The following is a 104,056-nucleotide window of genomic DNA, read 5'->3' as shown; positions in this document are numbered from 1 at the left end:
AACTCAGGCCTACCACAGTTTAACACCCCCCCCCCCCAGCCCCCCCGTGCAGTCTGGCAGAGCTAGAATGAAAACCCAGGACTCCCCACTCTTAATCTACATTTGCACTTCACCTAATGTTCTAATTCAGCTGTCCCATTTCAAAAATATTCTCTAGCCTAGTTTTTTTATTTGACTCCATACCTTTCCATAATGACCCTAAGTGTTAGGTTCTTTGGCAGAAACCCTTAGAACCAAAATTACTTAGTGATTATTAGGTTTTTTCTTGCTTTATTTTGCAAAACATAATAAAGTTAAGAAGATTGTTCTTCATTTTCAAGACCTTTCCCACTTTTGCCTCTTAGTCAAAACTCCATTCTAATATTTCATAATATCGTAAGAATACAGAGTGTTGTAAATCTGCACCTGACTCTCTGTTACATGTATTCTATCCATGTCTGTATATTCTCCAGGCCCATCTGGGTGCATGCAGTTGCATTATGCACTCTGACATCTATGTCATGTCATGTTTATCCAACTGTTTTACTACTAGTCAAAATCAAAAGTTCTTTTCCTCCCCAATTCTCCCAGCAGGGCCTTTCCAGCTTAGAGAAAATGAAGCTGTCGACCATCGGTTTATACATCATCACCAACAATAAACATGCCAGGATCAGAACCTGCATTTTGTTATCTGACCATTGTTGATGGCAGGGAAAAAAAAAAAAAAGACAGCTTGATTTTCATTAGCTAGGCTGACCCTCAGCCTTGGGAGCAGTGGGAAAAATATGCATTTTGACTAGAAGTAAACTGAGGAAACATGACATGGAATCAGGGAGGGATTGTAGATCTGTCCCACGGGTATGATTTTTTAACAGACTGACTTCTGGCATTTGAGGAAAATCTCAACAACTCTCTGGACAGAATTTTTATAACTGTCCATTCGGCAGGGCTGATGTGTGACTTGAAATAGTACACCTATTTTATTTTATATGCCCTGACTTTTGTGTACAAATGGTCTTGTTTCCCGAGGCCTGGAAATAGGGACTTTTTCACTTTCTCCCTTGTCTTACCTCATTTTGTATCTGGGGCCTTTAGAATAATGGCTGGCACGATAGGGGTATAATAAATGTCTTCTGGAAGGAGGTACATGTTTATATGGGAGTGGGAGCTGCCTTTTATTTGCTGTGTGGCATAGGAAAAGGAACAGGCTCTGGAAGTCAGACCGGTCTGGGTCTCAACCTGGAATGTCACTTACTGATTTGATCTCACTGTCCTCATTTTTATCATGGGTATAAGAAGAATTTCCTCCCAGAGATGTTAGAAACAATTGAATTAGCCTATGTAAAATGCTGGTGTGTATTAAGTTTTTGAAATAGGTTCATTTCCTTTCATGTTTTGGTTGCTTCTTTTGGTCTAAATGCTAGATATGCTAGAAATGTAGAACAAACTCAATCCAGTTATTACATGAATCTTACGGCCTTTCTTTTGAATTTTCTGTGTGATAAGGGAGGAAGAATAAGGGCAATGGAATCAGATAGACATTAAACCCATTCTGCTCTTTATAGAGAGAGGGCTCAACTAAAACAAGAGCCTTGACACAGCACCTTAAGATATTTTAGTTATATTGGGCGCCTGGGTGGCTCAGATGGTTAAGCGTCTGCCTTCGGCTCAGGTCATGATCCCAGGGTCCTGGGATCGAGTCCCGCATCGGGCTCCCTGCTCCTTGGGAGCCTGCTTCTCCCTCTGCCTCTCTCTCTCTCTCTGTCTCTCATGAATAAATAAAATCTTTAAAAAAAAAAAGATATTTTAGTTATATTACTGTGCCAGTATCTACCACCAGTGATTTCCTGTTTTTCTAAATGTGTTTGCATTTAAAGGTAATATTTGTGGCACTAACAAAAGACAGAAGAGCCTTGTTAAACAGAACAAAATATTGAGGAGGTATCAGGAGGGAGAAAACTAGGGGGAGAAGGACCAAGGTGTTGGCCCAGGAAGAGAGAACAAGGCTGATGGATGAGGGTTTGGTAAGTAGAGTGGACCCTCTGTTGTACTGGGTGGAATAAAACACCACTGCCTGCTCACAAGCCTGCCTTCCTTCTCCATGGTCTGGATGCCACCATGGCTGCTCTCTCTTGACTGGAGTTTTCAGGGTTAAGATTCAAATCTCTCCTTCTCTTCCTTTTTAGGACTATAATAAAGGTACCAGGAGGGTCTTGCTCCCTCTGGCCTAGAATAAGATGAAAGAACAAAGGAAACTTGATTCCATGCCTGCAAATTGAATTTTCTTTATTGGGTCCATTTTTAAAATCCTGGAGTAGGAGATTCACCTGGACTTGGGGGCATTTCATTTGGACTTGGCTTAAGACCGTAGGGTAGATAATCAGAATGCCACTGTGCAGACTTGGTGGATGTGTTATAGAGTATGTATGTTGCGGGGGGAGGATTGAAGATATACTTTCAATAAAGAAGGTTAAGACTTCTACTAATCATGGCTAGTGAGGCAGCAGTCTTCTCTCAGGGACATTTTCAATTCATTTCACCAAGTATTTGTCGATTGCCTACTATTTGCAGGACAAGAAGAGCAAAGGGCTTCCTTCTCTCCTGGGTCTGGTATTATGATTAGGCAGAGCTAACTTACACAGGAAACGGTTAAACAAACAAACAAACAAACAAACATAGAAATAAAGTGTTTAATTGGCAATAATTAGCTAGCCTGTAAGTTTCAATAAACAGTCTGTGGTATGGAGGTAGTCAGAAAGGTCAATGACCAGCACTTATTAGAGCAGCCAGAAAGGGGTTCTTGGGAGTGGATTTCACACCAAGATAAAAGAGGTACTCCCTAGAATGACAAACAAGACAGAGTGCCTGGCTGCATTTCTTGACTCATCTTATCAGGTCCTCATATATAGTCTAAGAAATAATTGCAGTTCTTCTCATGTAGCATATTCTCTCATGCCTCTGCATCTTTGTATATGTGCTCCTTCTGGCTGGAAGGTCTCCTCTAGCCTTTCATTTGTTCCTTTGTTCTTTCCTATGTAACTTGGTTGAATCCTACTTACCTTTCAAAATGCATTTTATGTGCCACCTCTTCCAGGAAGCATTCCCAGAGAACTGCTCCCCTACCCCCTGCCCCCGCCCCACTGCCCTTAGCTTAAGCAGAGTGTTCCTCTTCCAAGCTACATTAGCACCAATGCATACCTTCCATAGAGTGCAATGAGGGCAAATGCTACATCCCTGACCAGACTCTGAGCTCCTTTGGCACAGTGACTTGTTTTAGCTCTGTGCTTCTGGCCTCTATGGTGTTGGCAATTCAGAGCTAGCTCAGGAAAAGTTTTTTGAAGGAGTCAATAAGAGAATACCAGAGAAATTGTCATGAACATCTCATTATTACTGTAGCTGCATATTCCTGGAAAGGAGATTTATGTGGCAAAGAGTCCCATTTTAGAATCAGAATTTCTAATGCATATCTCATCACTGAAAACTATGTCATTGCCTGGCAGTGATTTCCTATGCATCCAGAAGAAGAAACCTCTTATGGGCCACAGGTGACTGCATGCCCCAGCTCTCCTGCTGGCAGTTGGCATGGCTCCACGTTGCCTCCAGGAATGAGAATGCTGAAGCCAGCTTCTTCCAGGATGAATGAAGGGTCCTGGCAATGCTAACTGAGCAAGACTTGGGGTCCATGTAGAGGCTGACCTCCCTGTGTTGTGCAGCACATGCTCTGCTGGGGAATGGGTGCTGCGTTTAGTGTTCCGTTTTCCCTGCAAGAGATGCAGAGATGTGAGGCCAACCAGAGAGAGGTTAAAGAGATGTGGGAGCCTTACAGCTGGGGATCATTAACAACAATCAAGACCAACATAAAAAGGCAGCAGGACTTCCCTCCCTCTTGGCCTTGGAAGCCATCTGGATAGAGGAAATTTGGTTTAAACTCTGGTAAGGGAACTTTTTAGTACTCTGAGATTGTTTTTTTAACTTCTCTATAGAAGTCCCTTGAATTTCTAAAATCTGTTCCTTAAAAACCTTTGCCAGCAAATTTGTACCCCTTTATACCAGATAGAATTGTGACTGACAGCATAAACTATGCACTTACTACCTTTCTTAGAAATACCTGGTAGACCCAGTGCATCTTTTCACACATTCTGAAATCCATGATCCTGTTCTAGTTAGAACTAGGCAGGATACTTTGACGGCTATGTCTGTATGCCCCTCTAAGGGCCCACCCTTTGCCACAGCTGATTAGAACACTGGTGGCCCCTGACCCTGGGGCAGCTCAGTGGCCTACAACAAGGCCTGGCTAAGTCAATCATATTTTCTCCTTTAGAGAATTGGAAGCAGGAACAGGGGGAATTTGCAGTCTATAACAGACCTTTGAGATGAAAGGTCGAGGTCATATAGAATTAGTGCCAGGACTGCTTTCCTAATATCACATGCACACTGAAGTCATAAAGGGCTGGGTAGTGAAAACCTGAGAAGTAGTTAAGCAAGGGGGATTGATCAAATGTGCAGAGAGAAGGAAAGATGAAACCCCATAGGCCCTAAAGGATGGAGGGAGTGGCCTCAATTTCTGCATCCTGGTTTCCCAGTATAGTCCAACTCTGTGTTTCCTGTCCTAGGGGGACCTGATATCCCTGACCTCATTGCATCCTTATAGCTCTCCTTTCAACTAGCTTCAGAGGGTCTCTGTTCCTAGCAATGAAAATGCCCCGAACTTGTCCCTGTCGGGCTTTGCCTGACCATGGAACTTGTATTGCTTTTTCTGGACTCAATAAAACAATGTATTTATTTATTTATTTATTTTATTTCTTTTTTTTTTAAAGAGTTTATTTATTTGACAGAGAGACACAGCGAGAGAGGGAACACACGCAGCAGGAGTGGAGAGGGAGAAGCAGGCTTCCCGCGGAGCAGGGAGCCCGATGCGGGGCTCGATCTCAGGACCCTGAGATCATGACTTGAGCCAAAGGCAGATGCTTAACGACTGAGCCACCCAGGCGCCCCTAAAACAATGTATTTAGTTGAAAGGGGGTGAAGGGGATCCATCTGATCAATGACTATCCTTCTTAAGAAATGCCACAGTGATCTCTGAAACTCATTGTCTTAATTCCCTTTCTCTCCTCATCATCTACAGCACACAGCAGTTTGGGCCTTAATGGCATTCTGTATTGTTCCAGACATGTAATGTTTTTGTTGAGGTTGCTTCAACAATGGCTAGTGATACGTTTCATGCTTCTCTTACGCTCCCCATATCACTCACTTATTGGGCAAAATGCCGGCATCCAGCAGTTATTCCTTGGCATGGAAAGGTAATGATGCTGACTCATGCTTTCCTCTTAGATGTACATAAGAGAAGGAACCCCCTATCCCTTGTGTAATTTGCTTTTGAAACTACTGCCATAAAATCAAGGGTGGAAGCTCAGTTTCACCCTCATATCATAGTTGCTGTTCAGATCGGCGGAGAGACCGGTCTGATGATGGAGGTCCAGGATCAGGGAACATGGTATGGCCTTGACAATTTTTTTTCTTTTTTACCCAAATGAAATGATTTTTTCATTTTTTTAACCTGACTCTAAACGAAATATATGTTTACAACACTCAGGGCTGTGGCATTGTTGTACTCTCTGCCTAGAATTCTCTTTTCTCTGTGATGCCTATGGCTGGGTCCTTTGTTTCATTCAGGTCGTAGCTTGAATATCACCCTGGGAGAGGTCTTCTTTGACCGTCCTAAATATAATAGCCCAGTAGTTGCTCTCAGTCATCTTTCCGTGCTTTTAATTTCCTTCATTGTATATGCCACTTGCTGACCCCATATTCTATTTTTGTTTATCCCTTGCCTTCCCCACAACATTGTAAGCCCACAAGCACAGAGACTTTGTTTTGTACTAGGTCATATCTTCAGTGCCTAAAATAGTGTCAGGGACATGGTACCAAAACAGATATGTGGAATGAATATATCAATGAATTGTAAAAATTTAAAGACTTCATAAAAAATAAAATGAAAGTAAATATTACCCGTACTTCCACCACCCAGAGATAAACGCTGTTAACATTTAAGTGGATAACATTCTTGAATTTTTTAAGGAAAAAAGGGAACATGCTATTTTAATCTGATTTTTTTTCACATTGCAGTGAAAGTGGATATCTTTTGATGTTACATCAGCAGTTCTCAGCCATGGTGGTGCAGCAGGTGGAGAGTGCTAAAATTCACATCCCGAAGCCTCACCCTAGATCAACTCCGTGAGATACTTCAGAGTTAGGGCCAACATTCCTAGCTTTGGAAGTGATCTGGGTGCACAATTGGAGGTGGAAATTATTTTAACTGCATAGAATGAATGGAGAGTTTTTTTTTCTTTTTGCAAAGCTAATTAATCCTTATAGGAATCATAACTGATGGCCAGTGAAACTAGGTGTACCTACTACTAATTTGCGTTCTCTCTCTGTATATATTCCTTTAATCCTCACAAGAACTTTAAGTTTGCCACATTGCTATCACCATTTTACAGATGAAGAAATTGAGGCACAGAGAGGTTGAATAACTCACCCCGTTGTCAAGGTCACACGGACACACACTTAGTAAGAAACAGTGTTGGGGTTTGAACCCAAGGAATGGCTCTGAGTCCATTCTCTTAACCCTGACACTATACAGCCCTCTCATGGCTTCTAATATATGTGTAATTTAATAATTCTCATTGATTTAATTCTTCAGTTTGAAAATCACTTTCATTTAGGAAGGCAGCATGTTGTAATGGAAAGACTGTCACTTTTACCCATTATCTGCTTGCTGGTTGGCTGACCCTGGGCAAATTGTTTAACTTCTCTAGTTTAGCCATATCTGAAAAATGAGATCACCTGTGGAGAGAATGTGCATGATACATCTGTTACAATGCCTGGCACAGGTAGGTCCAGAACACATGATAGTAGCTCCAGTGTCCTCATCACCTCAGTTGATTCTTGCAGGCATCCTGGGAAGGTTACGAGAGGGGCTTTTGGAAAGGGGAATTGTGCCAGATTTGGTGTATGATGTTTGCCTATTCTTGTCTCCTTCCAATACACCAGGTAACTTTCCAGGTCGGAATCTGCTTTGACACATAATTTGGTGGGTGAATCCTCTATTACATCGTGGGACAAATGTCTTTTTATTCCCCCTTTCTCTGTAAGTTATAGAGAAAAAGGCACAAGGGGGTGTGAATGGGGGTAAGAAGATCGGTGGCATATCTGCCTTTCCGGTTGTCTTTATTCTATTTTACTAGTGAGCGATTTAATTTTACTTGCAGAATAACAGAGATGTTAATTGTCATGTCAGAGCTTTTACATGACAAGATACAGTTAGTTATTGAATAGATAAGGACAATTTCAATGCAGTACAGTTATGGTTGAGGTAGCACAAGTGAACAGTGACATTTTTTATTTAACTCCCTATTACATTAAAAAATCAAGTCCTTCGGCCTTTTCTTAAGAAATTATCAGCCATCAGTCTTTTGAACTGTGTGACTCATGAGTTAAATGTGTCTGGAATATGTCTGAACAGTTGTATTATAAAGTGTCCCCTGCCTACAAGTTGCCAACTGAGTCTGTGCTTGCTCAGGATGTTTGAAGTCTAAGGGGTTATGGGTAGGAGAGAGAAGTGAGTGGGCACAAGGTTGGAAGAGATGATTGGAAGAGGCATTTTCTGCTGAGTGGTAGAGCCGGTGGGAAAGGGGAGATGGGAATTGGAAGACTGTGTGGCTGTGACAGTGTGTGACATAGTAGTTTTTGTTTTTCCCCGAGGATTCAATCTTAGGACACTCCCAGATATGGCCAAGATATTATATGAAGTTTAGTCAGGTTTCTAAATTTTTTTCTACAGTCTTTATTTCCTTACCCCTCAACACACTCTGCTTGGGTTTCCATCGTTGAACCAATGCAGCTTTCAGACAGATTGACAATAACCTATATGCATTCTTAGTCTTTACTTTTGTGACCCGTCAGCATCATCTGACATTTTTCTGCTAAATGAACAAATGTGCTCTTCCCTTAGTTTATGACACCAAACTTCTGGTTTTTCTTCCATTACTTCTGGCTACTTTTACTCAATTGCCTTTATCAGCTTGTTCTTCTCTTCTCAAATGTTTGAGAGTTTCAAAGCTTTGTTCTTATCCCTCTTCTCTTTATAGGCTATGTTATTCCCCCAGGAAATTTTATTTATGCCAATGGTTTTAAGTATGTTCAGTGTTATAAAATCACTACAGTGATGACTTGTAATTGTATATTTCTGGTATGGACTTCCCTTCAGACTCTGAAACTAAAAATAAAAATCCTTAACACAGTCTCAAGCTCTAAATGATGGGGAATATGCTTCTACTACCAGCCTGAACCTCTCTCCTGCTCACTCTGTGACTTCTAGATTCTTTAGTACCCATGTTCCTTCCTGGCTGAGAGCCTTCACATACTCTCTTCCCTTACCCTGGAAATCCCCACCCTCCTCTACCTGCTAAAAAAAAATAATTGCTGCTTTTCACTTCCTAAGAAGACATTTGAGAACCTTCCAGGTCCTTCTGCTATGTGCCCTTATTATACTCTACCATCCTCCTTTGTCTAGCACATCAAAAAGTGTAACTAAAGAGTTAACTGAAGTAACAGTCATATAATATTTTACTGTCCCAGTGGAGTGGTACTATTCATGAAAGTAGAGGTCCTATTTATATTGTTTTCTACTTTCCCTCTCTGTCTGGTAGAGTTTTTTACACATAGAAGGCATTCAGTAAATATTTGTTGAAAGAAAGAAAGAGAAAAAAAGAGAGGGAATTCCTTTGCGGCTATGGAAAATTTAGAAAAGAATCTGGACAAGAAAATATTCCCTTACTAAACCTGGGAAGGATAAAAGTTCTTTCTTTCTTTCCTTTTTTTTAAGATTTTATTTATTTATTTGAGAGAGAGAGAGTGAGCGAGTGAGAGATAGTGAGCACAAGTGGGGGTGGGGCAGCAGAGGGAGAGGAAGAAGCAGAATCCCTAGCCTGACACGGGTCTTGGGGTCGATCCTGAGACCCCAGGATTATGACCAGAGCCAAAGGCAATGCTTAGCCAACTGAGCCACCCAGGCGCCCTAAAAGTTCTTTCTTTAAACTGGTCAGTCTGTATTTTTCTTTTAGTAAAATTCCCTTGTTCCTGTTAAGGGGGTGGATAATGGGATACTTTTTCTGCTGCAAAACTTCAATCAGATGAGGGCAGTCATGCTATATTTATGCTGAGAATATATGCCCAGTTGTATAAAGGCTCTTTGCCTCTAAGGAAGGGGTTTTTTGTTGTTGTTGTTTTTAATATCTATTTTTAAAAAGTGAGAAAGTTGAAAGATACTATATTCCCAATTGCTGGAGCATGTTTCTGATTTAAACTCACATTTCTTTATGAATTTAATTTAATGAAATATTGAAGATGGTTGAAGGATATAAAGTTCTGCACTGGTATCAGTGTGACACACCTAGGTAATTAGTGAGGAGAGTAAATACTTTCTTTAAATAAACTGCTATCTTTTTAGCACTTGAGGGAGATTTCATCTTATCCTTCTTCCCTTGATTAAAAAAGAAGTCGTATGGCTGTTGTAATTCAAGAGCCTTTACTCACTTCATAGGCAATGTTGACACTGGAGACCACTGCATGAAGGGGAAAGGAAGGCAAAATTCTCACCCCTAACAAAACTGTCACAAAATCACATTTTCACATGTCTGAGAAAAAAATAAAGAAAGAAAGCACAATGCTGTTCATTTTCAACGTGGATTTCTCAACAGCTAAATACAGGTGGCAAATGAATAGTATTACACAACTATTTTCTAAAATATCTCCAATAATTATCACTGGCAGTCTTTTGTGTGGAACAATGTTTGGGGGATGGGCAACTGAGGAATGGTAATAAATGGAGAATTGCCAGGATGGAGACTTATTGGAAGGCTGTTCAAAAGATAAGCAAGGAAAGGAACAAATTTCTGTGGAAAAAGCAGGAAGGGAAAGTGGTTTGAAGAGATCAGCAAGAGAGAAAGGATGTGGGGTAGGCAGCTGCAGGCCCACGGAGGATTGGAAACCAGAAGTGGAATGTTGAATTGGACGTACATGCGAGAGGAATTGATTGAGGATAAGGGAGTGGGATGTAGTATTTCAAATTATACATGTGAGGAAATGGACAGAGCCATTGTCCACAAGCATTGATGTGCTGACCTGAGTACAGAAATGAGCTCATCAGGGTCCGGGATTGGGAAGGCGTGGAGTATTGATCCTGTCAGCCTCCGACAAGGTCCTTCTCCTTTCCTCTTTTTCTGAGCCACTGGCAAGATCTCCCTTAACAATATGCTTCATATTTTCCAACACCTGGTCTGGTGATACTCCTGTTTTTGACTTTTGTTTTGATTCTGTTATTAAATTACATGAAAGAAAATTGATCTGATGTCTAAAAAGACATCCCTAACTAGTGAGAGTCATACATATATTTTTATATTTGTAAAGTTTAAATTTATTGATTCATCCAAATATATATTGTATGCTTGTATCTTCAAGTAAGATTTTCATGTTGAAGGAGGTTTCTGTGGTGCTGAGGGGTGGCTCTTGAAACAATGATGACAAGTAAATTTTGATGCAAAAGAAGGAAGAGCTGTCCAAAATAGGGACTCTGGCTTGACGACTACTGAATTCTTCATAGTTAGAAGTGTTTGAACCGAGGAAGAGCACCCTGACAGGAATGTGGTAATAAGAGATAAAAGTCAGAAAGCCTGGACTAAGGAGCTTATACATAGCTTGTTAACCTGGTGACCCAGAAGCAGGCCATGGTCTCCAGATAGGTTTTCTATCCCTTTTGGGTTTTATAATTTTGAACTAGTTGCCAACACTTAAAAGTTGGGAGAATTCACAAGATTTAGATTTCCAGCTTTTCTTGAAAAACTAGAACTGACAATGGGACACTAACATTTATAAATGACAAGCCTGCCAGAGGAAAGTAGCTATTGTCCCTTGAGATGGCACATAGGATCTCCCTTTGCCACAAACCAACACAGTCCACTTCTCACAATCTCATTACTTCCCTGTTCTCTGTAAGCACTGGAGTTTTCACCTGCTTACAGGTTTTCCTATCCTGAGATTTTCTGAATCTATGAAAATTTCAACATTATCTTTTTCATTTTGTATATTATATATTTTGAGTGTGGTATGATTAACTGATAACTCATGGTTCTACTATTCCATGTTTTTAAAAAAAATTATTTATTTACTTAATTCCAGTATAATTAACATACAGTGTTAAATTAGTTTCAGGTGTTCAGCAATTCTATACATTCTATACATTCCTCAGTGCTCATCATGATAAGTGTAGTCTTAATACCCTTCGCCTATTTTACCCCTCCCCCCACCTACCTTCCCTCTTACAACCACCAGTTTATTCTCTGTGTTTAAGAATCTGGGTTTTTTCCTCATCTCTTTTTTCTTTGTTCATTGTTTTGTTTCTTAAATGCGACATATGAGTGAGATCATATGGTATTTGTCTTTCTCTGACTGACTTAATTTCACTTAGCATTATACCCTCTAGATCTATTCATGTTGTTGCGAATGGCAAGATTTCATTTGTTTTTATGGCTGTTCAAGATAGTCGTGAGAAGATCCAAGGGAGGTGTAAGGGTTTATACAGAGTGTAAACCACTAAGGTTCTTAACGAGTTTAAGTTAGTTATGTCAAAGATATTTCATATTGATAATCATATATCTGATTGGATCAATCCACTGTTTTGCTTATAAAAATGGCTATTTTGTAAAGTACTGTTATTTCTTTATGAGTAGATACATGCTTTTGTTCATAAAGCGTGGTGCTTGAAACTGTAAGGCAGTAATTAATCACTATCATAAATCTTATTAAAAACCTTCCAGGAATGTTTAAAACCAGATTGCAGTGATTTCTGCAGAATGTATGTAGATTCTAGACATCCATATTTTATACGCACCTATGCTTAACAGCAAGAAGACCCAAACAAATATATTTTGTTTGGACATTTGATGTTGAGTATACTTACAAATGTAACCAAGGAATTGGAAACCTACTCTTTTTTTTTAACTTTACCATGCACCTCAATAGCATCTCCTTTGTCTATCTTATTAGCAAAACATGTTAAAAATTTTACCACACTTTATCAGTGTTGTGTAATTCTAGTTCTCAAGTCCTTAGAATAAAATTACCAGATTTATATAGGTTTTGAAATAGAATCAGATCCCAAATACAGTTATGTGCAAAATCTCAGGAGATAAAAGAAGAAATGTGTTTCTCTTTACTTTTGTAAAATGTGAAATATATTACATTTTTACTGTAAGAAATACACTGTTAAGGTTCCTCTGTACTGCTTACAATAGTTGTTCTACCTGTAGTCAGTAGATGTTCTCATAAAGATCTACATACTATATATATGCACATACACATACACGTACACATTTTCATCTGATGACGTTTCCTCATTAAAGAGAAGAGAAAAGCAGAAGATTTTTTAAATCACTTTTTTAAAATGACAGGGTATTATATTCATATCATTTATAAATAAGCCCTGAAATAGCTACAAGATATATGTGGCAGACAGTTGAGTAAAGGTGGTCAATATTAAGACTTCCACAATTGACTCAAGTGGGTAAAATTGATTTTTTAAACCTATAACCCATTATGAGTATGCATTTAACCTAACCAAACTCACATGGTGGCTTTTGCATTTTTGTGTGGCTTGGATTTTCTGTCTGTTGCCTAGCAGATGCTAAGAATGGGGAAGTAGAGCTCTTCTTGGACGATATATATGAGACAATAGTGGAAGAAGACCTTTGGTTTGTTTTCTTCCTATTTTTAAATTCACCCTATGAACTTGTTGTGTTGTCCTTATACATGATAGTATGTAATGCATTTCAGAGTCACTTCACTTTTTTTATGACCACTGATGAGAAGTATGTTGTTTTCTGGAATGGAGAAGGTAAAGCAGAGTTCCACAAGGTCTGTATTTGTCACAGTGAAAATTTGGCAGTTTATTGACTTTCCTTTTTTGTTCATGTTGACTTGTCATTTTCTTTCTTTCTAGTTTCCTAATCATGGTAGGTCTTGTTTGAGAACTTGTCTTTACAGGGGCAGTAGCAAAATATTTGTTGAAATTATTACCTTTTAACATAGCTGCTCAATGATGTCTCAGTGGTTGTGGAAGAGGACAGTTAATGTTTTTAAGAAGTCCTCTTCCTTAGCCAATGCACTTCATAGAATCACAGGAAGTTGGGGCTGGACGGAATCTCCATAATCGTGTAGTTCAGCATTCACAAACCGGTGGTTTACCAGCTTTCACCTTGGCATTATTTAGTTTGAATGGCATAGTGATTTTGTTCGTTTTCAGCTTGAAAACAAATGAGGCCTGTGTTCTTCAGGTTCCTGTAGACTCCAATACTGCCAGTGGTTTACAGCTAACTTCTTGACACATTTAGGCTACCCACCCAGCCTATCAAAGTATTTATGTTTATAACTTCAAATTTACTGAGTTGAGCCATATGAAATTGCCATTTTTTTAAATATTTAAAATATGGTTGAATGTTAAAAATGCCATACAGTTCAGTCTTCTTATTTCACAGATAAAGAAGAAGAATTCTAAAGAATGAATGACTCACTTGTTTAAAATAACAGAGTTCCTAACGTATCAAAACAGGTGTATTTTTTTTTCAGGAGTTCCTAGGTAAAGGATAATTTTACTAGATTGCTAAACATTGCTTATTAAAATGCAGTTATACCTGGTGCTTATAATTTTTGAAGCCTTATCACTAAGTATATCTGTATAAGAATAATTTATTCTACTTCTTTCCTGAGAGTAAGACTTGGTAGGTAAGAGGATGATGAAAGGAAGTGAACACTAATGTCTGAGAGGAATAGAAGGGTTACCACTGACAAAAGGTTAACAGGGTGGGGAGAGAGAGAGAGGGAGAATGTATGGAACTACAGGGAACATAGCCAGAAATTTATGAGAGTTGAGCAGAATTTTCCTGAAATGCTGTTGTCTCTGTTGATGTACCACTTGTTTTATGTGGATTAATAGTCTTCAGAATCAATATGCTCTAAGTGATGTAAGTGAATTTTAACATTCTTTCATTTAACAGGTTCCTAGTGTGAACCATACTTAATGATCAGCCTAAAATTGGAAATAGGTATTTATTCTGGGGCTCTTAAGTTATGAGTTCATTTTGTAATTGAGTTGGGACAAAGATATGATTACAGTTTGTTCATTGTGTGCACTATGGCTCGAGTAATGCCCCTGAAACGCATGCACGTAGATGAAACTGCACCCGTGCTGCTGCCCTTTTTATTCCAGGGTACCGGGAAAATGGGTTCTCAGATTGATTGTGGCGGTTAATAAAAGTAAAGAGTTACAATATTGTCTTGTACTCCAAAAATTAGAGCGAACAGAGCCGCTTAATTACAAGTGGCTGTTTTTTCAGCTTTGTATTTCTATGCTTGTTATGAGATCAATAGGAATTATTTTCTGATTTTTCTAGTTCTAAACATGCCAGGGAAACAATAGCCCTAACCTAGTGTACTAATGTTAATAAATCACAATGATATTCTCAATTATAGAAGTGTACAATATTCTCAAGAATTTATACCATACTTAAGGCTACATTGTCTCAGATTCCTATGACAACCTCCTGAAATGAGCATTTAGTATTCCCCCAGAGTTGCTCAGATAGGAAGGTGAGATTTGGCAAGAGAAGGTGGCCGGCCATGAAGTTAGAGTCTGGATCCTTGTTACTCTTATTCCCAGGTGCGGTTCCCCTTTCGCTGGTGGAGGGAAGAAAGATCAAAGAATCCCCCACACTCAGACTCTTCAGAGCACTGACAGTTTCAACACCAACAGAGAATCACCTGGCAAAGTTTGGAGGTGGCACTGAGATTCTGACTAACAGAGGCCTCTCTAGCCACCTACACACTTGAAGTTGCTGCAGAGGAAAGGCTACTGTATCCTACCTCCACGGCAGATAAGAACTTACATTGTCGTGCTGTCCTTCTGCTTAAAAGGGTTATGGTTCTATGCCTTTCATTATCTAGGGAAATATCACATTATTAACCAGGGGCACCAAGGGATGTATATGAGAACTAGTGGCACCAATGTGTATAGATGATATTTCCCAGCAGTTTTCTGGAAAGAGCCTATTCGAATGTACTGCAGAACTTCAAGCCACATTAACAGAAAGAAACACTGTTCACTGTATCCCTTCTGTCCATGAGGGAGTAAAGTGTGTAGGGGAAGAAGTTCAGTTTCTCCTTCTCTGTAGCCATAAAATGATTTTTTTTCCATTTTGATAAGGAATATCAATCAGTCTTTGCAATTGAGAAAATTCAGTTAGAATTATTGAAATGACTGTACTCATTGGGCAATTATATGAAGATGACTCCTTTAAAAACAGAGCTGGTGTTTATCTCAATGAAAATTTTCTATCGCCCTGTTGCTGGAAGGAGGGCAACTTTGTGACTGGTAGTAGGCTAGGAAGTGAGGGCTAAAAACTATTTTCTCATGTAACGTATTCATTATTTGCAGAAAGAGAAAAGAACTGAGAGGAGCTGTATTAGGGTGGAGGAATTATGGGACATAGTTTTCCAAATAATTTTGTAATGAAGCTACACTAATTATATAAAGGAAATATGTTGATAATACCAATGAATAATAGAAGTCTTTATTAGATGCTACAATTGTGTTATCAGTTTTATAAATATTTCCACCAGCGTTTAAATTGAGGGGAAAGAAGAAAGACTAACAGTAGTATACATTTTAATTTAATGGCCACTTAAAAAAAATTGGTCTTTGGTTGTGATGCCACATGTCCTGCCTGGGTCATTTATTTTTTCCTGAGCAGCTAGAAGTGAGTATAATAGACCTTATAAAGAAAAATACACCCCAAGTAAATTTATCAGGGTTTTAGAGGTTGTGAGCACATCACATACTTTTGTTGTTGTTGTTTCTGGAATCATAGTTCAATCTTGATCTATGTTAGTAGAGCACTCGTAAAGGAACAACTGTCAAAAAGGTTCTCTCTCTGTAGTTTTCTTTTCTTTGGCTCCTTGGTAACGATGAAATGACCTTGCTTGAGTGCATTAAAGTTTTTGGTACTGATGTACAGTGTAAGTGATCCATTTTGTCTGTCACAAACCAATATTCTTTGAAAGTCCTCAGTGTTTTAGATGCAATTCAGAAAGTAATAGAGAAGGAGACTCAACCCTCAAGGAAGTTGCAATCGAAAGGCAGTCTGTCCTTTGATGGTGAAATGTTCTGCCAGGTGAAGTGCCTGCTTACTCCTCTATGGAGAGAGATTGTCTTTCGCCTTGCTGCTATCCAGTGAGAAGTCCGTGCCCTTAACTATTAGTTTCAGAGAACAATGTGGGGAAGAGGAAAGTCTTCAGAATACTTTTCTAATCTAATACAGCATTTAACTTGCCAAAACCCAGATTTTGTTCTTTTACTTCTGTTGTCTTCATGTGGAAGAACTGTGTTTGCATTCAGAATGCTGCCAGTTTACCAACACCTGCCATAGCTACTAATTCAGGGGTAAAGAGAAACCCAGGATTTTTCAGCACCAAGTATTGCAACCAGTGAGGCAGCATAGAGAGAGACAACCTGGACTTTTTTATTGTCCCGTTAGACATAAGTGCTCTATAGTATGTCATTCCATAGTGCCTGGGTTTTGGCCTTGAAGGACCTGATGAGGTGATGAAGGATCCATCGCTTTTGTGTCAGAGTCCTGATGTTTCTGTCCATGGTCTCTATTTGTAATACCTCGGAACTTTCACCATGCTTGTATAAGTTCAAGAAGTGTCGGCCTCAAATTACAATGGAGTTTCTGAGTAACAGCTTGTTTGAGAGTATTGGCTGTGGCCAGGAAACAAATAAGCAAAAGAAACTCTTCATCCTCATTTTGTTTTAATTGTTGTAGAACAATAAAAAACTAATTTTAAAGCTATTTTAAAATTTATATGATTTTCATTTACAAAAAGGGTCACTTTCCACCAGACTAACACACACACACACATATATAATAATCTGGTATTCATCACAAATAGACTTTTAGTATCCTGCCATTAGTCTGTGATATTATAACTCATAAGGTACAACTCTTATAGTGTACATTGCACCAATGATAGAGTCTGATAGATTCTGATTGTATTTGGTGGAGGGGGCAGTAACGAGAAAATCTGAGGATTGCTTTATACATTTCATAATATCAGTTAATAATTATCTAATACAGATGTTATAGCTTAAATCATAGTTTCAGACTGTTCCTCCCTGGAGTACTAGAATACAATAGCTTTCTTACTAAGAGAGTGAAAACACAAGTGTAAGCACAGACAAGAATATGTTATTTTGCTTGTGTGTGTTTTCTGCTGTAAGCTTTGGTTCTTGAATATAAGCTAGTGCTGCTAAATATTAAGATGGTTCCTTTACTCTATATACTTATCCAATGATAGAAACCATGGCACTCATTTTGTGGAGATGTGTTTGTTTAACTACTGGAGGTTATCCCAGTGGCAAGTTCATCCTTATTTGATAATAATGAAACATAAGTTTTATATGTTTGCTTGAGTAAGATTGCCATCTGGTAAATAATATGTTTTGTGAGTGTTTGTAACAATCATGGTTTAAGCCAAAATTGACTTATCATGATTGCTGCAAATAACACTTGAGTGTCCTAACTGATTTGATTTTTTTTCTTTGTTGAATTGAGAAAATGTATTTTATGAAGCTTCCTGCATTTATTTTTAAAGTATTTTGTGGGTTTTAAAGCTTGAGTTTTCAAAAGCAATAATTACAGTTGATTACTATCTCCATACAGTACTTCTGCTCTAAAGTAGAAAAAAAAAGATTGTTTATACAGCATCATAAGTATTGTTTATATATATGTGTATATATGTGTGTATAACCAAATATATAAATAAATATAAGAAATATATATTTGGTTTCACTATCAACAAGTTAGAAGTTTATTTCTTTATGAATTGAAGAACCCTAAACATTTTCACCTTGGTAGAATAGTATATTAAGAAAGCATATCTAAACAGATCAGCCAGGAGTATCTTGGTGTATTATTTCTCAGGCAGTAATAGCATTAGAAGCAGTTGTGGAAATGGTTTCCAACCCATTATCTCTCCTTAAAAAGGAGAAACTTATGATAGAAAAAGTGTTTTTTTTTCCCCTCAGCCTAAGTGAAGTTGAGATTGTCTTTTCTCCATGTCACATGTAAAACGGCTTTTCTAGTTTCCACGGGATTAATTTTCCACATATCAGTTCAATTTGAAGACTTCAAGTGAGATTCAATGACTTGTTCTTGAAAATGTCAATTAAATTCTTAGTCACTTTGCATATCAAAAGGAATAGAAAGAAATGGGTATTTAGGCTAGAAATTTAGATGATCCTAGAAAGGGGGTCTATAGTTGATTAGTGAATTTTGGTTAGAAGACCAGGAGTTTGATTCTTCATGCCCATCAATTATTTTCACTCTCTTCCAAGGTCAAGGTTGTGGCACTTGGCTAGAGTTGGTTCTCCTGTTTTTGGGTGATGTGATCTGAAAAGAAATAGGGGAGGCTGAGAACATAATTGGATCAACACAAATCCATATTCTCCTTTTCAAAATGTTCTTTTTATCTTTTCTTATATTTTGGAAGACTTTATCATATCTTCATTAGAATGGTTTTCTGTACATATAGAGCATTCATAGATACTTTCCTTGATTTCATCTCTATCTCTACCCACCCCCATCCTCAATTGATAATCTTTCTTTTAGGAAGTTTATTTTCATTTACAAGTTCAGCTTCCACTTGCATGTGTATAGCTCCAAATATACATTGTTGTCCCTCAGCTTTAGATCTCTGCCATGCATACATCAGCACTCCCAATAATTGATAAGTGGCCTCTTAAACTATTGTTAGAGTTCATTATCATCCCTCTCCTCTTGCTTTTCCTATATTCATGACTTCATACATACCCAAGTCTCTGGACATACTGCCTTTATTTTATTATTATTTTATTTTTATCTTCCTTTGAGGGATGGAGAGGGCCCATGCAACACATTACCTCACAGGTGCTGACCAGAAAATTCTAGATTGATAGGTTTTAAAAGTCCACTCCTGGAGAGGTTGAAACTTCAGTTAAGTCTTGTTTGCCATCCCGTAGGCAAGTAACTCTGCCTTGGACCTGTGGCTTTTTTTTTTTTTCTTCCTGTCTTTTATTATTATTTTTTTATGTTTTTATTTTATTATGTTATGTTAATCACCATACACTAACTACATCATTAGTTTTTGATGTAGTGTTCCATGATTCATTGTCTGTGTATAACACCCAGTGCTCCATTCAGTACATGCCCTCTTCAATACCCATCACCAGGCTAACCCATTCCCCCACCCCCCTCCCCTCTAGAACCCTCAATTTGTTTCTCAGAGTCCATAGTCTCTCATGGTTTGTCTCCCCCACTGATTCCCCCCCTTCATTTCTCCCTTCCTACTATCTTCTTTTTTTTTTTTAACATATAATGTATTATTTATTTCAGAGGTGCAGGTCTGTGATTCAACAGTCTTACACAATTCACAGCACTCAACCATAGCACATACCGTCCCCAATGTCTGTCACCCAGCCACACCATCCCTCCCACCCCCACCATTCCAGCAACCCTCGGTTTGTTTCCTGAGATTAAGAATTCCTCATATCAGTGAGATCATATGATACGTCTTTCTCTGTTTGACTTATTTCGCTCAGCATAATACCCTCCAGTTCCATCCACGTCATTGCAAATGGCAAGATTTCATTCCTTTTGATGGCTGCATAATATTCCATTGTTCCATTGTATATATATATACCACTTCTTCTTTATCCATTCATCTGTCGGTGGACATCTTGGCTCTTTCCATAGTTTGGCTATTGTGGACATTGCTGCTATAAACATCAGGGTGCACATACCCCTTCAGATCCTTACATTTGTATCTTTGGAGTAAATACCCGGTAGTGCAACTGCTGGGTCGTAGGGTAGCTCTATTTTCAACTTTCTGAGGAACCTCCATACTGGTTTCCAGAGTGACTGCACCAGCCTGCATTCTCACCAACAGTGTAGGAGGGTTCCCCTTTCTCCGCATCCCCGCCAACATCTGTCATTTCCTGACTTGTTAATTGTAGCCATTCTGACTGTGTGAGGTGGTATCTCATTGAGGTTTTGATTTGGATTTCCCTGATGCCAAGTGACGTTGAGCACTTTTTCATGTGTCTGTTGGCCATTTGGTTGTCTTCTTTGGAAAAATGTCTGTTCATGTCTTTTGCCCATTTCTTGATTGGATCATTTGTTCTTTGGGTGTTGAGTTTGATAAGTTCTTTATAGGTTTTGGATACTAGCCCTTTATCTGATATGTCATTTGCAAATATCTTCTCCCATTCTGTCGGTTGTCTTTTGTTTTTGTTGACTGTTTCTTTTGCAAAAGCTTTTTATCTTGATGAAATCCCAATAGTTGATTTTTGCCCTTGCTTCCCTTGCCTTTGGTGATGTTTCTAGGAAGAAGTTGCTGAGGCTGAGATCAAAGAGATTGCTGCCTGTGTTCTCCTTTAAGATTTTGATGGACTCCTGTCTCACATGTAGGTCTTTCAACCATTTTGAGTCTGTTTTTCTGTGTGGTGTAAGGAAATGGTCCAGTTTCATTCTTCTGCATGTGGCTGTCCAATTTTCCCAACACCATTTGTTGAAGAGACTGTCTTTTTTTCCATTGGACATTCTTTCCTGCTTTGTCGAAGATGAGTTGACCATAGAGTTGAGGGTCCATTTCTGGGCTCTCTATTCTGTTCCATTGATCTATGTGTCTGTTTTTGTGCCAGTACCATACTGTCTTGATGATGACAGCTTTGTAATAGAGCTGGAAGTCTGGAATTGTGATGCCACTGGCTTTGCTTTTCTTTTTCAACATTCCTTTGGCTATTCAGGTTCTTTTCTGGTTCCATACAAATTTTAGGATCATTTGTTCCATTTCTTTGAAAAAAGTTGATGGTATTTTGATAAGGATTGCCTTAAATGTGTAGATTGCTCTAGGTAGCATTGACATCTTCACAATATTTGTTCCTCCACTCCATGAGCATGGAACGTTTTTCTATTTCTTTATGTCTTCCTCAGTTTTTTTCATGAGTATTTTATAGTTTTTTGAGTACAGATTCTTTGCCTCTTTGGTTAGATTTATTCCTAAGTATCTTATGGTTTTGGGTGCAATTGTAAATGGAATCGACTCCTTAATTTCTCTTTCTTCTGTCTTGTTGGTGTATAGGAATGCCACTGATTTCTGTGCATTGATTTTATATCCCGCCACTTTACTGAATTCCTGTGTGAGTTCTAGCAGTTTTGGGGTGGAGTCTTTTGGGTTTTCCACATAAAGTATCATATCATCTGCAAAGAGTGAGAGTTTGACTTCTTTGCCAATTTGGATGCCTTTTATTTCTTTTTGTTGTCTGATTGCTGTGGCTAGGACTTCTAATACTATGTTGAATAGCAGTGGTAAGAGTGGACATCCCTGCTGTGTTCCTGACCTTAGGGGGAAAGCTCTCAGTTTTTCCCCATTGAGAATGATATTCATTCGACATACTGCCTTTAAACTATGACTCTGAAATCTGCATTTCTACTCTAAAGAGATTACCTTCCTGCCCACAATCTGTTCTTCCTTTTGTTTTGTCTGTTTCAGAGAACAGGATTACCTCCACCCAGAAGCTAAAGTCAGAACCCGGTTGACATCCCAGATTCTTCCTGTCACCTTATCCTCCAATCTAATTGGTAACCATGGTCGGCCTTTAAGTAGCTCTCATATCTATTCCCTCCTTTCAAGTCCTACCACTTCTGCCTTAAATCGAGTCTTCATAATATTTTGTCTGGATATGGTAGATATTTTATAACCAGTTCATCTTGCCAGCTAGCCTTTTCAATGTCATCCTCCAGATCCCTCCTAGAATGATCATTGAAAATGCAAATCTGAATATACCCTTCTTTATTTAATATCCATGACATTCCTGTTCACTATTCTGTCAATAGAGACTAACACAATGATTGGCACATAATAATAATGGTATTCACCTCATAATGTTGTTTTAAGAATTAAATTAGCTTATTGATATAAAACATAAATATTAAGCATTAGTTACCATTATTGTTATCATCGTTGTGGAAGTAATTATAATAAAGGATTTAGTGATATCTGTAAAGGAACAAACCATTTTCAGGATAAAGTTCAAACCTCTGTTATAGCACAAAAGAACCACTGTGGTCTGGCTCTGCCAGTATTCTAGCATCATTTCATGCTATCTCCATAAACCCCTCTCTGCTCCAGAAATTCTGAACCTCCAGCACTTTGGAGGATGGGTCATGGTCTCTTACCTTCACAACTTTGTGTATACCAGTTTCTCTGCATAAAATGCTCTCATTTGAATGCTTTTCTGCTTAGCTTATAGTTACTTATCCTGCAGACTTCAACCTAGGTGGCCCTTTTCTCTTATGCTGGGTTAGGGATCTGTCCTTTGTCTTATAACATCCTGGGCATAACTCAAACACAATAGTTATTACATTAATACAGTAATTTTGCTTATTTGTCTGTCTTACCTGCTTATGAACTTCTTGCTGATAGAGACTTTTTATCACCTGGGACAGTGGCTGGCACAAGACAGCTATTCAGTGAATCAGTGTCATTTTCCATCCTATGGTTTCAGTTCTTGCTGTTTATTCTCCTTTGGATTTTCTTCCTCTTCTTGGCTTGACTTAACTCAGATGCCATTTTTAAAATGAACCCCTTTATGACCTATTTGAACAATCTCTTTCCCATTACACCGTTCATGACTAATGTCATAGCATGTGGAGAAACATGGGTTTCAAGTGGGGCACAGCTGCCTTTTAGCTGGGAGACTTAGGATGGGTTACACTCTTTTTGAGCCTTGATTTTTTTATCTATATATTGTGATATCAGTGCTGCCTCATAAGATTACATGAGCCATTATGGGTGGAGAACAGGAGAAAATATGTGTAAAGAGCCTGGCACTGTTGGTGGTTGTAAATATTTCTACCCTGACCATAGTGTCCAACTTACAGAGATTCTCATCACTGACAGATGACAATTATCTTATTTAGAAATGGGAAAAATAAAATCCATCCTGGATATTGATAATTATTTTCCCTGGAAACAAATCTACACATCTGGAAAAATTAGAAAATCTTTATAGTATGTAATTATTTTTGAAATCTTTTGTTTTTAGCCCTCTTAACAATCTTGCCCCATATGTCTTATTCACATTTCACAATTTAAACACTGGTATTCAAATAGATTTAAAAATTTGCCTAATAATTGTCAATAAGTGTAAAGATTTTTAAAACTATTGGTATCTTTTGACTCAACAGTTCCATTTATGTGATTCCATCCTAAAGAAACAAAATCAGAGGAGTACACAAAGATGTATGTGTTTGCATATTTACCATGGGCTTTCTTATAATTATATAAAATTAAGAAAAAAAAAGCCCTGAATTTCCAAAAACAAGGGATTACTTAAATTGCATATGGCACATTCACAAGAGTGAAGACTTGAATCTTTATGCATTAACATGCCCTAATATGTTTGCTTTTTAATACCTTTAAACATACCTAATATGTTTGCTTCTTGAAGTTTTTAAAATGAATATTGTGTTTTTTTTTTAAGGATTCCTTCATTTGTAAATTTGGGAACTGAAGGTCAAATTTGTAATTTTTTTTTTTTTCCTGTATCTGGCCTGTCCAATTTTTATATCTTCTGGTAACTACTGATCTGATTTCTTTTTCTGGAGGTATATAAGGATTTCTGCTAGTTTTTGTGTTGAAAATTTTAGGCCAACTCAAACTAGAAGTGTGAATTTCAGCACAAGAAAAGCCATTATTAGAAAAGGAAGTCACTTATAGTATTCCAAAACAAACCTATCATTTCTGGAGAGCCGAACAATTTACTTAGCCAATGAGGATATAAATATTTGCATATCTGATAGACTAATGCCAGCCCTAGATTTAACACAGTGCACAGCTGCTGTCGGCTGATGATTTTACTCCTGCAAACTCAAATATTAACTAAACCAAATGATAGATTTTTAGCTTCTATTGATAGAAATTTTACAAAGTGGCTTGAATACCTGAGATAAAAGACATTCATGTTTTTCCAAGATAAATGTAATTGTTTATAAAAACTGCCCCAAATAGCGGTGTTAAAAAAATGTTTGATGGGGCGCCTGGGTGGCTCAGATGGTTGAGTGTCTGCCTTCGGCTCAGGTCATGATCCCAGCGTCCTGGGATCAAATCCCGCATCGGGCTCCCTGCTCCTTGGGAGCCTGCTTCTCCCTCTGCCTCTCTCTCTCTCTCTCTCTCTCTTTCTCTGTCTCTCATGAATAAATAAAAAAAAAATCTTAAAAAAAATGTTTGATGTTAGAGGAAGATGCATGTGAAAAGACAGTGTTAGAAAAATGATATAATGCAACAAACTGGGTTTTCAAACCACCCAGTTTTCCATAACATAAAAATAAATCCTCTCTACTCACTCCAAAAGACTCTTCAGGATTACTGTTAGAAAATGTTAACTTTCCTTATTTCTTCCATTTTTCTGTAGACCCAGTACATTGGAAATGTGTTAAACTCTTTGATCTATAGCAAATCGAGTGTTCTTTATGTTACAGGAGATTTTAAAAACTGATTTTTCAACTTTTAAAAATGATTGATTTTGACATAAATGTATTAAAAAAATCCATCCTTTTGCCTGCTTGGTTAGCACCACCACAAGAAAAAAACACACACGCACAAAGCCTGAGGTGAGGTCATCCTCACAGAAATGTGGAGAGGGGAGCACTCAGGGTAGGCGTGCTTTGCTTGGGCATCCGGAGCAGTGTGATTAAAAAGCAATTTCTGCCATGTCTCCTTCACACTAATAAACCATTCCATGTGAAAGCTCTCCAGGAATAAATGTGCTATGCTAAAAAGTTGGGTCAATTTTACAATTTTAAAAACCAAACACAATAATACACATAAAAATAGTGACCATTTAGTGAATTCTGTGCAAAAAGGAATGATCTGCTTTGGTGAAAACTTCCAAGTTAGGGAGCCTGAGTTTTGCCTCATTGATTTTGGGCATTATTTAATTCTTTGTACTTTATTTGCCCTTTATAAAAATATGGGGCAATTATCCTTCCCTACTTAATAAGATTGATCAAAGATATACTTCTATTTCAGAAAATACTTTTGGGGCACCTGGGTGGCTCAGTGAGTTAAGCATCCAGCTTTTGATTTCAGCTCAAGTCATGATCTCAGAGTTGTGAGATCTAGGCCCATGTCGGGTTCCGTGCTGGGCATGGAGCCTGCTGAAGATTTTCTCTTTCCCTCAGCCTTCCACCTCTCTCTCTCTCTCTCTCTCTCAGAAAAAAAAAAATTCTTTCAGTATTTTAATATGCTATTGAATAATACAAGATGTTGTTAATAGCATGAGTTACAATAAGCCGGTTGACATTAGCTTTCAGAGAAGAAAGTCATATAAAGATAATTTGGACTTAAATTTGCCTCTTAAAATAAAATGCTTTGAACCAAAACAAGTCAGTGTGGAATTGTCATTAAGTTGTCAGACAGGGTGAGAAGAAGGTTCTAATTTTGCCTCTGTCCCCTATTAGGTGTGTCTCCTTTAGAAAGTTTTTAAAATTCTTTGTCTCAGGTTCCTGTTCTGTAAAACTTAGGCTTTGAACAGATTATATTGAAGATCCAGTTTTAAAATTCTATTTGTAGCATGAATCATAATTTATTCCCCTTTGGGAATATTTTATTTGACATTTCTTTAGATCATAAAAGCTGATTAAAAATTTTAAGAGACATAATGCAAGAAATCTGATCTAATTGAGAACAATCCTAAAAACCATGTGTGGCAGGGTGGGTGGGAATGATCGGTAACATTATACATAGGCAAAATTCTCATATATATATATTTCTGGTAGCAACTTTATTTATTTTTAAAAAGATTTTATTAATTTATTTGACAGAGAGAGAGAGACAGTGGGAGAGGGAGAAGCAGGCTTCCCACTGAGCAGGGAGCCCGAAGCGGGACTCGATCCCAGGACCCCGGGACCATGACCTGAGCTGAAGGCAGACGCTTAACGACTGAGCCACCCACGTGCCCCTGGTAGAAACTTTAAAACTCTCTTTGGAAAGCTGGTGGGAAAGTCAAAACATTTTTTAGATGAGACCTGATGATTAAAGATGTCAGATTGACTTAATGTAAGAAACTTGACTTAATTGATACTAGGCCTAAATAAGGAGGATGGATGGGAGCTTCCCCTAACCAAAGCTTGGTGAAGATGCAGAACAGTGGAAATTCTCATACAAACTGGTGTCCTGTGAAGTTAAATTTAGACCTGCCCTATGGCCCAGCAACACTACTCCTAGGTATTTACCCAAGAGAAATGAAAACTTGTATCTACAATAAAAGATTTGATAGGAAAGGTTATAGCAGCTTTATTCATAATAGCCCCAAACTGAAGCAATCAAAATGCCCACGAATAGGAGAATCAGTAATTGTGGCAAATTCATTCAGTGAAATACTAACCAATGATATAAAGACATACTGATTCATTCAACAACATGGATAAAACTCAAAACCATTGTGTTGAGTGAAGGAAGCTTGATATGATAACATACAAAGCTGAAGAACATATGAAGCTGAAGAACAGGCAAAACTATGAGTGAATGATGATTGATTAAAGGAGACATGAGAGAACATTCTTGAGTGATGAAAATGATCTATATCTTGATTGGGGTAGTGGTTATATGGATATGCATATTTATCAAAACAAATCAAATTAAACTCTTAAGATCTGTGCATTTAACCGTATGTAAATTTTCCCTCAATTAAAAAAAAGTGTGGGAGGAGTCTTTTATGGTAAATGGAAAAGTTGACAATGGAAGGATTAAGGACCTACCTTATAGAAAACAATAGGATGTTAGTGGTTTATGGGCAGGAAAGGAGATATTATTTACAGCAATGATTGGAAGAGATGAATTCACTTAGTTCTCAAGTAGAGAGTGTTCTAAGTTTAGACAAAGCATCAGTCTGTAGGCATTTCACTCTGCCCTTCATGCTGATAGGAAACAAACAAACAAACAAAAAAATAAATCTCCTTTCTCATATTATATTATTCTTCATGATTTCAGAACTTCTAATAACATAGGCACCTCCTCTAGTTTGGAAAATAGTAGATATTCCTAGTCTGAAAGACTGGATTTGTTCTATATTGTTCTTTTAAAGGCCCCCAGGTGATACCCCAAATTCAGTTTCTATACCTAACACTCAAGAAGAACATGAGGTATTTGTTAGACAAAACAAGAGGATGGAGGTTTGTATACAGGAGAATAGCTAGTAATTGAGATGTGGTTCCAAACACAGGCAGCCACAGGGACTAATAATCATTTATCCCTTCCACATGAATTTTTGAGAGTGGATGCAGAGCCCTAGGTTTTAATTGTGTGTGAATTGAGTGTTCGTGAAAGTGAATGCTGGTTAGCCTAGCTCTGCTAGAATGCATATTTTCTGAGCACCTAGGCTGTTGTTGATCAGTATGTTCTGTTATGATTAGGGTGGGAAGTGGGTGGGGAAGTTCATTTGTGACTGATGGGTCAGCTCAAACATAAACAGATTTTGACTCCAGGTTATGATACATAATACATATTTCTTTCATTAATAATCAGTTCAGTAACCTGAATCAGTTTTCATATAATGTAACTTCACAAAACCCCAAAATCACTTTGTATTCTGCTTTGATTAATCTACTATAAATCAGGCTGAAAACTCCATTTGATATAGATTAAAAAATACCTTCAACAAGTCAACTTCAGACTAGTAAATTAATTGTTTATGTAAAGGGGGACCTGGGTGATTTATAAAGTTCCTTTGAAACACAGCGTAGTATTATAAAGGAACTATTAAAAAAAAAACTTTTGTAGATAGAAAGGTTCAGTAACTTCCTGGTAATATGTCATTTTTTCATTAAAAATGCTTTTTTTGGGGAACAGCTTTTGGCCTACTTGTTTTAAGATTACAGCTTAAACTACCAACAAAATCATATTTATCTCACAAAATATGTAACCTGTTTATTAAAAAGGCATCTAAATCACTGTCTTCAAATATTTGAAGGCCTGTTATATAGAAGAGGGGGAAGTATCATTCTAGATTGTTAGCTGGCAGCTTAAATGGCAGAAGAGAGGAAGATTTCCAGGAAAACAAAAGAATTTGTAACATTTAGAGAACAGAAGTGGTTACGTTCCTGAAATAGATGTTTATTACCAAAGGGTCCATGCCTCTGAGGTTAGATAATGTCTCAGAAATATTGCATGGGGAATGATGCACTATGTGAAGAATTGAACCACCTCAACATTCCCCAGCAACTCTACCTACTTGATACACATGAGTATTTTTAAAGTGATACTTTCTTTAGAAACAGGTATCTGTGGAAGAGTGATTTCTAACATTGCCATTTAGAAGGGAGAATGGCTTAGTGCACTCCCTTTCTCAAATATGAAAATGCACCTCCCCTCTAAAACCCTCAGTTTGTTTCTTAAGAGTCCATAGTCTCTCATGGTTCATCTCTCCCTCTGATTTCCCCCCCTTCATTTTTCCCTTCCTTCTCCTAATGTCCTCCATGCTGTTCCTTATGTTCCACAAATAAGTGAAACCATATGATAATTGACCTCCTCTGCCTGACTTATTTCACTTAGCATAATCTCCTCCAGTCCCATCCATGTTGATGTAAAAGTTGGGTATTCATCCTTTCTGATGGCTGAGTAATATTCCCGTGTATATATGGACCACATCTTCTTTATCCATTCGTCTGTTGAAGGGCATCTTGGCTTTTTCTAAAGTTTGGCTATTGCGGACATTGCTGCTATGAACATTGGGGTGCATATGGCCCTTCTTTTCACTACATCTGCATCTATGGGGTAAATACCCAGGAGTGCAATTGCTGGGTCATAGGGAGCTCTATATTTAATTTTTTGAGGAATCTCCACACTGTTTTCCAAAGTGGCTGTACCAACTTGCATTCCCACCAAAAGTGTAAGAGCGTTTCCCTTTCTCTCCAACCTCTCCAACACTTGTTTCTTGCCTTGTCAATTTTTGCCATTCTAAATGGTGTAAGGTGGTATCTCATTGTGATTTTGATTTGAATTTCCCTGATGGCTAATGATGATGAACACTTTTTCATGTGTCTGTTAGCCATTTGTATGTCCTTCTTTGGAGAAGTGCCTTGTCTTCTGCCCATTTTTTGACTTGATTATTTGTTTTTTTGGGTGTTGAGTTTAAGAAGTTCTTTCTAGATCTTGGATACAAGCCCTTTATCTGTAGTGTCATTTGCAAATATCTTCTCCCATTCTGTGGGATCCCTCTTTGTTTTGTTGACTGTTTCCTTTGCTGTGCAGAAGCTTTTTATTTTGATGAAGTCCCAAAAGTTCATTTTTGCTTTTGTTTCACTAGCTTTTGGAGATGTATCTTGAAAGAAGTTGCTGTGGCCGATGTCAAAGAGGTTATTGTCTATGTTCTCCTCTAGGATTTTGATGGATTCCTGTGTCACATTGAGGTCTTTCATCCATTTTGAGTTTATCTTTGTGTATGGTGTTAGAGAATGGTTAAGTTTCATTCTTCTGCATGTGGCTGTCCAATTTTCCCAGCACCCTTTATTGAAGAGACTGTCTTTTTTCCATTGCATATTTTTTCCTGCTTTGTCGAAGATTATTTGACCATAGAGTTGAGGGTCCATATCTGGGCTCTCTATTCTGTTCCATTGGTCTATATGTCTGTTTTTGTGCCAATACCATGCTGTCTTGGTGATCACTGCTTTGTAATATAGCTTGAGATTGGGCAATGTGATGCCCCCAGCTTTGTTTTTTTCAACATTTCCTTGGCGATTTGGGGTCTTTTCTGATTCCATAAAAATTTTAAGATTGTTTGTTCCAGGACTTTGAAAAATGTCATTGGAATTTTGATCAGGATGGCCCTGAAGGTCTAGATTACTCTGGGTAGCATAGACATTTTAACAATGTTTATTCTTCCGATCCATGAGCATGGAATGTTTTTCCATCTTTTTGTGTCATCTTCAATTTCTTTCATGAGTGTTCTGTAGTTCCTAGACTATAGATCCTTTACCTCTTTGGTTAGGTTTATTCCGAGGTATCTTATGGTTTTTGGTGCTATTGTAAATGGAATCGTTTCTCTAATTTTTCTTTCTGCAGTTGCATTTTTAGTGTATAAGAAAGCAACTGATTTCTGTGCATTGATTTTGTATCCTGCCACATTACTGAATTGCTGTATGAGTTCTAGTAATTTGGGGGTGGAGTCCTTTGGGTTTTCCACATAAAATATCATGTCATCTGCGAAAAGAGACAGTTTGACTTCTTCTTTGCCAATTTGAATACCTTTTATTTCTTTTTGTTCTCTGATTGCTGTTGCTAGGACTTCTAGTAGTTTTCTCAGCTTTGAGGCATTCAGTAAACATGGCATCTGCATGTTGAATCAAAGTACTGATGCCAGACGAAGCTAAGGGAAGAGTTCTGTGATCCATCACTCTGGAGCCTCTTTCATGTTGAAGAGAAGTCTTCCCTCTGCAGATTCATCAGCACTTTTCCTAAGAATTGGCCGAGATGTCAACTGTGGGTTCTCTCAGTGTCCTGAGCAAGACTACTCTCATGAGCCGTAAAGTTATTGACAACCTCTGGGTACTGCTAACTTTCCTGCCACCCATCTTTCCATTTAACTCTGGACTACCCGTGTCACCCTTAATATGTTTACTCTTTTATATAAAAAATTATTCTCCTTGGGGTGCCTGGATTCTTAGTCGGTTAAGCTTCCAACTCTGGATTTCGGCTCACGATCTCAGGGTCCTGAGGTTGAGCCCCATGTCAGGCTTTGTGCTAAACAGAGAGTCTGCTTGAGATTCTCTCCTTCTCCCTCTGTCCCTCTTCCCACCTTCACATGTGCATGCACTCTCTCTCTCTCTGAAGTAAATAAATCTTTAGAAAAATTATTCTCTCTGGCAGAGAAAGAAAAAAGAGTTGAATGGCTTTACTTTCTCTCTGTTATCAGTTATTTATACCTTCTGTCCCAAGTAGACATTCTAACTCTTTTCATCTTCCTTTTGTTTTAGGTATAGCTTTAAAAGACTTTGTGTTGTCATTAGGGCCCCTTACAAGTCTCCACTAACTTTGGGCTTTCTACTTAAATGATACTGTTCCTATCTTGGAAGGTACATTCTTCAGCATTGGTCCTATACCCCCTTTAACCTATTTTCAGAATCTGCAATTGTCAGGTTGTTCTCTGGGCTGCCACATGACCAGTTTAGATACCGCTCCCATCTATATTGTCAGAATCTCATTTTTTGAAAATCTCCTTACTGTCTTGATCAGCTTTTGCTGTTATGAGTCACTGGCCTGAGTTCTTGCTTATCTTTCCATGTACCACTTTAAAATCATCTTTTCCAAAGTCTGTTTGTACCAATATAACTTTGCTCAGCTCTTTCTTATTTTGACTTCTTGAACTCTGAAATAACGTGGTCACTTTAAAAACATCTGATGTCCCCAAACTCTAAGTTCTTACATTTTTATGACATTTAAATGCCACATTTATTTTCAAAATTGGTTTCTTGCTACCAAAAATATATTTGTCTTGTTTCTTGGATAGAATGCAAATGTTTTATTTCCACTGCATGTTTATTGGATGTTATTACAACTTGCCATGCACTGAATGCCCTATTTGTGTAGGTAGACACAATGCCAAGTTTTTCAAATGTAATTTATTTTAATTAGAAAGTATTTTATTAGTATCCATGTTCCTAGAATTATGTTAAGGTAAAACTAAGAAAAATGTAGGACTTGGTCCCTGTCTTCAAATTACTTAGTATATGCTTATGAAGAAAAGGCAGAGTAATAAAACAAATAGCAAACAATATGAAATAATCAGTGTGGTAATGTATCTATTTGTTTAGCCATTCATTTAACTGACTTATTGTGCATCTACTATATATCAGATTCTTCAGTAGACACCTGGGACACAAAGGGAGGGATGGGAATGAGGAATGTATATGATTACAATATGCACGGTGAAAGCTAACAGAAATGCACATGCAAAGCACTATGAGAATCCAAAGGAAGAGGAGACCAACATGGTTTGTACCCCTCAGAGAATACCTCACAGGAGAAGGGCAGGAGTTTCAACCATGGATTGGCTTTTACCAGACAGTAAGATGGAGAACAGAACTCTTCATAAAGGGAATAAAACAAGCAAAGTGTGGAAGCACAGGAAACTGGGCAATGCTGGATGGCTGAGTATTTGCTTTGTTATATTTGGGGGCAAAGGCTAAAGGTGAGCGCTGAAAAGCAGGGATTTAAAATTGAGTGTTTAAACCAATGGTTTTCCATTTGTGCCTCTGCAACTCCATAGAGACTATAGAGTGGGGCTATGCAACACAGTCTGATCTGCAGGGCTGGGCTCTAGGCCTCCCGCCCCCACTGCCACCAGGACAGCTCCTCCTTTTTTTTTTTTTAATCTACTAAGCTTTGAGTCAGATTTTTGAAAGCATTGCTCTGGACCCATTTTTAAAAAAATGAAGCCTACAGCAGTGGACCAAGAGGAGATCCTGATAGACTTTAAACAGAGAGGCAACATGATCATCCCAGAGGTGAGTAAAAGAGAGACAGGAAGCAGGAAGGCTAGTTAGGGGGCCATTGCATTAACATGTTTATTCTTTAGAAATGTATTTATTGTGCACTGACCATGTGTAAGGTTAGGCTAGTAAGGTCCAGGACCGTGAGAGTTGGAAGTATAGAGAGAGCTTTGTTTTTGACAGCTTTATAACAGAAGCAGAACTTGAAGTGGTTCTTGTGTAAGGAGATTAGGAGGGCTGAGCCTCTTTGAAGTTTTTTATTTTGATGTGATTTCAAAATTACAGAAAATTTGTATTTTATTTACTTTAAAAATAATTAAATCTTATAGAATGCCATATAGAGACATGGAAACATTCATATTTATGTCTTTGTTTCTATTATATTTCTATTTCTATAATGATGGAGATAAAGATAATGACTATCTTGGATTCTTGAGTAATCCATACTGTGAACTTTCAGAACCTGAATTCTCGGGATAACATTACTCTCTCTCTCTTTTTTTTAAAGATTTTATTTATTTATTTGAGAGAGAGAGACAGCGAGAGAGGGAACACAAGCAGGGGGAGTGGGAAAGGGAGAAGCAGGCTTCCCACTGAGCAGGGAGCCCGATGCAGGGCTCGATCCCAGGACCCTGAGATCATGACCTGAGCCGAAGGTAGTCGCTTAACCAACTGAGCCTCCCAGGCACCCAGCATTACTGTCTTTTTAACCAAGATAAATATAGCTCTTTCCATCCCAGTCACTGGACTCTCTAGTTAATGTGAATGTGAAAGACTAACCTGGGTCTATGCCCTGCTTCCTGGTCCAGGTGGACAGGGAGCCCAGATGGATGTTCAAGTGCCTCTAGGACTTTCATAGTCTGCTTTGTTGAGTTTGTCATTGGGTTATAAGATGCCACACATCTCTGACATTCTTGAAGAAACTAAAAATAAACCCGTAAGGCTGATTGAATAACTGGAATTCTGTCTAGAGGATGGGATTAATTGAGAAGAATCCTTTGTGGGTTTACTGTGTGCCAGGCAATGTACTCATCTCATTTCTCATTATTTCAATTAATTCTCAGATCAAAGAGAAAAACTATTATTCTTCTCACTTTATATATGAGGAACCTGTGACTCAGAGTTGCTCTCTAACTTGCCAAGACCACAGATAGTGGGTGGCAGAGCTGGGATTCAACCCAGGGATGGTCACACTCCAAAGACCGTACTCTTAACCACTAATGTTATGTTGTCTCCTGAGGATTCAAGCCTATGCTCAGAGCAGAGATTTGTCTAGAAACTCCTCTGGGAGAGGCTTGTGGGAATTTGACAGCCTCAAGTGGTTATCTTGGCTTTAGACTCTCACAGCCCGGTCCCTAGGGCCTGCCCTGTGACACTGCTCTATCAGTTAGGAATTGTGTTCTGATGATAGTAACAGAGATGGGAAAGTCTGGGGCCTAATAAGTTAGAAGTTTTCCTCTCATATGAAGGAAGCCTGTGAAAGGCCAGGTAGGCCAGGCAGGTTGACTTCCCAGGGGCATCAGGAGCCTGAGTTCTTTTCTGTTTATGTTCCACCATCCTTAGCGCCAGTCAGTAGAAAGATGGTGACCTGAATCTCCAGCTGTCATAGCCAGGCAGGAAGAAAAATGGGAAGGAAAAAAATGGTTTCCAGCTGTCCATCAACTTATCAAAGAGCCTTCTCTGTTAACTTCTCATTGACCAAAAAAACTCAAAACAAAAAACGAACAAAAAATATAGCCACATAATCATATGCAGATGCAAAAAGCAGGCTGGGAAATAGACTCTGTTAGCTGAGTACAGTGCCTCCCTAAATAAATGTAAGATTATTATAAGAGAAGGGTGGAATGAATACTAAGTGGACTGCTCATTCTCTCTAGCACATCTTCCTCCTAGGAGCTTTATACAGTTTATTTCCTGGTTCAATATATATAAATGTATTTCAAAATAAAATTATATGGTGTTACTTTAAAAAAACAAAAAAAACAAAATAACAACAACAACAACAAAAACAAAAGGTGTCTTATGAAACCTGTGTTGGATCTCTACTGGGGTTCACGTGCTGAAAACCAGCGCAATGAATTACAACATATTTTTATAATCTTACTCATGGAATTGACAGCCACTCTCTTTAATTCTGGATCTGAAGAGTTGGAACCTGCTTTGGAATATTATTTTGTAAATAATCTTTGAATCTTTGACCTCAGTGGATCTAATGGCACAGACAGATAACTCTTGTCTTTAGCATATACATAAAGACTCTGAAGCCAAAGAAAGTAACAACCTTTATTCAAAGTTGAGGCTAGGCACTGTGATATGTGACGGCCAGTTCAGTGACTTAATCATTGTTTTCCTAATGCATCTTTCTTTTATGTTTGTGGGTCATTCAGTCAAAAGCTGTGCTTCTCAGAGATGGAGGAAGGCCTAAGATCCTTGTGTATTTTGATAAGAATTATTAAAAAAGAAAAGGCATACAAAAACAGGGTTCCTAAATTGTAATGTTCAAGTGTTACATTTGAAGATGCACATTTTAAATGTTTACAAGTAAACTGTTAATCTGTTTTACAGCCATCTCTCCCACTCCCAGCACACACACACAGAAAATATCCTCAGCAGCCCCACAATGCTATATTATTGTGCAAATTCCACTAACAGCATTTATTTAAAACACTTCATACTAAGGTCAATGTGTTAGGAATGGCTGACCTATGCTGAAGCAATGAACAGCCCTAAGATTTCAATGGCTGCATACAATCAAAGTTTTGTTTTTTTCTTTCATGCAAAGTCCACTGCTGCTCTTGATGATTCTCCAGGGAGACCTGGTGATTCAGCAGTTTAGGCTGACTAATGCTCCCCTTTCCCATGACTGCACTGTCAGGAACACAGGGTCTCCTTCCATTAGGAGGGATAGAGGTATAATAGAGAAGATCATTTTAGCTCACTTTTCATCCTTTATTTATTTTTTATTTTTTAAAAAGATTATTTATTTATTTATTTATTTATTTAGAGTGTACACATTTGTATGAGTGGGGGGAAGGATAGAGGGAAAGAATCTCAAGCAGACTCCTGCTGAGTGTGGAGCCTGTTGCAGGCTCTATATGGGGCTTGATCCCATGACCCATGAGATCACAACCTGAGCCAAAACCAAGAGTTGGACGCTTAACTGACTGAGCCTCCCAGGTGCCCCACACTTTTTATCCTTTAGACCTAGTGATATGGCTTTTGTCTAACTGCAAGATGGCTAAGAACTGAATTTCCTGAGTTCCTGGAAGGAGAAAAGAATATGATGAGCATTATTTGTACCATAGTCCAATAATGGGACGATTGTTAAATGTTCTATGATGAACACACATCATCTTTCAATCCAGCCAGTATTCCTCTCTGTGTATAAAGTTGGTCTAAATTTGAGGCCTTTCATGAATCTGAGGTCAAGACCAAATGACTCTGCCTCTCTCTTGCCAAATCTCTCCATGACTGGCCATGATAGAGAGTTCAGAAACACTATGAAACAGAAACACCAAACATACTATGTAAACATGGATTTCTGGAACTGACATGTCCATAGTGAAACAGGTACTCAATACATAATTTTGAATGAATGTTGGATGGATGAGTAGATTGTTCTTGAAAACATCCTTCAAGTTCAGGCACTGTAATTGGTTATCATTTCTAGTCAGTTGGACATCTGCTCTGTATTTATTATTAACAGAGTCCAATTGAAATTTCCATGTAAATAGGAAACTGAAAACTCCCCCTGCACTCTTTGAATCTTTCATCAGGATACTTCCAGTCAGAGTCACCAAAAAAAGAGAAGGAAAGACTTATCCCTTAAGGGTAGGGACGGAGTATTTTGTGAGCTACTATGTACACACGGGGTATCTAACAACTTCCTAGTCTCCTTCAATGGCTATCGTTCAAAACCAGTCTTTTTATGTCCCTCTATGTTCTCTTTAAAAAATTGAAATTTTGAGGTGGGACATTTAACCATTTTCTTCCATATTGTTTGATTTATGTACCATAAACTTTAGGAGATTTCTCTACATTTAGATAATAAGTAATAATTTTGAAAATGAGAAAGCGACATTGCACTGGATAAAAGGTTGTATATTTTTATATCACAGATGGAAAAGAAAACTAAGATGAAATTTTGGTCTAAGGCATCCAGAGGAAATAGCCATTTGAACATATGTGTGGATTTCCCAACTAGGAGTCTAGATATGCTTCCTATATTGATTCTATTTATTGAGCCCCATTTAGGGAAATATAGTTGACCCTTGAACAATGAGGGGCTTAGGGGCACCAATTGCCCACACAGTAAGAAATCCACATAAAACTTTTGACTCCCCCAAAACTTAACGACCAATAGCCTACTGTTGACCGGAAGCCTTATCAATAGCAGTTAATGCACATTTTGTATGTTATATGTATTACACGCTGTATTCTTACAATAAAGTAAGCTAGAGAAAAGAAAATGTTATTAAGAAAATCATAAGAAAGAGAAAATACATTTACAGTATGGTACTGTATTTATAAAAAAAACCTGACTAAACAACCCATGTATAAGTGGACCTGAGCGATTCAAACCTGTGTTGTTCAAGGGTCACCCATAGCAGCCATGATACTGAGTTCTACCTGTGTTTTCACCTCATTAAAGCTGGTGAGCACTAAGCCAAAATCAGAAGGGTGTGTGTGTGTGTGTGTGTGTGTGTGTGTGTGTGTGGGTGGGGGGTGTGTGTAATGGGAGTTGGTATCAGGAAGGGGAAAGGACACCACTGAATTCTGTCTGTCACAAGTAGTGAGAATTGATGAGAAAGGTTGCTAATGAATTATAGGTGAATAGAAAAAAAGTCTTTCTTGTTGTAGATGGCAAGTCCAGCTTTTACTTTTTTGTTTTTGTGAATGAAGAAATGATCTTGTTATGACTTGACTGATCCAGGCCAAGTTCTTACATAAATTTCTCCCATTTGTTTTTTTAAATTAAAGTCTCTTTGTTCTCAGTTTGAAAAGGACTTTCCTTTCCTTTTTTTTGTTGGTCAACCCCTCTGTGTTTCTGCGGTGTTGAGCCACCAATCTGACTCCAGTAGCACAGTCACACATGTGATGAGATGAGGGACAGACATGGGAGCAGATTGTCCCAGGCGGCTACTTTTCTGCTGACTTGGACACAATCCTAGGGGAAAAAATTATTTAAAATAAGTTCCTCTCTTTAAATCTTTAAAGTTTCTGGGACAGCAGGCAGGGACTTGGCAATGTGCTGGTAATGTGTTTTAGCCAGGATGGTCTTCAGAAATATGCTTGAGAATTATTAACTTGTCTGGGCATAATTTAGCAGTATTTACTGTCTGTTCCTCTGAGTCATTGCACAATCTGTACTGTCCCTGGGATATTTAGACCTTCCTGGCCTGGTCTATTTTGTCATGTAATGATATATAAAGATACAACCATTCTTAAAGTGCAAGCTTGTACCCTGTCGGAGTGTGACCTCTTTAAGTTAATTTTTATGCATCAAAGCTATTTGACATTTACCCAAACAAATTCAAGTCTCTTGGAGAGCATTTTTTTTTTTCTTTTTAATGATAAAACCACCGTTGATCTGACAGCTTGCTCTCCTGGGAAGAGATATTGTGGGTAGCTTTAAAGCCTTAATGCTTCCAAAGTCCTTTTCTACCACCAGTCCCAAAGCAGCGTGTCTGGAGCCGGGGCAGTGTAGCTTGCCATGGCGGCAGCTGGGAGTTTGACAGTGTTATGAAGAATTGCAACTGTTGATCAGTGAATTGTTACAGTGTTGATGACAGCGTTGCAAATTAATTCTGAAATTAACTGAGGGGACATGAAGAGGTCCCACTGCTTATCTGAGAGAAGGAGGGCAGGGTAAAAATTACCAGTGGAGCTGAGTGAGGAACACGTTCAGAAAATCGTGCCTAGTAATCAAGGTGGCTAGTGCAATTTCCATAGTCTTTGGGAGAGGCTAGGAAAATTGGTGGCTGAAAGATACATGTAAAAGAATTATGACTGAATGTTTTCAGTACTTTGTTATTTTAGAAATGATTTATTGAACTCATTGCATCTTAGAAAGGAAGAATTAATAGGTTGCTATTTTCCTTCTGTTTCAAAATTAACCCAATATTTTACAAAATTGAAATACTTTTTCAGAGTTTCTTCTATTTGTCCTGCCTTCCTTCACAGTTCTGTCATAGGGTTTTTTGTTTTTTTGTTTTTTTCTTTTCTTCTTTTTCTTCTTCTTCTTCTTTTTTTTCTTTTTTTTTTTTTTTTTACTCAGAGTACCTTCTAGTGCTCAGTGTTATTTTGGCTACGTGTGCAGAATGCCGTGTACCTTAAACCAGAGGTATCCTTCACCAGTTTGTAGTAGCCATTAACATATGCTTTTCCCAAGGTTTCGTGTACTTATTCTGAGCATGTGCCTTTTACAATGCAGAACACAAGAGACTTGTTTTGTAAGATTAATGAAGGTCACCAAAATTCTCAAAAGTATTCTGATAATTAAGGCTTTGTTTATCAAAAACAAGTTATATTAAGAGCAAAAAGATTCATGGTAATTATTCATAATCTTAACAATTCAAGTGTAGCCACCTCATTTGTGCATTTAATTCTTCTTGTTAATGTTTTGCATAAATCTGCATAATTACTTGAGTTGCCTGTTGTAATTTTGACAGCTACTCAGTTCATGTGCACTAAAGTATATCAAAAGCTTGATGTGCTGAATATTTATAATTTTACGTATGTTCTTGGGATAATATTTTTTCAACAATATTTTTAGTTTTTATAAAATTGACACGGTATACTTGGAAACTTTGCCAAATGTGGCTCTCTAAAACAGAGAACTCGTGAGGGAAATAGACTAACATTTAAAGGTATAGAACCCAACCAGTGCAAATTTTTTCAGTAATCCAGATGAATTATTCCTGTCATGAACTATTTCTCTCTCTTGATTTCTCTCTCTCTTACACACACATACACACAAACACCATACAAAAACCTCATATTATATTTTTTATGAAAGCCTTTTAAAATTACAGAAGACAGACTTTTCTTTCCTTCCCTCCCTCTCTCCTTCCTTCCTTCCTTCCTTCCTTCCTTCCTTCCTTCCTTCCTTCCTTCCTTCCTTCTTTCCTTTTTTTTCTGTAATTATTTTGTAAGAATGAGAATAGCCAGATGCTTGACTGTTATTCTTCCCTTCTGGATAATAGTAACAGTATAATAAATAAATATACCCAAGAACAACCCCTAAGCAAGTGTAAACTTGAATTGTCACCTGAATTCTGTATGGGGCAGGGAGGAAGCCAGGATCCATTTCATTATGAAGTTATTAAAATGAAGGGAAATGTTTGACACAATGTGTGTTTCTTATTTCTTAGTAGGATGATTTTTCAGGTAATATGAGATGTCCGAGAAGTAGCCAGTTTTAATCAATGCAGTCACAGAGAAATAATAGCAGTAAAAGAAATCCATCAATAAAGTGATATTGTGCTTCTTTCCAAACTCCTGGTGGGGAAAAGATTTTATGGATTGAGAAAATTCTAACCTCTTCCAGATAAATGAAAGCAGGCATGATTTCAGAGTGATAGCAGATGTTGCAGTTGTTTGTAAATATCCCTGTGCTTGTGAAATATTGAGGCATTTCAAGCCTAGATCTTAGAGGAAATTTTATTGTTTTTGCTCAGATATACTTGGGGGAGTTTCATCAGTCAGTTGAAGTTGTATAATTGATTGTGCTGATATCAGAATTGAAGTAAGATATTAAAACAAGGTAAGCTTGAAATTCTTGTCACTGGCATTCTCACAGTCGATTTTAAAATATCTCTGAGGTTCTGTTTTGCATGAAAACATTGTAACTCCTCAGATTGCCTGAATTTAAGACTAATTCTTTGGTTTAAAAAATATTGAAGGGGCTCTGTCTTTCATGATGCATAGTATATCTGCAAACACTATTAAATAGATGACATTCTTTGGAAATAAATTTAATAATATACCCAATGTTCATAAATAATGTTACTCTAAGAGTTGATATACACTATCCATTAGCTATACATTGGGATTTTGACTCATAACACTTTTTCCAAAAGTGACGTAAATTTATTAGCTTTCCAGTATTAAACAACATGCCAGTATTTTTGAGTCATTATAATAACTTAAATGAAGAAGCCAAAGAATGAAAATGGTTGCCTAAGAGAACAAAGATCTTGTTAGAACTCAGCTCCTATGAGATGGACATGAGTTCTAGAAGCTTCCCCCATTCCATGCAGATAAACTGCCCCAAGTAATCCATTAACAGAGTTGTTGTTGTTGTTATTTAAATGCTTCTCAGTGCATTGAAAATCTCATTCAATTTTTAAAAAAATTGGGAGGGTGGGGGGAGGCTATTGAATAATACATACTTCTGTGGGGTTATTTTCCAAAAAAGGGATTCTTAAGATGACCAAGTATCAGAGAAATTTGTCTGGAGTCTTTTTCTGTGTATAGGTGTTTCTGTGTATTTGTGATGTGTATGTGTGTATCCATACAAGTTGTGCACACACATACACACACAGGAAATCGGTTAAAGTTGCAAGTGCAGTGGTGTGCTTGTATTTTTCATGTTAATGAGTACTCAGACCTAAGTGAAAAGTTAAAAGGTGGTTGTGTTTAGCTATAGCTGTATCCTCAATGTATGTTGCACACAGTAGGAAACGAACATAAAACCAGTGAAAAAGCCTCAACGTTGAAGCTATATGCATTAATTAAAAGAAGTTTGTTAAACTAAATTTGAAAAAAAACTTCTTTAATTGTGTTTACCCAAAAGCCTTTTCTTTCTAATTTAAATAGCATAAACATCTGGACTAAAGCAATATTAGAATCATGGCAGTAGTCAAGCAAATCTTGTGGAAAATAATGAAATTAGATCCCTGGTGTTGTGACAGAGTAAGGGCAGGATACATCAGTTCGATGTTAATAAAATTTCCATGAATGACTGAATACAATTAAGAAATTGTCAGTTGCGGCAATGAACTTTTGTAGCTCATAGATGTTTGCATCATTTGATTATGCTGGCAATTTAAAATTGTTTGTTAGTGTCTGTGTTGGGATATTAATTATGACCTTTATTACAGCCCACAATTAAACTAGTCATATAGCAACAAGCACACAATGTTGCGATACTACTAAAGGGTCTGAACTATTTAGAGAGGGGTCTGCTGTGTTTGGGCCACCAGTGCCCTTTCAAACTGGAAATGATTTTTAAAAGATTCAGTAGCTAAGAAACTGCAACAACTGGAATGCGTAAGCCCTTTAATACAAGAATTTCTTTTTAATAGTGTTTTAACAGTTTTAATTGCTAACAACATCTGTAAAATTGGAAAAAAGCATTTTTAACTGTGACTCCAAGATAAGCTTTCCCTGTTTCAGGAGGAGAAAACAATTATTCATTGGTTAATTAGCTGTAAACAACTTTTAAAAGACACATCCATTATATATGTAATTATTTGAAAAAAGGCTTTAATGTTATTTGTACTAATGCATAATTATTAGTGCTTGCTAAAAGGATTAACAGTACTTAGATGACCACTATTATTGAGGAGTATCACAGTGAAGAAATGAGATTAGCATCAGGAGGGGATGCATTATGATAAATCAGATAGGGATTTTTGTGTTTGGTTTTTTTCTTTTTGGCATGGTAGAGGTAATGTGGAATCATATTACATTTTCAAAACAATGTTTCAAACTCAAGGAATGGTAGTTTTTCATCTTTATTTTTATGACACATAAAGAAAATACCTCACCAGACAATATATTCCTAGGGTTACATTCCTGCTATGATTTATTTATTTATTTTTAACTCTGAGTGCTCTTTTTCAAAAAATCAACAGTAAATTTTATTTTAAACCTGTGGTTATTAAAAAACAAAGTAGTTACCGATAAAACCATCAGCTATTCAGAGTCATTTGTACTCATGGCAGCTTTTGTGTCATATTTATTAGATCATGTTCCTTGTTCCCTCTGGCATGTTTGATAATTCACAACCATTGGTAGAAACCAAGCACAATAAAAACAAACTATTTCTGCCCGATATTTGGATTTCAGTTGATGAAATTCATTGTTGACTTGCTTCTAGTGTTCAGTGATTCTGGTTGAGAAAGAATAACTTGGAATTCCAAAGTCAAAGAGTTTGGGTATTGGCGTTTCCCCTTCTCTTTTGCTTACTTTGCTTTTTCATTACCTTTTATGGTTACCTGAAGCCATTGTTAAAAAGACTCAAAGTTGTGTATTTCATTTTGCAGTGATGTTGATAAAGATATTGCATAGCCTGGGGACAAACCCAGGGCTTTTGTACTTGTTGCTACTATATATTATAATTAACTCAGCTTAGGTGGTCCAAAGGCTTGGCTTGGGCTTTCTTACCACAGATGTCTGGATTTAATTCCACTCAAGAGCCCTCCCTTTTAGAAAGAACCTAAGTTCTGGGGCTTTGGTTTCAGGATTTGCAAACCTAAATTTCCCAGGATGCCAGTTAAAATCTCAGTGGTGACATCTTTTTTATCTCTCCTTAAGACAGAGAAGCTAAATATTACATGGGGGAAGGCCACTGTGAGATGAGACCTTGCCTAAAGCACTGTGTAGACAGGAAAACTCTTGCATATCTCTCAATAATATAGTCTTTGCTCCAAAGTCCTTGACCAAGTTTTCTACTCTGAACTGAAAATGTGAGTTAGTGTCCTTGTGAGTCACTTCAGCATCTATTGGAAAGCAATGATATTTTGAGTTTGAAATTTTTATAGCATTCGTCCTGAGCTTGCTATCTCTAAGCAAGAGTTTTTTGTCTTAGGTGATAAGGAGCAAACCTGTTTGGGCTGTCACATCGGCAAAGGGATCTAAGCCAGATTCTCTCATGGATTGAGAGACCTTGCCTGTGACATTATTCTGTGGCCATTTAAATTTGAGTGTACTTGACTGCTGATTAATCTGCTAGGTTATTAGAGTCCCCCTCTTAACTTCTCCCCTACCACCATCATGCATTCTAAATATTTGCAGGAGGGGGAGATGGCAGGAAAATTCATCTACAAAACCTATACATTTATTGTATTTTTTTTTTTTTAATTTCAAATTCAAACACAGTCCAGGCCTTTGGCATGGAGGGCATTCTAAATGGATACTGTAGCACTGTTATTTTCATTCGTTTACAGGGAAATTATTACATTTTTAGGAACTTGTGAATTTAAGCATAGATGATTACTTTGAAAACATTGGGGTTTTACAAGTGGGAAGCCTTGTTGCTCAGTTTACTAATTTATTTTGTGATCTGTGACTAAACTGAGTAAAAATGCAAATAGTACAAGGCCCTTTCTATTTTATCACCAGATCAGTTTACTGATGGGAGGATCAGAGTCACTAAACACTCCAACACTCTCGTGATTCCTAAGTAGTTGGGTGTTAAAAGCAGCTAACGCGAGGACTATGGGAAGATTGCGGCGCTTCACACAGGGAGGTTTAAATGAAATCTAGTTATTTATTTTAGGTTTAAAATGAAGAGTCTCCAGCTCAGTTTTATTGGCCATTGTGACAGCACAAACAGGTCTGTTTCCCATCACACACGACAATAAACTGCATTGCTGTGGGGTGGCAAACTCATGTAAAAAGGGAAGCATTTGGCAAAGGCTGAATGAATAAGGCTGCAAGCTTAAAGGGACCCTGTTAAATGCCTTTGTATGTTATTTGCATACAACTTCTGGTTTTAAAAACTGAAAATCACGTTTTTGATTCTTTTTCTTCTTTTGTATTTTGTACGGTTCAAAGAAGTTTCTTTTTATATTTATGACATTAAAAATAATTCACGAAGATGTATTTCTTTTATATGTACATATTAGTATTTTCAGTGAAGCCAGGTCATCAAGGGATCATTGACGAGGGAAACCTATTACGATATCATGCATTGTTATATATGTTTATATATATTGTCACATATGTTTATATATGTTATATATGTTTAAATGAAATTCTACTTTGACTTAATCAGTCTTTCACATGGGATTTATTCTGAAAATCCAGTAGAGGGAGTGTGAAATTCCCAGTGGCTGTACATAGATTGCAGATGCCTTTAAGCAGAAATGATGGGAAATAAGTTCCCAATGTATAGGGATCAGCAGCTTAGATTCATCATCTCATCAACACTTCATAATATGAAAAGATCAGATGTGGCATAAAAGTTGATTTGTTTAAGACTATCTCTTTCAAATGTCTCTTCTTTAAAAATTATTTAATTAGACTAAGTGATGTAGCTCATTTGTGAAATAGATCAGGAAGTAGAAATAGATCAGGAAATAGATCCTCCAACTGAGTTGCAGGAAGTCCATAAATGCAGGTCTGTAGTCCCTTACCCAAAGCCTCTGGGGCAGATGTATTTTTGCATTTCGAAATTTTCTATTTTAGAAAGGTAATATGGTGCATGTACCGCAGATTATGCAATACCTCCAGCTGGGTCTGGGGCAGCACCCTATAATCAAACACATTCATATTTCTGCATTGCAATGTATGAATATTCACACTGAGTGGGATGAATAAAGACTGGAAATAATCTCCTTGAAATTAGTTCAGGTCTGGTTTTGCTGCCATATGAGTTATGAAAAACCTTTCAGAGCTTTTTGTTTCAGAGTTGCAGATGGGAGATTGTAGACCAGTATTTCTATACTCACTCAAACATTCCGGTTATTTTTGGGTGTCATAGTTTTAATTTTTATTTCAGTTGGGTCATAATATATTGCTGTAATCAAACAAGCAAACTGTGGCAAATACAAGAAGAACCTTACTGGGAGACCCAATGTTTTGTTTTGTTTTTAATAAAAAGTCAGCAAATATTTATTAATTAACAAATGTGAGCCAAGCACTGTGCTAGATGCCCAGGGGGGTGCTAGAGTAGTAGAAGCATGGTCTCTGCCCCTGTAGAATTTGTAATGACTTTAGGCATATGAGACTTTCTCTGTCTCTTTTCCTCTTATACACACACACATACACGCACATAGAATAATATCAAGGAGTATATCTATATCTATAGATAGATAATATACACTAAACTGGGCATTCCAAAAAATACATGCTTTAAGTTTGCAACGGCAAAGAGGTTTAAAATCACCTGCCAAATCCTATTGATTGGCAGTGGTTGCTTCTGGTGCTATATTGAGGCTTCTGAGATAAGTCTGAGATTAGTTGCAAGTGCCTCCTTATTGATTATCAATGTATGCCATGGTGATAGGAGAGTGGAGTGACAACAGACATGCCACATGTTTGCCATCCTTTCATATCTAAGTGGTCAGAGTCCAAGATTTTTCTTAAGAGGGATGTTTTATTGTTGCTTATGTTGTACAATTGTTGTTACTATTATTTTTTTAATAATTCCATGTCAGTTTTAAAAAGTGCCAAGAGAGTTAGTTATTTTCAAAAGTTTAAGAGCATAATCATGGAATTACGTGGTTATAACTTGGTGATCCCTTAAATAAATACATCTTTTTTTGGTGCAGAACTCTGATGTGGTAAATTTACATGAGTATGGAACAGTAAAATTTGATGTAACAAATTAGATTTACAGCCACATTGATTAATAGTTGAGAATCTCTTCAGTTTAACTTTTTTGTTGATTTTTTTTTCATTTTTTTGTATTAATATGAGTTATAAAGACGTACTACAGCTAATTAAATGTGAACCTCTCTTCCAAGAAACAGTAATGCATTTTGGGTCTGTCACCCTAAGTATTACCTTCTTTTGTTTCTTTTTCTTTTTCCCTTGTTATTTCAAGAGCCAGTTTGCATTTGATGTATTCAAATAGGAAGGCTTTATAATCTTGTTGCTAAGACTGTTTGGCTTCTGAGTCCACCCCCTGAAACGTTTAATTGTGATGAGCACAGAATGTTGGAAAAGACCAACATACATACATATGTGTGTATGTATGTATGGTGTGTGTGTATAAATGTGGCAGACATTTATTAATGGCAAGGATGTAACACTCCACGTGACTTTCCTCTGTCTCCCTTACCCCAAGCATTCTCATATGACCTAATCACAGAAAAACGTGTCAGATTTTCCTAGCACTGGAGTTTGACCTCTTCCCATAAGAATTGGATTTTGACATATGCTTTCTCCATTTCTGACTGTAATATCTTGAGATCTTATTTGAGAGATTTTTTTTCTCTTGAAGTTTTATTCCCAGGTTTGGAAGGAAAAAGATTCTTTTAGCCTTGTAAATTATTTCGTATTTTGCAGGTCCATGGTAAATTGTATGGTGATATAATTTTATATCATTAACAAATACTGAGCTGAATATTTTTAAATGAATTCTGAAAAGTTCAAAGTTCCCTGCTGCTTGTGTGAAAGGTTAGGCCATCACATTTAAAACAAGACAAAATGGAATAATAGAGGAGCCACAGGCATCTTTTATTTCTATATCTTTGGGAAACAGCAGCAGGGATCAAACAGTTTAGCTATGACAGTGCCCTCCTAACCTGCCGTGTACCTCTTTGGGCATGAGAATGGACAATCCAAGGGACCAAAAATGTGCTCATCCGGAGTCTTTTGAACATCAAACTGGGCAATCATATCTATACCCAGGGGAAGCTGATTCATGGCTGGCCACAGAATGGCAATGCAGGCAACCAAATGAAATGGATTATAAAATTTGATTGGTATAACAAATCGAAGTTAAAATGTCCCCTAGTGCATTTAATACTGAACTGGGAAATTGTGATCAGAGAGTGTGGAATTATATATTATTTTTGCCAAAAAATAGAATATTGGGCTCATATACAAAAGACTTTAAAAGAACTAGAAAAAAAAACTACCAATTTTTATCAGATATCAACAAATAGACTTTATAATCAATGTAATACCAGTTTATTTTGAAAGTATTAAGTATATAATAGTCTCAAATTCATCCTAACTCAATTGGTGACTGGTAGGTATATATAAAGAAAATAATAAACAACTATGTTATTTTAAAAATAGTGAATAAAAACCCATCTTAAGTTCTTCCAGCTTTGAGTCTATTTTGAAATTCATACAAAAATTACATTGGACAATTTTAAACATACACAAATACAAGTAAAGTACCACTTCTCTAAGATAAACAGAAGGATTATAATTGACTATATAGTCTAAAAAATAAATGAAGTAGAACAGAGATTTGGAGCTAAGTATTTAACTTGGTTTAAGCTATGTATGTGTGTGTTTTTCTTTTGCTAGATCCCTGTAGTATCTAAAATGGCTCATGAATCTCAAATGATACAATTTGAACAGAGGAATCTGTTAATGCATAGAATATTAGTATTTTTTCATTATATTGAGGTACAGATGGTTTTAATGAGTGTATTGACTGTTACACACACATTTGATGATATTATGTCCACACTTTCACTATGTTTCTCGTGTGTAGGTATCAAATTAGAACATTCTTTATATCTATTCACACATCTGAATGTGTCAAAAGTCCATTAGTAGCTTTGTTTGTGTATCAGCATCTATGTAGTGCCTGTGGCAGCCATGAGGATATACCTGCAACTACGGGGGGTACAACTGACCGAGGTCCCCAGATTTAATGCTCTGAAATCCACTTCTGAGTTTGCTCCAAGGCCATGCCTCTTACATGGCTCAAGCTATCACTGAGCTTGGGTGATGTACTCAGGCCAGTTTCTGGGACATTTGGATCTCCTTTGACAGCTGACTTTGGCACAAGGACTCCCCATGGCTTACTGAACCTTCCTAGCAGGGCAGTCTAGGAAGCTTCTATCCAGCCCTTCTTCCCTCATGTTCAAACTGCATCATGGTCTAAGGGCTCTCTTTGCCTCTCCTAAAATCCCATTTTGGCATCTGCTTCTCAGAAGACCCAGACTAACATGGTGCTTTAGTTTATTTTTGTTCTTTTGGGATTTTAATTATTTGTCAACCTTATTTCAATCAATTTTAACAGTCTATAAGCATTGAGGTGCTCAATAAATGTTTTAATGAATTCATGAATGAATGAACAGCTCTTTGAGCAAGATTTACAGATCATGAAATTCAAATATGATGTGGTTTTTGTCAGCTATATACTCCCAGTTTTACTCAATCTCTGTCCTTAAAATGTTTTGACACTTTTGAGATTAAGATTTTAATGATTTTCAAACTTAAATACTGCTGTGACTCACCCGGGGTAGGGCCATATCATTGTATTTTGGTTGTTGACTGACTTTCCATTACAACCAACCCTTATTTCTGAAACACCTGTAATTACTATTGGCTGGGAGAAGTGGGGGATAACAGAGATATATAAACATAGTGTTTGTCCTCAAGATGCTTACTATCTCAGTTGACTGAAGACAAAATTTGTAAACAGCTAACACTTATTAGCAATGAGGCAGACTAACGATGTGTGAAATTTGAGACAAGAGCTTTTTTCACATATAGCCAAGAGCACTCGCAGATGAATAGTTCACTTGCATGCAGTCTATATGGCTAGGTTTTCTCAATAAAATGAAACTCAACTACCTGTTCACTTAGTTTCCCAGCCTTGTGAATTTCTAGTTAGCAATGTAGAATACTTGTGCCCTGATTAGAAAGTGCAGCCCATCATTGGCTATCTATTCTTGCTATTCAAAGTATTGTCTGTACACTAGCAGTATTAACAACATTACCTTGGGTCTTATTACAAATGGAAAATCTCAGAGCTAAACCCAGAACTACTCAATCGGAATTTTTGTCTTTAACGGTGACTCACATGCACATTAAAGTTTGAAAAGCAGTGTCTTGGAGTCTGATGCTTAGGCTCTTGACTGTTATGTTTCTATGATGACACTTAGATTATGGCAGTACAGGATTACCAGGAATTTCACATTGAATTGCAAGAGTCCCAGCTAAGTGTTGGATCACAAACCTGATGGACTTCTTCATTAACTCTTTAAAAATATAGTTATTTACTTTCTATCGCCTGCATTATTAAAAAAAAATTAAGGTGGCTTATAAAATATCTGTAATACAATACTTTAAAGGTAATAATAATAAAGAAACCAAACACAATAATGATATGTTGGAAATAAAGGTGAAGAAAAAATATGAATAAGAAACAGAAGCCAAAGGAGAGGAGGGTACACAAAATCCATGCAGAGAGATCTAGTAGCTGTGTCTTCTTTTACAATAAAGAGATTGTTGAGGACATTGCCCATTATGCTCGTCAATGACACCTGTATAATATGCCCATGAGGCAGCTTTCTAAAATTTAGTTCCAGAAAAATCTTTGTATAATTTAAGGAGCTGTTATGTTCCTGTCTTTATGATAATATAGTTTATATAAATTACCAATGTTTCTCTCTTTTCCTAACTGTTAGGAAGCACAGGGCCAAATTTTTTGACAACTATTTTCACCTTCACAACTGAACTATTTCCTTTTCTCTCTGTGAGTACTTAAAATGATTTAATCTTATTGTGTGTATGTTCTATATTGTAACCCAATTCAACTCCCTTTTGGAAATGATTTCTTATAGTGAATAATGACTATTATATCAACATATAATCAATCAACACATTTTGTTTCCATTCTGAGTGACATTGGAAAGGATGAATAGTGACTTTTTTGCACCACTAAGAAAAGTGGATTGCTCATTTCCTCTTAACCAAACTGATTCAGCTGGTTCCTGCATTTGGGGGCATGCCCAGTAGAGGGTGAATTCTAATAGAGAGTAAATGATTAAGGAATAATAACATTGAAAGCTATACCTAAAGGAAAGACAGCAGTGACTTAGGGAGCTGTGTACAATGCCCCACTAGAATCTCAATGGATCAACTTCCCTTATGTGCTGATGTCACCCCACAGAGGTGAGATGGCTGAGTTTGTCATTTTCAGTGTAGATAGGGGCACATCCACCGGTAAGATGAGAGTCCTACAAACTGCTTCTTCCGCAGTTAAAGATGTGCTTTTGTGGGTGGCTGTGACCATGGCCACAGGAGGATGGAGTTAGTCTACCTAGTAGTGTGTTTTCACCATGCCCGGGTACGGTTCCACCCTAGTTAGTACTTGAACACTGCTATTCAAGTTCCAGCCATTTAAGCCTTTGGGTCTTGATTATATAGAGATCGTCTGAGTGACATTACATTTTAATTATTTTCCTGCATTTGCTCTTTGGATGAATTGTGATAGATTTTGATGTTTGGGGAAGGGCTGAGAGGTTGAAAGCATGAACCTTGGGGAAAAGTACAGCAGTGAAGGAAGTTGTGTCTGAAGACAGGAGGAGGAGAAACTACAATTTTCTCATTGGTACTTTCTGCTCTTCCAGATCAGGAAGGGTTCATAGGCTTTTCTTATTTATCTATTATTTATTTATTTGTTTGTTTATGAGCTGGTTGTCAGGGTGGGCAGGGTATTTTTCAAAAAGAATCCCAACAGCCTCAGTATAAACCTACTTCCCCTATACCCATATATTGTCTGGTTCAGTTCTGTGAGTTAGTTAAGTTCTGGGAGTCAGCTTTAATTCTAGATTTTCTTGCTTGCAGCCAATTGTGTTAAACACTAATGTAATTGAAACTTTATCTTTTAAAAACCTGTGAATCATTCAGTTTTGTTTTCCAAAGTATTTGCCCTTAAGAATATTAATTTCAAAATACAACATGTATCAAAACTTTAAGAGTTTATGGTCATAGAAGTTATCTGTGAAAAGGACATGTAGCCTTTTTCTGTATAATTTTTAAGTGAATGATTATTGGTATGTATATAATAAACACTGAGCAATTTGGCTTTAGTTTTTTCAACTATTATATTATAATTATCTTCATTAATTATAGAATTTTAATTAATTATAGAATTTTAATTAAATTTGGCAGTATCTTACTAAAGTTCCAGCATTAACATTGTTTATGCAGGTTTTATGGCATTCAGGTTTCTTGGAAAGTTATAGGTAAAACTGTAGGCCAAACCTATATAGAAGTATTGCTTCTATTATTTCTGCCACCGAGTAGCATTTATTTTATAATTGATGATTGTCAGCCTATAATTTTTTGCCTTGTTATACCTTGAACATTTTATAGTTTGCATTATTTTTTATAATATTTACACCCTACCCTGTCACTGGATTTTTTTAAAATAGTGAAATGAAGTAAGATGATCTTTATTTAATTATGTCTTATTGGACCAGAGGTTCTCAAGCTGGGTTGTACAGTAAAAATACTTGGGGAGCTTTTAAAAATCCAGTTGTAAAGATACAAATGTAGGGATCTGAAGGGGTATGTGCACCCCAGTGTTTATAGCAGCAATGTCCACAATAGCCAAACTGTGGAAAGAGCCAAGATGTCCATCGACAGATGAACAGATAAAGAAGATGTGGTATATATAAATGGAATATTATGCAGCCATCAAAAGGAATGAGATCTTACCATTTGCCACGACATGGATGGAACTGGAGGGTGTTATGCTGAGTGAAATAAGTCAATCAGAGAAAGACATGTATCATATGACCTCACTGATATGAGGAATTCTTAATCTCAGGAAACAAACTGAGGGTTGCTGGAGTGATGGGGGAGTGGGAGGGATGGGGTGGCTGGGTGATAGACAGTGGGGAGGGTATGTGCTACGGTGAGCGCTGTGAATTGTGCAAGACTGTTGAATCACAGATCTGTACTTTTGAAACAAATAATGCAATATATGTTAAGAAAAAAAAAAGAAGATAGCAGGAGGGAAAGAATGAAGGGGAGTAAGTCGGAGGGGGAGACGAACCATGAGAGACTATGGACTCTGAAAAACAAACTGAGGGTTCTAGAGGGGAGGGAGTGGGGGGATGGGTTAGCCTGGTGATGGGTATTAAAGAAGGCACGTTCTGCATGGAGCACTGAGTGTTATGCACAAACAATGAATCATGGAACACTACATCGAAAACTAATGATGTAATGTATGATGATTAACATAACAATAAAAAATTTAAAGGAAAAAAATCCAGTTGTCCATGCTGCACCCAGATTAATTAAGTTAGAATCTTTGGGCCCAGGAATCAGAATTTTTAAAAATCTCCCGCTGATTCCAACATGTAGCCAGGTTTGAGAACCACTGGATGGGACAGAAAATCATATCTGCTCTGAGTCACTCTTGATGGCCTCAAAATTGATTTCGAAAAAGATTCTGTGCCTGGGGCTTCATACCCATTTGGTGTGTTCCTATCCTGCTTCCTAAATCAATTTCAAGCCAATAATAGCTTGAACCAGTATAAAAGACAGTGGAAGTATTTTGTAGCAAGTTTTACCTAACAAAGTCAGTGACTTATTACAATATGAGGAATTCCAAACTTTGAGTCTTTTCATAGGCATAATTGATTGCATCTGAAGTTCATTATAAGTGCTCTATGAAATACCCAAGTAAGCATTCCACTGAATTAACATCGAATGCTCAAATTGGGTCTACCATTCAAAAATTATGTATGTGAACCCATAGGGCAGGCATATATACAGATATAAAATATACATATATACATGTGGGAATCTTTCCTTAAGCCCAGAAGAATTGGTTAGTCTAGGTTGGTGCCAGGAGCCTTCAAATTGGAGGCAGGAGCCTGAACTTTCTCTTCTTCTGTGTCTACTTCTGCCTGAAAATTCTGTCATCTTTATTATGTAGACAGTTAAAAATGTAAAATCAGGTGAGATTGATTTCTCCTCTCTCCACCGCCCACATTTTTTTTTTTAAGTGCAGAATTTCTGGATAAATATCCTTAAGTAAGAAAGTTTAAGTGCCTACTCTGACAGTTACAAATAATTTTATACAATAGGCAGACAAATTGTGCTGATAGTCTGTATTTCTTTAAAAAAAAAAAAGGAGAGGGTGAGAAAGTCTGGCCTGGAGACTAGAGTAAATCACAAAAGTGATCTCAAGTGAACAGAGATAGATTTCTGGAATACGGTGTGCAATGAAACCACTGACCTCTTATACACGGGTTCATGTCTTTTTCTACAGAAACAGATGGGTAATAGCATAATGCCGAAATCATGCTCTACATAATATGGACCTAGTGATTGCAGACCTGATTGCTTGCCATATGGTTGCTGAAGGGTTGAAGAGAAAATGGGATGATATGCAAACCCTTAAAAGCAACATTTTTATTGAATGGCCATTACATTAAAATCCAAACTCTGCAAATGAAGGCAAGAACTGTGGTGAATAATGATGAAATAACAAAGCAATAAAAACAGCAGCAGCATTGTATGTATTTTGTTTTCGATATGCAAACTAAGGGCAGACTTATATTTGTCACTTTGCCTAGCATTATGAGCATGAGGGGGTAAGGTGGTGGGACATAAATGCCTTTAGGGCAGAAATACTGTATGTGTGGAGCATTGCTGCATTCACTAGGTCAGAGAGAAAGAAAATAATCACTTGTCCCAGAGGAACTGACTTTGACTCAAAAGCTACCTGCAGTATGTGACTAACCTCCGTGAAGTTCAGTATATCATCAAGAAGCTGGTAGTAAAAACCTGCTTTAGAGTCTCGTGTGATAATGCAGAATGAAGAAGCTTGTTTACTTTTTGCTTTTGAATTTCCTCATGCAGATTTTGCTGCTGCCTCACTGTTGGCAAACAGGTGTATGGGATAAGGTGGATGCCATTTCCCAGAGCATATTACAGTTTAGTTGATCAGCTGAGATCTGTTTTGCTCTGAGTTTTGTTTTTAGTGTGTTACTGGGAACAGATAGGGTTTTTTTTTTTCTTTAAAGAAATTTATTTTATTAGCTTGCTTCAAATTTGCATATACTTCATTTCCTGTTTTTTTAATGAATGTCTCTCAATCATACAAAAATTGTAAGAATTTGTGTTCTCAGAAGTCGAACTAAAATACATTAAACTAAACCTATGAAGAGTGTGTGGAAGGTAATAAGCTGAGAGGTAAAATCTCAGTACTTCAATGAGAAGTATTTATTTTAGCATATAGGAGCTACTGATCAGGACCAAACATTCATGAACAGTGTTTTATTATTATGCTCATTAATCTATGTGAATTTGGGCAATTTATATTCCTGAGTGCCTACCTGTGAAGGGTCACTCTTCAAGAAAGTGTTTTTGTTTGTTGATTTGCTTTTTTAATGCCCACAAATGGAATCTTACTATGAATTAATGTCCTTATTAACTTTGTAGAATTTTTTTTATCCCTAAACTATATGATTAGTGAGTAATTTGAAGTTTGCTTTTATTTTCCTCATACTTTATTTCTTCTGAACAAGTGCGCTGCCATAATTCGTATTTCCAGAAGCAGAAAAGTCCTGAGAGAGTTTTTAAGTTCAAGTTGGAAAGGGTTCTGAACCTCTTATAAACATTGCACTTGTCCACTGTTTATGAAAATTTATTTGGAGGAAGAGGTTGATGTTGGCTAATACGAGGATGGAGAATATTCTTTACCTTGATTCTTGTCCCTAATTGTTAAGGATGATTAAGAATTGTTTTGTTAAGATGAAACTGTTATGTGTACTCTCAAGCTAAGTTAATGATGGTTCAGTTCAGGGATTCTCAAACTGGAAGGCCCGTTAAAGCACAGATCACCTCACCCCAACTCCAGAGTTTCTAATTCATGGATCTCCGGGGGGGGCAGTTATAATTTGCATTTTTAACAATTTCTCAGTTGATGTTGATGCTGCTGATCCCTGGTACTACCCTTTGAGAACTACTGGCTGTGTTTTTAGTGCCTAATGGTCAGGCAGAAACCTTAGCAACATCGCATATTATTTATTTGAGCGGGGAAGAATTTTGTGAGCCTTCGATTTATTTGATGTTTTAAAAATAATGTCTTGTACACCTAAGACAGCTAGTGGAGCCACATGACCAAGAACAAGACAGCTTTGACTAAAGTAGGAGTGGAGGTACAGGTGGAACCACCTTAGCCCTGGTGAGAGAGAACTTTCCATGTTTCGTCACTACTAAAAAAAGCCATCAGCTGGTCTGCATCCCGTGACAATAGGCATCACTTTGGTTTAATAGCTAAGACTTGTGCACCTTCGAAATCCCATTTGCTTTTGCTGGAAGAATAAAAATTTCTGTAGCACAGCTCAAAGAATTCCTATCCACTTAAATGAATCCTGGAATTGTTAGCATTTCATCAGCCTCATTGCTTTTATTACTTTCTGTGGCCTAAAGACATATGACAAGAACAGTATAGTATTTAAGACATTTTATGTATGGCAAAAGAGTTTTTTCCCCCCAGTGATGAGGAGCATTTTCTTCCTGCCTACAAAGCTGATTTTTATACAGCTTGACTAGTGACATATCTCCTGTGTGGCAGAAATAAGTTTTGCATAACTTTTAAGAGCCCAGGCTGACCTATTTAACAGATACCCAGTGCTACATAATGTATTTAGGTCAAGCATTGTGTTTGAGCCCCTCATCACTCTTGTACTAGTCTTGCATTCTGTGAAAACCTCAGATATATAACAGATACAAATATAGGCCAAGGGATGTTGCCTGATATCAAAATGTAATAAATCTCTATATAACATAATTATCATGTCATCCAGTTCTACCACTAGAGTTAAAAAGGAATCTAAGGTTTTAATGAAATATCTGCCCTACTGATTTTACTTTAAGGCATTCACCATGCTGCTGTTAACACCGTGCTATAACTGGGATCCTGAAAAACATCAGTGAAGTGAAAATGCTTTTGAATGTTGTTACTATTTGGAATACTTGTCTTTAAAAATTAAAAGAAAATGGTGGTCTGCTATCATATTTTTGTAACTTTTTACTTGAGAAGTTGAATGATTAAGTTTTGACACATGTCTCTCAGGGTTGGATTTTTTTCTGAGCAGAAATTTCTCAGGTAAAGGTTGAAGCCTGAATATGGGCAGTGTCATTATCCTAATATGTTGAAAGATGAATCCATCCATCTTATAACAATACCTCATTGCCTCCAAGGATCTTAAATTGTATGAAAGTAAATGTGAACTTGAAATGAGATGTTGAGAAAATGCAATTTAAAAATAATTCTAAGCTAGCTTTTAACATATATTTATCAAATACATTTGTTCCCCGTGTCTAATTGGAGAACTTTTTTTTTCAAGAATTGGTGCTAATAATATCCTTTTATTTTTGTACTCATGTTTCACTTCCTGTCCTCTAAGATATCAAAATGTGTGCCTGGAGCTTCAGGTAAACCCATACCTAAAAGGGATAAGAAAAAAATCTTCTAATTTAATTCTTTAGCTTTGGTATGTAATACATCATTATTCCCATTTTATTGCTTGTAAACTAAGATCCACTTGCCTACCAGCGTAAATCCATTGAATACCATAGGTTAGAAATCAACTTCCTGCCTCATCATGTAGTTCTACTTTGGCTGCAGTAGTCAGGCTGTAAAATCAGTGGGTCTCAACCCTGGCTGCACATTAGAGTCACCTGGGGAGCTTTTGGAAAAAAAATCAATGCCTGGACCCCACCCCACCCCACTCCATTAAGTCAGCATCTCTGGGGATGGGGCCTGGGCAAGGATTTTTTTAAAAGCTCCCCAGGTGATTCTAATTGTGCAGCCAGGTTGAGAACCACTATTTAAAATGAAACAACATACAAATTCATCCTCAGTCGTACAGGAATCACTTTTTCAGCGTCCACATTTTTAGTCACAGATTGCTACTCTTACACAAATGAAAATTAATTATACACATGGAGGGAAGGAGAATCTATAGTATGAAATTCAGTTTCTAACCTACTTACACTGAGAATGAGGCCCTTGACTGAAGGGTTGAGAACAGAAGCTCTGACCAAGTTGAATATGAAAACAATGACTGCCCTGAATGTCTTCTCCCTGCCTTTGATTTAGAACAAGAACTGTTGAGACAGGGCCTTGAATGCACAAAGCCGGAGGAGTTACTCCCCCACTCTCTCCCCTCATCATCACCTTTAAAATGGTGATAGGAATAGGGTGGTTGATTATGAGAGGAAAGAACTTAGGTTCATGTATTGAAGGCATGAAAGAAGTGTTTTAAGAATTAAGGATCACAGTTGCTGCTTTGGGCCTAATGACAAAGCAGTAAATTTGCCTCTCATTAGTTTTGTTTCTGTCTACCAAAGGGATAGATTAAAATGGGTTATCAGTAGGTATATTATGCATCTTATAACCAAATGTAAGTGACCTTTAAATGAGCTGTTATTTGGATTATTTGTGTGTTCTTTGCAGATACTTGAAAAATGAACTCCTCCTTGCTTTTCCCTTCCTATTACTATTTTTTCCTAGATGAATGTGATGTTCATCTTTATTATATGTTCATCTTTATTATATTGCTGTAATTGTGGGACAAGACCTTTCTGGGGCTAGGGCGCATACCCAGGAGTGTAACCTTGTGAAAGTGGCCGTGGCATAGTGGATGAGGAATTCGATGCGAGGTGTGGTTAGTACAGTTCTGGATCCCATCCAGTGCTATTGCTCATCTTACTTTGGTTTTATAAGTGTCTACATTTGTTTTTGTCCATCTTTCCAAAAGTAAATAAATATTTACTCTGTATATTTTTTCTTTACTATGTTTTTTTGTTAATTATTTGAAAACATCATTTATCAATCCTAAGCATTAGCAATTTGTCACTTTTATATTTTATGTAACTGGTAATTTATCATCTTTTATTTTTAAAGAACCAGTAAATTTACTGGCATTTTGAAAATAAAAGAAATATAGCAAATTTTATTGACTTTATTAAATTGTTAGTTTCATATATGTGCATATGTGTGAACTTCAGCTTTTACATGGCCTGTTTCTAACGTCCTGGTCTAAAGTCCATCACTGGATTAGTAAATTTATTATTTTAAAAAAATGTGTTAAGATGACATAAAATTTCTTTCTTTAAAGAAAGATAATTTTCTTTTGTAATCATGACAAGATTTTTACAAATACAGAGGCGTTTTAAGTAATTTAATTTAGATATTTTATAATTATGCTCTTTTTTACTCCATAATCTTACAATTTGAAGAAGAGCTGCATTTAAGTGAAATAGGCAGTGTACTTTTTGACTCAAGCTCATTCAAAAACATGACCCCCGTCTGAGAATCTATATATTAATTTAGGTGCATTAAACATTCCACCCTCAAAGAAAAACAAAGACCAAGCTGCCCTTAGAGGAGAAAATCGTGCCACATGGTGCGCCTTCATTGTCTTCCTTTTGTCCCATTCCCAAGGCTGCCTCTACGAGTCTTCCATTTTGATTAACAGCCTTTCTTAGGAAGTGGGAGGCAGAGACTAAGATGCTAAACTCTCTGAAGTGTGTGCTAAATGATTCACAACAGTGTGAATGAATCAATTTCTGCAAGCATTCCCAACCTTTTAAATATGTAGTCTGCCAAATCTTTGTTGGATTACATTCAATAAAGAAAAAAAAAAAAGCACCTTTCTCCATGGTACCTCTTTCCACACAACCCACAGTATGCCAGCCCTTTGAGTTTTCAGCTTCATTATACTTGCCCCAGAGATAGACAGTGTTTTGGGGAAGCAGCTACTATTAATTTGTCTTTACATTTAAATGTGTTAAGGTTTGCCTCTTTCATTTTCATCATTGCCATTACTGTTGGGGTTCATTTTAGTGGCCTCTAATGTTTATTTTAAGAAACTGCCAGAAATAAGAGAAACTGAGCATCCCTGTTGATGCACAATTATGTGTCCTACATAATGCTAAAGAGGGATTACCTTATCCCAAAGGAAAGTGAAATATGTTTTTCTGAGTATTTCTTTTTGAGAGAAAACAAGTCAGAAACAAATGTGTTGTTTTTTGTGCATTTAAGCAAAGGTTACTCAATTTTTAAGCACATCACTGTAAATAGAGTCCATTCTCAAAACTGATCTGACAACTAAGTTTAATCTCCAAACGGTGTGATCTAATTTAAGGACCAGTATTTATTTAGGGGAAGTTGGTGGCTGTATTTCAAGGGCAACATCAATGCTCAGGGGTTGTCTTTTATTCTGTTGACTGGTGATGTTCTCCCTCCATTTCGGAGTATATTTCAAGATAGGCATCATTGTTTAATGCAAGGAATTTTGTGATTCCTTGTGTGTAACTTAGGAGCAATCAAACCTACAGTACCTAAAACTATACCCTTCCAATCCCAAATTCATTTTCTCCAGTCCCCCTTCCCCTACCAAAACAAACTCAATTTCCCTTTTTAGATTCTGTCTCTCCTTTAGTAGCATCACCATAACCCAGGCATCTAGGCTAGAGAAGAGGTTTTGTAGAAGGGAGATTATGACCTACACATAAGGAAAGTTCAAAGCCTAGTATGAGATCACTAGAGGAGTGGCTTTCAAGGTCTGGTCTGCAGACATCTGCACCAGAATGACACATAGTGCCTGCTAAACTGAGAGATATCTGGCCTCTCCTCAGATCTACTGAATCCAAAATTCTAAAGGTGTGGCCAGGAATCTGTATTTTCACAGGCTCCCCAGGTTAAGCTTGCTCAAGTTTGAGAACACTGTTGTTGAGTTTTAACATTCTCTTTGACATCTCTATTAATTTTTACAAACAATCATCTGATCCCACTGCACAAGTAGGACATTTGTTCTGAGCATACATTTGTTACCAGACTCCATGATAGGAAAAGAAGATTGGTTCTCAGGTAGTTATCAATATAGGAAAAGAGGGAGAAAGATTGAATATTAGATCCCAATTGTTTTATTTTATTTTTTTTAAAGATTTTATTTATTTGACAGAGGGAGAGACAGTGAGAGAGGGAACATGAGCAGGGGGAGTGGGAGAGGGAGAAGCAGGCTTCCTGCGGAGCAGGGAGCCCGATGCAGGGCTCGATCCCAGGACCCTGGGATCATGACCTGAGCCAAAGGCAGATGCTTAACGACTGAGCCACCCAGGTGCCCCAGATCCCAATTGTTTTAAAGAAATCTTTCATGAAAACTGAGGGATTCTCATTAAGAAGAAAAGAAAGTTCAAGCCATATTAGCTCATGAAGTTTTGTGGTTTGGTCATGACATCTTCATCTTCTCCCCTGGGTCATCCCTGTCCCTCTCTTTTCTCTCCCTCTTCCCCTCTGTGCCTCCCTCCCTCATTATAGAACTGTTGTGAGGTACCTTAGCATTTATGCTCTGAAAGTTGATGTCTTTTTGTGGCAAATAATCATCCTAAATAGCACCCGGGTGTTTTTTTGTTTGCTTGTTTTTGTTTTTTCCATTTAGAGGAGAATAAGAAATTTCACCTAGACACAAATAATATTTAATATCCCTAAATGGTGTAATGGAGAATAACAACGCATTGTATAAGAATACAAGGTACTGTCGTATTTATGTTGGGGTACAAGAGAAATCTGATTATTATATTTAAAGAAGAAAACTTAATTTTTTTAGTTTCTTAGTAATATAAAATGCTACTTTTTCTTTTTTCATTCCACAGTTTGGAGAGATTTAAATTTAGAATGTATTTTTTGCAGGCAGCCCAGTGTTTTCCATTTTGTGAGAAATGGAAGTTAATGATTTACTAAGCTGTGCGACACTCAGTTGAGATTTGGACAGGGAAAGCCAAAGTTTCTAGTGGGTTACTATCATGAAATAATATTCCCCCTTTCTTTTTCCCCCATTTCCACTCAAAGTGGAGGCTTCATTGTATCTCCTGTGCAGACTAGAGTGGTTGAGTTATAAACTTTTCCCCAGCAACGCCATCCAAATTTCATTCTTTGAACAATATAAGCCTAGGAGCCCGGAAAAGCAAAAACACATCTAGGTGGCCTTCATGTTTGCCCTGGTTGCTCTTCCTGTGCACCGATTATTTTCTGGATAAGACGGATAAAGCTGCTGTCACTCTCCTGTTAACATCATGAGTCATTCTTCTCCCAAGAGAGAGGAAGATAGTTCAGGCTCTCACTGCCTCCTCTCTGGCCAGGTTCCTTACAGGCAGAGTCTGAGACAAGGATGCATGTGGTATAAGCTAGAGTCTAGTTTCAGCTTGCCCTGCGAAGTTGATGCCCCTTAAGAGGAAGGAGTTGGCTTTTGTATCTCCCATTTCAGGCAGTCCTTGTATGGGTTGATAGTAGAGGGTCTTTTAACCTCTCCAGTGAAGTGGATCCTCAAGGCTGGGGACAATTCTCTAGAAAAGCAGACAGCCAAGGGCTTTAGTAGCCAATACTCCCAGCAGCTGGGGGATGGCTGCCCTCTGGTAAAGGAGTCTGAGTGGAGAATCAACAGCATTCACTTTTTGTCTTTTCTCTCATCTTTTCAGTTCATGCTTCATTCAGCATTCATCATGCCATCATTCTGTTCAGAAACTACCAAAGACTCCTCACTGCCCAGAGAACACATTTCCAATTTTCCGTTGCTTCCAACTTTTTTATTTCCAATCTTTCCCTCACTGTTCCTGTTGCTCTCCCTAGGCAAGCAAACCACCTTTGTCCCGCACATGTTTCACAAATCCCTTCCATTGCTTTCTACCTGATGTACTTCTTTGATCATTCCTCCATCTCAAATGTGTTCTTCTTCATGCCCTGAACTTAGAGTCAAACAGGACTATAATTGAGTTCCCATTTGAATACATGTTTGCTTGGGTAAATTATTAACCTCTTTGAGTGTCAGTTTCTTCACCTCTGTGAGGGGCTGTTTAGCTTTTAGCTCAAATGAGATATGTGTTTTAAAGCTTTATAAACTTCTGTCCCTGGTACTCACTTATAAAGGGGGTCTGCCCACAAAGACAATGTGCTCCCTTTATTCTGTGAACCTTCTTGTATTTATTTTATCAGCTATTTGGTATTTATCATAACTGCACTTGAATTATGAGGCAGCATTACCTTTGGGCACACCATCTTCTTAACTAGAATGTAAGCTTCACAAAGGCAGGTGCCACTGCTTAACTATCTTGCAAAATGGCTAATATTGGCGGTCTTCCATGGACATTTGTATATTAACATATTTATTAATGACAACTTGTACCTGTAGAAGGAAAGAGAGTTTCAAACCTAGATGATGACATTTTAAAAAAATTCCAGGTAAGTTTAGGTTTATGGCTAAAGCAGAAACTTAGAAGCTGATGGTGATATATAATATAATGTACAGTGATCAAAAACTCACTGGAAAGGGAAATTTTTATGGAAATAAGGGACCTTGAGTCCAAATATATGTAAGAAATGAATGGTTGTAGTAACCAGTACATTAGCCAAGAGGTTTCAAAAAGTCATCTCCCAGTTACTTGCCTTTGCTGCATTTATTAAGTTATAGCTAAGTAAAATACCTTTTAAAACATTTTCAATTTCCTTAGAAACCTTGAGTATTATATGCTCTTCTGTCAAGAATTGAATATTTAATTAGGATATCTGATTAGAACTATGTGTCAAAATGATTAGAGTCAGTAGGTTAATTATAAAAGGCAGTGTTATGAAGAAATATTATTTGTTATATTCTTAGTGGCCGGAGTTTATTTTTTAAGTGTATTCCATCATGCCCCAAGGGTATTTATAAACCAAATTTCTTAGCAAGTCTGGCTTTCAGGATTTCACTCCATGCATTCGGCTTGTGCAAGTGGCTATTGAACACCAGCCAAGATGATTCACTTTTTATCATAAGATCGAACTTCTTTCAGGATGGTTCTATCTTGAGATATCTGTTTTCTGCTACTAGTTAAATACCAGTGACATATAAGGTAGTAAGCATTCATTGAACACTTTAAAATAAGTAGTTTAGGACTGTTTTAAAATCAGAAAGTTGGGATCATGATGAAAAAATAAAGGTGGACCCTATCATTCCTTTACCTCTCACCTTAAAACTCTAAATACAAATACGAGGGAGGAAAAAGAAATTGTGACAGACCTAGAGGAATATCCAATTAGCCTGACTACTTCTACTATAGTTGTAATTTATCTCTTTTTAAAACAATCCATGGTTTATGTGTGCTTCTCAGCTGAAACTTAGAAGATGAGAAAAGATGGGATATTTGGAATGTCATATACATGGAAGCATTTCTGTCAAGCACATTATTGAAGCTGGAAAAAAAATGAAATTGAAACAAAGAACACCTGCTACTTTAACTCATTTAAAAAAACATAATGTTCTTTACTTGCTGACTGGAAATATTGTATTTTCAGAGAAAAGAAAGTGCTAATCTAAATGGGAGAAAATGGAATGATTCACTATGCCAATGATATGAAATCAGAAATATTTTAAATTGGGTATTTTACTGTGTGGAGGGGTAGGTATTTTGTATAGAAATGGTTTTGCTTATCAGGTGGTGAATATTTCTTACAAATTGCAGTAAAGAGAATAAAATCGGCTTGTCACTAAAGATTTTTTTTATTGACATCTTTAGCTTGTCTTCATGCCAGTAATTAAATTGCTAATTATGTGTTTCTGTTACTGTGGTCATGCTTTTATTACATAATTGCTTCAAGTTTTGCTCAAATCACTAACAATATTTATTTAACCTTTTTGTGCATTAGATAAATTTTAATATATAAAAGCTTTGGAACAAGTTCATTGACTCTGTTTTGATTAGCAAAATCAAAGGAATTCTAACCTTTCTTATAGTTACATGGGTTGGGTCATATTTTCAATAAGATTGCTGATAATTATTAATTCAAGCAATAGCAATCATTGAAAGACCAACTGAAATAGAAGAGAAAAAATACAAAGAAAACTTTTCAAAAACCCAGTGTCCATTCTAGAAAAATAAAATGATCTTTCTTTAAGTAATTGGAAATATAAAATTAATAATTTGGTCCTTAATATGTGCCCATATTTTTCAAAAAAATATTTGATTAAACTGAGGGTAATTCAGTTACCAAGCCTCCTGTCCCCTTTTGAATGTAGGCATAATTTTTGTCAGTGTTTCAATGTAGTCATGATTTTTTTCTCATTTGTTTATTTTATGCAAACCGTAAGAGACATTTTTCTCAGTGAAGATTGCCTCTTTATTTTATTTTGAAATATTTGTATATTTGTTTCATTAAATGAGATAATGCTTTTTCTTATTAACATAATTTCCAGTACATTAAACATATTTCTCCACAGACAGAAGAGAGGAATCAAGTTAAATGACAGCTAAATCACTTGCAGCAATTTCAACTGTTAAAAGAAATAACTGTCTCTGTTTTCTTTGTGATCACAAGATGTGCTAAAGGGAAATGAAATACTAAAGAAAGAAGGAAAAACATAAAGAAATAATGACTGACTTATTGCAGTAATACCATGGAGAGAAGAAAAATTCACTACAAATAAAAGGAAAAGTAATATAGTGGGTTTGAAAGTTACCAAAATTCATTTCTTATTGATGAGTTCAGTGGAAGCCTAATACTAAGTAAACTGATGAAAAAAAATCAATGCAATAAACTATGAATGATGAAAGTTGAAATAAATACTTTGCGTATAGAGGACCATTATTCTAAATGTCTTTAATTTTTTAATAATTCATGTCTTTATGTTTAAAAAAAGGACGAATCATTGCTTGGTGGACTCAAAATGCATGTAAAAAGCCATCTACTAGAAGCCCATATTTAGTAATAAGTCCAATGATATTGGCGACCTTACGATTTTTAGTATCATATATTCTGACTTTGACAAAAGTACATTAGGGGAGGTGAACCTTACTTTTAAAAATGGTGCTGACAAATTGTACTGGATGCATTATACAGCAGACTTACTCTGTCAAGGATGAGCTGCTTTCCAAAAAGACAAATAATTTTTGGACCATAGAAAGAACACAGCTCAGAATATGTATGTATGTATATTGTATATGCTTACAAATATTCTGGGGGACAGCAGCAGTTTTGACAAAATTCAACAGTTGCACACACACGCATATGCAAACAAACATATGAGAGAGTGTGTGTGTGTGTGTGTGTGTACTTTTTATGCTTGTGAAGTCTTTAATGTGTTCAAATCGAGCATACAGGCTACTGGTTCTGTGTATTTGCAGGTGGGCTTATGCACTCATTTTCTCTCTTCACACACCATTAAAAAAAAATAACTAGTTAATTTAATCAATTCAATCAGAAGCAGTCAATTCACTATGGGAAAAAAATCACTTGAGCCACTTTTACTGAATTGATTCTGTCTGCATTTACCTAAGACAGTTGATCTTGAAGCCCTCTCAAACTTTTGTCTCTCTGCCTTTCCTGTTCCCCAGTCATTCTGTACCCTAACCCTTCATCCTCTCTCTTTCCCTTTTGCCCTGCCCCCCTCTCTCCCTCCCTTCTGGGTCCTTTCCTCCTTCCCTCCAACATGTTAAGAAGCCTTTTCCATCTGCCGCCTCTTCCCATTCACCCTCCTCTTTCCCACTCCACCACACACACAGCTTCCACTGCCCCACTGGAAAAAAAAATTCTAAAGCTGGTGTTTCTTTTTTTGAATTACAGAGATCTGAAACTATTGCTTTGCTGAAAACATCTGGCTGCCAGTCTAGAATGTGACTGTTGAGGTAATAACTGGTTTTTCCACTTTAAAGACCCTTTCATCCCAAAGGTTCTTGGGTCCCCACTCAGCCTAAGCTTTAAGACCATCTCTGGGATTGTTTTCTTCTAAGATACGTTTGTGGGTGTGTTGCGTGTGAGTTGCAAGGTGCACAGTTTTCTGAGGGGTGGGGAAGGGCTGACATGCAAGGGAGGGGAAGGAGGCGATGTTAATGTTTGGGAGTGCTTTTGTGGGTCCACTTTGGAAATACTTCTCCTTATCTTTCATTCAGAATGCAGGGGATAAGGCAAAGGTGCAGGCCACAACTGAGAGATTTTGAATTATGCATTAAGCTGATAATGCCCCAGAATGCAAGCTTATGTCAATAAATAACTAGGCTGGTAGGAGGAAGGAGGTCACTTTACTTGTGTGTGGAGGGTACCACATAGGGAGAGAATAGAGGAAGCCTAGGTGAAGGGTGAAAGGGAGTTCACATACTTTAGCTTGCTGTGATGAAGTAGTAAGAAGCGTAAGTTAATATTGAAATTATTACCTAATGCTTATTTGCTTTTAAATTGATTTAGCCAAGATAACAAGACTCTCCAGTGTGGACCCTATGTGCCCAAGTTTGCATTCGTGGCAGGGTTAGCCCTTCTGTGGAACCTTATGTAAAGAAATTCTGTCTAGAGGAGAAATTAATTTGAATCCTTTAATGGGACCTATAAACTCTTTTAAAAAAGCAAGATTTTTCATGATGAAGTTTGGCAAAATACATAATAGGACACTCAGGGTTTTGTTTCACTGGGTATCCTTCCCTTATTAATATGTAGTAGAAAAGCAGTAGAAGGTAAACTTAGTGGAAGGAGCAGAAAGATTAAAAGAATGCTATAAATTATCTCTCTAGCTCATGATACAGCACTACCCAATGCTGATGAGAACTGATTCTTTAATATTTGCATTGCTTCTCCTGCTTTAGTAAAATTCATCAATGAATGTGACCATTTTCTATTGTGAGAAATTAATCGTGGTGCAGGTACACACACGCGCACGCGCGCACACACACACACACACACACACACACGATTTAAAAAAATATTTAGTAATGTCTCCCAAGAAAATGGAAAACGTCCAGGGTGGGGACCCTAGCCTATAAACAGCTGAACCTCTGCCTATTTTTTCTTACAAAAAAAAAAAAAAGATGTTACACGTATATTTCATCATTTTCCTACTTTTAGAGGGCAACTTGGGGAAGCCCCTGATTGTGCAGTCAGAAGCTTGTGCTTAGACTCTCTGAAGGAGTGAATGCATTTGTCTGGTCAATTCTATATGCACACATGCATATATACACACCAACAAATTAAAAATGGATCTGGGAAAACACCCTTCTCCTCAGAGAGTCATATCAAGCAGTGTTTAAATTAAATAATTTGCAGAGTGTGGGGAATAAAGCCTTTGTAGCAGTATCTGGAGATTATCTTCCCTTGGGAAATTCCTGCCATTTAGTCCAATCTGGTGCATGCCAGTGAGATACACATTCATGTATACACACACTAGTAGATAGATTTTATTTTACATCTAAATTATATTTATTTCTTTGGGTTATCTGCCATTTTGGGTTTATGTCCCCCCCCAAAAAAAAGAGGTGAACCTCTTGTGAAGGGCTTAGGTCATTAAGATCCAAACAAAAGAGAGGAAAGGTTATTAGTGAGCAGAAATGAGGGAAAGCTTACTTCTCCTGGCATAAAGCCAGTTACCCCACAGCTCCTGGGGGAGCGTGGCTGTGATCGGGAGTACATTTCAGCTCAGGTCAGTGTTTGATTTTGCTCCCAGCCCATTGACTGATGGCAAAGAGGAGACATGGCTGTGATGAGGTAATGTGAGTGGGTAAACCACACATAGCAGAAATTAGTTGATTTCTTGCTACTTGTCCTACTCAACCAATATGTAATCCGAACTGGATGTTAGTACCTCAAGCCATGTTTCGATTGCACTCATTTCTCTATAGTTGATGTGTTCATACGTAATCAGCATGCCTGTCCTGTGGAGGACACAGGCCAATCACAGCAGGGTGGTGAATGAAATGTTAAGAGGAAGAGGGAGAGACAAAGAGGGAGAAGGTACCTGACTATCTATGAACAGGGAATTTTAAAAATCCTGATTGGAGGTATTTTCAAGAGCAAATAGTTATTTTCCTCAGGGCTAAGATTATCTTTGTACCCTTTAGACTCCCAGTTCATTCCCTTAAAAAAAATTCTTGCAAATTACTAGTAGCCTGTATAGAAACCACGAGTTAGGGCAAAATTCCTGGTGACTCCTGCATTCTGGCTCCCCTCCTCCCACCGCCACCCCGTTTCTTCGACAAAAATACTGGTGTATTATTTTTCTACGACTGCTATAACAAAGTGCCAGACTGGATGGCGTAAGTAACAGAGACTTATTTTCTCACAATTTTAGAGGCTGAAAGTCTGAGATTCAGGTTAGTCAGCAGGGTTGGTTTCTTCTGAGGCCTCTCTCCTTGGCTTGCAAAACGTCTGTCTTCTCCCTGTGTCCTCACACAGTTGTCCCTCTGCATGTGCATGTGTCTGGTGTCTCTTGGTGGCCAAATTTCCTCTTCCTATAAGGGCACCAGTCATATTGGATTAGGGCTAACCCTGAAGCCCTGGTTTTAACTTAATCATTTCTTTAAAGACATTATCTCCAAATATGATTACATTCTGAGAGGGTTAGGGCTTTAACATAGGAACTTGCGAGCACACAATTCAGCCTCTAAAAACTGGACTTCCAAAATATTTGGTAGAATGATATTTTTCCATTCATCTCAGCTAACTTACTTAGAGATTCATCCCCCCACCTTCATTCTCTTCTGTATGTTTATTTAGAACTGATTGAAGGTACTTTATTACAATTAATGTAGGTGGTTGTGTTTGTTGTTTTAAGAAGTGAGGGTCGGGGAAAGAGAAAAAAGCTTATTTAAGAAAACAAACAAATCTTGCCTGAATTTTTTTTAAAAAGAGAAGGTCATCTCTTTCTTCTCCTAGAATAGCATGCAGCAGGGCAGACAGTTTTATCACGGGGGCTAAGAAAGCAGGTTTTCGAGACAGCTCCACACATACTAACTCTGACTTTGAACAGGTTGCTCAGCCACACTATTCCCTTGATTGATTCTGCCTCTGTATATTGTGGATAATAAGTAGAACTGTTTCAGAGAATTGCTGGGAGGATTAATTGAAATGATATGTGTAAAGTGCGTGGCATGGTGCAAAGCTCACAGTAAATGCTAATTATGGTCTGAATGTTTATGTGCTTCTCAAATTCATATGGTAAAGCCCTAACCCCAGTGTGATGGTATTCAGAGGCAGGACATTTGGGAAGTAATTAGGTTTAGATTAGATCATGAGAGTGGGACTCTTATGCTAGGCTTAGTGCCCTTACAAGAAGAGAAAAAAAGATTTTTATCTCTTTAGGAGCATCACCAAGGAAAAACGATATGACACAGCCAAAAGGCAGCTATCTACAAGCTGGAAAGTGGGCCCTCACCAGACACTGATTCTTCCCACACCTTGATCTTGGACTTCCCAGCCTCCAGAAGTATGAGAAATAAATTCCTGTTGATCAAGCCACCCAGTCTATGATACGTTGTTATAGCAGCCCTAGCAGACTAAGAGAGTGCTTAATAAATATTATTTACCTAATAATAACAATAACCACAGACACTTACAGAAAGCTACACTGTTCACTGGTGCTGGACAAAATATAATACCCTTCTTGAATTTCCTCTGATTATAGATTGTTAGAGGTGGAGCTAGGTGCAAGTTCTTTTTCTGTTAGTTTAAGTGGACTTTGATAGAGAGTTGGATTCACAAAGTGTAGATAAACACAAGTAGGCTTTAATGTTAACTCCTGTCCTCCAAAGATCCAAAGATCCTTGGTCAAAAAGTAATGAGTCAGAAGGACATTGGAATAGAGGGCCTGGGGTCTTCTGGCAGCCTGAGTGTCCCCAGGAGCCTGGCTTGTTTTCCTCTGGAGAAGCTCAGTCTGTGAAGCATGAGTGGCACATACCAAGTGTGTGTCCTCTGATCTCTTAGTGAGACAAGCCACCAGGCCCTCTCCTTGTCCACTGGACGGAGGCTCAGCCTGAGTCTGGGAGTCCCAGACACAGCAGAGGCCACAGGATATTCAGGTCTGGGCTGCCAGACAGAGGTTACCCACAAGTCTTTGTAAAATGTGTAGTTAAGTGCCAAACACGATTTTAGGATTAGGTCAAGTGTTGCCAGCAGTACTCAATATGCCGTACTGTAATCAACTTGCGTCAGCCAGCACTTTATTCTTAAGGCCCTCAGGGCTCAACTACTACTTTAGAAATAGTCCGGTAACTAAGGAAATATCTATTGTTGTCTATTGTTTTAAAGTTGCATTTCCTTAAGGAGCCCTTGGCTTCATAAAGGGGATTGTCCCATGTGAAAATCTACTTCAAGATACAGCCCTTAGTCTTGAGAGAAGCTTGGGAAGTAGAAAGGCACTTTGAATTGAATACAAAAACAAGGAGTTGGAGCTATGTTAAAATAATAATGCTAAGGATACTAATAGCTGATGTTTATTGAGCATTTTCTCTATGGGAGACACCATGCTAGGCTCTTTATATTTTTTATCGTATTTAATCTCCATAATCCTACGAGATAGGTATATTATCTCAAGTTAACAGGTCAATAATGAAGTTTTTAAAAAGGATTGCCAAGATTCAAACCCACAGATTTGCGCTATTTATTTAGGCTTCATTGCAATCAATGCAGTAAGCTGCTGTATCTGAATGGTGATAAGAATCACCTGGAGTTTTTTTAAAAAACATCTTAATACTGTACATAACTAAAAGTATGAAAATATAGCACAAGAGATGATTTTTGTAATTGTCAATTGGGAAAGACCATTCTAAGGAACAGACAAAATCTCTGATTTAAATTACATACAAAGTTAAAAGCTTTTAGAAAGTAGCAAGAAAAAGATCAATCACACAATACAAAAATGGGTATAGGATATAAACAGGAAGTTAGTTCTTGGAAGAAATGAAAATGACGAATAAACACACGAAATGAAGCTGAAAATAAAAATTAAAAATGAGATACTTTTATTTTTAAAATATTTATTTATTTGACAGAGAGAGAGAGAGAGAGAGAGAGAGAGAGCATAAGCAGGGGGAGCAGCAGAGGGAGAAGGAGAAGCAGACTGTCCCCACTGAGCAGGGATCCCGACTCGGGGCTTGATCCCAGGATTCTGGGATCATGACCTGAGCCGAAGATAGACGCTCAACCAACTGAGCCACCCAGGTGCCCTGAGATACTATTTTTAATATGTTAAATTGGCAAAATTTTTAATTATGAAAAATATTTAACATCAATGAGTTGTGAAGAAATGGGCCTTTTTGTACTTTTTGTAGGTAAGAGAAAATGATATAGCTCTTTGGAAGGGCAATTTTTCAATCTATATATTAAAATTTTTAATTCACATATCTTTTATGCAAAAATTCCATTTCTATACTACAAAAAACCACATACAAATGAAGATAGAGTATAAGGATGTCCATAGAAACATTTTTTTTGCATGTTTAAAACCAATATGTTAGGACAATAATGAAAGCAAGGTAAAGGCTAAAATATTTATGATTATTTATACTATGGAATACTATATAGCCATTAAAAATAATAAGAAAAATAGATAACTTTATTTATTTCTAAAGATTTTATTTATTTTAGAGATAGAGAGAGTGCAAGCAGGAAGGGCAGAAGTAGGGGGAGAGAGAATCTCCAGCAGGCTCCGTGCTGAGCACAGAGCTCAGTGCAGGGCTTGATCCCATGACCCTGAAATCACGACCTGAGCTGATGCTCAACTGACTGTGCCACCCAGGCACCCTGAAAAATAGGTAATTTTAGATAGATCTAGATATAAATCAGAATAACATGAAGTGAAAAAGTTAATTTACAGAACAGTATGTGTAGTCCAATCTTAATTATGAAAAATGCATACACAAATAAATTACAAGTAAATACCTAAAGAGACTGTAAATACACATCTGTATTTAATAGTAATTAACTCTGTGAGGGGTAGCTGTTGAGGGCATAGCAAGAGCATTCTTTCATGTTCTCATTTGTATTGTATGGAGTGTGTTGATTTTTAGTCATCAACATATGTATTTCTTTTTAATTTAAATTTTTATGAAGTGCCCACCCCAAGTGATTGAAAATATTATTGCTTTTAGAAAATATGATTGACTTTTATATTAATAGATAAAAATATATGCATGGATAAAAAGACCATAGACAGGGTCTTTAGAGGAGATAGGTTTTCTTTCTGCTTTCCATATATTATTGGCCAGATATTCTATAGTGAGTACTATTGCTCCACCCAAAATGTATTGAAAAGAAAATCCCAAAGATTGGGATCCAGGGGTTAGCATTTTATGAAGCTCCTGAGATAAGTCTAGCAGTTCTTTGGGTTTCACAGTAACTGCCAAAGGCTTCACATCTCCAAAGGATTTAAAGGCTACGAGAACCTTAGAATCTGAATATGCCTAGAAAGAGTGATTTCACTTAAATTTTGCTTGAAGGTAAATTCTAGAGAACTTAATTGTTTCCTTTACATTCATGAATACTGATTCAGCATTCCTTTTTGGCTTCCAGATTCTCAATCCACTGTGGTGATGCTATTTGGTGAGTTTTTCACACTTGGTGAATATCCTATACCTCATGCTGCTATTTATATTAACTGCATATGGTCGATGCTCTAATTCCAAAGTCAACACTTCTGAGTATGTATTTAATTGTTTACAGAATAAGCAGTGGGGTGGTTTTAGAAAGCCCATGACTGGTTTTCCACCTCTTCTTTTACCTCTTCTTTTCTTTTTGTTTGGGATATGTTGCAGAGTTTTTCAGGCTATTCCAGTCTTAGAAAGAGACATGATTACACTTCATATATGAGCTCCTTCTTTTTCTATATCTGTTGTTGGAAAGGAAGAGCCAGATGTGTGTGTTTTTAAAAGAACCTTGAATTAATCTACATAACTTTGAACAATCATGTCTGCCTGCCGTCAAGTCTTTCTGACACACCAGTATGCACACCAAATGTTTGTCCACTTAACAATGAGACACTTATTTTTGTATTCTCAGATTTACTGGTATTCGCTTAGAATGCAATTTCCTTCCGTATGAACTGTGAGACAGGATCCATTTTCCCTTGTCTGCTCAATAGTTCTATACTGACCCATTTTGCTTTCTGCCCCTTGTGTGTTTCTTATTTTGGAGGTCAGATTATGGGTGAACTGTTATATCCCCCATGGCTACTAAAATAAAAATCTTTGGAGAAAAATACAAAATATATATTTGTGGTTTGTCCGTATCTTGAGGGTCTTCTTCACATTTCATATTTTGGAATCTTAGTGATGCTCGAGTTCCTAACCTTTTGGTTACAGTATCTACCCCTGGCTAAGTGTCTCTTGCTACAAAAAAAGCTACAGGAATGGGAACTGTTATAAAGGGGGGGAAAGCTCTTCAATAATTAGGATTCATCTACAACTAGAGCATTTTATTAATTACACATTGTAATCACATGGATAGACACAAAACCAATTGTGCAAGTCTGTATTTAGAGGTTTGTAGACAGAAGACTTAACGTAAACATAGAAATGTTAAACCTACTCAGCTGTAACCTGCGAAGAAGATAACAAGAAGGATTCTGTTCTCTGTATGATTTGTGAACAATGCTAAGTAAATATTCATCATTAATATATAATAACTGTTGCTTTTGGCAGTTCACTTTTCATTTAATTTGATAATGTGTCCAGTAAATGAAGTGGTACAGGCTACAGTGTTTTACCAACACAATTGCATATTTTCAATCATTGTTAAATGAAGGCAGCTCAAGGCAAAGCTTTAACCCCCACTAGTTTTGTGTGTGATAAAAAGAGAAGGCGCTATCAATCTTTATTGTCTGTCTCGCTTACTGTAATTGCATTCAATAGTCCACTGATTCTGTTGTCTGTGCTAATGTCAGGAACAGAGGAGAGCCAGATGCTCAGACTTGATCATATGCATCCAGTGGCCACTTTGATAAGTTGGCAGCAAGTCGCTGGGTTTGATGATAAATTGTTAACGCTATAGATTATGAACAGCTGAACACTGCAAGTGTACATGGAGGAAACTTCTTACCTTGTTTTAAATCTGGCATCATGATGCTAGCTAAAGGGCATGTCATGTATTATTCAAATGCATCTTGCACTGGAAATGTGCCAGTGACTCATTGTATCCCTATGAATAGTAAAAGCAACAACAACAACAAAAATCCACAGTGATTTGAACATGACATTAATGGTCCCAGGATTATGAAAAGCATTTTGAAATACTGTTTAATAGTTTTGATTATCTAATTCAACAAGAAGAAAGCTTCTAAGTTGTATTCACATTTAATCCATATTAAATCATGCTCTTCCTGGTCATTTCTGTTATATTAGCTGATAATGAGGATGTTTTCTAAAAACAAACTGGTTTTTCATTAGTTAAAACCCATGGCAATTTGCTCGTGAAGGGACATAAATTGGAGCTGCGGGGCAAGCAGTGTGTTGAAATTTTTGCCAAGATTTTATTTCATGTAGATATTCTGCTTCTAAGAGAGATGTGATATAGGCCATTTGTACAGAGTATACAATAGGTCTTATTTCTGTTGAGCTTATGTGACAGTTGTAAAAGTTCATGTCATGGTTTTTAAGTCATTAGCCAACTCTTACAGTTGTTTAAAAAAGCTGAGATGACTGTGAACTGTATAATAGTCTCATACCAGGGAACACTGAGCTGTTGACCACATTTTAAATGGAAAATCCTAAGTGCAACCAGATGAATATTTCTTTACCATTGGAGGAATTGCTGTCTGATCATTATACGGCTTGGTTTCCCTAAAATAAACACATACAAGAAATACTGTTGGATTTAAGGATTGAGACAAGAAATGTCTCTTGCCTAACTGGGGTGTTCCTTTTTTAGATAATGGAGATTTTGTAACGCATTGTGAATTCCTTTTTGCCTGTGCTGCTAGGAAACTCAAAAGTGATTCATACTAACTCTTTCTTTTTAAGTTTTTATTTAAATTCCAGTTAGTTAACATACAATGTAATATTAGTTTCAGGTGTACAGTTTAATGATTCAACACTTCGATACAACACCCAGTGCTCATCGTAACAAGTGCTCTCCTTAATCCCCATCGCCTATTTAACCCATCCCCTCACCCACCTCCCTTCTGGTAACCATCAGTTTGTTCTCCATAGTTAATCTGTTTCTTGGTTTGCCTCTCTCTCTCTTTTTCCCTATGCTCCTTTGTTTAGTTTCTTAAAATTTGTACTCACTCTTTTAAGCTAAGTTTTCAGCTATGATTATCTCTTTTCTATTTCTCCTTCATTCTTTTCTTATGACTTTACCTTGTTTTTCTTGTCTCTTATTGGCAGGATGGATATATTAGGTAAATGGATAGCAGAGAGAAGAGAGGGAATAAACTTTACCATGAGGTTTTAAGGGCAGAATCCGGAGGCATTTACTGTGTCACCAGAGTGAGAATTGGTCTCTAGTTATTACCAAGATAGGATTCTAGCTGACACTGGAAAAGTTACTTCAACCTCCGTGGGGGTCAGTTCCTCATCTTAAAAAAAATGGATATAATAAAAGCATTTAATTCATAAGATTCTGGTGAGGTTTAATTAATATAAAGTAAACATTTAATCAATGTTAGCAACTGTGATGGTGGTAATGTTTATGTGAACTCTAGAAGGTGAAGATAATACAGTATGACCCAAATGTTAGAATTTACTTCTGATGGCATCTGCAATTGAATCCAAACCGTAAGGTGATCTCACGTACAATTTGGTGTATTACAATTTAGATCCTGTTTTAAGCAAGCTGATATATAAAACTCTTGGTTTACTCATTCAATTATTTAAGAGATGCACTCTTCATTCATAAAAGATGTTTAACTTTGTAAAATTCTTCATTTTAGTGTTCTTTGTGGGGGGGGTTCAGGCTTTTCTGTAAAAATGAGTGATTTAAATTTATATAGGATTTGCAAGAGCTTGTTGTTGGTCTATAGTAAGATCCTGTTCTCCTTCACTGAACCTTGAGAGAGAGTTTGATCCAGATGAACCCTCTCTCCTGGATCTCTAGGATTATTGCTTATCTTTTATTTATTGTGAGGAAACTCTCGGTTTCCTGTGGCTTGATGGGGGCTGCTCCTTCCCAGGCTTGCTCCTGCCTGTCAGTCCCTTATATGTTATAGTGCCTGGGGTTTGCCTTTGGGCTCCTGGCTACTCTACCTACACACTCCCCCTTGTGACTTCACCCAATCCAGAGGCCTTAGTGTCCATCTCTTTGCTGGTGGCTGTCAAATTCCCATCTCCAGTGTGGCCCCTCTCACATACTTCATTTCACTTATCCAACTGTGTATTCAACATCTCACCTTAGATGTAAATGGTCATCTAAAATCTAGCTTGTTCCCCAGCCTCAGGCTATCTCATTCTCCAGTCAGACTTATTTCAGTGAGTATTACCACCATCTGAAGTCACTCAAGCCAAAAACTTAGTTATCATCCTTGCTTCTGCTCTGCCTTCGCCCACTATACCAATCCACTAGAAAGTCCTGTTGGGTCTATCTCTGGACCATATAGGATCTGGTCTGCTTCTATCCACCTTTTCTTTCCCCACCTTAGCCAATATGCCTAAACCGCTTGCCTATCTTTCCCTTATCCACTGCAGCAGCCTCCTGGTCTCTCTGTTTCCTCTCATGCTTCCCTTATCATCTGTGAGCGCTCCATAAAGCTGTATTTTAAAAACAAATAATATCATGGTGCTGACTTCTTCCTAAATCCCTCCAGTGGCTTTCCATCATACTGAGGATATAAGCTAAATTTTTTTTCCCATTGTCTGTGAGAGCCTACTTTTCTCAAGTCATTTCTTCCGTACTCTCATCCCTTTGTTTCAGGCACATCAACCCTGCTTTTACTCAGGGCCTTTGCATAGATGTTTTGTCTGCTTGGAACACTCTTTCCAAAGATTTACACGGGGCTGGCTCTTTCGTGTCATTCGGGTTGGATGCTGCCTGTCTTAGCCTCTCCCAACATGCATCCCCTGCTGTTGCTTATATTTTATTTCCTTCAAAGCTTATAGTTGTCTGATTATTTCCTTTATTTATTTGCCTATTTTCTGTATTCCACTACTAACATGGGAGCTTCATGAGAACATAAACCTTTTTTACCTTGCTTACCTGTGAGCATTGTGCTCAGCATGTTGGTTAAGACTGCAGACTCTGGGATCAGATTCACCAGTCTGGATGCTGTCACCGACACCCGCCATTGTGTCATTTCACACCAGTTGCTTCATTCTGTGTGGCTCAGTTTTCCCATATGAAATGGAGACCATGTTAGCATCTGCTCATTACTGTTACTATGGGGAAAGGATATGATACATGTGAAATATTTATGACAAGTCTGGCACTTGATAGTTTTTGTGTTTTCTTACTCAGTTAGAATAGTACCTCCATACAGTTGATGTTCAATAAATACATGTTGAATAATATGTAAAAAGATACATAATGATATTTCATGTTTTGTTGATGAATATTTCTGAATATCTATTTTAATGTTAATTTATGAAAAGATCTTATGATAATTTTTTTGACCTCAGAAGAGTATTTAAATATTTATAATGTTTAACCCAATGGCCTATTATTAACAATTATGTTGTCATTTAAATTTCTAAGGTTGATATATTAAATCTTGATACCTTAGTCAATAATTTTTGGCAAATTAGCTCACTCATAAATGGTGAAATCGCTTGGCTGTTTTTCTTAATAGAGCTTTAAAGGTTGATAACTATTGTCTCTTATTATATACATGTCAAAATTATTTGGGAAAATTAGAAAATATGGTTAAGCAAAATGAAAAAATAAAAACAATCTGCAGTTCCTGACTTTTTATGTATACTCATACTTGAAGATTTGTCCATATATTATCATGTGTATTTTGTTTGATATTAGCTGTCTATGTGAGCCTGAAACAAAGGCGGTGGGAGACAGTTTATTTGAGAAGTAATCCCAGGGAGATCACTTGTATTGCTATGGTTAACTGCATTGTTTTTTTAAATTGATTTTTTTCAGTGTTTGTTGCATATATATAGAACCACAATAGATTTTTAAAATTGTATCCTAAGACCTTATTAGACTTCGTAGCTTTTTATTTTTTGTAGAATTTTCTAGGTATATAATTATATTGTCTGAATAAAGACCATTTTACCTATTCCTTTCCAATTTTAGGTCTTTTATTTCTTTCTCTTGTCTTATTACACTATATAGAACCTCCAGTAAAATGAAGTGGTGAGAGCAGAAACCTTTACCTTCCAGTCTTAGAGAGAAAATATTCAATACATAACCATTAAATCTGATGTTAGTTGTGGGTTTTTAGCTGATACCCTCTATCACACTGAAGTAGTTCCCTTCCTTTCTAGTTTTCAGGGAGTTTTTATCATGAATGAATGTTATATTTTGTCATTTTTTTTCTCCTGCATCTGTCTCCTTTTTAAAAAGCATATGGCTTTTCTTTTTATTTGGTTGATATAATGAATTTCATTGATTTATGTTCAAACATGAAACCAGCCTTAAGTGTATTAGCTATGAATTATTATCATAACCACTTGATTATGATGTATTATCTTTTTAATGTATTGTTGGACTCAATTTGCTAATATTTTGTAAAGGATTCTTGTGTGTTTATTCATGAGAAGTATCAGTTTGTAGTTTTTGTTTTTATATTCCTGAGAATATCTTTACCAGGTTTTGATATCAGAGTTATGTTGGCTCATAAAATGAGTTGGAAAATGACCTGCCTTCCCTTATTTTTGGGAAAAGTTTGTGTAAAATCGTTACAATTACTTTAAAAAAATATTTGATAGAATTCCCCAGTGAAACCAGATGGGTCTGGCATTTTCCTTGTGGGGGAAAGTTTTCAATAACAATTCAAATTTATTTCGTTGATATGGGGCTATGCAAATTTTCTATTTCTTCTGTGTCACTTCTGGAAAATTGCATTTTATAAGAAATGTATTCATTTCTTGTAAATTCTTAAATTTATGATATATATTTGTTTATAATATTTTCTTAATAGCCTTGTATTATTTATAGGATCTGTCATGATAGTCCCATTTTTATTTCTGATATTGGTATTTTGTGTTCTCTCTTTCTTGGTCAGTTTTGATACAAATTTATCAATTTTATTAATCTTTTAAAATCAAATTTTGTTTTGTCACTTTTTTCTATTGCTTGTTTTCTAGTTCATTGATTGTTGTTTTTTTCTTCTTTTTTTCTTTCTATTTGGGTTTAATATAATTCTCTTCCTTTTCTGACCTCTTAAGATAGAAAGTTAGATTACTGATTTTTATTCCTTTTTGACCCTTTAATAATATAAACATAATACTATACATTCATTTTTCACCACTACCTAAGTTGTATCCCAAAACTATTGACATGTTGGGTTGTCATTAGTAGTCAGTTTGAATAATTTCTAATTTCTCTTTATGATTTCTTCTTTGATCCACAGGTCAAATTAATGTATTATTTAATTAAAAAGTATTTGGGGAACTTTTTAGCTACCTTATTTTTGTTGATTCTAGATTTTAATTCCATTGTTATAAAAAGTGCTCTGTAAGATTTCAATACTTTTAAATTTATTTAGATTGATTAATAGCCCACTATATAGATGAAAAGATTAGTGAATTCTGCAGTTGTCGGGTATACTATTCCATAAATATCATTTAGGTCAACAGTGGAAGTATTGTATATCCTTATAGAATTATGTCTCACTTGTTCTATCAGTTATTGGGAGAGTGTCAAAATCTACAACTAAGGCCATATGTAGTTCTCTATTTCTGTCAGTGTTTGTTTTAGGTATTTTGAAACTCTGTTATTAGGTGCATACAGAGTTTGTCATGTCATGACTTCCTGATAAATTTACCCTTTGTTCATTATGTATTGTCCCTTTTTATTTCTTGTAATACTTTCTGACTTGAATTCAGATTTGCCTGATATTATTATAGGTACACCTCTTTCTCCTGAAGCTTTGGGCTCTTTCTCCTATCTTTGGTTTAACACATGTTAAAAACTAAGCCCCTGGATTTCCAAGAAGGAGCTCCATGCATATCTCCATTCATTCCTTCCTAGGGCATTACATGAGTTTTCTTCTCTGATTTTCAGATTTTTCTTCAGTTCGGGTCTGGAGATTTAGTCAGCCTTCTTGCTTGCTCAATTCTACATTAAAATGTGTTTATTATGTTTTATTCAGTATTTCTAGATATTTCTAGCAGGAAGAACTTTCAGGTTATCTTGTCTACCATATTGATGAAATTATCAGTTTCACTCTGCCTTTTTTATATTCGAATTTAATTTTCAATTCTTTAAAAATAAATGTAAAGAATAGTAAGAACTATAGCTATTATTCAAATCTTGAGATTTCTGATACATGAAGATTGTAATGGAAGTTCATGAGCTGTTTCAGTATTTCAAAATTCCTGGTGTAACTTATTTTATATGAATATACAAAAATGCTGTGCGTACTAACTAGTGCATCATGTCTCTTTGCTTTTCACTAAAATATTATCTCAGTGTGATAACAATAATTAGATAGTGTTGATCAGAAACTCTAGCTCTTGATGACATCTGAGATTAATGAAACATTTTCATTATACCAAATACTGATCAAAATATTTCAGATATTTCCAATTTCATAGTGGTGAGAATTTAACACAATCTCTTTTTCAATTCTTCAATTTTTGCAATATTTTTGTTTAATAATTTATCCCAGTAATTTGTAAATGTTGCCTTATTGTATTACTAACCTCTCATTTATACTATATTTTGTTCCATTGTCCTTATCCATACATTTTTATGCTAAAGAATCCACATTTTATAAAAAAATAAACACAGAACCACAGGGAAGAGCAAAATAAAAGTAGTCTTCGCACATGCATGCTGCGTGAACAGGGGGTGTGGGTAGGGGCAGAGGGAGAGGGAAAGGGAGACTCTTAAGTAGGCTCCACACCCAACATGGGGCTCAATCTCAGGACCCTGAGATCATGACCTGAGCCAAAATCAAGAGTCAGACACTTAACTGACTGAGCCACCCAGGCGCCCCCAAAGTAGTCTTTGCTTATGTAAATATTTGGACCCACTGCATTGTGGCTTTCTGGACCTAAAAATGTAAGCTAGATGTCCTTATTGCCAAAATTTTCTTGGGAACTTGGACCTCTCTACTTCCATATGTTTTGTAATTGTGCCATGTATCATAACTGAAATTCTTTTTTTTTTAAATCTTTTTTTTTTGAAGATTTTATTTATTTATTTGACAGAGAGATAGACAGAAGAGCACAAGCAGAGGGAATGGCAGAGGGAGAGGGAGAAGCAGGCTCTGCACTGAGCAGGGAGCCTGATGCTCCCAGGACCCTGGGATCATGACCTGAGCCGAAGGCAGACACTTAACCATCTGAGCCACCCAGGTGCCCCATAACTGAAATTCTAGTAGTTGCACCTATGAAACACAGAAAGTGTTTGCATTTTATAAGATTTTGTTCTAGAACCACAAGGTAAAATAATGGAGTACCTTTATGTAAATCAGCCTTGATCTAAGCATGTGGATTAGTTTATAGTACTGAAGTATAATTAGAAGGCTAATTTGCTAATCATTTCTCTTAACTATAGATATAATCATAGAAACATAGGCTTCCCACTTTGGAAAGGTCTTAAAGACGAACTCTTTTTTTGAAAGTTAAATCCCCTCTACAATATTCCTGCCAAATACTCTTCAAGTCTGGAATTCAGCTTTTGTTTATAGCTATGGAACCCAGTGATGTAAGGTCTCCTGAGTCTAGAAGACCAACTGTACCTCCTGGAATAATAAATATCCTTCTTCAACCTTTGGTGGGTTCCTTTATCTCATTTTCTCTGAATTTTCATGCTCCTGAATCTAAGTCATTGTCTCATGCTGCATAGGAAAATTGGGACCCCCAAACCCAGTGCTTCATTGGTTTACACACACACACACACACACACACACACACACACACACACACACACACACCAGCTTCAAGCATTTCTTAAGTTTATGCATGCATGTGTATGTGTGTTGTGGGGGAAGGACAGGAGTGACAGAGGGGAGGGTATGACATCATGCAGCCTATAGGGTCTTTTGATAATTTCTTTTCTACACTGTCTTACCCACCCCATTCACTTGAGGTAGAGGCATTTCATTAAGAAAATTTCCATTCACATGCAGTGTCATCCCTGTGTTTAGATCTCTTCTAATTTTATCAGAGAGTTACTTTCAGCAAAGGTTGTGCTCAACCTGAAATTCCAGTGAAGAGTTTTTTTCTCTCATCACAGATAATAATTATCTTTAAAAATATATTAAATGTGTACCTACATATACTGTACAACACTACCAATTTGAAATAAATGACCTGAGAGACTATGGACTCTGAGAAACAAACTGAGGGTTCTAGAGGGGAGGGGGGTGGGGGATGGGTTAGCCTGGTGATGGGTATTAAAGAGGGTTCGTCCTGCATGGAGCACTGGGTGTTATACGCAAACAATGAATCATGGAACACTACATCAAAAACTAATGATGTAATGTATGGTGATTAACATAACGTAATAAAAAAATAAATGACCTGCTAATTTGAATATCTTTCATATTTGAAGTTAAGAATTGGTAATACAATTGACTCTTGAATAACATGGGGGGTTAGGGGTGCTTACCTCCTGCACAGTTGAAAATCTGAGTATAACTTTTGACTTCCCTGAAACTTTACTAATAGCCTACTATTGACCAAAAGCCTTACCAATAACATAAACAGTCAATTAACACATATTTTTGTGTTATATGTTTTATACACTGTATTCTTACAATAAAGTAAGCTAGAGAAAAGAAAATGTTAAGAAAATCATAAGGAAGAGAAAATATATTTAAGTGCTGTAAGAAACCCACAGTTCAAACCCATGTTGTCCAAGGGTCAACTGTACATTTAAATTATAAAAATGCTGGGAATATGAATTGTCCTAGATGGGGAGATTTTTGCATGGGTATAATAGCAGGGATACCAGCCTGATAAAAGAAAATAACTTGCTTGCCGCTTAGGTAGTGATAAACTGTTGTGAAATACTCTTGTATTATATTCACCAAAGTAGAGAATCAGTAGCTAAAAATTCATTGTCAGATATCTGTCCTTTATTACCTTCATGAATGGATACATTAGACTAATCTGTAATTAGCACATCCACTTTCTAAATGGAAAGTGCTCAAAGTATGTTCAAACATTAAATGAGCCACTATTATAACTCAAACAGTGGGCTGCCCAGCATGGCTGCTCATGTGGTTTCAAAAATGGTTAGGAATCAGATCAGTTTCTAAAATGGGCATATTTCTCTCTACATATTCTTCTAACACAGAAGGAACAAACACCCAAAGTTTTAATTGGACTAATTTCTGAATTAATGTACATACATTATTAAATCTTACTACTATGATGATTATTTTTATGCAGGGTTATGCAAAGTTTTTGGAACTCTTCCCTTTGAACTAAAAGAGACATTCGCTTTGGTTTCTTCCCATGGCAATGCTTTTCTTTCCCCTGTGTGTCTATCCTTTCCTTCAGTTTCTGAATGATGTTGATTAAAATATCTTTAGATCTTACTTAAAAATACATATGCTTACCAGTTAATAGCAATGATAACCACAATAAATGTTCCAGAGCCACATTTTCTCCAAATCCTGGCAAAAGATGAGAAATCTGGGGTGATTGCCATGCCTGTGATAATTAAGTTTCGAGAGTGAAATAGATTAGGTATAAGAAAATGTGAGTTAGGAAGAAAGCAATACATTTAAAAAAGAAAAGAAATACTGAGAAGGATGATCTTTGGGTGTTGGAACATTAATGAAATATCTTTGGTTCTCTTCATCCTTACGTGACTGGTAGTGGCAGAAGTGGTGGGGGTGTTGGAGAATTTTTACATTACTTGGGTGTTATCCTGAGTGACTTGCCCCAACATTTTCCATAGACAGAGAGACCCTAATAAGCACTACATATGTTCATGTATGTATCCCTGTTCATGTTTTTGATTGAAAATAATCCTATCATAAAATACTTGTCTACTCTAAGTCAGTATGAATGTATTGATAGCCATGAAATTTAATGTTTAATAATCTGTTTTGTTTATACTGAGAAATTGTTAACTGAGTAGCAGATAAAACAAAAAAGTGGTTTGTTAAATTCATATTACCTACTGTTCTTTCTTTTTTCTTATATTTTCTTCAAATTAATCAATTAAAATGCACAGATGTTCAATTAAAATTATAAAAATTTTCCATGGCTACAGCTGTTTTGAAGCTACATTGTTGAAAATTTAACATATCTAGTAATGATTCCCTCTCAGAAGAAATTAAATTAATGACTCTTTGCTAGATTATTTTCCATTTGATAAATTAAACAAAATTAGAACAAAAACCATGAGACTTACAGTGCCTGCTACATTTATTAATTAGCATGGTAGACTAGCAGATATTAATATGAAAAGGCAACAAAATAGAAAATGTTTCTTATTTTTCAAGTGAAATACCTTCAGGAGTGTAGTTTATCTTATCAGCAAATGGTTATACAGTATAAATTATTAAAATTTCACCTGTAAATAGCAGACAAGTGACAAATTTCATCATCCCACATAATAGAGATGGTAGAGATGTGATTAGGCCAGGCAAAAATAACATTTTTCTTCACATCTTTGTCCAACCTATGTGTGATAGACAGTGACCCTTAAATAATAAGTATAGAAACAGGATTTTTTTTCTTGGGCATATTGCTTTGTCTCAAAGAGAATTACTATTTTTTTTTCACATTTCTAATTCATTCTTTAATTTTTTAAAGATCTGCCCGCTCATTTTTTTCTTATGTAGAGAACTAGTATATGCCCATAGCATTAGTCAGTGTTCTCCAGAGAAACAGAATATGTGTGTGTGTGTGTGTGTGTGTGTGTGTGTGTATACAGTATACACACATACAAATACAGTAAGAGACTCAGATTTATTTTGAGGAATTGACTCACATGATTGTTGGGGGAGGGGGCTGGCAATTCTGAAACTTGTAGGCTGGGCTGGCAGGAGTTGATGTTGCAGTCTTCAGACAGGATTCTTTCTTCTGTGGGAAACCTAAGTCTTTGCTTTTAAGGTCTTCATCTGATTGGATGAGGTCCAACGGAGGGTAATCTGCTTTACTTAAAGTCTACTGATTGTAGATGTTAACACGTCTAAAAGATGCCTTTCCAGCAACATCTAGACTGGTGCTTGACCAAACAACTGGGCACCATAGCCTAGCTATGTTGTCATATAAAATTAACCATCACACTCATTGAGGAAATTTTAGAAAATAAATAAACTGAAAATGGGTATTTAAAAAGCACTTGTAATCAAGCACCTGCAAGTGATCTCTGCTAACGTTTCAATGTTTATCCCTATAGTCTTCCTCTTATATTTATATATCTTTTCTTCTTCCAAAGTTGAGAATACAGTGTTTATTTTATCTCATAACTCATTATTCTCTTAAGAGTATAAACATCTTCTCACTTTATTAAAATGATTTCTTCTGCAACTCATATTTTAATAACTGTAGTATAACCAATTGAAGGAATTGTTGGACTCTTAGGTTTTCAATTTTAGAAGGATATTATGTCTTTTCACGCTTATCCTTTGAATACATTACTACACATGCATTTGCTAGTTAAAAATACACACATTAAAAACTTTTACATGCATTGCTAAATTGCCTTCCAGAAATATTGTGCCATTTACATTCCCAATGGCAATATTTCAGAGGCTTGTTTTCCTTCCTCTTTTCAGTATTAAGTGTTAGAATAAAAAAATATTCCTATATGAAGATTTAAAAAATCTTTTATTATTGTATTCTGAGTTTCCTTGATTTTTAGTGATGTTGAATGAAATCCTTAACTTTAGTGATGTTTGTATTTGTTTTTGAATTGTCCATTCAATTTCCACTAAGATGCTTGTCATATTCTTACTATAAAAACTGTATACAACATATGTAATCACTTTGGTTATCATATATTTTGCAAATGTTTCCTCTAATTTATTATTTGCCTTTTGATCCTGTGTATAATTTTTTTGATATACTGAAGTTTTTGTTTTTATTTTTGAGTAACCAAATCTATAAATATTTTCTGTTATGTCAGGCTTTTGGTTTCATATATTATAGTTTTCCTACCCTGGGATTATATGTCTTCTGTACCATTATGGTTTTTTTTTTTTAAGCTTTGAAATTAAATTTGATGTATGGTGTGAGGCAGGGATTATCTTTCAGTTCACAGTTTTGTTTAAAATGCAACTTTTCTATCCTTCTAAACACGGGGAAATGTCATGCAAAGGACTCGAAAGGTTGGAAAGGAAGAACTTACACATTTTACGTCTGGTAGGCCCAGTATACATCACAGTGGATCCTCAACATTATTTGGTTTTCCATCAAAAAGCAGAGTTAAATCTAACAGCAGTTGCCTGAGGCTTTCATGTTTGTGAATGTGTATGTATAGGTGTATACAGGGAGCATGCTTGTGGGATGGCAATTATGGTTCTGGGAACCATTTCCACTGCAGCTCTATGATCTTATTAGCAATGTTTTCATAGATTTGGACATTTTTCTTCATAGACAATGATTATATCTTTAGTCAGTGATCACACTACAGTATTTTAACTGCAGGGGTATTTATGTGCTAGGGCAGAATATGTCCATGGAGAAGAAGCTGCCAATGACTAGATCTTGTAATCAGTGCATAATCTGAGGCAGAAAGTTTATGACCACTCCCTAGCACGGTGCTCTTCTGTGGCCTTAATGTAATTGTCACTGTGTTTTTGTGCCTTCACAGGAAATGTCTTCCATTTATTCTTTACAAAATTGTAAGTTATTGGGTAACCTGGCTACAAGAACCTGTAGTGACTGACGTAAATCTTACCCTGGATATTCTCCTGTTTTCCCATTTTAAAAATGCTCATTACTCCCATCTTCAATAATTCATCACTAGATGTGGGACAGGAAATAGTGATGTGAAATTCAAGTAAGCCATATTAAGAATCATGATTTTCAGAAGCAAGCTTAGGGTTTTATCAATATGTTTCATATATTCACCAATTTATTTTAGATGAGTAGTCTCTCTATTTGAGATTACTTTTCTAGGATTATCTTACAGTTTAATTTAATGTGGTAGAATTCCTTATTAGTACTTATAGGTTTTTATCATGTATTGCCCTGTTTTAGACTTAAAATTTCTATGAAATTGGGCTTGGAATTTTACATGTTATCAAGCTCCCTAGGTTTATATAGCCAATGAAAGTTTCAGAAGCACTAGACTACTGTTTCTGGGTTTAGAATTAATATATTTGGGGAAATTTTTCATGAAACTTTGTGAAAAGGTAGGTTAAAGTGCCTGGCATTGTGGCAGCCACAGGGTAGGCACTGCATAAATGTGCATTACTTATTTAATTTAGGTATTAAAGCAATTAGTAAACTGATCTGTGTTTGGTCTGTTCTGCATTTATGTCCACTTCTAAGGAAGCTTCCATTTAAATACATATATTTTACAGTGTATGCTTTGTATTACTAATTTTTATGAACTTAACATTTAGAGGACAATGTTTATTGACTTTTTGCTGTGAACAGCTCATCATTCTGTTAAAGATTCAATATTCTGAATATTCCAGGAACATAAATATCCACAAGTACTTCTTGTATTAGCTAACAGAATTGCCATATATTTGCACAGCTGTTAAATGGTTGTCTCAAAATTTTTAAAAAATAGTTCAGGTGTATAGAATTATTCAAATTATGTTAATATGCAGAGGTTTATACGAAAATAAGAAGATGCCACCTTGTGGTACAAAAAATAGATTCTTTGGTATGTGTGTAATATGTGGTTGTCAAATCTTTCAAATAATATGTGGTCAACAAACCTATTTGAACAAATAGGAAAGGCAGCAAAAGTGCTCATGCTCATAAGCAAGTGTTTGAATTCAGTAACTATCTCACAAATAGAAAGATCACATGGGGGAGAATTACATGGAAATGTGTTTTTTGAAAGCAGGGATCTATTCAGCGTTATACAATAGTCACATGGAAATTAAAATGGAGCATTTCAGTAATGTTTATTTAAGATAATAAACTCAGAGGATCTACTTCAAAATTAAGGTTGTGTTGCATTTTTAAGAATGATTGCTATATTTTGTTCTTTTAGGTAAAAAGTAAAATTTTATTATGATTTAATTTTAATGAGCTTAAAGATAATTTTTAACTCTGAATTACACTAATATATATGGTGTTTTGTTAAAAAGACAAAGGTTATTTGAAATTAATTATGAACTATGGGATTTACCTAGGTGATGATTCCTTACATGAAATTATCTTAGAATTTCTGAGGATGAATCAGTCTTGGAAATTATATAGCTCAATGTTCTCTGTTTTATAGGTGTGTAAACGGAGACACAGAGATGTTGTATGACTTGTTCAGGATCCCTCACCCTTTAGGAGTTGACTTTCTTTATTCTGTGCTCCTTCTCCCTCCCCATTCTGCATTTGAATTGGTCTCTTGTATTGAGAAGCTTTGTTTCTCAGAAAAAGAATAGAAGAGAATACATTTCTCCCCTCTGAACCTTTCATTAAATGTTTATTTTGTTGCATTTCTCCATAAGCATTTTTATATTGCCATTTTCTCCTCTTATTAGAATACTTAATATAGTTCCAAATAGTGCATAATTGAAAACAGTTTATCATATCCATTTTTATTTATTAGTATAATAGTATCCCTGCAATCTGGTGGCAGGAAAGTACTACACTATTTTATTGTAATTTATCCCATTTTAAATGTTCATTTGGGTCTATGAAATTGCATACTTTTTAGAAATACACTTAGAGGATATGTTGGGAAAAACCTCAAAAGTCAGAACTGGTTTAGAAATTTTTGCAAAGATAATATTGTGGGATATTCCAAATCCCAAAGTTAAATAGATCAATCAACCAATCATTTCAAATATTTTGAAAGTGTGTGTACATTAGATCTTGTCCATAGACACTTGTCAATGACAAATGACAAAGGAAAGTACCAGCATTTATTGTTATTGAAATTTTAGAGGAGCAAAGGAGCACTGGGTTAGTGGGCCTATCAGGAAAACATCACAGAATATATTTAAGTAGGTCTTGAGGAATAGGAAGTATTCAGATAATTAGGTAGCAGTGTGTGGTGGGGGCACTCTAGGCAGAAGTGGTGTGGCCCAAGGTTATTTCTCTCTGGCACATAGTAATTAGAAATTTGCTTAGAGATTGGGGGGGGAGGGCTTATCTAATGGTAAGACTGTTAAATGAGAACTAACAATGTTTAGTTCTTTTCCATATATAATGGAAAGCCATGGGTGCTTTTTGATTAAGAAAGTGATATAAATGAAGTGGCATTATGGATGAAGATTATACAGAAATAATGTGTTTTTGTGAAAATAATATAAAATGAAATATAATGTGTGTTGATGACCCTTAGTTGAACAGATAATCTTTTTTTTTTTAAGATTTTATTTATTTATTTCCCAGAGAAAGAGAGAAAGAGAGAGAGAGCACACAAGCAGGGGGAGTGGCAGGCAGAAGAAAGCAGGCTCCTCACTGAGCAAGGAGCCAGATGCAGGACTCAATCCCAGGATCCTGGGATCATGACCTGAGGCCGAAGGCAGATGCTTAACCGACTGAGCCACCCAGGTGTCCTGCAGATAATCTTTCTATTTCAGGTGTGCTTTGATTTGCAAGTTTCACTAAGTATTTTTATTATTTATTTTATTATTCTTATTTGGGTCATTTCCCTTTCTAATTGTCTTGACCAGAAATAGGCAATGAAAAAATTCAAACTCTGCTTTTCAACAGCACCAATCTGTAGGAATGCTGTCACCTCCCATGTGCAGATTTCTTTTAGAAATAAATAAATAAAGCCTAGGGGTAGTTGCACATTAATGTGGTGGTGGTAGAATGCCTCATCCTTAATATGCCTTACAGATGGTGTTTATAGGGGTTTAGTTAATTCAGTATGGCCCCGTATAAGCCTCAAGTAGCTAAAGAAGAACTTTCTTGAAAATGTCCCTGTGGTAGGCAGAATAATGGCCCCCTAAAGATATGTGTGTTCAGATCTCCAAAACCTGTGAATGTATTAGTTTATATGGCAAAAAAGAATTAAAGTAGATGACGGAATCAGGGTTGTCAGTTGATCTGAAAATAGGGAGATTATTCTGAATTATCTGCATGGGCTCAGTGTATTTACAAGTTGTCCTTAAAAGTGGAAGAGGGAAAGGAGATTGGAGTGATAAGTGTGAGAATGACTCCACTCGCCATTGCTGGCTTTGAAGACAGAAGGAAGCCAAGGAATGTGGGCAGCCTGTAGAAGCTGGAGAAGGCAAGAAAACAAACTCTCCCCTAGAAGTACTACAGAAAGGAATAGAGCCCTCCAAGCACCTTGATTTAGACCCAGGGAGACTCGTATTAGACCTGCCACTTACACAATTGTAACAACATACCTTTTTGTTGTTTTAAGCTACTAAGTTTATGGTAATTTGCTGTAACAGCAGTAGAAAACTAATACAATCACAACCATAAAACAAAGAAATAGTTATAATGGTGGTAAAGATAATGATTATTCTCCTCCACTCCCTCTTCCTCCTCTTCCTCCACATCTGTAGGTACCCTTTGTGGAGGGCTTACTATCCATATGTTAAGTGCTTTGCACATATTCTCATCCAGTTTTTAACAGCACCTTGCTGATAGGTATTATCTATTTGTGATGATAAACAAAGGCACTGAGGGATTTGGAGAGAAAGTGGCCAGGCCCTTGCAGTTTGTATGTGGCAGAGACCAGATTTAAACTGTTATCTGAGGTCAAAGCCTCATTCTCTTCAGTGCAGAAGTGGCAGGGGAAGCATTAGAAACTTGGAGCTGAATATGTTGGCTCTAAAGCCTGACCACCTGATTTGAATTTTGGCTGCTTATCTTATTGGTTAGATTAGTGCCTGGGACCTAGTAAATCCTCAATATGTCTTGGCTATTATTATGATTAATTGTGATTATTATTATTATTCAAAGATGGCACAAAAAGAGTAGTCATTGTCATAGGAAGGTGATTGTTAAAGTGATCACTACCACATCCATTTTATTGAGCTTAACTATAAACTATAATCTTTTCAGACTTCATTTCATCACTGAAGTTTGGCTTTTGGAATTTGTTTTAATGCCTCTCCACCTCATTAAGCAGTGAGTTTGAACCCCATTAAGTAATTCAGCTTGATCCTTATTTCTAACTGCTGTACATACCCTAACTGCTAAGCCATGCCCCTTGCTGGACAATATCTTGAAATATTTACTCTAATTCCCACTCTTTTGACTGGCCCTAACTTTGTGCAGAGAATTGCTCCCTTTTTGAAAATTACTTGGGTGGAGGAAAATAGGTATCTGACTGAAGAGAATACAGTCCCTTGGGTGTAAGTGATAATCCATCCCTCTGTTCTACCACTGTCAGTAGATGGCATTGTGATTTCACTGGACACCTGTGCATCTTGCAGCCATCATGTCATTATCTCACAGAGGAGCTCCATGCCATACTTAACCAACCCACAGTCAGATTAGGGTAGCAAGCCCAGAAATTTGTACTAGGGCAATATGAAGTCACTGGCTCTCCACAGCAAATATTTGGTAATTTAAAATGACAGGATTTTGGGTTGTCCCAAGATTCTGATTCCATTGGCTAGTATAAGGCTGTAATTCACCTCGGCCCTAGACCAGGACTGGAGTAGATGTATCCTGGGCAGCCAGTTCTAGGATGTATTGTATCTGACATTAAGTGAGGTCCCAAACTCCTGGGACAAGCAGATGTCCGTTTCTTCCCAGTAGGCTTCCTGACCTTCCATTTGGCTCTTCAACTCCTTTGATTTCTACAGTACTCTTTTCTCCTTGTTCTTATTTCATCTTTCGTTCTTGCTTTCCTTCATGGAAATAGTTCTAACATTAAGAGAGAGTTTTCTCCAGTTTTAAAACTTCCACCTTTTACTCTTTTTGTTTTACCCATCCTTCCTAGATGCTTACTGTCACCTATATGTTGATAACTCCTCATACTATCTCACTAGCTCTAAAATTCTTCCCTGAGCTTTAAAATTCTAAATCCAATGGCTTATCAACTGGATTTTTAGATGAATCTTGATATCAACAAGTGTGAATTTGAATTTGTCATCTTCCCTCTTTGCCCCTGTATCATGTCTTTTAGTTGTAGCATCTTATCATTATTATCAAATAATAATAAACTGTTTTCTCTGTTTATCTATTTTAATGTGTTTCTTGACTCTTTTCCCTCTCTTTCTTTATTATCACTGCTAATTCAGGCCCTCATATTTGTCATCTGAATTTTAATTTTGTGTTTGATAATTTTTATGTATAGGTATAAACTTTATCATTAAATATATCCCTCAATTTTTTAAATTTTTTAATTCTTTCCATTGCTTTAATCTTAGAGAATACTATGTACCACGGAATGTTAAATATTCATATAGGTTTCCTCTAGATTACTATGGTTTCTTCTTTCCTTAGTAATTAATTATTAACACCGTTATAGTTTCCTTTTTTTAATGTTAAAATGTCTTTCCCATTATTATCATTACTTATTTAAGTTTTGGGTGCATCTTCGTTCTTGATGGAATTGTTGACTGTTTAATAACGTTTACAAACATCGGTTCTTATAATTACTTATTAATTTTAGGGTATTTTTGGCTTTTTAAACAGTTTTACTCATTTGTTTTATCTTTAATATTTTCTTCTTTCTGATTTTCTTAGGGTTTTGTTGATGGTGGTGGTAGCTTTAGGATTATTAATTTGCTTCCAGTTTTCAGCTTTCTAAGCAATCCATAAGTTATGATATGTAGTACTTTTAAGGATATTTATCTGATGTGGAATTTCACACATATACAATGTAAAGAGAATAGTTCCACCTACCTCTGTATACATATTGCCAAACTTCAACAATTATCAACATTTTGCCACACTTGTTTCACCTGTGTCCCCAACTTTTTTCTCTTCCAGTATTTTAAATCAAATCCTAGACATCATGAAATGCAGTAATAGTAACATTTTAGGATATATGTGTGTGTAGATATTTATGTGTATTTGTATGTATATGTGCGTGCAAACATGTATGTATATATACACACTCCCACACATTTTAAAGTAATTGGGGAATCTTTTGGGCTTGATTAAAATATTTGTAGCTGAAAGACATGTAGTCAGATTATTTGATCTCAATTATTTCTGCTTCTATTGATAATTTATTGAGCTGCCCCTTCCCTACAAGTTAGTATCATCAATTTTTAAATATATCCTACATGGATTCTTCAAAAGCAAATAAACTCTATTTTTTTTAGAGTGGGTGGCTCAATACATATCTTATTAGCTATACTAGTCCAATTCTTCATGTTTTACCTTTATTTTAATTATAATAGTCCAGTTCTCCATGATCTCAAATTCATGATTTGTCCAAGATGTATTAAAGTCAATCACGACAACTTTGTTTCTACTTTTCATTTAATATTTGCCTGCCAGTTTTAGCTTAATATATTTGAATGTTATATTATTTGACACATGAAGATTTTTGGCTGCTATATTTTCATTATCATAACTTCTATCAATATAAAACATCTTTCTTTTATCTCATTTTATGCTTTCTGCCTTAAAATCTACATCATCCAAAGTTAACATTGCCACCTCTATGCCATTTAATTTATATTTGCTTGAGAAATCTCTACTCACTCTTATTTTTAACATTTATATGTACTTCCACATTAGAGATATCATAGTAATAGCACATAGAGTATATCTTTTGACTCAGTCTGTTAGTTTTCCAGCTACTTCCAATTTTTCCAAAACTGACAAATGGGGTCTTATTTTTCTTTTTATATTTTCTTTCATTTCCTTCAATTTTTGAGATTCTATAATGTTTTTTACTTTTTTTGTGTTTGTTATTGTTTTAATGGAGTTATGCTTTCATCTTCTCTAGTGATTAGGAAGGTAGACAGACATCTTGATACTTATTCTACTCATTTTCCAAAATATCCAACTTCTGTTTTTCCGAATATTAAAGTCAAGAAAGAAGTAATATCTTTTGTTTATCCACAAGGAATCCTTTTATATTCCCTTCCCCATTCCGTTTCCCACTTGTTCATCTCAAAGGGGTACTGGACTTAGACTGATATTATTAAATTATTGTTACTTCAGATTTATTCTTTTATAACAATTATTTTTGACATTTGCATTCAGATTTGAAAATATATTTGCAACAGCTATTTAGGGCTAACACTTCTGTTTAATTATTTCAGGGTTCATCACTAGGATTTATGTCCTAGCTTTCCTATTCATGAGATTTTTCATTTCAATTCAAGTCTTAGGAGTCTTTTCATCCCAATCTATTTTCTATTTAGCTCAGATTGTTTTTTTCTTATGGTATATTGAGGATGGCAAACAATTTTCTAATTTTTTTTCTGGTTTCTATAAGAGCAAGAAATATATAAAACTTCTGAATATATATGTTTTTTGCTTGATTTACCATATTTAACCACAGGTCCCTTGTGATTTTATTTCTCTTATATTCACTCAAGTGAGAACTTTTTTCCAGATGCATTGTTTTCCATCTTTCCCTCTTCCACCTTTCTACACATATGATAGCTGAATATGTTCAATTTCCATCTTGAATTTCCAGTGACCAGGGGCATTCAAGTAGTATGGGTCTTGGTCTAACTGGATGGAATCCTCTCCTACCCGCCACCACCTACCCAAAATAATGGAATTACTTGAAACTATAACCTGCAGGATTCACTGAAGCAGGACTCTCCTAGTGCTTCCTTCTACACTTCATTTGTGGGTACGGTATCTCCCAGGATGCAGTGTGCTACAGCTACGCTCCTACCTTGCTTTGCCTCAGTCGTTATTTTTTGAGGGTTTTTCTATCTGAATAGTATAGAAATATACGAGAAGGGAGTATGATATTAGGTCTGCCCAAAAATCAGCACCTATTTTGAACAGAATGGCTGCTTGTTTTCCTGTTTATTAAAGGGCCCAAATCTCTGGGCTGAGCTGTGCAACAGACAATGGGAGCAGGAAGAAAAAAAAAAAAGCGAACCTACTGCTCTTTCAAGGAGGTAGATTATTCTGTTTTATGAGGTGATGCTTGGATAGGCTACTGACTGTTTTCTCACTTTTGATGCATCAGCCTTATAATCACTCTAAATTTTTCCCAGATTTCTGGCACTGAGTTTCCTGTCAGTCTTCGTTTTCTGTGTTAGAGTTTTCCATTTTCATATGTATGTTATTGACGATTGGGAGAGGCAGTGCCAGGGGATGGTGGCCAGATGCCATTTTACACCAGAAGTCTTCTATTATCTACATTTAATGGTTATAAATAATGAGTGCATTTGGGAGTACTTTCACTTGTTCATTCCAACAAATCCAAGGACCCATTTTCTTAGGAATTAATTAATTCAACACCTAGTATGTGCATTTAAAAAAATATATGCCATATTTAGTAGAATGAAAGAAGTGGCTTTTGCTTCAGAGTATTATGATTGGAACTACAGAGATAGGTTGAAAGATCAATGGTCCAATAGAGTCAAAACCACTTTTATCCTTGGGAAATAGGAAAGAGTATACGGAGAAAATAGATACAAAGAAGTGAATCTTGAGGTATAAATAGATATTCAGAGGCTAGGTAGAGAGGTCAGGGCAACCTAGGCAGAAGGAAAAGCTCAGTGACATAAGAGTAGCATGAGATCAGGAAATGGTGATGGGATGCAGGTGAGTAAGCTAACGAGGTGTATGAGAACCCCATTTGTGTGGATGGTGGAATGGAATGAGGAAAAATGGATGGCAGAAAGATTGATATCAGAGCAATTAGAATCAGCTAGATAAGAAAAGATGGAAGAATAAAGTCAAACAGCAGCAGCAGGGATGGAGGGGAAATGGCAGGTTAAAAGTCTAAAATGCAAAGATGGAAGATGAGGAAGGAGGAGTGCATAATTGAAGACTGATTCTTCGGATCTGCCAATCATGTACAGGCTTATGTCTGCCACAACGGTCAGAGTTACTGATATGTAGAAATAAACCATTTCTGATTTCATCGTTTGCAGATCAGTCTTTTGCCTGCCTTAGGTTATCACTCATGTGTTTGGGTTGTGATCAAATATATCTACTTATTTTTTTTAAGATTTTATTTATTCACTTGAGAGAGAGAGAGAGAGAGTTCAAGCAGAGGGAGAGGGAGAAGCAGGCTCCCTACTGAGCAGGGAGCCCGATGCAGGGCTCGATCCCAGGACCCCGGGATCATGACCTCAGCTGAAGGCAGATGCTTAACCATCTGAGCCACCAGGAGCCCCTATATCTACTTATTTTAACACACTCTTTTACAGTAGTACTAATATCTTTCTTATGGTACCAAATAATCACATTTCTATTGATGAAAAAACTAAAGCATAAATCAGATTTGGCATAAATCCAAATAGGAATACCTGATAGGTCTAGTTTGGTAACTAATCCTATTTTTGATTTCCAAACAAACATACTTTTCACTAGAATTATCTACTTTCATGCTCTAGACAGTCATGTAACTATCTGAAAATTCATGATAATTCACAAGTTAAAATAGAAGCCATTTTATACCTTTGTTATACTTGCAGCAAGTCCTAGTTCCAAGTAATATATTTCTCTTATCTATTTCATATAGGTGTGATTAAAATAAATCATAGGAGAGACAAAGTAGAATTATTTCCCCAAAGTTTTGGGAAAACTAATATTCTATTCAGAAAACCAAATGCTGTTATCCAAGTGAAAATATTATTTATCCCCCAAAGGAATTTCTACCTATTACCCACAATTCAGTTAGATACGCTTCTCATGTTTGAGTTTCTTTCCCAATATCATTTATCTTTTATTTAAATGAAAAAAAATTCTTAAGCTCTATTACTGATAAGTTTTCTGCTAATGGGAAAGTAAACGGTAAAATAATAAAATCTTTTTTTTAAAGATTTTATTTTTATTTATTTATTTGAGAGAGAGAGAGGGAGAAAGAGCGGGGGGGAGGAGCAGAGGGAGAGGGACAAGCACCCTTCACAGGAAGCAGAGCCGGAGGCGGGCCAGGGACCCTGGGGTCCTGCGTTGAGCCCCCGAGCCGAACTCAACTGACTGAGCCACCCAGGTGCCCCAAAACAGAAATTCTTACTGTACACAAGAATTGTTTGAATGGCTTCAAGTACTCATTTTGTAAACTCGTGATACATTTATAGGTTTCTGAAATTGAGAAAGAAATCTTTATTTGCTCTAGTCAATAATTTTTAGGGAGACACTAGAATTGAAAAGTAGAAATATAATACATGTCATATACATAAATACAAACATAATAAGTATACAAATATATATGTTACCAGGTTTAATAATGTGGTGATATGACATTCTTCTCATGTTCTGACTACAGGGGTAAAGAGTTTTAGAAAATACTTAAGCCTGAACCTTGATACTCATTCCAGAAAATGAATGCTAACATGTTTAGTGATGCACTTGTATTAATTTAAAAACATAACTTGTTACCCATTATATAGTATTTGTTTTCAAATATTTAAAAACTCTAATAAAGATTCTGACACAATGTAATCAGCTACCATCGATATGCAGAGGCTGGTTTTCATTTTCCACTTTGCATTGAGAGGCAGTCCTTAAAGTACTGAGGACCAAGCTGTACTTGAAAATGGCTGAGATTTACTTGTGCTTACATCTTTTCTATTCCTCCTCAACTTTCAAGACATGCTTTCATTTGATAAGGATGCTTTGGAATCTGAATTTTAACATGTAGCTGTGTGCATTTAGGCATGCAAATATACACACTGTATATTATTTTGCTTTTGCAGTAATTATTTTCATTTATGAAATTCTAAATTTGATGTTAAATATTGAATATTTTGGTTAAGTGACAGCTTGTGCTAGCTTTAGGATATTCCTGCTTGATAATTATTCATGAGAAGAACAGCTGAAAACAAACTAGTTATACACCTTGGCAAATTACTGTGATTGTAATTCTGTGAAATTTCCCCATGGCCATGTGACTTTATTATAAGTACTCTAACAGTGCAGATGTCCAGAGTGTTGTCATTGTCACAAATGTTATTCCTATATTCAAAGTTTTTGAATTACTCTTTTCTGCTTCACAGAAAACGTGAGGAAGGAGATGAGACATGCAGTATGGATGATAGAGCATATGCAACTCTTTTCGGTGCCTGCCCTCCCTTGGTTAGAAGTGGGCATGGTGCTTACATACATCATTCCTGTAAGATACAGAAGCAATGGCATTTTTGTGAAATCTAGATATGAGGAAAACATTTCCTATTAAATGTTAAGAAAAAGGAAAAATAGCCCCAATTTATCATCCTTCAAAAAAATTCAGCTGAAATCAAATGTTATTTCCCTACTCTCCTTCTCCCTTTCAGTTTCTTCCCCATATGGTTCCTGAAATGTTCCTCCATTTAAATGGATTTTAAAGCTCATTCCTTATAGTTCCTAGAGCATTCATTGCTTTTGAGAAAAAAAAGAAAAACATTTTAGCATGTGCTATTTTTGTTATTCTAATTAGCAAAAACAGCTGGTCCTGTGCAGCTCAGACTGTAGTCTTTTTCAACACATTGTTCAGATTTTTTTCCTCCTCTTCTGTCAAGCTACAGGCTACCACCTCTCCTCTTCCCACACAAATCAACCCCCAAAACACCTGCACACACAACCTTAAATATCACCTACATCTGCCATGAAAGGAAAAGGGAAACAGCCTTTCCTTCCTGGTTGCTGGGCAGGGCACATGCACCAAATTATGTAGAAGGTGAACAAAAGTCATTCTCAAGGTGCTCACTACCTCACTGATTTTACATTCACCAAGCACTTTACTCTGTTGTCTCAAAAGTACAACTATCTCATTGTTTTTTGTTTCTTTTTTTTTCTCAACTCCTTCTGGCAAATGGGAGTAGCCTCTTGTAGAATCAGAGATTGAAAAATTGGATAATCAAACCTAACTCACAATTTGGTATCTATCAAAGGCATGTGACTGCCAATGATCATTGAAGCTGATCAAAGTCACACTCTGTTGCCATGGCAACGAATCCCCATTTTGTTTATATGGAGGGGTACGCACCACAGGAGAATGATGCTGAGACGAATTAAATTTGTGTTGTTGAGAAATTAACATGCGGGATGCTTAGGAGTGAATTGAATGGGTGCTTATCAGTGTTATTATTTTTTTTTTTTAAACAAGGAAAGTGGTGGGGACAAAACGTAATCTATGGAGGGTGTCATTATGGGAGAGTCCAGTAAAACACTGAAATGTTTCAATAGTGCATTTCTAAGGTGGAGTCCAGATATGAGGTAATAGTTTTTATTGGGTTTTGTCACTTACATATTTCGTGAGCTTAAGTATCTCCAAGCTCTTTGGCTCTTCTTCCCTTTTACAAATTTAAAAAGGATTACAAGAGGATGCATCTTTTAAGTTGTATATTTGTTTTTCCTTGGAGCTGGAAACAATTCTTAATCCAGCACCACTAATTGGCTAGGTGAGATATAGTATGATTAGTGTATTTTAATTTTCAGTTTTTCAGGATCTCCCCTAGCCAAATTTTGGGGTTGAATGAAGTTCTTTGTATTTTCGGTTTGGAAGATATCATCTGGTCAGGAAGGTGGTAAGTCGTTAAAAAATTTTTTCCATGATTTATTGGCACCACATGCTGTTTAAAATTTTTTATAACAAATTACAGTCTCTCTTTCAAAGAAACACAGTAGAGATGGGATTTTTAACTTTTTATCACCTTCAAACACTAGCATTTATTGACACCTCACCCATTCTTTCCCCATGCATATTCTCTTGCCATTTTCTCTCTCGTCCTTAGACTTCATCCAGCCTCCATGTCAAATGCTTGCGCTATAATCCCTATTCACATAGAACTATCATTTCCCTCTTCTCCTCTAGCAGCTGCCAGGGATCATTTACCCACATTTTCTGAAGTAAATAAGACTATCGTATGTCCAAATATCAGTTTCTTTCAGTTGCACTTGTTATTTTGGCCTTCTACCTCTTCATACTTCTCTCATTATTATTCAAAATATGAATTCCACAAATATTTGAAGTGACTGCCTCTTTCAAGGCTGTGCTGACATGTAAGATGTGATCCCAGTCTGGGAGTTGATAATCTTGTTATGAGAAAGGGAGAGAAACCAATACTCACTGACAGTCTCCTCGGTGTCAGTGCCCCTGCTCAGCACTTGATGCATTTATATTTGTCGATTCTCTACACACACCGGAGATGAATGATACCCCTGTTATTCAAGTGAGGAAACTGAGGCATGGAGAGGTTAGGCCGCCTGCTTAAGAACATGGCAGACCATCCCTCAGGTCTGGAACGTCTTACTCCAAGATCCATGGGGTTTTGTTGTTGTTGTTGTTTTCCTTTTTTTTTTCTCCATTTGGGGTGATAGGACAGATAAACATTCACACATAAGTACCACACAAGATGCAGTGGAATGAATGTTACATGAGTGTTAATGACAATTCCTGCTTCAGAAGGGGAGCAGAAGGAATAGGCTTCTTTAACCAGGGTGGTTCGAGCTAATTCTGAGAAGGAGGTAGCGTTAGGGCCCTGAAAAGTGCAGCAATTTTTAGGTGAAAATGGGGCATAGAAGAGGGGTGACTTGCTGTCTGTCACCTAGGTGCACCACAAATGTTCGTTGGTGCTTAGTAAGGTATTCAGGATGCGTACGCAGAACAACAGTGATGAAATCTTCTTGTTTTTTGTTTTTGTGTTTCTCTTGGCTTCCACATGAATAATGTTCAGTCATAATTTCCAGCTGAGGGCTTGCTGCTTTTAAAAAAATTTTAATATCTGAATTGCTTATCAAAAATAGCTATTCTAGAACAGGATATGGTGGATGATATGTTCCTATTTTATTGAGCTACACAACCTTTGTTAGTCAAATTAAATTCAATCAAGGAAGAACTCCTTCAACAATTCTCTACTGTCTGTGCTAATCAAGGATACTGATAAATGAAATTCAGACAGAATCCACTTAACCATCATGTTACTGTTTACTTCAACCCGTTCTCTTACCAAGATTTGTTGACGTACTAAGATTACAACGAGTCTCTTTTCAGATTGCTGGAGGTGTTATTAAAAATCAAAAAATTAAAGAGTCCAGAAAGGAAAATACACCAAATTATCTAGCAGAGAGGACTGAGTCAGGAACCCAGGGATAGCAGGTTTGTATACCAGCCGCTTAGTCATGTAACTCTTATAAGGTAATGATCTTTTACTTCCTCATTTCCTCATCTAGACACTGAGAGTGAGACTGCTGTTACCACTAGCCTTGTTAGCAAAGAAGTATTGAGTAGTTCCCATGTCACTTTTAAGTCAGTTACTATTAATTCACTACAATAGCATTATGGAGGTCATTTTCATGAGAAAACTATCTTGCCACCCAAAGAGGTCGGATCAGCGTTCCTCTCCTTAGAGAAGCAAATGGCTGTATACTTCCTGTGCCTCTCTCCACTCAGCAGTGAATCCAGGCCTCCCTGGGAGAGCTTTGTGCCTATTGAGTCCCTGTCATCATGGTGGGAACTTGTGAGCAGGAGAGTGCCTCCACACTGACCCTTTCTCCCACAGGATGATTCTTTTAGCCCAAGACTTAAGGGAAATGCAACAGAATTTTTTTTTTCTTGAAGTATTCCCTCGGAGGCTTCTTCCCTCCCTGCTGCCCCAACACCCCCCCTCCCCCCAGATGTCTCCTTGCTCTGATAATAAAAGCAAAACTGCTAAATTTAGGAAATGGAACTTTTTTTAACCAGAAGTATTATATAATCTCATTATTTGTTGGTCAAATGTGTTTGAACCACTTAAATCATTTATTTGGTTAAGAGGAAAAGAAAATCTGGTCAGTGCCTTCCCGAAAATGAGTTAATCAGTTGGCAAACAATACCTGTGTTGTTACTATGGCTGACAGGTTATCCGACTAGTAAGAAAAGGTTTTCGCGGTAAATTCCAAACCATCACCTGAGCATTTCCAGGCTGTTTCGACCTTGTCTGAAGAAGCAGGAAGAATGTCTCCTACTGCTTCAGTGTGCTTTTTGTACACATTAGGGAATTTTGAGAATGTTCCTCTCAGAATCTACAAGAGGCTATTGCAGAGTGAGCCATTTAGAGACCACAGCTCTGTGGTTTTTGGTTAGCTCCATCCTCACTCATCCAGTATCCCGGCCGTGGCCCCCAAAGAGGTTTGGAGGCTTTTGAGGTTTTAAAATGGACTGAAGGTCCATTCTATGGCCAGGTGAGGAGTAAGGAGGAGGGCACTCTAGCTTGTCCTCCCTGTGTGTTATTTGGGCCTGAGGAACATGCAGTAGGTTCATAAAGCTGTAAACTTAAGCACATTGCTTTGGGACCATATTGTTCTTTCCACAGTGGGTCTAATTAACAAGGGCATCAGTCCCTCCTCGCTTCATACAGGGAGACCTGCCACAAACTTCAAATTAATCAACTTTTACTCACTTGGTACACATCCAGAGTATCAGGATTTCAGTAATTGCTCAGTTGTTAAGAAATTGTTAAATAGATTTTGTGTGGAAATGAAGTTTCTTGAAATACATTTGCATCATCAGAATCTAAGCTTATGTTTCTTGGCAATTCTGTCTACCCCTAAGTTTCTGAGTGGCTTTTTCACTCAATGCTATTTTTATCCAGCACAGAGGAACAAATACATAAAAGAAATCTCAATTTGTTAAAGCCCAATATTATGGCATAATGACTGGATTCGACAATGAACTGACTTTTGAATTTTAGTGAGTGAACTAAATGAACGGATTGGAAGCTGCTGCTTTTGGAAAATGGGCTCCTTCTGTTTCTCTATTCTAAATTTCATACTAGAAGGAACGTTATTTTGCAGGTATAGTCCTTTGCCTGGAGGTTGCTTTTAATTTATTTGAAATGGTAGTTTCTTTTCCCTCTTTCCATTAAAGCTTTCTTTCTATTCAAGGCTAGAGCATTGAGAAACTGTAGCAAGTATTTAGATCCTTTGTGATTTACAGATTTTATGTATACGTCCAACCTGCAGTAAGCCAGAAAGTATTCCCCTTTCCAGGCAAGGAGCAATATGGTCTAAAAGTAAATGAGAATGTCAGGGGTGCTTAATGAATTTCATGAATCCTTGGGAAAACAAGAGACCACAGATAACTTTCTCTTCTCTTCTTTCTTTTTTGAACTCAAGAAACCAGATAAAATATTGGATATATCAGAGGCTAAATAGAAGATTCTGGTTTAACTAGTCAAGGCAACAAGGTGGACAGACACAACTGACATAGGTAGACAGATGACAAAAAACAAAAACAAAAACTGAAGGAAAAAAAAAACCCACTAATTATAATCCTATTCTACAAACTGTATAGAGATGGCTCCTTTTCCATTGGTTTTCCTGTGGGAATGGGAACCTGAGAGGGTTAATTTCTTTCAGCCTTTTTGTAAAGTAATAGCCTCCCTTTGCCTTTGTGGCTGGAATTGGTAGGATGGAAGTAACAGCCCCGATACCTGGGGAAGAGGAAAGGGTTCATATTGACCAATTTTATCTGACTTCTTATTAGAAAAATGAGGACGTTCACATTCTTGTTTATATAGTATAACTATCATTCATCCTTCTATTGAGAGATAGTGTCATTAGAGAAAGATACTGCAATAAATAAAAGAAAGGGGCCTTCATTTGCAACGACGTGGATGGAACTGGAGGGTGTTATGCCGAGTGAAATAAGTCAATCAGAGAAAGACATGTATCGTATGACCTCACTGATATGAGGAATTCTTAATCTCAGGAAACAAACTGAGGGTTGCTGGAGTGGTGGG

At 36.7% G+C, this 104,056-nt stretch overlaps 1 long non-coding RNA gene across 1 annotated transcript; it reads left to right on the top strand.

Annotated features, from left to right (window-relative positions):
• The first annotated feature begins 32,577 nt into the window (after positions 1–32,577).
• LOC112821416 (uncharacterized) lies at positions 32,578–98,495 on the top strand. Its single transcript, XR_003207446.2, has 6 exons — positions 32,578–32,690; positions 40,355–40,440; positions 65,953–66,014; positions 72,658–72,687; positions 89,679–89,869; positions 98,354–98,495. It is a non-coding gene; the product is annotated as an uncharacterized lncRNA (long non-coding RNA).
• The last annotated feature ends 5,561 nt before the right edge of the window (positions 98,496–104,056 follow it).

Source organism: Callorhinus ursinus, unplaced genomic scaffold (assembly GCF_003265705.2).
Source record: "Callorhinus ursinus isolate GAN/ISIS: 27379988/994484 unplaced genomic scaffold, GSC_fseal_2.0 scaffold10, whole genome shotgun sequence".
In the NCBI taxonomy this organism is placed as follows: Eukaryota; Metazoa; Chordata; class Mammalia; order Carnivora; family Otariidae; genus Callorhinus; species Callorhinus ursinus.
This window is presented reverse-complemented; position numbering and strand designations above follow the sequence as displayed.